Source organism: Quercus lobata, chromosome 11 (assembly GCF_001633185.2).
Source record: "Quercus lobata isolate SW786 chromosome 11, ValleyOak3.0 Primary Assembly, whole genome shotgun sequence".
NCBI classification, from domain to species: Eukaryota; Viridiplantae; Streptophyta; class Magnoliopsida; order Fagales; family Fagaceae; genus Quercus; species Quercus lobata.
This window is the reverse complement of record NC_044914.1, coordinates 46,939,578-47,083,756: the sequence shown is the minus strand read 5'-3', so window position 1 is coordinate 47,083,756 and position 144,179 is coordinate 46,939,578. Positions and strand designations below refer to the sequence as shown.

The window sequence follows — 144,179 nt, the reverse complement described above, 5'->3', positions numbered from 1 at the left end:
AGCTACTACCTGTGCTTTTCTTGGTTATGCGATTAATAGTGCAGCCTATAGATTTTTTGATCTTGAAAACAAAATAATTTTTGAATCTGGTGATGCAATTTTTCATGAAGAAAAATTTCCTTTTAAATTGAAAAATAGTGGGGGTGAAGAAAATATTTTGTCACAACCTAGTTCTTCTACATCACATTTACAAAATCAAGAAAATTTTGAAATGGAACCTAGAAGAAGTAAAAGAGCTAGAGTTGAAAAGGATTTTGGTCCTGATTATTATGTTTTTAACATTGAGGAAAATCCCCAAAATTTAAAAGAGGCTTTAACATCATCTGATGCTATATTTTGGAAAGAGGCTGTAAATGATGAGATGGAATCTCTAATTTCTAATAGAACTTGGAAATTAGTAGATCTTCCACCGGGTTGTAAGACCATAGGTTGTAAATGGGTCCTTAGAAAAAAGTTGAAACCGGATGGATCAATAGATAAGTTTAAAGCTAGACTTGTTGCAAAAGGCTTTAAACAAAAAGCTGATCTTGATTTCTTTGATACATTTTCTCTGGTAACAAGAATTACATCTATTAGATTGTTAATTGCTATTGCTGCAATTTTTTATTTGAAAATTCATCAAATGGATGTAAAAACTGCTTTTCTAAATGGGGACCTAGAGGAAGAGATTTATATGGACCAACCTGAAGGCTTTGTAGAGCCTGAACAAGAAAGCAAGGTATGTAAGCTAACTAAATCCCTCTATGGCTTAAAACAAGCACCTAAGCAGTGGCATGAAAAGTTTGATTCCTGCATGATTGAGAATGGTTATAAATCAAATGAATGTGATAAATGTATTTATTCTAAATCATGGAATAATCTACATGTTATTATTAGCCTCTATGTGGATGATATGTTGATTTTTGGCTCAAATATGCATGTTATAAATGAGACAAAAATTATGCTTAAAAGCCATTTTGATATGAAAGATCTTGGTGAGGCTAATTTTATTTTGGGTATGAAAATTACAAAAACATGTGATGGAATATATCTTGATCAATCACATTATGTTGAGAAAATATTGAGAAAATATAATTTTCATAATCACAAAAGTGTAGCTACTCCTTTTGATTCTAGTGTTCATTTATTTCCTGTGAATAATGATGATGAGATTTTTAATCAAAAGGATTATGCTAGTATCATTGGTAGTTTGCGTTATGCTACTGATTGTACTAGACCTGACATTGCATATGCAGTAGGAGTGCTTAGTAGATTTACTAGCAAGCCTAGTAAAGATCATTGGCTAGCTATTAAGCGAGTCATGAGATATTTAATTGGTACCAAAAACTATGGCATATTTTATAAAAAGTACCCTGCTGTGATTGAAGCTTTTAGTGATGCCGATTGGAATACTTTGTCAAGAGATTCTCTCTCTAGTACTGGTTATATTTTTACCTTAGGTAGTGGTGCTATTTGTTGGAAATCTAAAAAGCAAACAATAATTGCTAATTCAACAATGGAAGCTGAATTAATAGCATTAGCTTCAGCTAGTGAAGAGGCAAATTGGCTTAGAGATTTGTTATATGAAATTCCACTTTGGGAAAAGCCAATTCCACCTATATTAATTCATTGTGATCGCACTGCCGCAATTGGTAGAGTTAAAAACCGTTACTACAACGGTAAATCCAGACCTATAAGAAGAAAGCACAGCACCGTGCGATCTTATTTAAGTAGTGGCATCATAACTGTGGATTATATTAAATCTAATGATAATCTTGTAGATCCATTTACCAAGGCCTTGGCAAAAGATAGAGTCTGGAATACATCGAGGGGGATGGGACTAAAGTCCATAGAATCATGAGCCATGTATGAGGATACCCAACCCAAGGACCAGAGATCCTGAGAATTGGGTTCAATGGGAAAAACGAATCATACGATGGTCGTAAGAAATGCACTATTCATTTTTTTTAATTATTTATTTTATAAATAATTTTTAATTGTTCATCCCTATGATGTAAGTGCATTTATCCTGTAATGTGGAGAGGTTGAGTAAAAAACTCTTAATGAAATTTGTAGCTCGTATGAGTGGGGTGTCAAAATTACAGGAGCACCCTTGACAAAATTTCACCTATATGAGTGTGGGGGTGGGGCCGCTCTCTATGAGATTTGGACTTAATCTCAAATACACTCATGAAACTGGGATCAACACACGGCCGTAAAGTGCTAGCTATAAAAGCTCATGTCAACACCTGGATCATTATGTGTGAGCATCAATACTTTATTTCCCTTAAGTAGTCATAGTTCAAGTCGGAGACCACTACTGACTCTGGAGTAGAGATTGTTGTTTCACTAAGTGAAGGTTCAATGCAGAGCACACCTTCATGATGCATAATAATCCCTCTTTGCCCGGTAATCTCTCATTTTCCAAATTTAATATTAAAATGAGTGGGGGAATGTTAGTACATTTTAAATTAAATATGTTAAAACTCAAAATAACTGAAGATGAATAAAGAGATGAGTTATAATAAAAGTTGTTAAAGAAAGAGTTGTTAAAGAAAGAGTTACTTGTATGTAAGTTAGATTAAATAAATTAAGAGAAGTTTTCTAAATTAATAAATAACATGTAGGTTATGTGAAGGGTTGGAAGACTATATATACGGCTATGCTATGGACTAATTTCATATCAAGAGTGAATGAAGAAAATAGTTAAAAGCAAAGTGTATTGTGTGAGAGAGTGAATTCTATAATATTCCTAAATACTTGAGAAATTTCGGGCCAAAGAAAGGTGTTCTTCTGGTGGAGCTTTGGGCTTGAACACTTTGTGCAGAAGTTGTTCTAGCCATACAACATTTGTTGGGCTGTTGTATCCTGGGGGAGACAAGTCAGAGAAGGTCTGCACCGGTTACAAAGTTTAGCCAACCAAGGGCTTGAATCTCCTTAAAGAGAGCGAGTGCCGCGCCTCAGTCCAAATAGTATTGTGTAATTTTTCTCATTGAATTAATAATATTCAGAAGTACTATTCAGTTTCTCATTGTGTTATTTCCATTATTATTGTGTTTGCACCAACATAAATTTACATTCTCAAATTGTTGACATTGCAGGACGGGTCATGTTTATTATCGTTGTCCTCTGAATTTATTGGGGTCTGCCATATTCATTTGAATCTATTTTATTGAATGACCAAAACGCCATTAGGATTTCTTGCTTATATACTTCTCATGGTACCCTTTAGGGCCTTTATGTATTACCGTCTTTGACAGTCAGCGCATATTTAGCTGCTGAATCTGTCTCTCTTTCATTTTGCGTTAACTTGGTTTTGCTTAAAGTATTATAAGGTTTGTTCATTTACACTAAATGGTGGGGCTCCATAGAGAAGGAATTATATATGACAGTGACTAAGAGTTAGCTACAAATATTTATCACCTCCAGGCCCAAATGTCCAAGTCATTCTTTATCTTGTGAAGATTTTACTTTTTTCTGCTTGTATCTTCATCTTAATGCCAAATAGGCAAATAGCCAAGTATTTGTATAAAAGGCTTTGCCTCACCTTAATTGTTGGAAGCCAATTGTGTCCAGTAATGTCTCACCCACACATTTGGAAGCGTGTCCAATGCAATCTGCAGAAGAATTCTGATATTGTGTGCATGGTCGACATAAAGTTGATTTATGCATTCCTGACAAATCTATACACTTTATACTAAAATGAAAGCTATTTTAAATGCAGTTTAGCTTTAATGACCATCCAGCCATTTAAATAAATTGCACAATGCATAACCAGTGGCAGGAAGAAGGTGCAGTTTAGAAGCAACAATTAAATATGAAAGCCAAGAGGACTTCGTGAACTACACTGGCCAAAAATTCTTTTAAATTTTTTAGTCTCTTGTTTTATCATGATTAAAAGCTTCATACAAAGTGTTCATTTAAAAAGAGTTTATTTAACTTTTTGTTGAAAACTTATTGTTGAAAGTGTGTTAAAGTATCTACTTTGGAAAAAATTTTAAAGAGAAAAAAAAAAATGCTAAAGTATAGATAAAAGATCAATATCATATTACAAATGCTAATTCTTTTCAAAATATATATATATAATTACAAATGCTGAGAACAAAAACACCGAGAACTTTAAAGAGAATTAAGAGAAAATCAGATTCTATTGACACTAATGAATTCCTAAACTGAAAAACTAACTAACTAACCCTACAACTAATCAAAGCTGTACACGATTTTACAGAAAACCACGTGCTAAACACGCGGGTAATTAAGCACGCTGGGATCCTGAACATTGTCCCCAATACGACACCGTTCATTTTAAATGAAACGGTACACTTTGCCGCTTTAGTGATACAACCTCGTTTCAGCTAGTTGGACATCTCTTCTCTCAAAACGATGTCGTTGTTATCATCTCCGAAAACTTACAAAGATAGAGCTTGAGGCTTTGATGGTTAGAGAGAGTCGTATTTTCTGAGCCTAACAGTACGTACCATGCACATTCATTGTAAAAAGTGATCGGTGAAGAAATTTATAAGGGATTAAATGTGGACAAAGGACCGAGACGGTTCACGGTAGGTGGAGAAATAATGAAAAGTAAAAACAAAGAGTTATAGAGAAAGTAATGGCGGGGAAGGAAGATCTTGCTTTTATGATGCAGAAGATATCATTGCAAAATATGCTCTCAAATTTGGATCGAGATAAGGAGGAGGCGTACAAAAGGCCCACAAGAGGGTGTGCTTGCATCTAGGAGTGAGCAATGGACCCGGCCCACCCGAAAATCCGACCCGACCCGAAAGTTTTTGGGTCTTATTTTGGGTTATTTTCGGGTTCGGGTCGGTATCGGGTCGGGCGTCGGGTCATATAAATATATAAGTCTGAACCGATTTTTCTTTTGAAAAAACCCTACTCTGTCCACCTCCCTCAGCTCTCTCTTTATTCCTCAAACCTCATCCCCATTCGCTCAGTTTAAAGCTTTGTCTCTGTGTAAGTTGAATAAATAGCTAAACCTGTTTCTTGTTATCCCTGTTTCTTGTTAATTTAGTTGGGTTTTTAATACTTTCAGATTTTGGGGTTTTTTTCTATTTGAATATCCTCTTTGGGTTTGATTTTTTTGCGTTTTGTGATGTGGGTTTGGCTTGAATCGTTTTTTTTAGGACCCATTTCGATTTTTTTTTCAAGTTTTTAACATAATCGTTTTTTTTTTTTTTCAGGTTTTGTGATGTGGGAACTGATAAGAGCTATTCTCTTCTACCTCTCTCAATGAGTTCTCTCTATGTATGTAACAGTGTAAGTCATCCACTCATCCTTCTCTTTGTTGGGTTTTTTTTCTTCTTCTTAATTTCCTTGTCTTAGTCTCTGATTTTGGGAGTTTTTACATCTTTTAGGAACAACCCTTTTCATATTGATGAAAAAGAACTACTTTGGATCTGATGGGTTGGTGGGGTTTTGTGTTTCCTGTGATGTTATGTTGTTTTATTGTGTTATTTTTCTTAGCATGCAAACAGGGACTAATGGGTTTGTGTTGTTAGTGTCTGTTTTTTATTTTAGTTTTTATATTTTAAAGTTTACTAGTTAAGGCAGCACGTGCAAGGCACGTGCTAGCCATGGAAAAAAAAAAAAAGAGTGGTTATGATCTATTTTAAATTTTATTTGTATCACAAAATAAAAAGAGACATTAATTTTAAAATTTTTGATAATTATGTTATAAAAAGTTAATCTCATTCGTATAAGACCGTTGCAGATCCCAGTTTAATATTTTATTATTTTATTTTGACCTATAACTTATACCTCAATAGTTGTAAATATATTGTAATAACAACAATATGTCACAACATTTTTAGTTGTGCTAGATCTCGGTATGATATTTTATTATTTTATCTTATTTTATTTTGACCCATAAGGAATTGACACATGCGTCACAACATTTTCACAATATCTCTATGTATACATTGTACTTAATTACAATGTAAATTTATATTGTAGATACAAAAAAATTGGCAAATTAAATTTGTACAATATTTACCATTTTTTGTGCAAATGTGTATATTATTAACCACTTTTGTGTATTTACAATGTAAACTTGCATTGCAAGTACAAAGTAAACATATAAAGATCTTAAAAAAAAAAAAAAAAAAAAAAAAAAAAAAAAACAAAAAACAAAAACAAAACTTAAACCAACTGGCATACTTGAAGGAAAAAAGAAAAAAGAAAAAAAAGGAAAAAAAGAAAACAAAACAAAAAGTGCACCTCACTAATTAATAAACCAAAAAAACACTATTCATGAACCTTTGGCTCTATTTATATAGTTAATAGAAATAGATATGTCAGCTTACATAAATATTTAAAAAAAAAAAAAAAAAAAACAAAACCAATAAAAAAAAAAAAAAAAAACTTTAGGTATTGTAAAAATTAATGTTAAAATGTTGTGTACTTAGCATTTTGTTATTTGATCTATAAAAAACTGAGATCTCAACAATTGTGAAAATATTGTAATAACAATAAGTGTTGTAATATTTTCTCAAAACATTTATTTTTAGTTGTGGTTAATCACAGTCTCATATTTTATTATTTTATTTCGACTTGTAAAAATTGACACGTCAATAATTGTAAACAGGGGCGGAACTACAGTGGGGCAGGGGGGGGCCATTGCCCCCCACCCCCACCCCCAAAAAAAAAAAAAAAAAAAAAGCTAGTATATATATATATATATATATGTATGTATATGTTGAAATTTTAAATTTTGGTCCTAATAGACCCCCCAGTTAAAAAAAAAAAAATAAAATAAAAAAAAATAAAAAAAAACTGGTATACATATGTAATTTGAAAAATTAAGATTTGCCCTTAAATATATATTTTTGGATCTCCTTTGAAATAGTGCCGAGTTCCATTTTGATAAACGTGTTGAAATGTTTAAGAAACACTTATTTTATATGTAGTATTTTGTTGAATATGAAATAGATATTAGTTTTTATTTTTATAAAAAAAAAAAAAAATTGTTTTAAGCTTTGCCCCCCTCGATTCGAATCCTGGTTCCGTCCCTGATTGTAAAATTTGTTATGTCAATATAACAATATATATACTAGCTTACAATATAATATATTTAAAAAAAAAAAAAAAAAAAAAAAACACAAACCAATTACTGGAAAAAAAAAATTAAGCACTGTAACTATCGTGCCAGTTGAATAAACCAAAAGCACTGCACAATAAGGTTGTAACATTTTCTCAAAACATTTATTTTTAGTTGTGGTTGGTCACAATATCATATTTTATTATTTTATTTCGACTTGTAAGAAATTGACACGTTAATAATTGTGAAAATATTGTGAAATTTGTTATGTCAATATAGCAATATATATACCAGCTTACATAAATATCTAAAAGGGGAAAAAAAAAAAACATAAACCGATTACCGGGAAAAAAAAAACTTTAGGCACTGTAGCTATAATGCCAGTTGAATAAAGTAAAAGCACTGCACAATAAGTTTTGTAACATGTGGGGCCCAAATAATTTATGGGTCAGGCCCATTTACCCGTAGGGAGTCCAAAGGCCCAAGCTGAGGAGGGCTATGGCCCAAGTTTGATAATATAAAGCACAAAATGGCCTCGGGTTACAGTCGAGGACAGTTCAGTCCTCGGCAGACCCAAAGTCCCACCGAAGAGAGGGGCAAAAACGGTATAGAACTAAACTTGAAAGAAAATCTAAAATATCCAGGGAAAGCTGCCCTTACTGCCATTCAATACTCTGCACCTGACAGAGCCGTATTCTTCAGCTTTTACAACCACCCCCAACGACTTTGGGTATGGGCTGATGGGACAAGTATCAATCTTGGAAAGTTTGACCCTATACGTGGACGAAGGACAGTGAACGTAGGCGAGTATAAAAGGAAAAAGGAGTAATCTAGAGCGGTGGCTGGGAAAAATGGCCAAAAACCAGAGCCTCCCAGCCCACCTCCAGGAGAAAGACTCTAGGGGTGAAGGAAACTTTACCATGTATGAACACTACGAAAGACCCACCGTCTGGTGACCAAGGCCTAGCCTTTCAAACCCACGCTATACAAATGATATTGTTTGGGCCTTTTTACGCGCGAACCCAACACTGTTACGGTCCGCCACGAATCGTGTCCTTACAATTGGCGCCGTTTGTGGGGAAGGCTTGTGTGTTGGCATAGGCGGTAGGTCGAGAGAGTTCCTTTGTCGTTTTTAACCACTGGTTATAAAGTTTTAGTGTAAAGTTCCGCTAGGGGCTACGCTTCTTGACTAGGGGTTACACTAGGTGGCGTTAATCGCGTGGATAACTCTAGGGGCTTGGCCGAGGAGCTAACTCCCCTAAGGCGAAGGTCCCATGCAAAGAGAAAACTAAGTTTTGGACAGAACCAAGGCATTGCATGGTCCTCGGACTCAAGCCTATGGGGAAACCAACTACTTGGATGAGAAAACTGGGTTTTGGACAGAACCAAGGAAAAGCCTATGGGGTACTTGGATGAGAAAACTGGGTTTTAGAACCAAGGCATTGCATGGTCCTCGGACAAAGCCTATGGGGAATCAACTACTGGATGAGAAAACTGGGTTTTGGACAGAACCAAGGCATTGCATGGTCCTCGGACTCAAGCCTATGGGGAAACCAACTACTTGGATGAGAAAACTGGTTTTGGACAGAACCAAGGCATTGCATGGTCCTCGGACTCAAGCCTATGGGAAACCAACTACTTGGATGAGAAAACTGGGTTTTGGACAGAACTAAGGCATTGCATGGTCCTCGGACTCAAGCCTATGGGGAAATCAACTACTTGGATGAGAAAACTGGGTTTTGGACAGAACCAAGGCATTGCATGGTCCTCGGACTCAAGCCTATGGAGAAACCAACTACTTGGATGAGAAAACTGGGTTTTGGACAGAACCAAGGCATTGCATGGTCCTCGGACTCAAGCCTATGGGGAAACCAACTACTTGGATGAGAAAACTGGGTTTTGGACAGAACCAAGGCATTGCATGGTTCTCGGACTCAAGCCTATGGGGAAACCAACTACTTTGATGAGAAAAAGATTGAGCTTTGTAAAGTTGGCTACTTAATAATAATTCTAAGTTACTCAATCCTTGGCTCAAATACTGTAAAAGGTTAATGTCGATAGGAGTGTTAAGAAGATGGAGAAACACCCCACTATCCAGTAGCATAGGGGGGCAGTTCATTTTGCGGGTGATATGTCCTCGGATGGTTACTTCCTACACTGCACCGGGCATTGAGCTATCATCTCGGCTAGTTTTGGGGTAAGTATCGTTTTTCATAGGTCGGCATTGTTGTGTCAAACAACTCTATTAAGGCTATGATGATATCTTTTTTAGCAAGCATTTTGGCCCTAAGTGTCATTGATTCAAATGCTATATTATTGTGCTGAACAACACTTGCAAATTCATAATAGTGCCCTTCTCTTTGATAAAGGATTAGGGCCCCCAAGTATTGTACTCTAAGGTTGGTGGTATTGTGCTAGGCCGACCCAATAAGCTCATCATAATGTCCTTTCTTTTCCTGTCTAATGGGAGTTTCAGCCCTAGGTATCATTTGTTCGATTCAGTATTATTATTAAGCCGGATTGTTTTTATAAACACAGAGCAAGATCTTTTTATTAACTGGGACTTTGGTCCTAAACGTCGGCCACGGTTTAAGAATAAAAAGAATTCACAAGATTGTATGTCTATGCATTGCGCTATCATCTCGAAAATATAGAGAAAGAACATGTGAAGTAAAGTGATAACAATTTTTATTAATATAAAGATGTATTACAACGTACAAAGAGGGGCTTAAACAAGCCTATACAAAAAGTAGATTGCCAAAACAATAAAAAAAAAAAAAAAAAAAAAAAAAGAGCAATACATTAAGTGAACAGTCAGATCTCTTTTTTGAACTCGTCTCTGAAGTCCTTCCAAACTCTGCCTCGGTAGCGCCCATATCGAGAGAATGACCTTCTTCTCGGTAGCGCCCATATTGAGAGAAGGACCTTCTTCGGAAGAAGATGGAGGAGATGAATGAAAAGAAGGAGGAGAAGAAGAGAGAAGAGATGAAAAGAAAAAAAAAAGGAGCAAAAGAGGGAGAAGGAAAAGCACTAGAATGGACCTGGTGGTGAAAAGAAGAAGAAAGAGATGCAAAAGAAGGCACCAGTGAACGAAGAGAGGAAGAAGTAGGGGCATTTGGCCCCTGCCTCAGTCCTGACTTCTAACACACTGGTTGTAACGACCCCACCCCAACTGTGTAGATATTGTCCGCTTTGGAGCCCATACCCCTCACGGTTTTGTTCTTCCCCAGGTTGCGCTGGGGAAAAGGCCTCTACACATTAAAGGGAGATCATTCCTTATAAACACATTCACATGTGCTTCCCTAAGCGATGTGGGATTCCATAGAATGCAAGACCCCCCTTTTTGGGTCACTACAATCCACCCCCCTTACGGGCACACGCGTCCTCGCGTGTGGGGCCCACACTTCCGACTAGGGCATGGCTCTGATACCATCTGTAATGACCCCACTTCAACTGTGTAGATATTGTCCACTTTGGGGCTCATACCCCTCATGGTTTTGTTCTTCCTCAGGTTGCGCTGGGGAAAAGGCCTCTACACATTAAAGGGAGATCATTCCTTATAAACACATTCACATCGCCTAGGGAAGCACATGTGAATGTGTTTATAAGGAATGATCTCCCTTTAATGTGTAGAGGCCTTTTCCCCAGCGCAACCTGGGGAAGAACAAAACCGTGAGGGGTATGGGCTCCAAAGCGGACAATATCTACACAGTTGGGGTGGGGTCGTTACAGATGGTATCAGAGCCATGCCCTAGTCGGAAGTGTGGGCCCCACACGCGAGGACGCGTGTGCCCGTAAGGGGGGTGGATTGTAGTGACCCAAAAAGGGGGGTCTTGCATTCTATGGAATCCCACATCGCCTAGGGAAGCACATGTGAATATGTTTATAAGGAATGATCTCCCTTTAATGTGTAGAGGCCTTTTCCCCAGCGCAACCTGGGGAAGAACAAAACCGTGAGGGGTATGGGCTCCAAAGCGGACAATATCTACACAGTTGGGGTGGGGTCGTTACACTGGTGCAATGTTAGGTATGCTCGGGAGAGAGCGGTTGGTACTGATGATGAGTGTTCTCGATTCAGTCACGCCGAAAGTTGGACGTGACGAGTCCCTGCTTCGGATTTTGGCTGAAAGGATGGTGAGATAGATTTTGAGTCTTCGCCATCCCTGCCCTGACCGAGCCATTACGAGCTTTATTGGAATGTGGTGTTTACGGGGGGGGGGGGGGTATGGTTCTTTCATTACTCGTTGTTATGGTGAACGTATTATGGTTTAGTGTATAACTCGTGGGTAAAGTAAACGCTAAGGGAGGCTAAGGATTTCAGATCTCAGAAAGGTAAAAAGGGTCTCTGTACGAGAGCGATAGCCTCCTACTTGCCTTCTTATAGGAAGGGCAAAACGGAAGGTATTAAATTCGTCCAGGTTTTCAGAAGAACCTGTAAACAAAGATGTATCCGTTCCACTTCTCCACCTCATCAAACAAACCGTCGAATTTAAATAGTCTCGTAAATAGAAGTCATTAAAAGCACGTCTTGGATAACCAAACGACGAAAACGCGTCAGGAGTAAGATCAAAAGAATGTCTCGTAGACCGGTACATCTCCTGGGTAGATGGAGAACCGCCAGCATTAGTGAAAGGTCGAATTAGATGGGCCATAATAAGGGCTCGGTATTGCCAAAACCCCCCTTTCCAACCAAGAGGTTGGACAGCAGGGTTTTGAGGGGTTATTGTGGGGCCCAAATAATTTATGGGCCAGGCCCATTTACCCGTAGGGAGTCCAAAGGCCCAAGCCGAGGAGGGCTATGGCCCAAATTTGATAATATAAAGCACAAAATGGTCTCGGGTTACAGCCGAGGATAGTTCAGTCCTCGGCGGACCCAAAGTCCCACCGGAGAGAGGGGCAAAAACGGTATAGAACTAAACTTGAAAGAAAATCTAAAATATTCAGGGAAAGCTGCCCTTACTGCCATTCAATACTCTACACCTGACAGAGCCGTATTCTTCAGCTTTTACAACCACCTCCAACGACTTTGGGTATCGGCTGATGGGACAAGTATCAATCTTGGAAAGTTTGACCCTATACGTGGACGAAGGACAGTGAACGCAGGCGAGTATAAAAGGAAAAAGGAGTAATCTAGAGCGGTGGCTGGGAAAAATGGCCAAAAACCAGATCCTCCCAGCCCACCTCCAGGAGAAAGACTCTAGGGGTGAAGGAAACTTTACCATGTATGAACACCACGAAAGACCCACCGTCTGGTGACCAAAGCCTAGCCTTTCAAACCCACGCTCTACAAATGATATTGTTTGGGTCTTTTTACGCGCGAACTCAACACTGTTACGGTCCGCCACGAATCATGTCCTTACATAACATTTTCTCAAAACATTTATTTTTAGTTGTAGTTTGTTACAATCTCATATTTTATTATTTTATTTCGACTCGTAAGAAATTGACACGTCAATAATTATAAAAATATTGTGAAATTTATTGTGTTAGTATAACAATATATATACCTGTTAACATAAATATTAAAAAAAAAAAAAAAAAAAAAAAAAAAAGAAAAAGGGATTACTCTGAAAAAAAAAAAAATAAATAAGGCTTTAAGTACTGTAGCTACAGTACCATTGGCACAGTAGCTACAATAACGCATGGTGCTCACGAAACCAAAAATTACTGTAGCCGCTACAGTGCTTGCACAGTACAAACACACTAAGTGTACAGTGCCAAAGCACTGTAGCGGGCATAGCGGCTTTTATATATAAGAGATGTAAAAAAATGTCCGTGTCATTAACTATTTGATTGAAAATAGTGACTTGACAAATAGAATGCAAGTTTAAACTGGACAATGACAAATATTTTATTTGCGCGGAAAATCTGGAGGACAAGTTTAAACTTTTCTAGGAAAATGTTTCCTGATTTTATTGATACAAGTTGTTTCTTGGAAGCATACTTATGTATTTTGAATGCATTAATTTTTCGTAAATTATGTAAACCTGGTGTTGAATCTAAAAAGTTTCGAGGATCGAATATCAATGTGTGTATGTAGGACCTCTGGGAGATGTCTAACATATATATATATATATATATATATATGTGTGTGATATAAGTAAGTGCAATTATAAGACTATGAGTCAGGCTTGCTATCAAAATTTTCTGGTTGGTTTATTTTTTCATCCATTCTTTCAAATTTGGATTGAGCAACAAAATTTATGTAATTTTACATCTCAGAACACACCCTTTATGCCAATAGTTTAGCAAGTTCATCTACTCTTAAGCTTCCATGTGGTACTACATCTTGATAAAGTTCATCAAAATCATTGTGTCTTTTGACATTAGAACTCTTGTTCTCGCTTTTTTTTCCTGAGGGATCTCGTATGTTATTCATCACTTTCAAATCTCTAGTTTCTTGTCCCACTACCTCCTTAAGCTTTTGAACTGCTACCTTTCTTGGTCGATGCCTAAAAACAGGACCAGGTGGGGCAGACTGGGCAAAGGTAACTGCTGTTTGATAAATAACATCTGCATCCAAGGAAGAACCATCCAAAATAACTGCACTCCCATTTTCAACAGCTTGCTTTTGCAGTAGGAGAACTCCCGCTATGCAGGGTGCACTCAACCTTGCAGGCTTATTGAGATCAGCCTCTTCTGAAACATCTAGCAGCCTGTCATGAGTAGTAGCATCCACTAGAAGGGCTTCCACCCTACTTCCAGTGATCCCTAAGTTTCCTGCATTGATGCCATATCCCATTGTTATTGTCTGAAGTCCTTTGTAAGTGCAGCCTGCTTTATCCAATATGGCATCACTTTCAGATTTATTGCTCATAGGCTCTGAATTATCATTGACATCTCATAGGCTTTATCCAATTACTCTGTTCAAGTTAAGTTCTTCTTGCTGACAATAACAAAATTAGCTTAACTTGTCCAAGGTGGCTTTGAATGAGTATATGGACTAAGAAGACCAAGTCTAATTATAAATAACTACATGTGTCCATGCAACTATATAAATATAGAGTGCTCTTGTTTTCACCTTGGATCACTGAAGTTCTTAGTAGTTTAGTTTTTTCTATTCTATTTTGTTTTAACCAAAATTCCCTGTTCTTATAAAACATTTCAGGCAGATTTTGACAACAGTGGTACCATAGACTATGGAGAGTTTGTAGCAGCTATGCTCCATCTAAACAAGATCCAGAGGGAGGATCATTTTTTTGCAGCCTTCTCTTACTTTGACAAAGATGGGAGTGGATACATCACTGCAGATGAACTACAACAGGCCTGTGAGCAGTTTGGCTTAGAAGATGTTTAGCTAGAAGATATAATGCGTGAAATTGACCAGGATAATGTACACCAACTCAGACTGATCCATGGATTGATCTTTCCCATTTTGTCATTTTGGCCTCGTTTTTGTTATCTAAAAATTTCTTTGTTTGTGTTTGTGGGTTGGCCCTTTTTGTGTTATTTGGTTTAAGGCTCTCTCTTTTTTGTTGAAGTATCTGAATTTTAGCTGGTTGAATTGTTATTTGGATTATAATTTGTTTTGTTGATTGGTATTATTTTGGTTGGTTCTATTTAGAGTTTGTGTTTTCTGGGTGATTAGATTGAAATTTGATGCAAGTAAATTGCATTGACATGCATGGCATGCTCCTTTGTAGAGAATCAATGTATCAGTTCTTGCTCTCCCTCTATTGGAACTTATTACAGAAATTTGGTGTCAATGTAATTGTGTAATATATATCAATACAGCACAAACACACAGTATAACTCTTCATGTTCTGCTCAATGTGAATAGCTCTGATATGGAAGATATGAGCAGCTAGCAATATATATTAAAAAAAAAAAAAAAAGTAGATGTGTCCAACCCGAGACCCAAAAAACCGACCCAATTGCAAACCCGATTTTTCGGGTCAGGTTTAAGACACCCAGACCAGTTTATATCAGGTCGAGTTTCGAGTCACAGTAAACCTGACCCGACCCAATATCAGTCCTGCATCTTGGGTGAAGGAATTACAGCGCTCCAAGTTGGGTCACTGATTGAAGATATCAAGGCAAAAATTGCTTATTCGAAGCAGATTTTTCAAGACTATGGCATAAAAGAATCAACAATGCAAGCTAGCGGGCCAAGTTCTTTGAATGAGACGCAACGAGAGCAAAGACAAAACATTTTCTGATCTTAAACATGACCTTATTGGGTTTGACGAAGATCTAAATAATTTGGTGGAGTTTTTGCTGAGAGAAGAGGAAGCCAATAGAGTTCGTTCCGTATGTGGTATGGGTGATCTGGTAAAGAGCACTCTTGCCAAAGTAGGCGGCGCTTTAACTACTACACTTGGATATATATCACACAATAATGGCAGTGATGATTATAAAATTTGTTGTAATTCAAAAAATTACTTTATTTATTTTAATATTTCATTTTATCATATATTCAATATTAATAGTTTTATTTTATTTTTTGCTATTTCATTTAAATATTGTATTTTTTACAAAGCATAAAACATACTAATCATGATTAACGTTTACAATGCGTGAAATAGTCTTAGATGATATGTTAACATGTTTAGATTTAATTTCTCAAATTTCAATTTCAACAAAGCTGAATTATTCTACATATTTGGTAACAGATGCCTTTAAAGGTGCATTTTTAAGAATATAAAATATTTAATTATCAACTGGAGTGCACAATTTAAATAAAAATAAGATACGTTTATACATTGGTTGTACGGAGAGATTGCTCTGTTACTCTGTATACCTTCTGTAATATTGTATTTTATATAGCTAAATACGTTTGAGAGCATCCACAATAGTGGAGCTAAAAATTTAGCTTTTTAACTCCACCAAAAGTTACTTTATCTATTTTATCTACACATATATTGCAGCAGTGGATCTATTTTAGTTTTTAATACAATAAAATAATATAAATATCACAATAAAATAATATATCCCTTACAATAAAATAATATACCCCACTACCTAAAAAAACATCTAAAGCACCTATCACAACCACCTCTACCATCAGCCACAGCCACCACCACCACCACCACCACAACCGGTCACAACCACCACTCTATTTTGGCAACCACAACACAACATAGAAAATCAAAAAAACAAAACAAAAATATCCACAAACCCACTGTCAAAATCATCCACCACCATTACCACAGCCAAAATCAACCATCACCACCACCACAACCACAGCCAAAATCAACCACCACCACCACCACAACCACCAAACCCATATGAAAATACATAAAAAAAAAACACTATCACAGCAAAGAGAAAAGAGAGATGGACGGCAACAGCGGCTTGTGGCTTGGGGCTTGGGTCAGAGCAAGGTGGCTTTGTGGCAGCTGGGTGAGCGAAATTGGCGAATAGAGGAAGATGGACAATCGGTGATGTGGGTTTGCGGTAGCTAGGTTGGTGAGGGCAAAATGGGTCTGTGGGTCAGTGAGGATGATGTGGGTTTGTGGGTCGGTGAGGGTGATGTGGGCGGTCTGTGGTGGCGAGATGTGCCAGTGTCGATGACGTCGAGAGAGTGAGAGATTGAGAGACTTGCCGGAGTTGAGAGAGTGAGAGGTTGAGAGACTTGAGCTAATTGAGAGACCGGTGGGATAAAAGAAAGAAAAAAAGAAGGAAAAAAAAAAAAAAAGAAGCAAGTTGTACTCGGGGAATAAAAAATTACTTTTTATTTTTAGATGTGAGCTACAGTACACATCTATCTATAGATGTGCACTGTAGCAATTCAACTAAAAATTTTAGCTATTGCTCCAACGTTGCAAAGGAGTTTTTTGTGTTTTGGCACATCTAAAATAGTAATATAGCTATTTAACTCCACTACTGCAAGTGCTCGTAATGAGTTAAGCTAATTATGCCACGTCAACAAAAGGCTTGAAACAAAGGAAATTTAAAAATAGGCCCAGCTCATTCAAAGAATCAAAGCTAAGAGGCGAGCTGAAAAAGGTTTTAGGGCCTAGACAGATTGGGCTTTTGCCCAATAATATTCATATTCCAAACAAACTGGGCCTAAACTCAATTTTAATTGGAATGGCCTTGAAGACCCATTTTTTCTTGCTACACAGGTTGGGCTTGAAAGCCCAAACTTCCTCACAAGACAAATGGACCTTAAGGCTTGTGAGAATTTGTTTTTGTGAAGCATAAACTGCATGGAATGCAGTAACAAGCCCACAATCATTTCAAGTTTAGATATCATAATCATGGCCTCCATCTAATAAAGCCCATGATCTTTCGACGACAAGAAATGGGCTACAATAAGTAAAAGCTTCACTCAAGAAAGCCTTTTCCGCCATTAAGTTGGTCGAGCACAAGTTCTAGCACCAGCCTAAAAAAAGTCCATATCTCAGTCAACAAACAAAGTTGATTGAATTCATGGCTGGTTAGCAAAGGAACCAACCAAGGACGATTCTCCCAACTTTGGCAATACTAATGATGATGATTCCCCCTTTTTCTCTTTGTTCAAAGCTTAATTAGAAAATCAAATACTCATATGGTGACTAAAGCACACACGATCTAATTATGTGAGTACCTTGCACTATTTAGGAAATGTAACCTAACGACTTGAGAAAGTTTGACTTACTGTTCTTATCAAATAACGAGGAACAATGTTCTAAACCTTTACTCATAGAATCAAACCTCTCATGATTTCATTGCAAATGAAAGGATATAAAGTTGATTCTAATTCGGAGTTGCCTATATTGTTTGGTTGATTAACTTTAGCGGTGCTTCTGGCTTAATATATGATCCTCCTATACAGCGGTCAAGCTAGGAATATGTCTTAGATATGAAAATTCATTCATTTAAATACCATGTTATACTTTAATGGAAGAAAACACACACACAAAAAGTGGATTAAATATTTTATCTATTACTGGTTTTGTCACACGAATATATAATTTTTTAATATTGAAATTCTACTTGCAAAATGGAAGTTTTTTCTAGTAGTGATAAATACTAAGTTCACTTTATGTAAATTTATGTTGTTTTGTTTAATATAAATAATAAACATTCAAATTGTATAGATTTGAAACTAGATTATAAGTTTTTAGTAGCTAGGGACATTCCAATTGCAACTTATGCGAGTTTTTGTTTTATTATTTCTAAGAAATAAAAGTTATATTGAGTTAAACTAACCTGTTAAAAATCATATAATTGTTATGTTTTATAATCCGTTTTAATTTGACATATTTCTAACTCGTACCTAGTTTGATCCATACCTAACTTGATTGAACACCTAAACTTGAGTGATTTAATTTATTTAGCTTGTGTTCAATGTTCAAGTATTGAACACCCTGACACTTATCCGAAAATAATCACCTATCATTTCTCTGTTCACCCTGTATGTTATTTTTGATAATTTGTTCACCCTGTATGTTAGATTAGATGGATACCTTTTTCTTTCGACACAATAATGAAGTTAGCTGTATTTCACCATGAAAAAGGCTTAATAGATGAATAATTGAGGTTAGCATATCATTCAAGTTTTCCACTTTGTTGGAACCTTTGCTAAAAAGTCACAAAAGTCACTTTTTCTTTTTCTTTTTCTTTGGTACTAGAATTGATTGAAAACAAAATTGTCTAGATTGCAAGATGAAGAAAAAACAAAAGCCAAAAGGTGGAGAAAATCTACAATTTTTTATTATTATTATTATTTATTTATTTATTTTTTTGTTGGGTTAAGTAAAGTGGAAGATTTTCATTAGGCTAAAGAAAAGGAGGGGCCCGAAGTAAAGTAAAGCAGAATTACAATATTCTCATGAACTTTCAATCAGTGTCGGTGTGGAAAAATAGGACACCGTTGATGAGCCCGGACCGAATTAAAGTAGAGCATGCGCGGAAAGGGAAGGTTTGAGTGAAATTATACAAAGCGAATGCAAGTTCTTCAAAATGTGAGAAAATTAACATTCAAAGCTCCCATTCCGTTCATCTTGTTTTCGGTGAAGAGAAATGAGTGAGGCTGTTGTATCCGGTGTGGTGGAAACTTGCTCGTACAAGAAACAAAATTCTTGTCCGGGTTGAGTAACCAAGTTGAGTAGCTACCTCTCATTTAGGAAGTTAGACCGCTTGCCACTTGTGACACATTAATCACATAGATTAATTGGTGAAAACACGTGCTTAATAACTAAGCCAACATTTTTATGTTTATCACACAGGGCTGTAAATGAACGAAATTGTTTATGAATAGCTCGAGCTCAGCTCGGGAAAAAGCTTTTTATGTTTCTTTGTTTATAAAACAAATCAAGTTCAACCTTAAGTTAAGGCTAATAAGCTCGTGATCATGAGGGTTCGATTTAATTATATATAATATTATATTTTTATATGTATACTTATCTAAAAATATATTTATATAGACTTGAAATTAGATTATATGAGTTTGTCAATAGGATCATATGATATTAAGAGTCTGTTTGGATTGAGCTTATTTTTGCTGAAACTGAAAACTGAAACTGAAAACACTGTAGCAAAATATTTTTTAAATGTGTGAATAATACCGTGGGACCCATTTCTAATGAAAAAGTTGCTGAAAAGTGGAATTTGTGAGTCCGTGAACAGTGCACGGATGTACTGTTCATCGTGGAAAAGTCAACATTTGCGGCTGAACAGTGATGCACAGTAGCCGATTACTCCTGAAACGCGAGAAAAAAAAAAGGGACGCGTTTACTATAGCGTGCGTCCCATGCCCAAAATGCAAACACTGAAACGCAGTCAAACGTCCAAACCAAACGCTAACTAAAGTATTATTTGTAGCTTATTGATGATATATAGAGTTTATTTGTAGTAAAAAATCGTAAAATTGTGAAGAGGTAAATCATTTTAGTCATGGTTTCATAATAAATAGGAAAAAAAATGTTAATCAAGTAGCTCGTGAACAAATTCAAACTTATTCAACAAGAAAATGAACTTAGCATGAACATAAAATCTTGTTTAGTGATAAACTTGAGCTCGGCTCGTGTTAAAAAAGAAAAAAGAAAAAAGAATGAATAAACTTGAATTTTTAAAATTAATACTATGCTCAATTCGGTTTGTTTACGGCCGTATTCACACACAATAAAGATAACAACAACCTCCAGTAGTTTTTTGTTTTTGTTTGTTTGTTTGGTTTTTTTTTTTTTTTTTTTTTTTTTTTTTTTTTTTGATTTCCTTCTCAGTCCGCACCGGATCCGTCAATATTGCCAGTTAATGGGATAAAAATGATCCAATGTCAATGTATGATTAGCCAGCCTGTGTAGGGGAAAAAAAGTGGCTCGCAGTCACAGCATTTTAAAAAAGAAAAGAATAAGAATCATCTCTATCTTATCGAGATAAAGGTCATCGAGGTAGAAAAATGTGAAGGATAGATATATAACAATATATATATTTAAAAAAAAAAAAATAGTGCTTGCATAGAGCAAGCCGTATATAAACTATATTCATGTTATGTAACTGTTGTCACTGATCCAATGGAAACAGAAGTGCCTAAAGGGCAGGGTTGAGCGAATTCATACAACGAGTGAAAATATTTTGGTATAATAGGATTCACCTCTTTGTTATGATATCTATATTCCCTGAATCCTGATATTTATCTAACTATCTATAACAAAATTGCTCTCTTTGATCTGGTTTTTTGAAAGTCAAAAATACCTTATCCAGTAACCTATAGCTTCTCCTACAAATATTTTAGGAATATGGTCAATAATGTCAAAAAATTCCCCAAAAAATTCTCTTTCTTGAACTGAATTTTTATCTATTTCGAAAATACCCCTACACTCTAAGTTTAAGCATGACAAAACTTGAGGAGAACATAATAAAAATACATCTCTAACTCCACCTAAAACTTCGCCTACAAAATATGACCACTTTATCAACAAGATTTACCAGTTTCTTTTTTCTTTTCTTTTTTTGTTTTGAATTTTCAGTTTCCTTAATCCCTCATCTCAAATTTTGGGGTTTTTTTTTTTTTTTTTCCTACTCAAATGCCCTTTTCTTTATTTTGAATTTGAAAAAAAAAAAAAAATACCCCTGCTATAAAACAATTGCTACAACTTCTTTTATCCCTTAAATTTCTGCACTGCCACATTATTCTTTTTTTTTTTTTTTTTCTAAACGGCAAGTCAGTTTCCAAGTATCCCAATCACAACTTCTTAGAGATGACTATTCAAATTAGTAGCATTTGTTCAAACATTCACAAAAAAAAAAAAAAAAAAAAAAAACTACAAAGTACCAACCCACATAATCATGAATCCATGATTCCATCAAGGAAAAAAAAATTCATGAATCAATGACCAATTACCAGTTACCACACTTTAGTTTTTTCTCAATTTTTCCACTTCATTGCACCAAAAAAAAAGATCATTTCAAGCCCAAATTCCACTATAAGAACATTGATATTTTTATAATTGGTGACACCATTTTGCTATTGGTGGAGGGGCTTAAAACTTTACAGTTCATGGCTTTTCCTATCAATCTATTCTCCTACAAGTGTTTTAAGAATAGGTATGTTTATAAGTTGTGTAAGGACACGATTCCTTTGCGGCCCAATACTGTTGTTGGGCTCGCACACAAAAGATCCCTCACAATATGATTTGTAGAGAGTGGGCTTGAAAAGCTTGGGTTTGGTCACGGGGCGATGTCCCGAACGTGATTTTAGAGGAATTCCTGCGGAAGAAAGAGTTGGGTCTGAATGTTTAAACCCTATGGTGTCGCATCCTACGGGATTGGGCTCCTCGGAACTGATCCGAGGACCATTGAGGTCCTCCCTGGTTTCCCGACGGTGGGTCTTTTTTATGATCTGCATGTGTTATTAGGGTGTTTCCACCCATGGAGTCTCTCTCTCTGGAGATAGGATCCCCTCCCAGATTCAATTACTTCTTCTTTTATACTAGCCTGCGTTCGCTGTCCTCCGTCCACGTGTAGGGTCAATCTTTACAAAACTGACATTTGTCCCATCAGTCCAATCCCGGAATTGTTGGGGATGGTTGATAAAGCTGAAGAGTACGGCTCTGTCAGGGGCAGAGCATTGAATGGCAATGAAAGCAGCTTTCCCGGATATTCTTAGATTCTCTTTTAAGTTTGGCCCTATACCAGTTTTACCCTTCTTCTTCTGGTGGGGTTTTGGATCTGCCGAGGACTGAGTTGTCCTCGGCTGCATCACAAAACTGTTTGGTGCTCTGTATTGTAGAGCTTAGGCCGTAGTTCTCCTCGGCTCGGGCCTTCGGACTCTCTAAGGGCAAATGGGCCTGGCCCATAAATTATTGGGCCCCACAAGTTGTATTTTGTTATTCATTAAATTCCTTTTTTTCATTAATGAAGAATTATGACACAAAATCGAAAATTAAAAAGGAGCCTCATTGCACGCGCGAAGTGGGTATGATGAGGCTAGTATGCGTGTGTGTATATATAAAAAATTAATTTAATCATTTTCACTATTCCAAAAAAGAGAAAAAATGAATTAAAAAATGTGATAGAATTATATAATTTTTACTATTTTTTTTTTTTACAACTTGTTTGAACTGTTTTTTCGCATTTGTTTTTGTTTGTCTAAATTGTAAATTACACACTTAAAGTTAGGAGTGATTTTAATCTACTCTTATAACATTACATAGTGTCTGGTAAAAAGCTCTCCCATTTAAATTCGTTAATGTAATAATCGTTATCTCATGCTTAAAACATTGTTACACGTCGGAAAATAAAATATTCAATATTTTATATTATTTTAAATTTTATTTTCCATTTTTTAATTTGTTTTTCATCTCATTCTGTGTTTTACTCCTACACTTTCAAATTTTTGTAAAAAACTTGGGGGGGGAAAAAAAAAACCATCTCAAATGCTTTGAATTAGTCTAATTCATTAAGTTTTGCATTATTTTCTCATACACCATGAGTCATGTTAACGGGTGTCTTTAAAGAAATTGTTAATAAACAATTTTAGGAAAGTATTGATACCAATTTCATGGAAAATATAAAAAGGGAAATGTTAATCGGACGGACCCAATATAAAAGCCATAAAAAAAAAATTTAACTTTTTTTTTTCTTTTCCTATAAAAATTTTCTAAAAATGTTTTCTAAACTAATGCTCTTAAGACACCCGTTAACCCTTCCTATATCCCTAACCAATCCAAAATTTCAAAATTTTACATGAAAGATCTCGTGGCCAACCATAATGTAACCTAATAAAATCAAGGCGAAATTACACCATTGGTCCCCAAATTTTGCCTATTAAGCGGTCTTAATCCCTCAAGTTTCAAGTGAGTGTTATTGGTCTCTAAAGTTTAAAACATGAACACAATTAGTTCTTTTATTAATGGTGTTAGGCTCAGTGCCTATGTGGCAAGCTGAGCAATGATATGGTAAATTTTAAGTGACATGGCATCACTTTTTTATTATTAAAAATTTAAAACCCATGATCTGTTAGAAACAACCAACCCATTTTGTGACCCGTTTTCCAAATCAAATGTGAAATTGTTAGCTCTAATCTGGATTAATTTAGATATGAAATAATTTGTGAAAAAAAAAAAAAAAAAGAGAGAATCATAGTAGATATTTTTATTTCCTATAATCTCAAAACAGATACTACATAATATCTGTAGGAAAACATGTCACATAATATCAGGAATTATATTAAGGAAATAGAATATGAAAAAGTTAGCCACGTTTTTGGGACAAAATTGGTCTCTACCCTTTTCGAGCAAAATAAATAGCATTCTACCCCCTTTCCCAAACTAATTAGAGAAATGCCCCTCTTTTGAAAATCGACATTTTCAAAATCGAGTTAAAAAAATAAAAAATAAAAATTTATGGAGCCCTACAGTGGCGTTTTAAGGAGCCTATAATGACGTTTTAATGACCTATAGTGGCGTTTTGTAACTCGATTTCCATGAAGTCGAGTTACATGCAATCTTTTTACCTATAACTCGATTTCATGGAACTTGAGTTAAAAAACACCATTATAGGTTCTTAAAAACGTCACTATAGGTCCTTAAAAATGTCACTATAGGACTTAACTCGATTTTGAGAAAGTCGATTTTCAAAAAAGGGACATTTCCCTAATTAGTTTGGGAAAGGGGGTAAAATGCTATTTATTTTGCCCGAAAAGGGTAGAAGCCAATTTTGTCCCACGTCTTTGCAATCATAGATTCATAATGGCTTTAGAAGAGCCCTATATCCCTGTATCACTATCGCCTATATGATGCTTGGCGATCATAGAAAGTAAGATTGTGTATATGGATTTGTTGTCATAGAAGAAGGGATTGCTTTGTTGTTATTTTGGAATGACAACATTTAGGGTTGGGGAAGAGTTTTGTGTTGATGTGTGTTGAGAACTAAACGATGTTTTTTTTTTTTTTTTTCTTTTTAATATCCCAATACACTGATGAATTTTGTGTATGAGAATACTTCTCCGAGCTCCAGAGATGATGCGAACGGCTACTAGTGATGCTATTGTTTAGGGATTTCTCTCCCTTTAGATTAGGGCTAGCTATTTCACATTTGATTTGGGGATATCTTCTTCCTAACGGGTCACAAAATGGCTTGGTTGTTTCTAACAGGTCATGGGTTTTCAATAAGTAGTTGTTTTTAATTTTTAACTTTTTTTTTAGAAGATTTAACTAAAACAATTGATGTCATGTCACTCAAAATTTACCATATTATTGCTCCATTAGCTACATAATACTGAAACTAACGGTAGTTAAAAGAAGGAAAAATTGTGCTCATGTTTTAAACTTGAGGGACCAATGGCACTTACTTGAAACTTGATGGACTAATAGTGCTTAACAGGCAAACTTTAGAGACTAATGATGTAGTTTCGCCTAAAATGAACCATCATCACACACACACATTGACTTACAACAACAACAAACGCAAGTGTAGAAAACCAAATAGTTACGTTGAGATTCAAATTTAAAAAAAAAAAAAAACCAAAAAAAAAGGAAAAAAGAAAAATATTGAATTTTCTGATGGGTATGCCGCCCATTGTTCAAGGGATTGTTATTGATACTTTGGGAGTATACTCCCTCCCTCTTACATAGGGGTAGCTTCCACACACCATAGGGTCCAAGAGTGGCTCCATCTAGGGACAGAATTAGGATTCAAACCTAGGGGGTCCAAAGCTTAAAACCAAAAAAAAATTATGAAAGTAAAAACTAACATCTATTTCATATTCAATAAAATACTCCATACAAAATAAGTATTTCTTAAACATTTCATATTATAAAAACATCAACAAAGTTTAACATACAAAATAAGTGTTTCTTAAATAGTTATTTAATGATATCTGATTATTAACTATTGGCCACACAAAGACTTTAATCACAGCCACATAAAGAATTAAATTAAATCACAAGCAGACAAACACAAGTTCATATATATAATATATTGGCCACACCACACAAAGTGACAAAGACAAAGTTTTATTGACTCAATACCAAAGACTTCAGTCTCACAAGCTTAGACACGGTACTCACATAAAGTAATAAAGTTATGCCTTTATAGATAAAGTAATAAAACTATAAAACTAAAACAAAAAAAAGTCACAAACAGTCAAACACAACACAAACTACGGTCACAACTCACACCAGTCCCTAAAAAACGCAGAGGACAGAGGTAGAGCAATAGAGTAGAGAAAAAAAACACAAATATGAACTTGAGAGATGAGAGAAATTTTTCAAATTCACCATACCTTAGCCGATTCAACTCGTGTGTGAGTGTGAACAACAGCAGATGTAGATCGAGGATCTAAGGAATAGCAGCAGCAAGCCAACAACTATAAATTGAATCTAATTTGAGGAACAACATAGTAGCAACAGCAGATGGCAATGATGGAGGCGTTGAGGTTTTTTTTTTTTTTTTTGAGAATTGGAGGCATTGAGGTTGAGTGGAGGAAGAATGAGGTAGAAATTTGGGACTTGTAATTTAGGTTTCCAAGATTTTATTGTTTTGTGCATGATTTTTGTTTAGTCCATATTTATTTTTTTATTTTGAAGTTAAAGGGGCATGAATTTTATTTATTTATTTATTTTTCTTGTAGGTCAACATCTAAATATTTTAGAGGAGGAGAGCCATATATATATGTTTGTTTTTAGACCCCTTAAAACACAACTAGATTAACCTAGTTAATTAGCCAAGTGATTACTTAGTCAAATTATCAAATCTAGGTTAACACAAATATATCATATCATTGACAAGTGTAGAAAATAAAGAACACAATGATATGATAACCTAGGAAAACCAAACTGGTAAAAAACTTGGGGAGGATTTAACCTAGCTATCCTCAAGGTAAACCGAATCTAGTATGAAAAAATTGAAGTTTACACAATAGTGACTTAGACCACTAACATCCTATTGCTACTGATAGTTTTTAGACCCCTTAAACAATTGATTTAACCTAGGTAATTAGCCAAGTTGTTACTTAGTCCAATTAAACAAGTCTAGGTTATCACAATATCAAAGATCAAATCATGCAAAGTAGCGGAAAATAAATAACACAAGATATGATCACCCAGGAAACCAAACTGGTAAAAACCTGGGGAGGATTTGACCTAACTATCCTCAAGGTAAACTTGAATCCACTATCTTGAAAAAATCGAAGTTCATACAATAAGACTTACAAGCCCCCACGCTCAACTTCTTATTGCTACCAACCAGTAGAACTTACTGACACGACCACGTGCAAGCTCTGAATCCACGGACTCCTTCTTTCTTGGATTCACCACCAGATACAAGCACACCGGCTTGTGTTTTCTTTAAGCTTCAATGGTAGCAACTGAATTGATCATCAAGGTGTAGATAAATCTTCTCCTTGAAAACCCTAAGTTTGTGTAAAGGAAAGCTCCTCTAGATCTCACAAGAGATTTACACAAACCGCAATTATGAGCAACACTAAAACGTGGCTAGGGTTTGACTTTTATACTTGGGACAAATAAGAAACCCTAAAAACGTTTTAAAACAACTAGGGTTGAGTTGGACGAATCTGCAGAAAATCATTCTGCCCGAGCTTCGATCGATCGAGCCTGTCTTTCGATCGATCGAGCCAGGCCGAAAGGCACAATGCTTTCCTGCTTTAAATCGATTCCAACTTTACATAAAATCACAACTTTGAGCTAGACTAAAACACTTCTAAAACATTGTTTTGATCATGGTTTGCCAATAATACAAATTAGAGTTCTAAATACATAAAATCCTAAGATTTTAGAACCTAACAGCTACCTTGAGTAGGAAACTTACTACCACGACCACCACTACAAAAAAGATTGTTATTTGTGACAAAACTTTTTTGATGACTACAAAAAGCCGTCGGAAAAAATAGCTTTTTCGACGGCAAGTCTTTTTCGTCGATAATTACTCGTCAAATATTAAAATATTTGTGACGGCAAAATGAGTTTGTCGAGAATGCCTGTTATTTTTGTCAAAAATATGACTTGTTTTGGAGGGAAGTTTTCCCGCCTTACTTTTTACGATGGCATAAAAATGTTCATCGCTAATAAAGTATTATTTACGATGACTGAATAAAAACCGTCGAAACTAGTAACACCTGTGACGGCTTTTATGTGTCGAAAATACAAAATATATATTTTTTATGGTGTTATTATTTGCGAAAAACATTCTTCCATCATAAATATAAAAAGAGGGTATTATTTGTGATGACCGAAGAAAAATCGTCGGAACTATTAACACTTGTGACGACTTTTGTACGTCGAAAATACAAAATATATATTTTTTATGGTGTTATTATTTGCAACAAACATTCTTCCATCGTAAATATAAAAGAGGGTATTAATGATAGCCATGAAGCCATCGAAAATGGTGAAATATTTTAGAGGGAAAATTCCCCCTTACTTTTCACAATATTTGTGGCAACATTTATCCATTGCAATTAATTTTTTTTATTTTTCTAACTGAATTTGTATTTGCGCCAAACATATCGACTATCGTAAATAGTTAATTTGCTTTAAAAGAAAGAATGTATTAGTGATAGGATTGGATCCCTCCCAATAAATAATATTTGCGATGGACCTAAGCTATTGACAATGGTTAATTTTTTTAAAGGGGAGGGGGAATTCATGTCCTTATTTTTATGTGTTTGACGATTGTTTTCCATCACTATATATTGCATTGTTATTTGTGATGGACATTTTGGTCATCGTAATAGTTAAAGTTTTCTTAAGAAAAGAAGGTATTAGTGTCGGTAAGGTAAATCTGTCACAATAAAGGTGATTTCCAACATATATATGGCCATAAAAATTTATTATTTTCTTTGAATGGTAAATTTTCCTAAATTTTGTCTTAAAAATGTATAATTTTTTCTTAATTTTAAAAATTGCAAAAAAAAAAAAAAAAATCTTTCAAGACCCTCCAAGTAAAAGGTATTTTTATTATTTTGAAGATTTTAGGGGAACTTTCGTCACTTTAGAAGTTTATGGGTATTTTGGTTATTTCCTAGCTTTGATGGTGTATTTTAGCCATTTTGGATGGTCAGATTATGTCAACAGGGTTAATCAAAGTTTCCTAGTGGGTGGGTACAACAACACGTCCATCATGCAACCAGATGGAGATCCAAAATTTGACTGTTGGATTGGTAGAATGTGGTGAAATATTTGTGTTTGTAAATTACAATGACAATTAGATGATCAAATTGTGAGAACAAGGAAGTCAAATCCTGCGAAACTTCGTCAAAGTCTATTAAACTTGGTCAATCTTTGGTCAAACTTCAAAGTTGGTTCCAGTACCTCTAGATTTGATCAAATTAGGTAGATCATGAGGTTTTAAGTAGGTTTTGGGTATTGGTTAGTGTTTTAAGGTTTTTTGGGTTTTTATGCCTTTATCAGTTTCAAGTTTAAAAATCGCAAAGTCAAAGGTCATATGCAAATCCATTGGGTGTCTTGGTACAACAACACATGTCCATAATGCTCTACACTTAAATCCAAAATCCGACTATTGGATTGGAAGAATGTGGTGAGATATTGGTGTTGGCGAAGTATGACAACAATTAGATAGTTAGATTGTGAGAAATGAGTAGTCAAAATTTGTAAAACTTGGTCAAACATGATCAACCATCAAAATTGGGTCTATGACCGCTCGATAGGATCAAATTAGGTTGAATAGGGAGGTTTTGAGTGGATTTTGGGTATTGGTTTGTATTTTTGGGTTTTCTCAATGTTCATGCTTTTCTATAAAATTTTCTTTACCAAAGTTTAACAATGAATAGTACATACAATATTGAAAATTTTAGAATAATAATACAAATTTTATCAAGTACCAAATACTTGCAATGACAATTCTCTCCACAACCCTTTGAAAAATTTAAAAAAAAAATGTCATACTAAATATTTTAAAATAATCTTTAATTAAAATTTGAAATCAATATATTTTAATTATGAAATAAGATGATTTTGGAAATTTGCGTGCAGGTTTGTACACAACATTCTGAATATTAATTTAACAAAATTTAGTTAATGAGATGTCAAGTGGAAAATGGTTTTTCCTTCAAATGGAGTGGTTTTACCAAATAAAATTCACAAAGTTTATTTTTATTTATTTTTTAAATATTGAGGTTATATTTCCGTAAAATAAATCCACCTAAACAATATTGTCGTTATATTTCCCTGACATTTTTTAAAAGAACACTTGCTAAAAAATAATTGCGAGAAGTAAGATTTCATAATGTTTCTATCTTTTATTAATAATAATAATAATAATTAAAAAAATGATATTTCAAAGTGACCAAAAAAAGAAAGTGACGTGGTTGTCATTAAAAAAAATACATAATTTTAATAAATAAAACAAAAAGAGAAGTCACATTACAGTAAAATAAACCCAGCCCCACGTTATTAAAAAAACACACACGCAATATCATTTTAACTTAAATAAAAAATAAATAAAAAAAGGAAAAAAAGAAAGAAAGAAGAAGACAAAACCCTACCTCTCCCTGTCACTAAAAAACAAGCGCCCCACCTTTTTTCTTTTTTCAATCCCACGCCTTCCTTTTTACTCACTAAATACTAACACTATTTCACTCACTAAGAAAAGAAAGAAGAAGAAAAAGCTCTCACCTCTATAGCCCAGGTTAGTTTTCTTAAATCCTTATATCTTGATTTATATATTTTGTTAATGTAGTGGATTACTAAATGGATTTGTTGGTTGATTTATTTTATCTAAATTTTGGATTTGGTTTAGATATATCTCTTTCATAATATACAATCTTGTATTGTAGGTAAAGTTCTTGATAGTTTGGTACTAGACCATAGTGTAATGTTTGTGTGTATTGGTGGTCTCAACCAATTTGTTGATTAGTTTTAATTATATGCAAGCACCTATTACACATATAATTTTTTTCAGTATAACCAACATAAATTTTTTTTCCTATTTTATTGAGGTTGTTGAAATTAGTGATAAATTTGCTCATTATAGGTTTCAATTAATTGCTATTCTTAGTTCATATATAATTTTATGTGACTTGTTGTGATGGGGATGTACTATTAATGTGGTTATTGGTGGTGGATGTATTCTTGGAAGTTTTCATTCACAGGAGAACTACAAGGTTCTTGACAGTAGTAAGGATTTATGATAGATGCAATGTTTGTGTCGGTAGTAAGGATTTATTTTTGATGTTTTGTCATTTTATCGTGGTGATTGTGTTAATGTTTTTAAATGAATATATTTTAGTTAATTCTTTATTATTTACTGTAAATATAAAAATTTGTGTAGTTATAATTTGTGTATATTTATTCAGTTTAATCTAAAATGTTGCAGACCAATGTTAGGGAGGAGATCGTAGTGTGAATAATTACACAAGATGACTTTGAGGAGGAAGGTGACTCTTAGCTAGAGGAAATTGGCTCGGATAATGACTAATCTTCCAATACATATGCTTTCAAGTTTAGTGAAGGATATAATATAGCTTTCATGTATTACTGAACATCATGATTTTTAGTAGACCTTTTAATATTTTCATTTTTATTGCATTATTCACTTATTAGTTTTGAACAATTATGGATTTGTACTTGTTATTTGAATGGAAAATTTTTTATGAGATGTATATTTGTAATTTATATATTATTTTATTTACTTTCATGTAATTCATGTATTTCTTTTTCGATAGAATTGTTTTGTTGCAATTAAACTACTAGAAATGGCCCCTTTTTTTTCGACAAAGCTATTTTGTTGCAAATATTGTATTAGTGACGTGGTAACTAATTTTTAATAACGGTCAAAGTTCATTGAAAAGACATAAATGGTCACTAGGATTCTGTATTTTTGACGAAAAGCTAAGTATTTACTATGGCTTTTGGTTGTTGAAGAAAATATATTAACGATGGCTATAGTTCGTCGCAAAATGTATTTGGTCGTTTGACTTCATCGTTTGAAATTGTATTTTTGACGGCAAATCAAGTATTTATGACGACTTTTAGTCATCGAAAAAATACATTAACGATGGCCTTAGTTCGTCGCAAAATATATTTGGTCGTCCAACTTCCTCGTACAAAGTTGTATTTTCGACGACAAAACAAGTATTTATGATGACTTTTAGTCGTCAAAAAAATACATTAATGACGGCCTTAGTTCATCACAAAATGTATTTGGTTGTCTAACTTCCTTTTATGAAGAAGTATTTTCGACGGAAAAAATAAATTGCTTACGACGGCTTTTTACGGTCGAAAATGAGTGTTAGCGATGGCCTTGTCGGTAATATAGTATTATCAACGAGGCTTTTACCGACGGACGTTGACGGCCTTTTGCCGTCGACACTACTAATCTGCGATGGCTTTTTGTGTTGTTGCGACGAACTTTGGCCGTCGCTAATAGCAATTTAGGCTTCCAGGATTTTATTGTTTTGTGCATGATTTTTATTTAGTCCATATTTATTTTTTTATTTTGAAGTTAAAGGGGCATGAATTTTATTTATTTATTTATTTTTCTTGTAGGTCAATATCTAAATATTTTAGAAGATGAGAGCCATATATATATGTTTGTTTTTAGACCCCTTAAAACACAACTAGATTAACCTAGTTAATTAGCCAAGTGATTACTTAGTCAAATTATCAAATCTAGGTTAATACAAATATATCATATCATTGACAAGTGCAGAAAATAAAGAACACAATGATATGATAACCTAGGAAAACCAAACTGGTAAAAAGCCTGGGGAGGATTTAACCTAGCTATCCTCAAAGTAAACCGAATCCAGTATGAAAAAATTGAAGTTTACACAATAGCGACTTAGACCACTAACATCCTATTGCTACCTCGAGTAGGAAACTTACTACCACGACCACGTGACAGCTTCGAGTCCATGGACTACTTCATTCTTGGATTCCCAATAAGTACAAGCACTCCCGCTTGTATATCTTTAAGCTCTTGAAAGCAGCAACTGAATTGATCACCAAACTCTCAACATTAATCTTGAGATTGGGAACCCTAAATGTATGTGAAGGCAAACACCTCTAGATTTCACAGAAAATTCACATACACAGCATAAAGAGCAATCACAAAACGTGTCTAAGGTTTTCCCTTTTATACTTAAGGCAAAACATAAAACCCTACACGTCAAACAAGCTTAGGCTGAGTTGGAAATTCTGCAGAAAAAACAATTTGCACGACTTTCGATCGATTGAGTCTAATTCTCAATCGATCGAGCCAGGTAGATTTAAACAATAAATCCTGCAGTAACTTGATTCCAACTTTACATAATAACACATACTTTTGAGCAAGTCTAAACAAGACTAAAACATTTTGATCATGATTTGCCAACATTACAAAATGAAGTTATAATACATTAGTTCCTAATTCCTTAGAACCTAACAATATATATATATATTTAAGGGCAAATCATAATTTTTCAGATTATGAATGTATACCAATTTTTTTTTTGGGGGCGGGGGTTATTAGGGCCAAAATTTAAATTTTCAACTTATATGTGGCCCCCTTGTTCTACTGTAGGTCCGTCTCTGGTTCCATCTATACACACAAGGGAGAGGAAAAGAAATTCTAACATAAAGACAGTATAAATTTTACTCAAAAGTCATAATAATCATGTATTAAGTTGATTGTAGATGCAAACAGTTTTTTCTTGTTAAAAATATTCATTTGAGGGGTTAAAAACATTAAGTACATCTGAACAAGAAATCTTGAAATTTGGATGAAATGATAAAGTATTTTACATTTTTTTTTTTTGTTTTGGGGAAGTCAAAAGAGAACTTTCATTCAAATTGTAATGGCTAATGGGATAGTGGTACAGCAATCCAAATATCCATTAGGTACCAGAAGTAGTGGGCCTATCATCATGATTAACTTACTTGAATAGCCTCAGCTACTAGTGCCTTCTTTAGCCAACAGATGTGCCACTTATTTCCCTTCCCGCCATATGAATTGGACCTAAGAAAGTCCATCAAAAGCACGTTCTCCTTTGATTCTCTGTATTACTGTAACGAATAACGATAATTAAGCAACTGTTTGATAGAGTATTTTGAATAACAATTTTTAGTGTTTAAATAATATTATACATATTTTTATTTTTTTTTATTTACACGTATTTTAAAAAAATATAAACAACGTTTTTGAACAATATTACCAAATGGACCTTAAATGTGACCAAGATATGTGTATTGACCTTGCAGTCATTACTAAAAGAAAAAAGGTTTATATTCATCAAAATGGCATTTTCAAATGGCATTTTCAAAAAATTTAAACATTAATAAAAATCTGGAAAAAAAATTAAAAATTAAAAATTTGAATTTTTTTTCCTTTTCAAACTGAAGGAAAAAACAAAGATATGGGAATTTTCCATTTCCACAAACCGAAGTATAAAATGATTGTCATCAAAAGATGAGCACACCAAACCGAAGCTTTGCACATTATTTAGATGGAGACCTTTTTCTTTCGACACAATAATTAAGTTAGCATCCAGCCAAAAAAAAAATAATGAAGTTAGCTGTATCTCACTTTGAAAAGATGAATAATTGAGGCTAGCATCGTTCACGTTTTATACTTTGTTGAAACTTTCGCTAACACGTCACAAAAGCCCAGAGCACTTTTTCTTTGGCACTGCATTCGATTTAACACAAAATTGTCAGATAGCAAGATGAAGAAAACACAAATTCCAAAAGGCAGAGCAAAACTTTTATTATTATTTTTTTTTTGTTTTTGGGGGGGGGTGGGGGGTGGGTGTTAGGTAGAGTGGAAAATTTTCATTAGGGTAAAGAAAAGGAGGGGCCCGAAGTAAAGTACAGCAAAACTACAATCAGCGTCGGTTGACGAAAAAAAAGAAAACCGAATTTAAGTGGAGGATGTGCAAAAAGGGGAGGTTGAGTGAAATTATACAAAGAGAGTGCAAATTCTTTCAAAATGTGAGCAAACTAACATTCAAGACATTCGATCCATTCTTCTTCTTTTCGGTGAAGCGAAATGGCCGAGGCTGTTGTTTCCGGTGTCGTGACAAGGATTGGTGACTTGCTCGTACAAGAAGGAAAATTCTTGTCCGGGGTGAGTAACCAAGTTGAGCTGCTACAATCTGAGCTCAATCTGATGCAAGGCTTGTTAAAAGATGCAGATGCGAGGCAGGATGAATCAGAGACTGTAAGACGGTGGGTTGCTGAAATAAGAGATCTTGCTTATAATGCAGATGATATTATTGCGACTTATGCTCTCACAGTTGGATCCAGAGAGGGAGGAGGTGTACAAAAGGTCCTCAAGAGGTGTAGTTGCATCTTTGATGAAGGAATTACAGTGCACCAGGTTGGGTCAAAGATTGAAGATATCATGACAAAAATTTCTAGTTTGAAAACAAGTTTTCGAGACTATGGGATAAGAGAATCTATGATAAGAGGAGGCGGATCCAGTTCTTTTAATGAGAGGAAGCGAGAGGAAAGGCAAACATTTTCTCATCTTGACCATGACGTCGTTGGGTTTGACGATGATCTAAATAAATTGGTGGAGTTTTTGCTGAAAGAAGGGGAAGGCAAAAGAGTCGCTTCCATATGTGGTATGGGTGGTCTGGGGAAGACCACTCTTGCCAAGATGGTTTATAACCACCCCGAAGTCAAGAAGCACTTTGAGTTCCGCACTTGGTCATATATCTCACAACAATGTCAAAGAAGACGTGTTTGGGAAGAAATTCTGATCAAGCTTCTCTCTCCAACTAAAGAGAAAAGGGATGAAATTCAAAAGTTGACAGATGCAGAGATCGTTGAGAAACTTCGTGAAGTTCAACTCCAGAAAAAGTGTTTGGTGATTATAGATGATATTTGGGATATTGAGACTTGGAACAGTCTACGCGATGCTTTCCCATTGAAGAATATTGGCAGTAAAATTCTGCTTACCTCTCGTAATAAACAAGTGTCTTTACATGTAGACACCAAAGGTTTTCTTTATGAATTGCAAACTCTAAGTAAGGAAAGGAGTTGGGAATTGCTCGAGAAGATAGCAATCTCTCGAATAAAAGGTATCACAACTAATTTTCTCCTTTTTTTTTTTTTTTTTTTTTTGATAAGCAAACTGAAATATTATTAAAACAACATCAAGATCCAAATACATTCTGGATAAGAGCTTGCTGAATACAGCAATGAGTCTCCTCAATCCAAATTACTTCATTGACAAAGCTTTGAGCTTCTCTAGCTAGATATAAATTTTTAATTGTAAGATATTAATTTGAAGAGCATTTCCTTTTATTTTATTACTTAATTAATTTGAATGAAACATGATCTATTAATAAAAATAACTTAAAATTAAAAATAAATAATTACTTGCAAATAATAAATTTATCTAGATATAAAATTTTAATTGTAAGATATTAGAGGTTAAATAAATTTTAATATTTTATGCATGTGTATGTCTATGTGTCCGTGGGCACCTATGTATCTCATATTAATTTTTATTTGCTGCATGTGTATGTAGATAGTAGATACTTAATCCTCAAATTTAAACCAAATGTTACCTCTAGGGAAAAAAAATTCTTTTCTCAATTTTCTTTTGGTATGGTAAACTAGTATTTGATGACACAAAAATATATAAATTCAATATGAATAATAAAATATATATATATATATATATATAGAGAGAGAGAGAGAGAGAGAGAGAGAGAGAGAGAGAGAGAGAAATATTCTCTAAAACTTTGGACCAAGTGTAGGTAAATGTTGGTTATGAAATTTTATCTTATTCAAAATTATGGTCCAAAAAGTACATTTAACAATAGTTTTTTAATTATTTATTTAATAATTCAATCACTACAAGTCTACAACAAAAAAGGAACTAAGAATTGTACTTGGAGGTGCAAATTGAGCTACAATAGATAAATAAATGCAATCTGAACACTAGAGGTGCAAATTGAGTTACAACAGATATATAAATATGAATGGGGAAAATTTTCTTACCCCATCCCCACCCCTTGGGACCCTAAGAGGCTCTGCCCTGTTCCGTAAAATTCTACTTCGTATTAATTTGCTCTACAATTATTACAATTCTTTTTAATAAAACATGTTTCATTAATATAAATATATTTGATGAAATTACAACTAAATTTATCCCATCAAATCAAACTATTTTTTAACAAGAATTGAATAATATTGTCTAAGTGTTCAACAAGACAATATCACAATAAAAACAAATCTCTTAATATTCATGCATTTAAATATGAGCTAGTATTGATTTATTTGTTTAAATAGTAGGGATTTAGGGATGAAAAATTTACAATTATAGTCCTTATTAACACGGGGTGGGACATGGTGGGGCTAAAATGTCTAAACCCATCCCCGCCCACCTTGTGGCGGGGGCTAAAATCATGCCCCATCCTTGCCCCACTTAGGTGGTAAGGCAGGGAAGGGCAGGTCAAGGTGGGGCGGAATAAAATTGCCATCCCTACAAGTCTACAACAAAAAGGAACTGAGAATTGTACTTGGAGGTGCAAATTGAGCTACAATAGATAAATAAATGCAATCTGGACACTGGAGTTGCAAATTGAGTTACAACAGATATATAAATGCAATATGAATGGGGAAAACTTCCTTACCCCATCTCCAACCCTTAGGGCCCTATGAGACCTTGCCTCGCCCCGTAAAATTCTACTTAGTATTAATTTGCCCTACAACTATTACAATTCTTTTTAATAAAACATGTTTCATTAATATAAATATATTTGATGAAATTACAACTAAATTTATCCTATCAAATCAAACTAATTTTTAACAAGAATTGAATAATATTATCAAAGTGTTTAACAAGACAATATCACAACGAAAGAAAATCTCTTAATATCCATGCATTTAAATATGAGCTAATATTTATTTGTTTGTTTAAATAGTAGGGATTTAGGGTATGAAAAATTTACAGTTATAGTCCTAAATCCTAATCAACACGGGGTGGGACAGGGTGGGGCTAAAATGTCTAAACCCATCCCCGCCCACCCTATGGCGAGGGTTAAAATCATGCTCCATCCCTGCCCCACTTAGGTGGTAAGGTGAGGAAGGGCAGGTCAAGGTAGGGTGGGACAAAATTGCCATCCCTAGTTGGCTATAAACATAAACAAATATTCAAAATAATATATTAGTTAATGAACAATTAATACATATTTATTTTGAAAATACTGTATTTCATATTAAAATGTTTTGTACTTGAAGAATTAATAAACATATTACTAATTTATGTTTGTTTATACTTCATTATTTTTTATTTTACCTTACAAAAGTGGTGAAAATATATTTGAAAGTTGTTTAAATTCCTTTAGATTTTATTTTCACTCAATTTTGTTAATATTTATAATTTTAAGTCATTTGTTTTATTTCAATTAATTATTAAATTACTTATGACATCATCACAATCTAAACTCTGGTTGAGCATCGGTTCGACCTCAAAACCTTGAAATCTTCTTTTTTTCTTTTTTCTTTTTTCTCGGTTCTTTGAATTTTTCAATTTTTATTATATTGGTATTTAATGACACAAAAATAGAAAAATTCAATCTGAATGATAAAATATATAGAAATATTACTCTAAAGTTTTGGACCAAGTGAACGTAAATGTTGGTTATACAATTTTATCTTTTTCAATATCATTTGGTCCAGAAGAGTGTCTATATGTGTGTGTGTGTAATTCGATCACTACAACAATTTCTTCTCCAAAAAAAAAAAAAAAATCACTACAACAATGGGAAATGGAGAATTTGTACCCTAGACATCTCCGTTGGGAACACCAAAAGGTGTAACTTAGGTTGCAAACTTTAATTTGAATCTATTATGTATATTAAGTGATTGATAGAAGCTTATTAAAAAAAATTAAAAAAGTGATTGATAGAAGCTTATTAAGGAATTTATTTGGATTGGAAGACTATTATCTATTTTAAAATGAGAGGGAAGGGGGATTCTATATATCAATATTATTATAGATATATAAAAAGGGGAAAGTTTCGTGGGAAAAGGTAGCTTTATATTATTGTAAAAAAGAAAAGAGGTTTAATTTTAAACAAGTTTTGGCACTCCAAAGTTAAAATTGCTATATGGTCAAACTTGAATCTCACATTTAAACTAGCCCTACACCAACCAATGATAATTCTAGAAACTAACACTCATATTACTTAGTAATTCGGAAAGAAAATGGTTTGACTAATACTTTTATATTATTAATATATTAGCAAATTGGTGAATTCTTCCAAAAGAATTGAGAAAAATATTAGCACAGAATTAAAAATAAAGAGTTTGAATTAATTGTAATTGCATTTTAAATAATTTAGTAAAATTAATTTGATACCAGTTGAGAGCCTGTATATTGGGTAAAAGTCACATATTAGTATCTTCCATAAGCATGGAGCAAATTTCTCCAAATGGTTGTACATCAATGGGTTAATAAATATTATGTTATTTTTAGATTTTCAAGTCTTTAAATATAGGTGTTTGATGTTATTATTGTAGTTCATTTTGTTGTGGTTGTTGTTGTTCAAGAAGAAATGATATTATTTTGTTTGTTGTTGACTTTGCAGACAGTGTGACCAACACTAATAAGCCTGATATCGAAAAAATAGGGAAGGAAATGATTGAGTATTGTGGAGGTTTACCGTTGGCTATCACTGTACTCGGAGGCCTTTTAGCGACAAAGCAGACACTAGATGAGTGGGAGGATGTGCTTAAACATATTAAATCATACATTTTTAAAGAAGATGACTTACGAGTCAATAAGGTCTTAAGTTTAAGTTATAATGATTTACCTTGCCACTTGAAACCATGCTTTCTATATTTAGGCCATTTTCCAGAGGATTTTGAGATACTGGCAGAGGAATTGATTCAAATGTGGATGGGTGAAGGTTTTATACTGCAAATTTCACATGAAGAAGATAGTGAGGATACAATGGAGTACGAGGGAGAACAATATTTGTGGGAGCTAATGCAAAGGTGCATGGTTCAGGTGGGGGAAATTAGCAAACTTGGAAGGATCGAAACTTGCCGAATCCATGATCTTATGCGAGACTTTTGCATTTCAAAAGCCCAACAGGAAAATTTTCTCCAAATCACCAAGAAAAATATTCACTCTATGGAAGGAAGCCAAAGGCGTATTGGTAAAATTAGAAGACTTGCTATCACTTTGGAATCAAATGATAATTTCCTCACAAGAATTAAATTCAGTGAATATCCTTACCTCAGGTCTCTTCTTTACTTTGTGCCTCCTAAAGAATTTTATTTCAAGAAATCCAAGTTGCTTAGAGTCTTAAATATGAAAAATTACAAAGGAACAAACTTACCTAAAGACATTGGACGTTTCATCCATTTGAGATTTTTATCTTTGGAAAATAGCTATATATATAAGATGCCATCATGCCTTGGCAATTTGAGGTGCTTGCAAACACTTGATTTACGGAGTTGCTACGGTCCAATAATAGTTAGAGTGCCAAATGTTTTTAAGGAGATGGGACAGTTGAGGCATCTTTACCTACCCTACAGATATAGGGTTAGTGAGAAGTTAGAATTGGGTAATCTTTGTTATTTGCGAACATTGCTGAACGTTGGGCCCCAAACCATCAAAATGCCCACAAGTTTCCAATTCAACTATCTTCGGATTCTTGGCTTCAAGTATCAATTTTATCGTCCACTTCTTGGCGTGAAGACTGGAACTGGTGAAGTGCCCCATGTTGTACAAATACTAGTACCAAGCTGTCCACGTATATATCAGCTAAGTGTACAGTACGGTATTAAGAAACTTCCAAAAACTCACCAATTCACTCCAAATCTTGCCGAGTTGAACTTAGAATACAATTGTCTTGAAATAGACCCAATGCCAACCTTAGAGAAGTTGCCCAATTTAAAAATCCTCCGCCTCTTAGGCTCATGTAGGTCTTTCTTAAAGAAGGATATGGTTTGTTCTGAACGAGGATTTCCTTTGCTTCGGTATCTTTTCCTTTCTAGCTTGTCCTTAGAGGAGTGGAGGGTGGAGGAAGGAGCTATGCCCAGTCTCAGCCATTTGACAATTAATTTTTGCATTAGGTTGAAGACTATGCCAGATGGATTGAGGTTCGTCACAACCCTCCGGCAATTGAAGATCACAAACATGTACAAGTCATTCAAAGATAAGCTTGACGAAGGAGGACTGGATTTTGACAAAGTCAAACATGTGCCTTCCCTTGTATTTCAAAACTGTGACGGAGAATGGGCTTCTAATAGTGATTACCGCGATAATATTATGCATAATTTTCCGTAATGTAAGGGTATTTCTTCTTTTGATTAGAATGAAGCTATTATCTATTTTTTTTTTTTTCACTTATTTATTAGGTTTTGAACCCACAACTTATCTAATCATTATATTAGAAGCAAATTCTTTTCTGCTTCATCTTGTGGTGGACTCTTAATTTTTGCCTCTGTTATCAATAAATTAAGCAATGAGTTTTATTTGACAGTTTTCTTTTAATTTCCACAGCTTAAATATATTGGTTGACGACACAAACATAGTTCTAAATGTTGCTTTAATGAGTTTTGTATACAGCATATTCATTTTTATTCGTTTTTGATGTTTTGGGCTTTAATCATGGAGCAAAAGTTTCTACTCTGCTTCAACTAATGAAAAATCAACAAAATATTTTTCACTGCTTCGCAACTCTGTATGAGTTTGTGACAGTTTGGGGTCTTTAACTACTTTTGTTTTTTGGGTCCCACTTTTTCTTTTCATTTCAACAGCATGACTATATTGGTTTTCTAAATATAGTTCTAAATCTTACTTATTGAGTTCATGTCTATAGGCTATAGCATATTTCATTTTAATTCGTTTTTTGAGCTTAATCATTTTAAATGGTTTTCATTTTAGTTTGTGCTTTTTTTTTTTTTTTTTGGCAGGTGAAATCATCCATGGTGCAAGAGTTTCTATTCTGGTTCAATTCATGAAGAATCAACAAAAGATTTTCAGTACTTTGCAACTTGTACGGGTTGGTATTGGTTATACAATTTGAAGAATTTGATTGCACAAACTCATAAACATATTCTCTGATGCCTATGTATAGTGCAGTAAAGAATTGTTTGTTTGTTTTATTATTGATTTGCTATAATTGCACCCTTTGTTCATGTATCCTGTTGAATATAAGAAGCCAATGTCTCATTGGAGGAGAAAAATAATTCTTCATTTAATTTGGGATTCACATATTTCATTAAGCTATGTTTATCTCATGGCAGTTTAGATGCATATTGTTTATAATGAAGCTAGTTCAGTCTGTCCTTTCGTTAAACTGTAGCAGTGTATCTTATTGAGCTGGGAAATCAAATAGAATGGATGGAATCAGTGTACTAAAACACTAGTTATGTGAAATTGAGAAATAAACAATGATGCAGACAAATTATGTTAGATGAAACTTTTATTTCTTTTAGATTTTATGCCATAATTGGAGTTCTTGACATTCTACATCATAATGGAGCAATCATTAAGAAGGAATTTGATTGCTCTTAATAATAATTTAAATAGTTCTAGTTGAGTAGAGTGTTAGGTGAATATGAATTGTGAAATTCTTCTTGTAAACAAGAAGCCTAGAGTTGAGGATCATCTAGGTGATTATAGCGTGCTTAGTATTAGTTCGTATGCAAGATGTGTAATAAGGATATTATAGTGTGCAACTTGCCAAATATTTCATCAATCATGTTCCATATTTCATCACTCAAGAAACATGTACTAGCTAGCCCTGTTTCATTCTCATATGTTGCGCTTTGATTGTGGACCATGTACTGAGCAAAGATGCTCAATATGTGCAGTCTTTCTAGTGACCTTTAAATTATAAGCTTAAGACCACAAACTAGTTAAAATTAAAGAAACGATAGAAAAAGTGAAAACTGAACTCTTTATCTAGATGATAAAAACTTGCCAATTTGAGGAGTATCCTTTACTGGGAAATATTGCTAGTCTTAATCTTTATGCACTGTCTCACTGCCAAAATCATTTAGGTCGCTTCAATGTTTTATGATTTAGGACATGTAGTTGTCCAATAAGCTAATTTTACCAGCCATCATCAACCAAGGAAATCTGTATATAGGATTTCCCATGCTAGTTAGTTAGACATACTAGATCCTCAATCCACAGAATTTTGCTTTTTCATCAAATTGAGAAGACATGAGGGTTCAAAAATGGCAAACATTCAACTTATAATGAACTTATGCAGCTTAAGAATTGTTTTCTTTGTCATTTTTTTAACATTCATTTACTGTGAGAGCAAGTATCATTATAACAGCCAATGAAGATGATTATAAGTTCTTTTGGTTAATTAACGCATTCACAAAGGAAAATCAAAAAAATTCAATGACATGGTTCATCTATAGTTCCTTGATATTGAAGATTCATCTATAATTTTCATTAAAATACTTGATTGTTATCATTCATACTTCAACTAGAACATCAAACAACTTGTATTCATCTTTCCAAAATATAGGACATGCTTTTAATTACTTACTCTAATTAAAACAAGTTATTCTACATAATGTTTTCTTGAAAATACTTGATATAATTTTGCACCTAAAGTTGAGATAAAGGCAAGACATATGCTTTTGATTGCTTGTTGTTACCTGGAATATCTTCCTTTGCCACATGTCAACTGGATAGCTTACTCAGGGATGGCTTTCTACTGAGAGGAATTCTCATGTCCATGTACTGAAAGCGTTGCTTCAATTTCACTAGTTGCGATTATCCCAAAATTTTAAGCTATTAGGAAATGGTGAATTTAGTCATTCAACCATAATTTTAACAGTTGGTTAAAAAGGCGAGGTCTTTATACTATTATGATTAGTGGGGAATCATAGCCATTGCATATGTATGACAATGTTTTTGAATTTTTTCTGTTGAGAGTAGTATCAATTGATTATTTATATTTTCCATTTCTTAGATTACCTATAATTGATGTTTAAGACAAGTCTTGGATTGATAACCATACGGAAGTTCAATTTCTTTCCAAACATTTTAGAGCTAATTGATGTTTTAGACAAGCCTTGAGATTAAAGATGAAGATAAAGCTAGGTGGTCTGCTACTAGATCAGGCTGTTACCCTTCTACAGCTACCGGTAATGAACTTAGAGCTAAGGAATATGAGGTGGAATAGTAGAGAATGTTGTGGTTTAGCCTTGCTATCCCATGGTTGCCTTTACAGGTTGATTGGGAATCAAAAACAAACTGACAACTAGAGAAAGATTAGCTCAATGGGGCTATAATAGGGGTTGCTTGTGTGTGTTTTGAAGAGAATTTATAGCCATCCAAATTGCTGCCCAAACCACCACTCAAAATTGAGAGAGAGAGAGAGAGTCGGAGAGTGAGAGGGAGAGAGCTCAGAGAGAAGGGAGAAGAGAGATTTAGAGAGAGAGAGAGAGAGAGCTTTTGTTGAGAGATGAGAGACTGAAGAGACAGGGTGAGAAGAGATATTTTTCATTAAAATAATATATTTTCTTTTACCCTCAAGCTACAGTAATTCGTATATATAAGCATTTACTATTCATGATTGCTAAAAAATTTTAGCTCTACCTACCCGAATAAAGCTCATGTTGGGCTTGTTTGTTAGTAAAATAGCAATTTGTTTGTTTGGTGATGGTACTCTGTGTTGTACTAATTTGTTGGGTGGCTTGTTTGCATTGTACTGTATTTGTTTTAGTGTTGCTTTCTTGTTCCACTTTTATGGCTTTGCTATGATTGCACACTTTGTTCATGTATTTTGTTGAATTAAGGAAACTAATGTATCATAGAAGGAGAAAAATAATTCTTCATTTAATGTGGGATTCCTCATATTTCTTTAACTTATGTTTATCTCACAACATTTTAGATGTATATTGTTTATAGTGAAGCCAGTTTAGTTTGTCATTATGTTAAGCAGTAGCTCTGTATCTTATTAAGTTGGGAATATCAATTAGCATGGATGGAAATCACTGCTTTTTCTGTATCAATATAGTAACTAAAACACCAGTTATGTGCAATTGAGAAATAAAAAATTACGCAGACAAATTATGTTAGATGGAACATCTATTCCTTTTAGATTTTTTATGTCATAATTGGAACTCTATAAATTCAACATCATACATAATCAGAGTAATAACTAAGAAGGAATTTGGTTGTTCTTAACAAGAACTTAATTCGTTCTAGTTGCATAGAGTGTTGGGTGAATATGAGCTGCAAAATGCTTCTTGTAAACTAGAAGATGAGGTTCTCATACTATTGCGATTAGTGGGGAATCATAGCCTTTGCATATGTAGGATATTTTTTTTGAAAATTTTCTGTTGAGAGCAATAGCAAATGATTATTTATATTTTCCATTTCTCAGTATACCCATAATTAATGATTTAGGCAAAGCCTTGAGTTGATAATTATATGAGAGTTTTATTTCTATGCAGATATTTTGCTTATAACTTGGATAGTTCAGCATAGTTTCACTCTAACCTCAAGGATTGTAGAACTTTCTATGCCTCCATTGGCAATGAGAGGTGTGCAAGATTTTACTTAATGATAGGTATTTTTGTACCATGAAGGACCCACAAGATTTGTGCATGGGGCTGCAGAGCTGTCCTGAAACTTAGAAGTGAGGTTAAGAGGTTCATAAAGTTTGATGTTGGGAATGGTAGAAGGTTTTCTTATGACATGATAATAGGATCCTTTTCATGAAGTATAGCTTTAGGATTATGCATGTGCCACAACTAAATTTGAGGTAAAGGTGGATTCTATTTTGAAGAACAAAATAAAGGTTTCGAAACCTGCAAGGTTTGAAGAATTGATCACCATACAATGTCAGTTGTGTTTGGTTGAGCTTAAAGATGATAAAGGTAGGTGGTCTGTAACTAGATCAGGCTGCTGCTCTTGTGCAGCCATATGCAATGAACATAAAGCTAAGGTAGATGAGGTGGGATGGTGGAGACTGTGGTAATTTAACCTTGCTATCCACTGGTTGCCTTTATCGGTTGATTAGCAATCAAAAACAAACTAACAACTAGAGAAAGATTATCTCAGTGGAGCTATACTGGTGGTTGCTTTTTTTTTTGATAAGTAAGAAAGATATATATTAAAAGCTACCTCATGAAAACACAAGGCAGAACAGAGAATACAGAGAAGGAAACAAACAAAAAGAGAGGAGAAGAAGAAAAAAAAGAAAACAAACGGAGGCAACAAAAAGCAAATTAATTACAAAGAAGAGAACTAAGGAACATAGGGATAGAATCACTAGAGGTGAGTCCCCAAGCCCTAGACCAATCAAAAAGAGAGCCACTAAAGTAAGCGAGCAGCTGGTCATCAGACTTGTCCCTATCCTCAAAAGTACGCCAATTACGCTCCCTCCAAATACACCACATTAGGCACAACGGAGCTAGATTCCAAACGCCAGAAGAATGCTTTCCAAACCAACTCCACCAACCTAAAAGCATATCTGCAACCGATCTTGGCAAAACCCAAGAAATCCCAAAGGATCTAAAAACCATGCTCCACAATAGATAAGCTTTGTCACAATGGAGAAGCAAATGATTCACCGACTCCCTATTACAGCGGCACAAAATGCACCAATCTACAAAATCGAATCCTCTATACCGCAAAATATCCCCTGTAAGAATCTTCTCCCAAGCCGCAGTCCAAACGAAGAAGGAGACGTGAGTAGGAGCCTTAGCCTTCCAAATACCTTTCCAAGGAAAGGTAATAGGCAGGGAGCTTCGGAGCTTATTGTAGAACGAGCGGATGTCAAAAACCCCTTTCTTCGTCAATTTCCAAACCATGCGGTCTCCTTGCTCAGATTGAGGTAAGTTAGAACCCATGATTTGAAGGAAATCATCCACCACACCCGTCTCCCAATCATTTGGATTCCAAAGTAAAAGAACCTTCCAACTTCTCCGTGCCTCGGTCCCCAAACGTTCAAGAGACGAGGCCACCGAAGCCTCTCTATTAGAAGCAATCCCGTACACTACCGGGAAAGAAAGATGGAGTGGTGAGTCCCCACACCAATGGTCCGTCCAAAGCTTCACTCTATCCCCCACCCCTACCTCAAACCGGATGTGTTTGCTAAACACCTCCCATCCTTTTCGGATACTTCTCCATAAGCCACACCCATGAACACCCCTGCCCAGTTTGGAAGACCAACCCCCCCACTCTTCCCCAAACTTCAGAGCCACCACCCTCCTCCAAAGACGAGTCTCCTCAACCCCAAACCGCCATAGCCATTTTCCTAGTAAAGCTTTGTTAAACGTAGATAACTTCCTTATACCCAAACCACCATTAACCTTAGGAGCACACACCTTATCCCATCCCACCAAATGAAGCTTGGATTCCCCCCACAAGAAGTCCCTCTGAATCTTCTCAATCTTATTAGCCACATGCGAAGGGATGGTAAAAAGGGATAAAAAGTAAGTAGGAAGGTTGGAAAGCGTACTCTTAATCAGCGTCAATCTACCACCTTTAGACAAATACAACTTCTTCCACCCGGCCAACTTCCGATTAATTTTTTCCAAAATAGGATTCCAAATAGAAGGGGACTTATGGGCAGCCCCCAACGGCATACCAAGATAGGCCATAGGCAAAGACCCAATCCGGCAACCCAGGATCTCTGCCAAGGCATGAATATTGTTATGCTCTCCTACAGGAACCAACTCACTCTTTAAGACATTAACCTTCAAACCTGTGATAGCCTGGAAACAAAGGAGAAGCATACGCACATGAAGGATCTGCTCCACATCCGCATCACAGAAAAGGATAGTATCATCCGCAAACAAAAGATGCGAGACACACTCCCCTACACCTCGTCTGCCTATAGCCTGAAAACCCCTGATCAATCCAGCACCTTCAACTCTTTTCATCATCCTACTTAAGACCTCCATCATAACTAAAAACAACATAGGAGATGGCGGATCCCCTTGTCTTAGGCCCCTCGTGCTCCCAAAAAAGTCAGCTGGAACCCCATTAATCAAAATAGAGAACTGGACAGTTGAAATACAAGTGCGAATCCAACTACACCACTTCTCCCCAAAGCCCATTCTCTTTAAAAGATCTAGAAGAGCCTCCCAATTCACATGATCGTAAGCTTTCTCAATGTCTAGCTTACAAATAACCCCCAGGATCTTACTCTTCACACAACTATCAACACACTCATTAGCAATAAGAACTGAGTCAAGAATCTATCTGCCTCCCACAAAACTATTCTGAGACTCAGAAATTAATTGATCTAAGACCCGTTTCATACGGTTTGCCAAAACCTTAGACAAGATCTTATACAAGCTCCCCACCAGGCTCATAGGACGAAAATCTCTAATATTAGAAGCATCGATTTTTTTGGGGATAAGAGCTATAAAGGTAGCGTTCAAAGATCTCTCAAACTTACTGTGCTGATAAAATTCCTCAAAAACTGCTAGAACATCCCTTTCCACCACTCTCCAGCAATGGTGGAAAAAAGCCATAGAGAAGCCATCAGGACCTGGAGCTTTATCTCTAGCCAGCTCATTAACTGCTAAAAGAATCTCCTCCTGCTCAAACCTCCTTTCAAGCCAACCCCTCTCCAACCCATCAAGCTGATCAAACTTCAAACCTTCCACAAAAGGCCTCCACTCCTCTGACTCCTGGTACAAATTTTTATAAAAATTTACTACCTGAGCAGCCACCTCGGATTCCTCCTCATAAATCACCCGTCCACCTCCACACAACTCAGATGATTAAACCGTCTACGGGAATTAGCCACCTTATGGAAAAATTTAGTATTTTTATCTCCTTCCTTAAGCCATAGCATCCTTGATTTCTGTCTCCAAGAGATTTCTTCCATAGAGAGAAGATTTTCCACTTCCGATCTCATCACAGCTCTCTCACAAATCTCTGCCTCTGAGAGGCCAATCTCCCCTTCCTTGACATCTAACGATTTCAAAGTCTCTAATAAATGAGTCTTTTTGCGACCAACATGACCAAACTCCAATCGGTTCCACTGAACGATGTCCTCTTTCAAAGCCTTCAACTTTTTGGCAAAAACAAAACTAGGAGTGCCAGAGAAAGAATGCCGACTCCACCAAGACTGAACTCTATCGGTAAACCCATCCGTCTTAAGCCACATATTCTTAAACCTAAACGGACTTTTCCCCCTTGCCATTCCCCCTACCTCCACTAGAATTGGAAAATGGTCAGAAACAGGACGAGGGAGAATCCGTTGGGTCACATCTGGATAATGCTCCTCCCAATCATGAGACACCAAAACTCTGTCAATCCTGGACATCGAAGGCCTCTCTGACCCGCTAGACCAAGTAAAGCTCCCTCCCTCCAAAGGCAAATCTATCAAATTAAGATCCTCAATGAACTCCGAAAAAAGTTCCATAGCCGGAGTAAGACGGGAGTTACCCAACCGTTCACTAGGGAAGCGGACAATATTGAAATCCCCAATGCAACACCAAGGGACATTCGAGTAATGCTGAACACCTGCCAACTTGTCCCACATTAACCCCCTCGCATTGTTATCTATTGGGCCATAAACCCCCGAACACGCCCAACTGAAACCGTCCCCCACCCCTTGCCACCGAATAGACACAGAGAAAGAGCCCACCAAAACCTCCGTCCTCTCGAAAACCCTTCTATCCCACATCATCACAACCCCTCCGGCCGTCTGGACAGCATCCAAGGCCACCCAATCCACATAGGGATAGCTCCACAAATTACCTACCATCTGTCTATCCATACCAGAAAGTTTAGTTTCTTGAAGGCATATTACATCACACTTCCACTCACGCAAACAATTCTTCACTACCAAACGTTTCCGACAGTCATTCAGCCCCCTAACATTCCAAGAGAGAATTTTTAAATGCATAAAGACATGAAGTCCCCGGCTGAAAAGAATCTCAGCAACCAGCCACTACCTACCATCGTAGTTAACCGAAGACTGCAAGTTCCTCAGCTCTCTCTTTCCCTTGTCCTTATAGATAACCACTTTTCTAGATTTTGTAACTTTCCTGTTTAGCACTTTGGCAGCCTCCGTCTCCCTCTCAATCTTCTGTAACAAAGCAATGCATAACCTTTCATGACGGCACAAAGGCAGCCCCACCAATTTACTAAAACCAGGGAGCCTATTCTTCACCCATCTAGAAGTATCCTGAGTATCCACACACTCCACTGCCTGGTTATCACGATTCATCTCATCTGACAGAGGTAACCCATCAAGAGTGATAGCCAGCAGAGGAATAGGTGAACTAACTTCATCACCCAAACCCATATCAGAAAAATTCACCCCTTCCTCCACCAAAGAACACACCCTAGGGACAACACTCAAAGCCATTGTGGCTAACTCCGCTGATCTAGGTTGCTCAAATACAAGGGCCGCTTTCGGCGGGACAGCACTATTGTCCAAGCCACCTTCATCCCCCTCATTGTCACCCAGAACCAAAAGACCAGCCCGCGATAAGCTCAGAGGAAAATCAGGTAAAAAACCTTCAACCGGTGACCACGGAAGCAAGATATCTGACTTACCCAGTGCTGACGTGGACTCATCGGAGCTAGTTCCGACAAGGAAGGAGTCGTCGGCCTTGCCCATTAAAAATGAAGGCAGGACAAGGCTGATTCCAGCGAAGAAATGGCCATCGGCCGTCACCTGGGCCACCGCGAGCTTGTCGGAGCATGCGCCGGTGGAGAAAGGGCCATCGGCCATCACCTAAGCCACCGCGAGCTCGCCAGAGCATGCGACGGCGGAGGAAAGGCCATCGGCCACCACCTGAGCCACCGTGAGCTTGTCGGAGCATGTGCCGGCGTAGGAAGGACCGTCGTCCTTACCCTGTAACGGCGTGGGCTCGTCGGAACTGATACCAGTAAAGCCATTGGCCTCACCGGATGCTGACAAGGGCATGACGGAGGACGACTTGCACCGCCCCGACACCCCTGACTCTAAATTTGCTTCCAACGGGACCTGGGCTAAAGCTCCTTCACCAGCCCAAGAGCTCTCTCCCACTTCAACAAGACTTGGGCTTGAAAAAAGACCCTCTCTAGTGTCTGGGCTTGTTCCAAGGCCCATTACAGGCTTAAGTACAGCCTGATTGGAGCTCCGTTGAATCCATTTAAAAGCCTTAGAAGTCTCTCTACCAGATTCACGTGAATCCCCTCTGCACTTAGTATCTCCCCCTTTCTTTCTATCCCAGAAAACCCGTCTCCTCCCCATCACATCAACCTCCACGACAAGACCTCTCCCAGACCAGCAAGATCTCCTAGCATCACTCTTCTTCCCCATAACAAAATCTTTTGAATTCAAATTAATCCTAGGGAAATGTAGCCTAGTGTCTGCCAGGTTTTGCTCACCAACCTCTGCCACGTCATAAGAGCAAAGCTCCCTCCTAGCTCCTCCCACCACCTCCATCCTGTCAGATTTCACCACTGGTAAATCCCCCTCTTTAACACCAGAGATTCTCAGATTCACTCCCATCTTCTCCTCCCCTATCTGTGGTAACTTCCTTTTGGCAATGGTTCCTAGTTGCTTTGGTTGCTTCCTTTCCTCTATTCTTCCATGTAAACCTTGCACAACTTCAGCAAAAGTTCTAGAACCTACAGCCTCCAAGTTAGACCTACGCACTTGAGGAATGAATTTGGGAAATCCATTTCCTCCCACTGCATATTGAGAAGGGTTCAGTAGTTTTCTAAGTTCAAGGCCAAAAGCCCTCCAACCAAGACTCTCTTGGCCTTCCGGAATGATAATCGACCTCCTAGACCCACCAGCTTTGAGCTCAGTCAACAGCAAGAACTGACCAGCAGAGTTGTAACTCCATTGGAGAGTAAAAGCTGTGTCACCTTCTCTAAAAATAAAAAACTGTTTGGAACTCACCCCAATAACAAGGTGTTCTATGCTAGACATCAGCCATTGTGCTGCATTCCTACCCATAAAGACTGATCTCATAAAGAATTTGCCCCTCTCAAAAATCCTACATGAAATAACGACCCCCTTCCTCTAAGACTAAATGAAAAATTTTTGACTCAATGAAGAATTTACGAACTCCCCCCATGTAAACTGCTCTGTTTGTGTTTCTTTTACGTAGGTAGCTGGTGGTTGCTTGCTTATGTGTGTTTTGAGAGTAGAGATAATCTTTTCATAGAATGTTATTTTGCCAAGAGAATCTGGGACACTGTCATTAGGCACTAGTAAGTTTCAAAGGCCAAGTGCAGCTGGCATGATCAAATGAGCTAGGGTATTACCAAGGGAGAAGCCTAAGATCTTCTATTTGTAAGCTTGCCAATTGGGCCACTGTGTATTATGTTTTGTCTTGGAAAAGTGCCATTATACATAATGGGTCAGTGTGGCCAAGAGCAGAATTTGAGAAGAACTTAGAAGGATGTTAGAGGTAGATAAGATTCCTGAACCAAATTCCAAATATCATTTCTGAACAATATTCTCTGCAATGGGATATATTCTTTTGTTATTCAAAATATTTGTGTGTATTACTGATGTTTAGGAGGTGTTTTGTTTCGGTGTAAAAATTTCTGTAATTTGCTCTTACCTAAGTTTCTGTTGTGTTAATTGTAAGAATCTAGTCTTTTGAGATGAGTTTTGGTATTTAATAGCCTCTGTTCTCTTCTTTATCCTACGTTTTGCTGTCCCCAGTTTCTGCAGTTTGCCTAGCATTATCTTTTTTGTTCTCTATTAATAATATCATTTACTAATTCATCCAAAAAAAAATTTTAAACTAAGATTAACTGCATTATTTAGTCATTCTTAATATAACATTTTTTCATTAGAAATATACATTCCCAAATTCTTGAAATTGTAGGAGCAGTCATGCTTGCTATTAATGTCCTGTGAAGTGTGAACTATTGTGTTCTTCTATTTTCTTCTGCATCTATCTTATTGAGCAACAAAAAACCTGTCAACACTCCTTGCTCCTAGACTTCTATTGGTTGCCTCTATGGCCTTGATGGTTGTTTGTGTTTGTTCATTTATCTTTTTCATATTTCCGTAAACCACTAGGCATAAGACTCAAAGTATATTGAATTTCAGTTTTTTTTTTTAAAAAGATATATAGAAGAAAAAAGAACTTCACCACTATCATTCACAAGGAGTAAAAGCTAAATTGCAATTTATACACTTATTTATTAGGTTCTAAACCCACAACCTACCTATCCATTATATTACAAGCAAATTCTTTTCCACTTCATCTTGTGGTGGTCTCTTAATATTTGCCACTTTTATTAACATTTTCTTCTTTCTTTTTCTCCCTTTTTTTGGGGTCATTCTATTTTTTTTTTTTTTTTTGTTTTACTTTCTTTTCATTCCTACAGCATTAACATATTGTTATATGTTGTAAATATAGCTCTAAATTTTACTTTAATGAGTTCATGTCTACAATATATTTCATTTTAATTCGTTTTTTTTTTTTGTTTCTGGGATTAGTCATTCACCTTCGATTTTTTTGCAGTTGAAATCATCCATGGTTTGCAACTGGTGCGGGTTGGTGTCTGTTATACAATTTGAAGAATATGATTTCACATACTCATTAAACATATTCTCTAATGCCTTTGGGTAGTGATGTAAAGAATTGTTTGTTTGGTGATGGTACTCTATGTTGTGATATTTTCTTAGGTGGTTTGTTTGCATTTGTATTGTATTTGATTGTGTTGCTTTCTTGTTCTGTTTTTTTGCTCTACTATGATTGCATTCTTTGTTTATGTATTTTGTTGAATAAAAAAACCAGTGTATCATTGGAGGAGAAAGATAATTCTTCGTTTAATGTGGAATTCCTCATATTTCTTCAAATTATGTTTATCTCATTGCATTTTAGATGTATTTTGTAACTAGTGATGCTAGTTCAGTCTATCCTTGTGTTAAGCTGTAGAACTTTATCTTATTGAGTTGGGAATATCAATTAGCATGGATGGAAATTGCTGTTTTTTCCATATCAATATGGTAACTAAAACCTAGTTATGTGCAATTGTGAAATCAGCAATTAAACAAATTATGTTAGATGGAGCTTTTATTCCTTTTAGATTTTATGCCATAATTAGAACACTGAATTAAACATCATATAAAATCAAAGCAATCATTGAAAAGGAATTTGGTTATTCTTAATAATAATAATTTATATAGTTCTAGTTGAATGGAGTGTTAGGTGAATATGAGTTGTAAAATGCTTTTTGTTAACTTGAAGATGATGTTCTTATACTATTGTGATTAGTGGGGAATCATAGCCATTGCATATGTAGGATATGTTTTTTTGAAAATTTTCTAATGAGAGTAGTATCAAATGGTTATTTATGTTTTCAATTCCCAGTATACCCATTATTAATGTTTTAGGCAACCCTTGAGTTGATAACCATATGGGAGTTTTGTTTCCTTGCAAACATTTTAGAATTTATAATAGCTCAGCATAGTTTCACTTCAACCTCAAGGATTGTTGAACTTTCTATGCCTCCATTGGTACTGAGAGAAGTGCTAGATTTTACCTCATGGCAAGTATTTTTGGACTATTAAGGTCCCACAAGATTGTACGAGGTGCCTCAGAGCTATCATAAAACTTAGAAGTGAGGTTAGGAGGTTCATAAAGTTTGATGTTGGGGATGGTAGAAGGTTTTCTTATGACATGATAGTTGGGATCCTACTAGGATCCTTATCATAACTAAAAAAATAGCTTTAGGATTATCCACGGTGCAGCAACTAAATCTGAGGCAAAGATGGATTTGGTTTTGAAGAACAAAATAAGGGTTTGGAAACCTGCAAGTTCCAATGAATTAATAACCATACAATGCCAGTTGTATTTGGTTGAGCTTAGAGATGATAAATCTAGGTGGTCTGCGACAAGATCAAGCTGGCTGCTCTTGTTGAGCCATTTGCAATGAACATAAAGCTACAGCAGATGAGGTGAGATGGTTGCGACTCTGCTGGTTTAACCTTGCTATCCCCTAGTTGCCTTTATTGGTTGGTTAGAAATCAAAAACAAACTGACAACTAGAGAAATTTGAAAATTTTGGAACAAAAATGTACTTGTATTCAATATTCGACCATAAAGAATCTATAAATTAGAAGGGAAAATATTCTAACAAAAGAGAGATTTGAAAATTTTTCATCTTAGATTCACTATTGATGTTTTTAGGAAATTAATTGGTATAAATATCTCTGAAAAATCTAAATCTTGTTCCTTGTTGAAAATCAAATTTCTAATTAATCAATCTTCCCATTTTTGGATTAGAATTTCGTAACTATCATGTCAAGTATGAGAAAAAAGGGAACTCGCACCATCATAGACACCTAACATTTTTTATTCACTTATGCTCCTGCTTTATCAACCACGTTCTCTCTTTGTTGACTAAAGAATAAGAAAATGGCCCTATTGTATGCATATACAAAAAAGTAGGCAGTTTGCATGGATTGTCGTGTTTCCTTCTGTTATGTTCATTAATGAATAAAAAATGTTAAGGTCTGCATTGAGCAAAAAAGCGCCAATATGGGTAATTTCTCTAATGACCTTGACACAACTCTGAAGATCATGGAGTAGTTCAAATTAAAGAAATGAAAGAAATGAAAAAGAATAATTTTTTGTCTAGATGAGAAACTCATGCTTGGTCTCTTTGAGGGTAACCTTTACCTACAAATAATGCAAGTCTATGCAGTGACTTGGTGCCAGAATCATTTAGTTTGCTTGTGTTTAGGTATTAGGGCATGTAGCACTCCACTAAGTCAATTAAAACTACAAAATCAGCAGGCAGGCAGCTCTAACTAGTAAGATTGCCAAGCTAGTCAGAAATTCCATATCCAGAATGCGGAGACTTGACTAGTTTAAGAAGACATGGGATGGAGAAATGGTTGAAATTCAGCATTTAAAGCATTTATACAACTAAAAAAGAGATTATTGTGACTATTTTGACATTCTTTTACACTTTGGACCAAATACCTACCTCAACGCTACAGGGGACTTTATCAACAATAAGACACCTAGTGCACCCAAGTGTTCATATTCTTATCACAATAATGAATTATAATTTCTATATTTAAATAATTAAAGCATTCACAATAGAAAAATAATTCAATTATATGAGATTGTTCATCTAGGATTCCTTGATAATAAAGATTCATCTAGGATTCCTTGATAATAAAGATTCATCTATGAACCTCTTCTAAAAATATATGACTATAATTCACATCTATGTTTATGCTGTCATATTTATGCCTGGAATCATATACTTCAATTTTGTGTCTACAGTTGAGATAAATGCAGGACATGTGCTTTTAATTATTTGTTGTAGCCTAGAACATCTTCCATTTGCCATGCCTATGCCAGATAGGTCCCTTCTGAATGGTTTTCTGTCTAGACAAAATTGCATTTCTATTTATAGAAAAATATCGTAGTTCAATTGGAATTGCTTCAACTTCACTTGCTATTGATTGATTACTAGCTTCAGCTTCACATTGACCAGAAACCATTATTTGTTTATCCTGATCTTGTTGTTGCTGTGACAGATGAACTGGACAAGTTTGAAAATACATTTGGGTTGTGAAGTAAGAGAATTCCATGTGTGACAAAGAAATGAGGCCCTGATACTATTGTAATTATTAGGGGCTTGTTAGCCATTACAAATGAATGATAGAAACACAAAATTTATTTAGTGAGAGTAGTATCAAATGATTATTCATCTTTTATTAGTGGCAGTGATTAATGAGTGTTACTAGAGCTAAAGATATCACACCCTCAACCCTGCCTCTTATCTCTAAATATACCTATGGTTGACATTATTGCATGCATTGAGTTAATAACTGTGGAGGAGTTTAATTTTCTTTCCAAAAATTTAACATACAGACATTGTTTAACAGTGTTTAATACTTGGAGAGCTCTACAGTAGTTGTACTTCAACGAGCCTTGCTTCTTCATTTAAAGGATGTAGAACTTCCAATGCCCCTTATGTTAATATTAGTGCTACATTTTTACTCTCATGGCAGTAGTTGTATAGAACTTAAAATCCCTTTTCTGCTTCCATTAGTATCTCATATTTCTGCATAATCCAGGTATACATTTTCTTTAATCTCAGATGAACAATATTATTCAGTAATATTTTTGAATTATAAGTTTACATTGTCAAATTATTGACATTGCAAGACAGATCTTGTTTAATGTCATTGTCCTGTGAACTCAATTGGATCTGCCATATCATTTGTATCTATCTTATTGAGGGACCAAAATGTTGTCCAAACTCCTTGCTCCTCTACTTCTCATGGTACCCTTTAGGGCCTTTATGTATAACTCAAACAGTTTGCGCATGTTTTTGCTTCTCTCTCTTTCAAAATGCGAAAACTTGGTTTTGCCTATGTATTATAAGTCAAAATTTATTTGTAAGAATTTTTTCTGCCCAGATGTCTCCCTAATTTGGTTTACAAGAAGAGAATAAGGGAGGAAAGACTTAAAAGACTGCCTCCCACAACAATCAACAGATTAATTCTTAAGGCATTTGCGGTGAAACTCTCTTAAGACTCACAATCTGATATTGTGTGCATGGTTAACACAGAGTATTCCTTGACAAAGGTTACTAAATTGAAAGACATTCTAAATGCAATTAACTTTAGTGACCATCCAGCCATTTAAAGAATTACACAAAGGAGACTGCAGAGGCAACACTTGAGATGAAAGGCAAAGGACTTTGTGAACTACACTGTCCAAAAATACTTTATAATTTGTCTTGTAAAGTTGTACATACAGAGTAGGACTTCAATTAATCTTGTCATATTTTATCAGAAGGTAAAGCTTGATGCAAAATACAAATAAAAGATCAATATGGACCATGGACTGACCTTCAATGAAACAGATATTCTCTTTTAAGTTATTAAGTACTCTAAATTTAGTTGAACATAATCTTTTCACCATTGTCTAACAATTTAGTTTGCATAACATAACAAAGCCTTAACTCACTTTGAGTCCCGTACTAAGGCATATAAATAAACAATACATTGATGTGTAGAAATGAAAATTAAAAAGGAAAAAAAAAGTACTTTTATTATTATTATTATTATTATTTTTGAAATTGAATCCACTTTTATTTTAGTCACTAAAATTTTAAAAGTTAATTTTTAATTCTAAAGTATGTATTAACTTAGTCCTTCCATAATTTTTGCTTTGTATTTTTTACATATGCGTCAAAATTCAACAAAGTCACGTGACTTTTAAAAAACTACAAACATACTAAATTAGTTATTCCATAATGAAACCGTCTCAATTCTTGCTTATCTGGTCAAATTCCACAAAGTCATTTAGTCACATGACTTATTAGAATGAGCATTGTCTATTACACACAACATACACACATTTTAGTTTTTGAACTAAAATCATGACCACCTGAAGTCACTATTTCAATTCAAAAATTAAATTTTGTGTACATACAATATGTGAACTAATAATTACTATATTATAATATGACTATGAAATGATTAATCGGTTATGTTCAACAAAATAAAAAAGAAAAATTCAATTTTAGAAGCTCAATTTTTCGGTTTTAGCTAATGTACAACTTTTTAAAACTTTAAATTTTCTCACTTTTTTGAAGTACAAGTATATTTTAGCATACTTTAAGCAAAAAGTTTTCAACAAAATGTTAGATAAGATAAAAAAATAGCTTAATAATCATATAAGTGTTCGATTGAGAATTGCTTATCTTCAGAAGTTTATTTGCGTAAATGTGAGACAAAAAGCTAAAAAATAGCTTATTTTTAAAAGTAGTTCACCTCCCTCTCGTATTAGTTTGGATGGAAAATATACCATGAATTTGTATTCCAAGTTGATTTTAACAGTCTCCCTTAATGAATAAGAACTAAATTTCTTCTATTAAAAAAAATTTTATTTTAAAAAAGCTTAAACTTATATTATTTGAAATAAAATTGAGATGAAAAGTAGCATGAGAGCTAAAGTAATGGACTATTTAAGCATAAATCCTGCTAGTTTCGAAATAAACCCTAAAATAAAACTTAACAATTTTTGGAGCCAATGATATATTTTCATGTTAAAAAATTAAAAAAAAAAAAAAAAAACCTAGTATAAAAAGCTTAAAACGAATATATATATTAATATATATATATATATATATATATAATAAAAGAAAAAATGAACAAGCAATTGACAAAGACCGTTAGAAAGCAACCACCATGACACGTTAGCAGCAACTGGATGAGCAAAAACCATGTCTATTTCTCTCCATCGGTCTTTCACTCACTCCCACAACCTCTTCTTCTTCTTCTTCCTCTATCCTCACTTCTCTCTCTCTCTCTCTCTGAAATTCTAATGGACGTGACTCTCTCTTCGAATCCCCAAACCCTAACCCTAATCTCATGCACTCCTTTCTCCTCTTCCACTTCCTCCAAGCTCCGTTCCATCCGCAGAGAATTCCTCGGTTACACACAAACTCTCAGGCCACTTCGCTCCCGAACAAACCACCGAAGAAGAAAGCTAGGCCTTCTTCAATTCCAGTCCCCGAAATTTCTCGTACAAGCTTCTCTCGATTCTCGCTCCGTCCTCGTCGTGGTTGCCGTAGTCACTTTCTCCGCCGTCTCCGTCTTCTTCCTCAATCGCTATAGAAGAAAGAACAACGATAGCGAGGTCCGTCAACTATGAATTATATATAGCTTTGAATACTTTGTCTTAAATAATTTATCATATACTACAAAAAATTGATATATGTAATTATTGAAGAAGCTCCCAAATGTTTGTGTTTGCAACACTTTTATTGAAGGAGCTGGAACTTTGGATACTGAAGATGTAAATCAGTGATTGTTATAAGTAAAAAGATAGAATATTTAATAAAAATTACCTTAGTTGCGTTTTTTCTATTAACAGTATTATGTGACAAAACTGATTAAGTTACCACCTATATGACAAAGCTGGTGCAATTAAGAAATAGTGAATTTTCTTATTAAAAAAATAGTGAATTTTCCATTTAGAAAAAATAAAGAAATAGTGAATTTAGTGAGTGTTTGTTAGCTCAATTATAGTGAAGATTTTTTTTTTTTTTTTAAGAAAAAAAAACTTGTAAAGTTTCTTCTTATTAAATAAGGAACATTGATTCAAATCTCATCTACAATTAAAAAATTAAAAGTGGCTCAATTATAGCTATTTTTTCATTAGGTTCCTTTATCCAAAAGTGGCCTTCCTTTAGTTGATTGAGCATTGAAATATAATTGGGATTTCTATATATGGGTGTCTTCTGTGCTTGCTGTGCTTGCTTTATGCAATAACCAGCCTTCTTTTCTATGTTGATTATTGGTGCTAGAGTCTCTAAATTTAGTGTTATCTGAATTAGCTCAGTGGCTTTTTTTGAACACTTGTAGTTTTAAAAAATAAAAAAAAATTGGCTACCTTTTCGGTAGTCTCTTTTACACAACGGTGATTTAATTTGGGTTTAGAGTCATATTTTGTGTATCACAATTCTAACTAGTATGGAGATAAAACAATGATTCATATGAAAATGATTGTTCACCACTCATGATCAATCACTATAACAAAATGTGGTCATCAAAAAAAAAATTAGGATGTTATACTCGTAAAATAAAAAGTCGATGTACTAACATGAGCTCACTCTTTGTTGTTTATAGGGGTCAAGACATCCAAATTTTGTGTCATCCGAAATAGGACAAGATGTTATGAATTGGGTCTTTGAAGGTCAGATTTTGGGCTTAATTTGGAGAGCTACATGAGAGAACTGCCATGCTTTTGAGGATGAAGAGGCCCACGAGTTGATTTCCCAAACCACTACTTTGATTATAGTTGTCAATAACATTCACACTGCTCTGTTTCAAAAAAAAATCCTCTTGAAGCAACCAAGGTTCAGAAGATGGGAAACTTCAAGTCTTGAAGGATGGGCTTTCAAGTTTGTTGAAGGTGATTCAAGTGGGAGGAATTGCCAGATGAAGGTACTACTATTGATAATGCCTCTTTCTACATTTAGATCGATGATCCATTCCACAATATATTTGTCTCTTTCAATAAATGTTGTCAATACATAATCTGTTTTTATGTACCTTGGTCAAATTATTGATTAAACTAATTAGACACTTCCTAAAAAACTTAGCACCAGAAGTCGAGAAATCAATGCCTTTTCACATAAACTTGTTGAACTTGCTCTCAATCTGCTTGATTATCTTTGTTCTAGAACAAACATGTTGGTCCAATAGACATGAATACCAAACAACAATACAACACTTATTGGATGTTTGGATTTGTTGAAGTCTACCATCAAATGACAAAACATTTGCTATCCATCAATTGATTCTCACCAAAATTTATCGATTACAAGGCTGCAATCTTATTGCCTATAGCTTCAAACAATTTGAAACTGGATTTGGTTTGTTATCCACTTATGATTTCGACAATATTTGATTCATGAAAATTGTGGCTATTTAAGTTTTCTTATGAAATTGTTTTTTTTTTTTTTCAATGGCAGATTAGATTATTATTTTCTTTAACTATGTACCCTGTTTCCCCCAAACCCCCTTTTTTTAATGGCAAATTATTATTTTCTTTAGTTTATCAATACTATGAACTTTGGTTTTTTCCCCTTTGTTTCTTAATTCCTTTCAAAGTTTTAGAAGAGATGCTTGAATCAAATGTGTTTGATTGGGTTTTACAAATTTTGTAGATTAGCTTTGACTTTGGGAACATTTTTTTTTTTCTATTTCAAACCAGTGCCATTTGGGTTCTAAAGTTTTCTCCCCGTATATCACATCCTTTTCTCAAAGAAAGTCACTCTCAAAAGATTTTGATTGGTAAGTGATATATATATGTGTGCGTGTGTGTGTGTGTTTGTGAATTCTATTGACAGAATTATAAAGCCTTATATTACTACAAAGAATATCCTCCTAACATGCTGCTGAATCAGGCTAATATAGCTCTTTTCTTTTTATTCTTTCAATTATTATAAATTGTATGGAATGTAGGCTATTTAAAAAGAGAATTTTTTATTTTCCTTATATGACAAAAAGCTTTCAGTTCCACTTTTGAAGCTTTTATTTCTTTTGCATGCTTAGAGTTTTACGCATTGATTTTGTTTCAAATTTGTTCACTTTATTGAATTAACATCATTTTATGTTGATGTTGTCTGATGATATGCAATATTATAAGATATCAAAATCCAAGAAAGTCTAAGATCTTTTTTATTTTGGGTTTCTACATAGTAAGAGCACATAAAGATGAAAGACAAAACCTACACGTATTATGTATTTTAATGAGCAGGAGCTTTGTGCGTTGAATACGACCTTTTAATGAGCAAGATGCTATAGCTTAAGATGAAATTATAAGATGTTATCAGCTTAATTATAAGACCTAAGTGAGTTAGTTGCTTAGATTATGTGTAAATGTGATTTTTACTTGAAATCACTTTTGACAACTTTCTTACTTAAAGTTGTTGACGTGCAGGTTTAAAGAAAAGATATAAGATTCTAGAAGGAGAATGCTTGGATCAAGATTGTCATAGCAATGAGCAACTGTGATAGTTATTGCTATTGGCTTATGTATAAATTAAATGCCTAAAATAGAGATAGATGTGGCAACAGTGTTTATTGAAAGAGAAATGATATGTCTATAACTTTTTCACAATATTTTCACAACAAATTCTAAGTGGCAGGTTGTTACTAGTTGTTATTGTTGGGTCAAAAAAGTAATCTTCGTGTTAGGTTTAAATTTGAACTAATAACAACTAATTACCGATGATTTGTTGTGAAAATATTGTAAAAATGTTGTGAACGCAGCATCTCTATTATTGAAATTCTTGATAGTGTCTGATTTGCAAAATAAATTAGAGCAAAAAGTGGATTTGTGTAGAGAGGTTGTTGTATGTATTTTTTGGCAAAATTGAATTTGAATTTTGGCTTTGAGCCAAGTAACATACTAATGATGCCAAAATTGTATCACATACAAAGGTTGCAATCCTCTTTACAAATAGTTTCCCCATTGTCTTTAATGTTGCTTTAGTTTCAAACATTACACTTTTGTTTTTCTTTTTTTGGGTGGGCAAATCAATCTCTCACTTATTATTTTAGCTTTTTCTTTTAGCTATTAACATAACATAACAAAATTTTTTTCTATCTCAATCTCTTCTCTTCCTTTTTGTTTTTCTTGGTGGGCAAATCAGTCTCTCATTGATTTCTTTTAGTTTTTTCTTTTAACATAAGGTTGGTTAATTATCATTTTATTTAACTATCTCATGCATCATACGGATTAGCAACTAGTATAGATAAAAGATCAATATTATATTACAAATGCTAATTCATTTCAAAAAAATAAAATAATAATTACAAATTCTAGGAACAAAATCACCGAAAACTTAAAAGAGGATTAAGAGAAAATACTGACACTAATGAATTCCTAAAACAAACTAACTAATTAACTCTACAACTAATCAAAGTTGTACACGTTTTTACAGAAAACCACGTGCTAAACACACGGGTAATTAAGCACGTGCTAAACACGTTTTTACATTGTCCCTAATACGACACCATTCATTTTAAATGAAACGGTGTGCTTTGCCGCTTTAGTGATACAACCTCGTTGCTATCATCTCTGAAAGATAAAGCTTGAGGCTTTGATGGTTAGAGAGAGTTGTATTTTCTGAGCCTACCAGTACGTACCATGCACATTCATTGTAAAAAGTGATTGGTGAAGAAATTTATGAGGGATTAAATGTGGACAATGGACTGAGACGGTTCATGGTAGCAAGGGCGGAGTTAGGATTTGTTGTTTGGAGGGGCCAAATTTTGGTACTAATATATTAATTTTGAGTCAAAATAAACCACCACACACATACGTAAATGCACATACACAAATATAGACATTAATATTTTGATACTAGAGTAGATCATAATTTATAAATATATTATATATAAAATTAACTTTCACATATGTATATTTGCAAGATAATTTTTTAGGAAAATTTATTATCTTTTAAACTCCAACAAGTATACAAAAGTTGTATAGTTTGATATTAAATATATACAAAAAATGAATTAAAGAAAACAAAAACTATCTTGTCTCTATAACTAGTAGATCAATTGACAAATTCTATTAGTTTTTAAGAGCATCATTGGACTAACTCAAATATTTGGGGGGGGGGTCAACTTCTATTTTTGTAGCTAAATATTTAAAGTTTTTAATACTTACACATAATATAGAATAGTTTTTTAAAATTTTGGGGGGGCCATGTCTTGCTATAGCTCCGCCCTTGGTGATGGAGGTGTTGAGTTTTTTTTTTTTTTTTTTTTTTTTTTTTTTTTTTTTTTTTGTGAGAATTGGAGGCGTTGAGGTTGAGTGGAGGAAAAATGAGGTAGAAATTTGGGACTTGTAATTTAGGTTTCCAGGAATTTATTGTTTTGTGCATGATTTTTGTTTAGTCCATATTTATTTTTTATTTTGTAGTTAAAGGGGCATGAATTTTATTTATTTTTCTTGTAGGTCAATATCTAAATATTTTAGAGGAGGAGAGCCACACACACACACACATATATAAGGGAAAATCATAATTTTTCAAATTATGAATGTATACCAGTTTGTTTGTTTGTTTTTTTTTTTTTTTGGGGGGGGGGGTGTGGGGGGGGTGGGGGGCTATTAGGGCCAACATTTAAATTTTCAACTTATATGTGGCCCCCCTTACCCTATCGTAGATCCATCTCTGGCTCCACCTGTGCACACAAGGAAGATGAAAAAAAGTTCTAATATAAAGACACACTATAAATTTTACTCAAAAGTCATGATAATCATGTATTAAGTTGATTGTAGATGCAAACAGTTTTTTCTTATTAAAAATATTCATTTGAGGGGTTAAAAACATTAAGACTGTGTTTGAAAATATGTAAAATATTTTACTTAAAGAAAAACGTTTTCTGTTGTTTGACTGTGTTGTGGAAATTACACCAGATAATTATTTCTTGTGTTTGTTCTTGGATGTAAAAAATATCTATTCTATGGAAAATGTAAGCCCAAACCAGCCACCACCACCAACGATGAGCACAACCCATCACCACCCACACAAAATCCAAATCGGGAAAAGGAAAAAAACTGCCACCATTGCTCTATTGCCATCACCACCCATAGAAAATCCACCACCACCCACACAAAACCCACCACCACACAACACAAAAACCACCAAAACACCACCACAACGACACCAAAAAAATCAGAGATCAAAGAAAACGAAAATTAGACACAAAAATAAGTAGGAGGCTTGGTTCGAGTCAAAGAGAAAAAGTGAGATAAGAGAGAGTGTCATGAGTGAGAGTGGAAGAGAGAGTGTGGTTCTTGAATGAAGGCACTAGATCGGTGACATGTAGTGTTCGATCCGGCCTTGGTTGGTTAGAGGGAAAGAGAGAGAAAGCAGATCGGCGAGTGGCGGAGATGAGATCGAGAGGAGATGATCTGACCCAGAGGGCGGCGATGATGAGATCGAGAGGAGATGATCTGAACCACAATGCGGCGATGATGACATCGAGAGGAGGACAAGGTGAACTAGAGGGTGGCGGCAACAAACTTCAAACGGCGGCAACGATCAAACTCGGTTCAATCTCTCTCTCTCTCTCTCTCTCTCTCTCTCTCTCTCTCTCTCTCTCTCTCTCTCTCTCTCTCTCTCTCTCTCTCTCTCTCTCTCTCTCTCTCTCTCTCTCTTCGGGTGTGTTAGCTCTGTCCCCTCCTTATGCTTTAGCTTGGCGTGAGTGAGCTTAGTGAGTAAGGATAGGAATTTTCTATGGAGAATGGAAATGGTTTGAAAGTAAATTGAATGTGTAAAATGATTTACAGGTGTGGGGTGGGTATTTTACGGTCAACTAAAATCTATTTTCAGTTTGACCGTAATTTCCTATGTTGCAAACACCAGCAATGGTGTAAAACAATTTCAAAAATTCAATTACACTAGAAACAAACACAGCCTAAGTACATCTGAACAAGAAATTTTGAAATTTGGATGAAATGATAAAGTATTTTACAATTTTTTTTTTTTGGAAGTCAATAGAGAACTTTCATTCAAATTGTAATGGCTAATGGGATAGTGGTACAGCAATCCAAATATCCATTAGGTACTAGAAATATTGGGCCTATCATCGTGATTAACTTACTTGACAGATGTGCCACTTATTTCCCTTCCCGCCAAACGAATTGGACCTAAGAAAGTCCATCAAAAGCACGTTCTCCTTTGATTCTTTGTTTTACCATAACAAATAACGAATATTGAGCAGCTGTTTGGTAAAGTATTTTGAACAACAGTTTTTAGTGTTTAAACAATATTACATATATTTTTACATTTTTTCATTCACAGGTATTTCTAAAAAATATAAATAATATTTTTAGAATAACATTACCAAACGGGCCTTAAATGTGGCTAGGATATGAGTATTGACCTTGCAGTCATTACTAAAAAAAAAAAAAGGTTTATATTCATTAAAAAAAAAAAAAAAAAAAAAAACCAGGTTTACAACTGCATATTTGTGATGGCATTGTCAAAAAATTTAAACATTAATAAAAATAAAAATATTGATTTTTTTTTTTTTCCTTTTCAAACTGAGGAAAAAAACAAAGATATGAGAATTTTCCGTTTCAACCAACAGAAGTATAAAATGATTGCCATCAAAAAAATGAGCACACCAAACCGAAGCTTTGCACATTATTTAGATGGAGACCTTTTTCTTTCGACACAATAATTAAGTTAGCATCCCGCCAAAAAAAAAAAATAATAATTTTTTTTTTTTTTTGGTTTCCCAACCGGTATCCGAACCCACTGGGCCGACTAATCCGGTTTCGGAGCGGGTCCCGGGGTTAAGGTTTTAAACTCCTCCCAACGGGCTTGCGGGGGATCGAACCTTAGTTCGCCCTACCAAGTCTAGCCCCTGGCACCACTAGACCAAGACACCGTTGGTAAAAAAAAAAAAAAAAAATAAAAAAAAAATAATAATAATAATAATAATAATGAAGTTAGCTGTATCTCACTTTGAAAAGATGAATAATTGAGGCTAGCATCGTTCACGTTTTCTACTTTGTTGAAACTTTTGCTAACACGTCACAAAAGCCCAGAGCACTTTTTCTTCGGCACTGGCATTTGATTTGACAAAAAATAGTCAGATAGCAAGATGAAGAAAACACAAATTCCAAAAGGTAGAGCAAATTTTTTTTCTTTTTTTTTTTTTTGGGGGGGTGGGGGGTGTGTGGCTTAGGTAAAGTGGAAAATTTTCATTAGGGTAAAGAAAAGGAGGGGCCCGACGTAAAGTAAAGCAAAACTACAATCAGTGTCGGTTGACGAAAAAAAAGAAAACCGAATTTAAGTGGAGTATGTGCAAAAAGGGGAGGTTTGAGTGAAATCATACAAAGAGAGTGCAAATTCCTTCAAAATGTGAGCAAACTAACATTCAATGCTCCCATTCGATCCATTCTTCTCTTTTCGGTGAAGCGAAATGGCTGAGGCGGTTGTTTCGAGTGTCGTGACAAGGATTGGTGACTTGCTCGTACAAGAAGGAAAATACTTGTCTGGGGTGAGTAACCAAGTTGAGCTGCTAAAAACTGAGCTCAATCTGATGCAAGGCTTATTAAAAGATGCAGATGCGAGGCAGGATGAATCAGAGGCTGTAAGATGGTGGGTTGCTGAAATAAGAGATCTTGCTTATGATGCAGATGATATCATTGCAACATATGCCCTCACAGTTGGAACCAGAAAGGGAGGAGGCATACAAAAGTTCATCAAGAGGTGCAGTTGCATCTTGGATGAAGTAATTACATTCCACAAGGTTGGGTCACAGATTGAAGATATCAAGGCGAAAGTTCATTGTTTGAGAACGATTTTTCGAGACTATGGGATAAGAGAATCTATGATAAAAGGAGGCGGATCCAGTTCTTTTAATGAGAGGAAGCGAGAGGAAAGGCAAACATTTCCTCATCTTGACCATGACGTCGTTGGGTTTGACGATGATCTAAATAAATTGGTGGAGTTTTTGCTAAAAGAAGGGGAAGGCAATAGAGTTGCTTCCATATGTGGTATGGGTGGTCTGGGAAAAACCACTCTTGCCAAGATGGTTTATAACCACAAGAAAATCAAGCAACATTTTGTTCGCCGCACTTGGTCATATATCTCACAACAATGTCAAAGAAGACGTGTTTGGGAAGAAATTCTAATTAAGGTTCAGTCTCCAACTAAAGAGGAAAGGGATGAAATTCAAAAGTTGACAGATGCAGAGATCATTGAGAAACTTCGTGAAGTTCAACTCCAGAAAAAGTGTTTGGTGATTATAGATGATATTTGGGATGTTGAGACTTGGAACAGTCTATGCGTTGCCTTCCCATTAAAGAATACTAATAGTAAAATTCTGCTTACCTCTCGTAATAAAGAAGTGTCTTTACAAGTAGATGCCGAAAGTTTTCTTTATGAATTGCAATGCCTAAATAAGGAAAGGAGTTGGGAATTGCTTAAGAAGATAGCAATATCTCGGAGAAAAGGTATCACAACTAATTTTCTCCTGTGCTAATAATTTGAAGAATATTTTCTTTATATTTTATTTCTTAATTAATTTGAATGAAACACGATCTATTAATAAAAATAAATAATAACTTGCAAATAATAAATTTATCTAGATATAAAGTTTTAATAGTAAGATATTGAGGTTTAATTAATTTTAATATATAAATATATGGATGTGTATGTCTATGTGTACTTGGAAACCTATGTATGTAATATTTATTTTTATTTGCTGCATGTGAACGTCGATAGTAGATTCTTAATCCTCAAATTTAAATCAAATGTTATCTTAACGGAAAAAAAAAAAAAAAAGTCATTTCTTTTGGTATGTTTAACTAGTATTTGATGACACAAAAATATAAAAAAATTCAATATGAATAATAAAAAAAAAAAAAATATATATATATATATATATAGAGAGAGAGAGAGAGAGAGAGAGAGAGAGAGATTTCTCCAAAACTTTGGACCCAGTGTACTAAAATGTTGGTTATACAATTTTGAAGGGCAGATCAATGCAGGTTGGGAAAAATTGACATCCCTAGTTGGCCATATACATTAAAAAGTATACAAAATAATATATTAGATAATGAACAATAAATACATATTTATTTTGAAAATACCTTTTTTCATAGTAAAATGTTTTGATTAATAAACATATTACTAATTTATGTTTGTTTATACTTCATTATTTTTTTATTTACCTTACAAAAGTTGTGAAAATATATTTGAAAGTTGTTTAAATTCATTTAGATTTTATTTTTACTCAATTTTGTTAATATTTATAAGTTTAATCGTTTGTTTTATTTCAATTAATTATTATATTATCTATGACATCATGACAATTTAAACTGTGAAGAATTAAGTGATTGATAGAAGCTTATTAAAAAAAAAAAGTGATTGATAGAAGGAATTTATTTGGATTGGAAGACTATTATCTATTTTAAAATGAGAGGGAAGGGGGATTCTATATATCAATATTATTATAGGTATAAAAAAGAGCGGAAAGTTTCCTGGGAAAAGGTAGCTCTATATTACTGTAAAAAAGAAAAGAAGTTTGATTTTAAACAAGTTTTGACACTTCAAGGTTAAAATTGCTAGATGGTCAAACTTGAATCTCACATTTAAGCTAGCCCTACACCAACCAATGATAATTCTAGAAACTAACACTCGTATTAGTTAGTAATTCCGAAAGAAAATGGTTTGACTAATACTTTTATATTATTAATATATTAGCAAATTGGTGAATTCTTCCAAAATAATTGAGAAAAATATTAGCACAAAATTAAAAGTAAAGAGTTTGAATTAATTGTAATTGCATTTTAAATCATTTAGTAAAATTAATTTGATACCAGTTGAGAGCCTGTATATTGGGTAAAAGTCACGGATTAGTATCTTCCATAAGCATGGAACAAATTTCTCCAAATGGATGTACATCAATGGGTTAATAAATATTATGTTATTTGTAGATTTTCAAGTCTTTAAATATAGGTGCTTGATGTTATTATTGTAGTTGATTTTGTTGTGGTTGTCATTGTTCAAGAAGAAATGATATTATTTTGTTTATTGTTGGCTTTGCAGACTGTGTGACCAACACTAACAAGCATAATATCAAAAAATTAGGGAAGGAAATGATTGAGTATTGTGGAGGTTTACTGTTGGCTATCACTGTACTTGGAGGCCTTTTAGTGGCAAAGCAAACACCAAATGAGTGGGAGGATGTGCTTAAACATATTAAATCATATATTTTTAAAGAGGATGACTTACGAGTCAATAAGGTCTTAAGTTTAAATTATAATGATTTACCTTGCCACTTGAAACCATGCTTTCTATATTTAGGCCATTTTCCAGAGGATTTTGAGATACCAATAGAGGAATTGATTCAAATGTGGATGGGCGAAGGTTTTATACCACAAATTTTGCATGAAGAAGATAGTGAGGATACAACGGAGTATGAGGGAGAACAATATTTGCGAGAGCTAATCCAGAGGTGCATGGTTCAGGTGGGGGAAATTAGCAAACATGGAAGGATCAAAACTTGCCGAATCCATGATCTTATGCGAGATTTTTGCATTTCAAAAGCCCAACAAGAAAATTTTCTCCAAATCACCAAGAAAAATATTCACTCCATGGAAGGAAGCCAATGGCATATTGATAAAATTAGAAGACTTGCTATCACTTTGGAATCAAATGATAACTACCTCAAAGGAATTAAATTTAGTGAATATCCTTACCTCAGGTCTCTTCTCTACTTTGTGCATCCTAAAGAATTTTATTTCAAGAAATCCAAGTTGCTTAGAGTCTTAAATATGAAAAATTACAATGGAAAAAACTTACCTAAAGATATTGGACGTTTCATCCATTTGAGATTTTTATCTTTGGAAAATAGCAATATAAATAAGGTGCCTTTATCCCTTGGCAATTTGAGATGCTTGATTTACGACTTCAAGATTGCAGATGGAGAGTGCCAAATGTTTTTAAGAAGATGGAACAGTTGAGGCATCTTTACCTACCCTTCGATTATTGGGTAAGTGACAAGTTTCCGATTCAACTATCTTCGGATTCTTAGCATCAGATATCAAGTCTATTGTTACTCAAAAAAAAAAAAAAATTCTTGGCGTGAAGACTGGTGAAGTGCCCCATGTAATACAAATACTATCAAGCTGTCCACATGTATATAAGCTAGTTATAAAAAGCCGTATTAAGACACTTACAGAAACTCGCCTGTTCTCTCCAAATCTTGCCAAGTTGGAATTAAGATTTGCTGAACTTGAAGAAGACCCAATGCCAACCTTAGAGAAGTTGCCCAATTTAAAAATCCTCCGCCTCTTAGAGAACTCTTTCGAAGGGAAGGATATGGATTGTTCTGAAGGAGGATTTCCTTTGCTTCAGTATCTTTTCCTTGATCATTTGTACTCCCTAGAGGAGTGGAGGGTGGAGAAAGGAGCCATGCCCAATCTTTGCCAATTGGAAATTAATTGTTGCACTAGGTTGAAGACTATTCCAGATGGATTGAGGTTCGTCACAACCCTCCGGGAATTAGAGATCACAAACATGTCGGAGTCATTCAAAGATATGCTTGACGAAGGAGGACTGGATTTTGACAAAGTCAAACATGTGCCTTCCCTTGTATTTTATAACTGTGTCTGGAAACGGTAATCAGGTACAGTAATGAATTCCTGCATATTTGATAAATTTTAGGGGGGCTTCTTTTCTTCTAAATCTCTCTCCAATTAATTCAAAATTTCCCCAATAATATTAAGCAAAATATTTCCGTAATGTAAGGGTATTTCTTCTTTTGATAAGAATGAAGCTCTTATCTATTTTTTTTTCACTTATTTATTAGGTTTTGAACCCACAACCTATCTAATCATTATATTAGAAGCAAATTCTTTTCTGCTTCATCTTGTGGTGGACTCTTAATTTTTGCCTCTGTTATCAATAAATTAAGCAATGAGTTTTATTTGACAGTTTTTCTTTTAATTTCTACAGCTTAAATATATTGGTTGACGGCACAAACATAGTTCTAAAATGTTGCCTTAATGAGTTTTGTATACAGCATATTTTAATTCATTTTTGATGTTTTGGGCTTTAATCATGGAGCAAAAGTTTCTACTCTGCTTCAACTAATGAAAAATCAACAAAATATTTTCACTGCTTTGCAACTCTGTATGAGTTTTTGACAGTTTGGGGTCTTAACTACTTTCGTTTTATGGGTCCTACTTTTTCTTTTCATTTCAACGGCATGACTATATTGGTTTCTAAATCATACTTATTGAGTTCATGTCTATAGGCTATAGCATATTTCATTTTAATTCATTTTCTGAGCTTAATCATTTTAGTTGATTTTCATTTTAGTTTGTGTTTTTTTTTTTTGACAGGTGAAATCATCCATGGTGCAAAAGTTTCTACTCTGGTTCAATTCATGAAAAATCAACAAAAGATTCTCACTACTTTGCAACTTGTACGGGTTGGTGTTAGTTATACAATTTGAAGGATTTGATTGCATAGACTCATTAAACATATTTTCTGATACCTATGTATAGTGCTGCAAAGAATTGTTTGTTTGTTTTATTATTGCTTTGCTATTATTTGCACTCTTTGTTCATGTATCCTGTTGATTAAAAGAACCAAATGCCTCATTGAAGGAGAAAAATAATTCTTCAATTAATTTGGGATTCTCATATTTCATTAAGCTATGTTTATCTTGCGGCAGTTTAGATGCATATTGTTTATGGTGAAGCTAGTTCAGTCTGTCCTTTAGTTAAATAGTAGCGGTGTATCTTATTGAGCTGGGAAAAACAAATAGCATGGATGGAATCACTGCTTTTTCCAAATCTTTACAGGTACTAAGACATTAGTTATGTGCAATTGAGATATAAAAAATTATGCAGAAAAATTATGTTAGATGGAACTTCTATTCCTTTTAGATTTTATGCCATAATTGGAACTCTATAAATTCAACATCATACATAATCAGAGTAATAATTATTAAGCAATTTGGTTGTTCTTAAGTCTTAACAGTAATTTAAATAGTTCTAGTTGAATAGAGTGTTGGGTTAATATGAGCTGTAAAAGGCTTATTGTAAACTAGAAGATGAGGTTATTATATAGTTATACACTTATACTATTGTGATTAGTGGGGAATCATAGCCATTGTATATGTAGGATTTTTTTTTTGAAAAGTTTCTGTTGAGAGTAATATCAAATGATTATTTATGTTTTCCAATTCTCAGTACACATATAATTAATGTTTTAGACAAGCCTTGAGTTGATAACCATATTGGAGTTTTATTTCTATGCAAAAATTTTAGTGTTTTTAACTTGGAAAGCTTGGCTTAGTTTCACTTTAACCTGGTTTGTAGAACTTTCTATGCCTCCATTGGCATGAGAGGAATGCTAGATTTAATCTCGTGGCACATATTTTGGACTATAAAGGTCCCACAAGATTGTACATGGGGCTGTAGAGTTGTCCTAAAACTTAGAAGTGAGGTTAGGAGGTTCATAAAGTTTGATGTAGGGGATGGTTCATGAAGTATAACTTTAGGATTATCCATGATGCAGCAACTAAATCTGAGGCAAAGGTGGATTCTGTTTTGAAGAACAAAATAAGGGTTTGGAAACCTGCAAGGTCCAAAGAATTAATCACCATACAATGCTAGTTGTGTTTGGTTGAGATTAATAATGATAAAGCTAGGTGGTCTGCAACTAGATCAGGCTGGCTGCTCTTGTGCAGCCATCTGCAATGAACAAAAAGCTAAGGCAAATGAGGTGGGATGGTGGAGACTGTTGGGCTTTGTGGAGCCTAGTTGTGTTTGATCTGGATTATGACCCGACCCGAAATAATATTGTTACATTTTTTTAATGAGAGATTTTCTGAGGCTTAGTCCAGGGATCATTTGTTTTTAGAATGTTCTTTTGCCAAGAGAATCTAGTTCACTATCATTCGGTACTGCTTAGTTTCAGAGGCTAAGTGCAATTGGCATGATCTAATGTGCTAGGGTATTACCAAGGGAGAAGCTTGAGATCATCTATTTGTAAGCTTGCCCATTGGGCCAATGTGTATTAGGTTTGGTCTTGGAGAAATGCCATTATACATGATGGGTCAGTGTGGCTTGAAGAGAAGATTTTGAGAAGAACTTAGAAGGATGTTAGAGGTAGATTAGAGTCCTGAACCAAATTCCAAATATCATTTCTGAACAATATTCTCTGCTATAATTGGGTGATAAATTCTTCTGTTATTCCAAATATCAGTGTGTATTACTGATGTTTAGGAGCTGTTCTGTTTTGGTGTGAAAATTTCTATATCTGTTCTTACCTGAGTTTTTGTTGTGTGAATTTGTAAGAATCTGGTCTCTAGATATGAGTTTTGGGATTTAATAGCCTTTGTAGTATTCTTTAGCCTAGGTTTTACTGTCCCTAGTTTCTGTCGTTTGCCTAGCTTTGTTCTGTTCTCTATTAATAATATCCTTTACTAATTCATCCAAAAAAAATATTGAACTAAGATTAACTGCATTATGTAGTCATCCTTAATATAACATTTATTATTTATAAATATACATTCTCAAAATCTTGAAATTGTAGAAGCAGTCATGTTTGCTATTAATGTCTTGTGAGCTATTGCCTCTTCTCCATCAATCTTATTGAGCAACAAAAAGACCCATCAGCACTCCGTGCTTCCAGACTTCTTTTGGTTGCCTCTATGGCCCTAGTGTGTGTTTGTGTTTTGTTCATTTTTCTTTTTCATATTTTCGTAATCCACTAGGCATAAGACTCAAAGTGGATTGAATTTCAGTTTTTTATTTTTTTTAAGAAAATAGACAAGAAGAAAAAACTTCATTGCTATCATTCACAAGGAGTAAAAATTGAATTTCAATTTATACACTTATTTATTAGGTTCTGAACCCACAACTTACCTCTCCACTATATTACAAGCAAATTCTTTTCTGTTTCATCTTGTGGTGGTGTCTCAATTTTTGCCACTTTTATTAACAGTTTCTTCTCTCTTTTTCTCCACTATTTTGGGGTCTTTCTATTTTTTTTTTTTTTTTTGGGTCCTACTTTCTTTTCATTCCTACAACAGAAATTTATATTGGTTGATGGTGTAAATATAGTTCTAAATCTTAATTTAATGAGTTCATGTCTATGGTATATTTCATTTTATTCATGTTTGATGTTTTGGGCTTAATCATTCTCCTTTGGTTTTTTCCCAGGTGAAATCATCCATGGTCTGCAATTAGTACAAGTTGGTGTCAGTTATACAATTTGAAGGATATGATTGCACAGACTCATTAAACATATTCTCTGATGTCTAAGTGTAGTGATGTAAAGAATTGTTTGTTTGGTGATGGTATTTTGCGTTGTGATATTTTGTTGGGTGGTTTGTTTGCATTAGTGTGTTTGTTTTAGTGTTGCTTTCTTGTTCAGCTGTGCTGCTTTGCTATGATTGCACTCTTTGTTAATGTATTCTGATGAACAAAAGAACCCAATGTATCATTGGATGAGAAAAATGATTCTTCATTTGATGTGGGATTCCTCATATTTCTTCAAGTTATGTTTATCTCGCTGCATTTTAGATGTATATTGTTTATAGTGAAGCTAGTCCAGTTTGTCCTTGTGTTAAGTTGTAGAACTATATCTTTTTGAGTTGGGAATATCAATTACATGGATGGAGACTGCTAATTTTTCCATGTCAATTTGGTAACTAAAACATGGTGCAGCAACTAAATCTGAGGCAAAGATGGATTCTGTTTTGAAGAACAATATAAGGGTTTGGAAACCTACAATTCTACAGGGTCCAACAAATTAATCACCATTCAATGCCAGCTAGGTGGTCTGCTAGATCAGGCTGGCTGCTCTTGTGCAGCCATCTGCAAATGAACATAAAGCTAAGGTAGATAAGGTGGAATGGTGGAGACTCTGGTGGTTTATCCTTGTTATCCCTTGTTTGCCTTTATTGGTTGAAACTCATGATCTTGACACTACTAAATCTGAAAATCATGGACTAGTTCAAATTAAAGAAATGAAACCAAAAAAAAAAAAAAAGTCTAGATGAAAACTCTTGCCTGGTCTCTTTGAGGGTAACCTTTACCTGCAAATAATGCAAGTCTATGCTATGTCTTGGTGCCAGAATCATTTGGTTTGCTTCAGTGTTGTATGTATTAGGGAATGTGCTCTCCACCAAATTAAAACTACCAAATAATGAAATCAGCAGGTAGGCGGCTCTGACTAGTAGGATTGCCAAGCTAGTTAGAAATTCCAAATCCCGAATCCAAAGACTTGACTATTTTAAAAAGACATGAGATGGAGAAATGGTTGAAATTCAACATTTAAAGAATTTATTCAACTAAAAAAGAGATTACTGTGACTATTTTAACATTTTTTTACACTTTGGACCAAATACCTACATCAATGCTTATAATGTACTGAACAGGGGGCTTTTATCAACAAGAAGACACCTAGTGCACCCAAGTGTTCATATTCTTATCATAATACTGAATTATAAGTTATATATTTAAAAAATTAAAGCATTCACAAAAGAAAACTAATTCAACTAGATGAGATTGTTCATCTAGGATTCCTTGATAATAAAGATTAATCTATGAACATATTCTAAAATATACGACTACAATTCACATCTATGTTTAAGCTGTCATATTTATGCCTGGAATCCTATACTTCAATTTTGTGTCTACAGTTGAGATAAATGCAGGACATGCGCTTTTAATTATTTTCTGTAGCATGGAACATCTTCCCTTTGCCATGCGTCTGCCAGATAGGTTCCCTATGAATGGTTTTCTGTTGAGACAATTGCATTTCCATTTACTGAAAAATATCTTGTTCAATTGGAATTGTTTAAAATTCACATGCTATTGATTGATTACTAGCTTCAGCTTCACATTGACTGGAAACCATTATTTGTTTATACTGCTCTTGTGGTTGCTGTGACAAAGATGAACTGGACCAGTTTGAAAATACAATTGGGTTGTGAAGTAAGATAATTCCATGTGACAAAGATGAGGCCCTGATACTATTGTAATCATTAGGGGCTTGTTAGCCATTACATATGAATGACATAAACATAAAATTATTTAGTGAGTGGTATCAAATGATAATTCATCTTCTTTTTTTTTTTTTATTAGTGGCAGTGATTAATGAGTGTTACTAGAGCTAAAGATATCACACTGCCTCTTATCTCTGAAATTTAACATGCATCGAGTTAATAACCGTGGGGGAGTTTAATTTTCTTTCCAAAAATTTAACATACAGACACTGTTTAACATTGTTTGATACTTGGAGAGCTCTGCAGTTGTTGTACTTCAACGAACATTGCTTCTTCATTTAAAGGATGTAGAACTTCGGATGCCCCTTATGTTAATAGGAGTGCTACATTTTTATTCTCATGACAGTTGTTGTATAGAATTTAAATCTCTTTTCTGCTTCCATTAGTATCTCATATTTTTGCGTAATCCAGGTATACATTTTCTTTAATCTCAGATTAACAATATTATCCAGTAATATATCTGAATTATAAGTTTACGTTGTCAAATTATTGACATTGCAAGACAGGTCTTGTTTACTGTCATTGTCCTGTGAACTTAATGGCGTCTGCCATATTCATTTGTATCTATCTTATTGAGGGACCAAAATGCTGTAAGGACTCCTTGCTGCTATACTTCTCATGGTACCCTTTAGGGCCTTTATGTATAACTCAGACAGTTTGCGCATGTTTTTGCTTTTGTCTCTCTTTCAAAATGCGAAACTTAGTTTTGCCTCTGTATTATAAGTCAAAATTTATTTGTTAGAATTTTTTCTGCCCAGATGTCTCCCTAATTTGGTGTACAAGGAGAGATCAAGGGAGGAAAGACTTAAGACTGCCTCCCACAGCAGTCAACAGATTAATTCTTAAGGTTTATTCATTTATGGTGAAACTCTCTAAGACTCACAATCTGATATTGTGTGCATGGTTAACAGAGTATTCCTTGACAAAGGTTACTAAATTGAAAGACATTCTAAATGCAGTTAACTTTAGTGACCATCCAGCCATTTAAAGAATTGCACAGTGCAGTTTGCAGTGGCAATACTTGAGATGAAGGGCAAAAGGACTTTGTGAACTACACCGGCCAAAAATGCTTTAAAATTTGCCTTGTAAAGTGGTACATACAGAGTAGAAGGACTTCAATTAATCATGTCATATTTTATCATAAGGTAAATCTTGATGCAAAATATAAATAAAAGATCAATATGGACCATGGACTGACCTTCAATGAAACAAATATTTCTTTTAAGTTATTATGTACTCTAAATTTAGCTTTTCACCATTGTCTAATAATTTAGTTTGCATAACATAACAAAGCCTTAACTCACTTTGTGTCCCGTACTAAGCATATAAATAAACAGCAAAAATACTTTACCAAACAATACATTGATGTGTAGGAATGAAAATTAAAAAGGAAAAAAAAAAAAAAACTTTTGTTTTTTTGGAAATTGAATCCACTTTTATTTTAGTCACTAAAATTTTAAAAGTTGATTTTTAATTCTAAAGTATGTATTAACTTAGTCCTTCCATAATTTTAAAAGTTCATTTGTAATTTTTGTAAATGTGTCAAAATTCAACAAAGTCACACCGCTTTAAAAAAACTACAAACATACTAAATCAGTTATTCCATATTGAAACCATCATAATTCCACAAAGTCACTTAGTTACATGACTTATTAGGATGGACTTTGTCTATTAGACACAACATACACACATTTCAGTATTTGAACTAAAATCATGACCACCTAAAGTCACTATTTCAATTCAAAAATTAAAACAAGTTTAAAGAGGTTAAAAGCCTGTGCAATGTATCAAAGAGTGTGAGTTAAAGAGGTTTAAAGCCTATGCTGTATATCCCAGAGTTAGGCCTTTTTGGATAAACATCATTGAAAAATTTCTTTAAAATCTTTTCTCCTCTTTCCGTGTATGTTAAAAATATTTAGTATTCTAAAAAAAAACAAAAAAAAACTGAATTTCTTCTATTAAAAAAAAAACTTATTTTTAAAAAATCTTAAACTTATATTATTTGAAATAAAATGGTGAGAAAAAGTAGCGTGGGAGCTAAACTAATAGATTTTGGAGTGAATGATATACATTCACGTGAAAAAAAAACTAGTAAAATTTCTTTTTTTAAACGTACACAATATTTTTACAATATTTTTATAACAAATCATAGATGGTTAGTTGTTACTAGTTTAAATTTGAACTTGACACTAAGATTACTTTTTTACCCTAATAATAACAACCAGTAACAACAATAACAACCTACTACTTAAAATTTGTTACAAAAATGTTGTGAAAATATTATGAATATATCATTTCTCATGTATATACATATATATATATATATATATATATATAAATAAAAAAAGAAAAACAATTGACAAAGACCGTTAGAAAGCAACCGCCATGACACGTCAGCAGCAACTGGATGAGCAAAAACCATGTCTATTTCTCTGCCTCAGTCTTTCACTCACTCCCACAACCTCTTCTTCTTCTTCTTCCTCTATCCTCACTTCTCTCTCTCTCTCTGAAATTCCAATGGACGTGACTCTCTCTTCGAATCCCCAAACCCTAACCCTAATCTCATGTACTCCTTTCTCCTCTTCTTCTTCCTCCAAGCTCCGTTCTATCCGCAGAGAATTCCTCGGTTCCACACAAACTCTCAGGCCACTTCGCTCCCGAACTAACTACCGAAGAACAAAGCTAGGCCTTCTTCAATTCCAGTCCCCGAAATTTCTCATCCGAGCTTCTCTCGATTCTCGCTCCGTCCTCGTCGTCGTCGCCGTGGTCACTTTCTCCGCCGTCTCCTTCTTCTTCCTCAATCGCTATAGAAGAAAGAACGACAACAGAGAGGTCCGTCAACTATGAATTATATATAGCTTTGAATTCTTTGCCTTAAATAGTTTATCATATACAAAATTGATGTATGTAACTATTGAAGAATCCCCCAAATGTTTGTGTTTGCAACACTCTTTGGATAATAAATATGTAAGTCAGTGGTTGTTAAAAGTAAAAAGATTGGATTTTTTTTTTTAAAAAATTACCTTAATTGCGTTATTTCTATTAACTGTATTATGTGCTAGTTGATAAGTTACCATCTATGACAAAGTTTATCCAATTCAAAAATGGTGAATTCAGTGGGTTTCAGTTAGCTTGATTGGTAAAGTTTCTTCTTATTGAATAAGGAACATGGATTCAAATCCTGCCTACAATAAAAAGCTTAAAATTGTTATCTTGGGTTGTCAATAAATAACAATCATCATAAAGTGAACACCATATGTTTAATCTTATCATATTTATTCTTTTTTTTTTTTATTTTAAAAATGCTGAATTTGGTCAATTTACCTTTATTCTAACACTACCCCTTAGGTGGGTCCAAATTTCCCCGTAATAAGTGGGACTTAACAAAGGAATTTTTGCTTTCTGAAAAGGACTAAGTAGAGTAAGAAAAAATTAGGATCCACTCCATTTGCAATGGATCCATTTCATGGTCTAGATTAAATATTGTGAATCTAAATGTGTATCTATTGCCACAACATTTAAATAATATGGCACTTTGTACATTGTCAAATTCAGAAAATAAAATCTCCCCATTTCAAGTAAAATGGGTTTGAATTTAGATCACTTGACAAAATTTTAAATTACTATTTGTCCCAAAAGATTAAGCTATTTATGATCACACTTGTAGTGTTTAAAAATTTGGCTGCTTTTTTATTAGGTTCCTTTATCCACTTGGTTTCTTTGTGTTTTGGGTTAAATATAAAATAAGCACCTCTTTACTTGATTGAGCATGGGAATATAGTTGTGATTTCCATTTATGGGTGTCTTCTGTGCTTGCTTTATGCAATAACCATCTTTCTTTTCTATGTTGATTATTGGTGCTAGAGCCTCTAAATTTAGTGTTATCTGAGCTCAATGGCATTGCTTGGTCTCCTTGATTAGAATAATTATGATTCAAATCCGTTCGCACCCCCCCCCCCCCCCCAAAAAAAAAAAAACCCCATGCTTAGAGGTTGCCCTTTGGCAAATTGGTGTTGTATGTGCCGGTGCAGTGGAGAGTCTGTGGATCATCTCCTTATTCGCTGTCATGTGGCGAATTCTTTATGGGTTTTTATGCTTCAGGCTTTAGGTATTCAGTGGGTCTTGCCTAGCTCTGTGGCAGAATTATTATTTTGTTAGAATCATTGGCTTGGGAAACATGATTCAGATATTTGGAATTTAATTCCAGGATGTTTGATGTGGATTGTATGGATGGAGCGTAATCATCAGATCTTTGAAGATTCTGCGAAGTCTTTGGTTGAGTTAATAGGCCTGTGCCAGAGAAGTCTTTTTGATTGGTCTCGGTGCTGGGGTTTTATAGAATGTTCTTCTATTGTTCAGTTTTTTTCTTCTCTTAGTTTAGTCTCTTGATTGTAATTTGTTTTGTGCTTTGTTGCGTTCATTCTCATGAACGCATTGTATGCTTCTTTTTCAATTTTCATCAATAATAATTCTAATATTACCTTAAAAAAAAAAAAAAAAAAGTGAATTATCAAAAAAGGAAAAAAAAAAAGAGGTTTTTTTTTTTTTTTTTTTTGGTGTTTTAGTTAAATATAAATTAAGTACTTCTCTTTAGTTGATTGGGCATTTGAATATATTTGTATCTTCAAAAAATAAAAAGTTTACTGTACTTATTGCTCACTATGTGCTGATTATAGGTGTCAGGACCTCCAGATTTTGTGTTATCTGAACTAGGACAAGATGTTATGAACTGGGTCTTTGAAGGTCTGAATGTGGGCTTTCGAGAGCAACACGAGGAGGAAGAAAGCAAAGGGCTAAAGGATAAAATCAGAGAGAATGGCCATGCTTCAGGGGATGAAGAGGCCCCATTGATTGTTCAGACCTCTGCTTTGATTCATGAAGAGGCTCTTGTCAATAAACCGATACAGCCACCTGGTTCTGATGTTCTCACATCTAGTGCTAATATGTCTTTGCATTCAGATGAACCTGAAGTTAGTGGTCAAACTTTTTCACCCAGTGAGTTTGAATCGGGTGTGCTACATCCTCTTACTTTGGGTAAAGAAACGACTGTGTTGCAAGTGGAAGGATCTAAAGAGGAAATTGCTTCTGATTCAGAGTTGCCTACACTATTGTCTAAAATTAAGCATAGTGCTGCTTCTGTTAACATATATGATCCACCTGCAGAAGTGAATGAATATAATAAGCCAAATGATGAGCTTGGTGAAGAGCACAAATCCATTAGCTATAATGCCTTTCTTGGAGTATCGGGTAGAGAAAAGCTTTACATGTTTTATGAGGCAAACAATTCTGTGGCAAAGTCTACAGCAAATCCCAGTATTTTGAAATCATTTTCTCCTCGTGCCTCTCTTAACAATAAATATTCTTCATTGATGAGGAACACTGCACTAAAAGGAGCAGAATCATCAACACAGGTTTCTCTTCATTCTGCAGGTAATGCCATCAGATAATATATATGAAAGTTTGATCTCATTTCTATTCATGTTGTGCTTTGAGCATTAAGTTTTTCTTCTGTCTCACTCCTCACTTCCTTCCATATTACTTCCCTTATTATACTGACTTTATGTAAAGAATGTGTGTTGATTCAGAATATGTTGAAGGAAAAGTACCGTTTGCAAGTGATAAAGAAGGCCTTCCCCACAGTAGAGGGGACTCTGGAAAAGGCAAAGGGTTTCCAAGAGATAGGGAGATGAAACATTTGCCTAAAAAAAATTATAAAATTGCGCCCGTGTTCCCCCAGCCAAATGGGATGCATGTTACTGACAATAGTCATCCTTCTGAACAACTTAGTGCTTACAATCGATTGCTAAAAGTTGGGAGGTAGCTTTCAATCTTTACACATCTGCTATTAAACTTTCAATCTCCACTAGCATTTCTTTGTTAAAGTAGTTTACTTTAAGAGCTTATCCTTTGTGATATGGGGTATTAGGTTAACTGAGTGTGTAAAATTGCTTGAAGATATGGAAAGAAGGGGTTTGTTGGATATGAATAAGGTAAGCTGTATCCTTTAAGTACTTTAATTGTTACTTAATGTAAGGTTTAAGATCCATCCAATTCTCTGGTTTCAGGTTTATCATGTAAGATTTTTTGAAGCGTGCAAAAGGAAAAAGGCTATTAAGGAAGCTTTTCGTTACACCAAGCTGATTCCAAATCCAACATTGAGTACTTTCAATATGCTTATGTCAGTGTGTGCAAGTTCTCAAGATTCTGAGGGTAAGTTCTTGTATCATCGTCCATTTATTTATTCTCATTTTCTTTTCTTGTTTTTATCAATATGCTTCAAGTTCATGATGTATGTTTGTTTCATTTAGGAGCTTTCCAAGTTCTGCAACTTGTCCAGGATGCTGGACTGAAAGTTGATTGCAAACTTTATACAACCCTGGTATCAACTTGTGCTAAAAGTGGAAAAGTTGACACAATGTTTGAAGTATGGTATCTTCCTCCTTGGTTTCTTTTTCTTTAGATTTCCATCAACACTTAGGGTCTTTAACTGGGATTTCCTACCTCACCTGCTGTCATTTTTAGGAAGTGTCTGTTGATACAATAAACTGCCTTCTTGATCTCTATCACATGATATCCTGCAAATCACCTGTTAGGCTCACTATCCTACCTGTCTTGTTTGCTTTATATCTTCTCCTCTTTAACCTCTTCATCCGTTTTTTGAAAAGTATACTTGTCAACCTTCAATTCATCATGTTTTTATTTTTTATTTTTAAAAACTTGATCTTCTTCAACACTTCAAAATATTCTTCAAAACTTGGCACTATATTGTTGATCCCAAATTTATCTTTTCTTGATGGTTGAACATCAAATGCATCAAAATAATTCCTTGTGTATGAACATGTAAGCCAATAATCTATCTTTGTGTATGATAATATTATATCATTATCAAACGAAAAAAAATTAATCGTGAGCATCTTTTTTATCCTTAACCATGAATGAATCTGCCTTTATCCAATCAAATTATATGAAATTGTATTTGTTCCCACCAATCTAATGCATACCAATTAAGCTTGCACAAAGAAAATTTAACCTTTTTCTCTTCAGAAATATCAATATATTCAAAGAAATTCTCTATATCAAGTAACCAGTCAAGAAAGTCTTCTTCGTAAAACAACAATTGAATTTTGCAATTCTCTCATAAAATCTAGGGAAAATTTTAATTCACTAGCCTTTGGTTTGGATCCTATCACAATTTAGTTCACAAACTTTCAGGTATTACATTTGATTCCCTAAGGTTTAAACTAAAATGAAGTTGTTAGTTTTCTGTTCAAATAACAGGTTGTTCAGTTTTTGGTTCATCTGTATCACAATTTAGCCATGCAAACTTTTCAATAATTATGCCTTCACTACTAAAGTTTGGATTAAAATGAACCCTAAGCTCTATTTTGGTAGGAGGCCAAATGATCATTTTTTAGTCTAAAGTCTAAACCTTAAGAAGTCAGATTTAGCATTTGAAAGTTTGTGTATTAAATTTTCATATTGCCAAACCACAGGGGAGTAAATTATTATTTACCAAAAAATACATCATCTTTAAGAATATTATGAGACGAAATGTGCTTATCAATAGGTTTTGTGTGAGCTGTATCTCTGTGACAGTTATACCTATTGTTAACACAATTCCAATTGTTGTTCAAATCAAAATCAATGAGCATATATTTAATCTCATCATTAGCGTCACTATGAGAGCCTGCACCCTACGATCATTGTCAAGAGGGTGTCTGCTCCTTGAATTCACACGGAAGAAATGTGGAATCCACCAGATGGGAGAAAATCAATTGACTAAAACTTTATTGATAATAGATTTCAAGTTGTATTTTATAGATTGCAACCAATTTTAAAGGGTCCATAAACCTCTAATTTGACTAGGAATGCCTTAAAAACGCTTGAAATCAAGGAAATAAAACCTGAAATCCTAAAAAATAAAACAATTATATATATAAACAAGCGACAAAAATAAATTACCATATGATGTCCAGCATTAATATTATCATAAAGTCTTAATTTTTGCTTGCCACATTCACTAAATTCAATGAAGTTCTCTATGTAGGTGTTTCATAAGATGGTTAATGCTGGAGTGGAACCAAATGTTCATACATATGGAGCCCTTATTGATGGTTGTGCCAGAGCTGGGCAAGTGGCTAAGGCATTTGGTGCTTATGGGATAATGAGGTCTAAGGTAAGATTGTAGAAAGTATTTCTTTATTACTAATGTTAGTCTCTTAAAATGTTTACTTCTTAATAATTTTTTAAGCAAGGATGTGGTGGCATGTTCTTGTTTAGCTCTGCCTTGCAAGATCAATTAATTCCTCATTCTAAAAGGATGTTATATGCAGTAGAAAGTGAAGCCAGATCGAGTTGTATTCAATGCACTTATTACTGCTTGCGGTCAATCAGGAGCAGTGGATCGTGCTTTTGATGTATTAGCAGAAATGGGAGCTGAGACACAGCCTATAGACCCTGATCATATCACTGTTGGTGCTCTGATGAAGGCATGTGCAAATGCTGGTCAGGTATGTTTGTCTTTTTATTACAGAAATTGTTAGGTCATTTTCATTGCAGTAATTAAGTGTATGTGTCTTCTAACTTGTTTCTTTCACCATTCATTCCGTTTCTAGTTATAATTTAATAATTCTTTTGAAAATAGGTTGATCGGGCACGAGAAGTATATAAGATGATTCATCAATATAACATTAAGGGCACTCCAGAGGTTTACACAATTGCTGTTAGTTGTTGCAGCCAGACTGGTGATTGGGAATTTGCCATCAGTGTGTATGGTGACATGACTAGCAAGGGTGTGGTCCCTGATGAGGTACTTTTATTAGCATTACTTTTTTCATCTAACATGGTAAATTATGCAATTCGGTTTTGTGTTGAGACTGTAGTCATTTAAGTTTGGAGTGTACATTACTTTGTTGTTCTGAGAACTGCTTTGCACACAGAATGTGGAGATTGGTAATTCAATTATGTCCTTTCTTGCAGATGTTTCTCAGTGCATTAATAGATGCTGCGGGCCATGCTGGAAAGCTGGAGGCTGCATTTGAAATCTTACAAAAGGCCAGGGTCGAAGGAATACATGTTGGAATTGTATCATATAGCTCTCTAATGGGAGCCTGTAGCAATGTATGTCTCATATGGTAAGTTCTGCAATAGAATTTATGAAGTGATAATGACAAATTTTCCCGATCCTTGTTTCAGTCCAAAAACTGGCAAAAAGCATTGGATCTATATGAGGATCTCAAATCTATGAAAATAAAGCAAACTGTTTCAACATTGAATGCTCTGATCACTGCCTTGTGTAAGCCCTTATCTATGGTTTTGTTTTTCAAGATATTCAAATTGCGAGTATGGTGAGGATTTTATAGAAATCACAACGTTAAACTTCATTGCAGGTGATGGAGATCAATTGCAAAAGGCTGTGGAAGTTCTATCTGATATGAAGGGACTAGGATTGTCTCCCAACAGCATCACGTATTCCATACTTCTGGTGGCAAGTGACAAGTAAATGTTCTAGAGTTCTTTTAAATGTCTATGGTAATCATGAATCCTATGTTTTCCTTTTTCATTATAAACCTAAGACACACTGAAATTGTTTTCTCTTAGAAAGGATGATCTAGAAGCAGGCCTCATGCTCCTTTCTCAAGCCAAAAAGGATGGGATTTGCCCTAACATAGTTATGTGTAGATGCATAATTGGTAAGCTCACAGGGTTTTCTAATTTCTTGGTCCTATATTATTTCCTCTCAATTAAACCCATTTTGTTTTACATCTCATTTGATATAGTAGATTCTTTTTTTATATATATAAATATTTTTTTAAAATGAAATTTAAAGGGACACCTGCTGTGATGTATTTTAGGAACAAGACAAAAGCTTTGCTGTCAATTTCAATTGTTTATCTTGACTCCTTTTAAAATCTTAGTGATTCGTTTCTTAAAATGGTTACATATTTTATGTTCAATGCAAAAATAAAAATGATAGTTATCCCTATCAAATGTGAAAAACTCCCCAAATAATTAAAATGGTGTTCAACATAACTTGAAAAGATAATTTTTTGTGGTGAAGTTTGAATATCCTGTTCTGTTGTGACATTTTGTGTTGTGGTGATAAAATCACATCCACTCAATAGCTCACTCCTGGTAACTGTTGATGCCCTTTAGAAGAGCAATTTAATCTTTTCTTGGGGTAACATATAATAATGTAAAATGTCATTTGGCTTCACCAAGTAATATGTATTACACAGGATATTTGTTTAGATCTAAAGGGAGCATAAATTACAACTTAAAATAATTTTCCTGATTGATCACCAAGATAATGAGAAGAATGATGCCTTGATGATGATAGAAATATATGTGTGCTGAAAATAAAGGCGTAAGTTTCCTTGTGCTCTGTTTAAATACCCTATTTCTGTGAGAATGTGGGAGATCAAACATGTCAAAGTTCTATTAATATTTATGACCTACAAGTCATAGCAATCTCTAACATCTTTTCCATGGCTTTGATTCTGTCTTTGATCTCTAAGGAAAGTGGTCATAGATGGCTCAATCCCATTGATGTCTTCAAGACTTAAAAGATTATATTTTTGAATTGTAATCTGTCTTGTTGATAATGAATTTGACAGTCCTTTAAATTTGAGCTCTTTGAAGGTATGTGCTTACGAAGATTTGAGGAGGCTTGTGCACATGGTGAACCTGTTTTGTCATTTGACTTGAGACAGCCACCGCTTGACAATAAATGGTACTTACTTTGACAACTACAAAATTATGTTAGAAAGTGCTTGAATCAAGGCAGGGCAATCACAAAGCGACATATTTGTGGTTGCACCTGTGGTGAATATCTCAGGATGAACAAATAAAAAATCCTCTTTAATATCTTTCAGTTTATTCCATTCTATTCTATCTAACATATAATTGCAGTAGTTACTCACTAGTCATTATCAAAAAAAGAAAAAAGAAGAAAGAAGTAATTGCAGTAGTCATCTATAACCCTTGCATTTTTCATGAAACTTTTGCTTTTCTAACACTTATGGAGTTTCTAAATAGTTTCTATTATCCTTCACCTAATCCTTCTTCAGGACCTCAGAGGCCTTAATGGCTTACCGTGACATAATTGTAGCTGGTGTAATGCCTACCATTGAAGTTTTGTCACAAGTTTTGGGATGCTTGCAACTCCCCTACGATGTATCTTTGAAAAATAGACTCATAGAGAATCTAGGAGTGAGTGTTAACATATCGGGATGCTCAAACCTGTGTTCATTAATATATGGGTTTGGAGAATATGACCCTCGAGCTTTTTCATTAATTGAGGTCAGTTGGGGCTGAAATTAACCAGCCTTTTATTTACTATGGAAACTTCATAGGGGACCATCTGATATTTTGTTATCAAATTATAGGAAGCTGCTTCACTTGGAATTGTTCCCTGTGTATCATTCAAAGAAAGTCCAATTGTTGTTGATGCAAGAAACTTTCAGACTCATACTGCTCAGGTGAGCTTCTCTCTCTAGCATTGTAGAAAATATACATATAGTGATAATTTCTTCTACACAATTTCTGGATTCTTCCTAGAGAATTATGTATCCATTAAAGCTTCCCAAAACAGGGAAAAAAGAACACCCCCCCCCCCCCCCCCCCCCCCCCTTTTTTTCTGTGGGTGACGGGGGAGGGAATATGATGTTAAAACAATATGCTTTCCTAGAGTACTTTGGAAACTTTTTTTGTACTTCAATGCTGAATCATTGAAGCTCTTAAATTTGTCATATTTAGGCAGTGGTACCTTACACTTTGAACAATCAGACCTTTTTAGATGATTTCTGGTTTTTCTTTTTATTCATGATTACCATCAATATGCATGTGCGTCTGTTTTCTTCTTTGTTTTATTTATATATGGCATCCTTTTGCATTACATGACATGTGATAATCAGCTTGAATCGGTGACTACTATGTCTTAACAATTTATGCTGCTGCATCATTCTCTCTCTCTCTCTCTCATGTATAAATTTTAAGCAAGAAACATGTACTTTGACAGTTATGAATTGAAATTACTGAAATCGTATTAAAAACTTGCCAGGTCTATCTCTTAACTGTTTTGAAAGGTCTCAAGCATCGGCTTGCTGCTGGTAAAATTATCTTCATTTATTTATTTTCCTTTTTCATATGACCTATGAGTTAGTTCAAGTCCAGAAGGTAATTTAATAGAATAAATTTGTGAAGATCTTCAGAAATAATAATAATAATTGTTTGAGAGCTTAATTAATAATAGCTTTTTGTGAGCTTTGTTTGAATATTATACTTCCAATGGGGGGTGTATCTAGTTCCATTGTTTATTTTTTGGACCTAATGAGTGTTCGTATATAATTCTTTAAGGGCACTCACATTTGAGTGAACCTTCTTTCTAATAAGCTATTCTCTCTCTTATCAGGAAAAAAAGCCAGCTTTGCGTGAATTACCCTAAAAGTAGTTTGCCTTATTCATTTTCTCAAATACTATTGGAACACATTTGTTTCTACATATAAATATTTTGAACTTTGAGGTAGTAAAGAACAATTAAACTTGCATGATATACATTAGAGGTAACTAAAAGAATTTAAGTACTTCCATTTATCTGGATTACACCCTTCTCTTTCTTAATTTTTTTCCCCTTAGCCGTTCCTTTTTCTTTTTCTTTTTCCTTTTTCCCATTTCCTTAAGGCAAACCCTCTGGAACATAACTAAGATTGACGAAAAATAAATAAAAATTTATTAATTTTATATCAAATTCTGAAATATTGGTGTTAAACTTGGTGTCTCCATTTTGTTTCTCTATCATTAAATCACACCAATATTACTGTCAAATATGCTTGAAACTTGAGTTGGATCTTTGTGTGTTAAGTTGACAAATCAGCTAAAATGAGCTAACCATTGAGTTTTACTATTACACCACAGTGACCCTTTAGTCTGATGATATCTTGGCGGTTTCTCTTTAGCTAATTTGGTATTTCTCTGATTGAGGAATATGGTAAAATATTTAATATTTTTTATCCTATAAACAAGTATAATTTTGGACAGAGAAATAATATCTTATCATGCTAAGCCATAAAATTTTTTGCCACCTCGTAATCTTTGCAGGTTCTAAGTTACCTAACATAAATATTTTACTGCCTGTGGAGAAGACACAATTTCTGACTCCCAAAGGGGAGAAGACAATCAGTCTAGCAGGAAGGTGAGAAGAACTTGTTAGTAATTACAATGTGCAATTACAAGAATTTTCTTTTAACTCAAGTAAATTGTGTGTATGTTAAGAAATTTAGACATGTGATTGGTTAAATTTGGTACATGCAGAAAAGTATGAGCTTATAAGCAATATAAACAAACTTGCTCTATGGATGACTTAACCAAAAAGTTGCATACGGTGATATAACCGTTGTTTTTTAAAGACCAAACAAATGTCCATCATAGCATTCTACACCAATTAACTATTATTTTTTGAATATTTAAATAATTAGGTTTAATTATTAACATGTGGACAAATATATGCAGATCCGATGTGTTTCAGTTCCACATTTAATTTTTTGTTCACTCATGAAAGATTGTCCACATTTTGTTGAAATTTCATAGAGAAAGTGTACATATTACATATGTTTGAAAAGACAGAAGCTCAGAGCACTAGAAATATGCATGATAATTATTCTAATTTTTTGGAGCAAATTATTATTGGTGGGATATTGCATAAACAACATTTATATAATTTTTAGTTAAAAATGAAACAGAGCATGTTACCCAACAAAAAGTTTATGATAAATGTCAAACTTGTTTGTATTAAATATCACAGAGTTTTAAGCTAGCTTAAAATTTCCATCCCCATTGGGGATATAATCACATAATATTGTGCATGACACATGGTGTGACGATGATGGTCCCAACTGTCATGCACATCTGCTTCTTATTCTCACTTTTGCAGAAGGGTTTTTCACTTGCTGTTGTGGACTGTGAGTTGTCAACAACATTTATATTAGGAAAGTTTCATTTCAGAGAATCTAAATCATAAAGTAGACAATAGACACTTACCATCACCTTGGAACACAAATCGTAGCTGTCCTTTTTTCTGCAAAGAAGCTAGTAGCTCTTTTGGGAGCCTGTCCATGTCATACTTCCTTTATTACAGACTAAATATGAATGAATTATTTATCATTTCTTTTTGATAAACCCCTCAGGGTAAAAAATATTATTTCAATCATTGTAATATTTGAGCCTTACATAAATCATCATAATACAGTTGCTCCACTATGGGAGGGACTGTGTCTATCCAAACATTTTCCTGTGCAGACCTACGGCTCTCTTTTGCTAACCTGTATGCTATCCTAGTTCCATCCCTATAAACAAGCCTAGCTTCCCAATACTCAAATTCTTGAAGCTGGGCTTATAGTTCTTCTATCATATGGCCTATGTGTGACAGGTTCTCCTCCTTACTTTTTAGAGCTTGGATTACCTCTAAAGCATCACCTTGCAGTATAATTCGTTCAATCCCTCCATCTCTGCGGCTAATTCAAGAACTCTCTTTGCAGCTCATATCTTGTTCATTTCTGCACCATCGCCTCTTGTTTCTTTCTTGGTTATTGCCACCGTGATACAACCATTGTGGTTGTGCATAAAAACCCCTATACCCCTTGCTTTGAGGGAGCTAAAAACGGTACCATCAAAATTAATCTTATACATACCGGCAGATGGAGGTGACCAATGGCGTGATATCAGGACTGCTTAATGATCTGGCTGGCTTATGATAAGGCTCCACGCAACAATGAAGAACTTATTCCTATTCTCAATGTCCAACTTTTCATCCCAGTAAGCTAGTGAGTCTCTAAATCCTGGTTGAATGGCTGGTTCCTTTCATAATCTTGGACAACTAAGAGACCATACATTCTGGGCTACAGGCCAATTCCCCAAGACATGAATGGTTGATTTGGTTTCTGCATTGCACATTTCACACCTGGCCTCTTCCAATCTCAATATTCATTTGAATTCTGTCTGGTAGGCTTGGAATCTGGGCAAGTGCTTGACTTTTCTCGGTATATTCGCACCCGACATTGCCACCCAAACTTCTTTCCTGTTTCTTCCCCTTAAGCTCTTTTTTTTTTTTTTTTTTTTTGATAAGTAATAAGACTTTTATTGAAAAAAATTGAACGTCATATTCACGATGGTGAACACTTTGAACAATGAAACAAATACAAGAAGATCAAGAGCTAAAGGAAATAGAAACTAAAAAATCAGCTATAGCAGTACAGTTCGTACACCCCCAAATACGAGCCCAAAGAAACAGAGTATGAAAAAGTAAGCATTTTAAATGTTCCAAAGTTCTCGCCTTGTCTTCAAAAATGCGGGCATTACGTTCCTGCCAGACTAACCACATTAAACATGCTGGAACCATGTTCCAAATGATAGAAAGATGCTTTCCAAACTAGTTTCTCCAAATAAAGAAAAAGGATTTCACTGACCTTGGCATTACCCATTGAATCCCAAACACTGCAAAAACTTCACACCATAATGCATGAGAGAACTTACAATGAAGAAGAAGGTGATCCACTGATTCCCCATCGCAACAACACAAACAACAACTATTAACCAAAAACTGACCTTCTTAATAAGGTTATCAATGGTGAGTATCCCATCATTAGCTGCTGTCCATAAGAAAAAAGACACCCGTCTAGGCATCTTAGTACACCATATACCCTCCCAAGGAAAGGCATCAGTGGTAGGATTAGCTAATAGCTTATAAAAAGAGCGCACATCAAAAACACTAGATGTAGTCAATCTCCAGACCAACTGATCATCCCCCTCAACCCTTGGCATAGACGAATAAATAAAGCTAAAGGATAAGCACTATGCATCGTGAAGCGGCCATTGTTTCCAAAAGCCCTCATTCTTTTATCTATTCCATGTGAACAAGGTAATGGTATGGATAGGATTAACTACGCCACCTCTAGAAAGAATCTATTAAATACTCCTGCATCTTCATTCAAAACTCTAATGTATGAATATAAGCAAAAGTGTGAATATATACATATTTCTTCTCCTGAACCTACCTGCCATATGGAGCCACTCTCAAGCACAGTTCTGGAAGCAAGTAAGCTCTGCCAAATGTATGAGCGTTCACCCCTTTGCACCACTTCCATAAAGGTTGTTAATGGATAGTATTTTGCCTTCCAAAATTCTTGCAACAAGTAAATCGGTATTGGAAGATAACCTCCATCCCTTTTTAGACGACATTGCTAGGTTAGCATATGTCCCTAAGCCCCAACTCTCCATTCTTCTTTGATTGAAACCTTAATTTGCTTGGACATGTGGTGAGAATAATAGTTTCTTCTCTCTATAGGCCTATGTGCTTGCTAATGCTTTTAATGCTGTCTTTTTGTATACTTTCTGCATACTTGAAAGGGTTTCATTCAAATTGATACTATTTGAATATACTGTATTACTTTAAACAACAGCCCCCCCCCCCCCCCCCCTCCCCCAACCTAGTGGCAAGCGAAATGGGAGCAGCCTCCTCCTCTCCCCCCACCCCAAAAAAAAAAATAGTCTTTATGGTACCTGCTATTAGATCCATTATGTGCCTAGATTGAATTATCTTTGTATTATTACTATGACAGGGTTAGCCAGGCAATCACAGCATTACTGAGAAGACTTGGGATACAGTACCAAGGGAATGAATCGTATGGAAAAATTAGAATCAATGGGCTAACCTTGAGAAGATGGTTTCAGCCAAAGCTGGATTCTCCTCTCAGTGGGAAACCAGGAGATTGGAGTTCATCCCAATCACGACTGGGGAAAGAAATTATCCATCAGCAGCGCGATATTCGAACTGGAAATTTATCTTTGGATTAATGTGTCAATGTTTATTGATTCCTGCCAGGAGAGCTTCACAGTATCTTAGGCAATTTTCCTAGCAGAAGCTGATGTTATCAACAGTTTTTCCACTTACTGTCCTAAGCATAACTTGCCACTCCATTCTTTGAAGCTTGACACTTGTTAATAGATGTTGTAAGCACCTTCTACATATTTTGAGGAGGAATGATAAGAGCTGAGGAAAATAAAGTGAATATAGGCTTTGACTTCAAGGTCAATTCATGCAAAGCGAAGGGCGATGGAGCATTGTACGAGCTTGTTTGTCCATTTTTGAAATGTATTAAGAGTTATAATAAGGTCACGGTCTTGAATTTCAAGACCAATTCATGTAAAGAGGGGTAGGTATGCAGCACTGTCAGCATGTTTTTCCATTTTGAGATGTATAATTACAAGGTTACATACTACCTTATTACACTTGACTGCAGCTTCATGGCTGGCCTCTTTAATAGGCATTATGAGGGTCAATAAATATTAAGAGCTGTTACATTATAATGTTAATAGTTTTATAAAATAAATGTAATATGTCTAAAACTATTTTTGGCTGTTTGGCACTGCTCTCTCTCTCTCTCTCTCTCTCTCTCTCAACTTTTTTTTGGGATACAAATTGGAATATGCAAATTTTCATTAGGTACTGTTGACATTTCCGAGGAACTTGGCTGCAAAAATTCTCAAGTAGCTAATATCCACCTAATCAGGGAGCTAAAAGGGAAAAAACACATCACGAATAATACCAAAAGGGACAAAAAATGGTGATAATTGTAACTGTTTATCCCTAAATTTTAATGATATGCATGGTTAGTTTAAGAACCGCTGCTCTGGGCTTCTCATTCCCTTGAAGTTGGACTGCAATTCAATGCAAGTCCATCTCAATAAAGCTTGAGAAACTGACGGTGAGAGGAGGTATACAAGTTTGAAATGAGAGAATTTTTATTTCTAAATGATTTTGTGGAAGAGCAATTTTCTCTTGCCCACTCATTTACATGTTGAAAAGTATCATATATTGGGTTTACCACTACTATAGTCTACTACAAAAGATTATCAAAATTTTGGAGGATTGCTCTATGTTCTTCTTTTCATGAGGCATGCAATTGAGAAGTGAGATTGATGAAGGCGTCCTCTTTGCATGGAATTGTTAGACAACCCATTGGATGATTGAATCCAAACTCTTCCTCAGCTCGTTTAAGCAGGTATTGGAATGAAGGATGGTTCAAGTATGATATGGGAACCACAAACCGCTTTCTTTGGATTTCTCCCACATACACTGCAATGTGGCCTTTTGGAACATCAGATTGATTTCTTGTGTGGATGGAGTGAAGTTTGAGAAGTTGCTTGGCATTGGCAATCATGGATAGCATACGGACCCCCATGACTAATACACAATTGGTGTGAGAGAAATAGTGAGTGTATATATCTGGATGAGATTTTATTGATATAGAGAGAACTAGCTAGTATTAGAAGTTGTAGCACTTGTGTAAGTTTGTGACTGAGAACTTTGGAGTTTGAGGGCTTTCTTGGTGTGGGTATTTATAGAGTTATCAAGAGCAAAAGTGATATCACTTTCCAGCGTGGTCATGATCAAGTGGGAGTGATGCCAGGAGATTGGCTGTTGGGTATGCCCAGAGGGCCTACCTTTGATAAGGCTCACATGGCTCTGCTCAGTTAGCGCCAACTCTCTCTCTCTCTCTCTCTCTCATATCATATTATTTATCAGTTTATCCATCAAATTATGGTGTAGCAGACCCACTTGGAAGCTGGAGTTCATGGGCCAATCATAAACCCAGTCTGGTGTCACCATTTTTCCTAGCTTTTAAATGCTTCAAAACCGATGGCCGTACATTGGAAAGCAAAGAGCAACACACCCATGTGATTACTTTTTTTGTCCAGCATCACATCGTGATCACATGCTATTCATGCGGCATATTGGAAGAAAGAAGGTATAGTACGGCCAAATGTGCAACAATAAGTCTTAAGTACTTAGTAATACTTTTTTATGGCTCTTCATAATAAAATAGTGAACTCAAATAAAAAATAATATTACATTATGTCAACTATTGTAAAAATATATAAATGAAAAAAAATTGCATCATTATTAAGAGTGTGTTTGTTTGGAGGTAAAATAGGGTAGATAGAAAATTTTGGAAAGAAAATAGAAAAGATAATAAGTGCTTGTTGTTTGGTTGGAGAGAAAATGAATAACTAATGTAATCATTGTTCATTACAACTTAAGATAGATCAGTAAATGAATCTCACACATATCTTGTTTTAGCTCCAAATTAGTCCACTACCACACACTGTTTTCTAAAAAAAAAAAAAAAGGGGGTACCGCCTGGAACAACTTCTGTACGTTTGTTTGGTGTAGTATGGATTTGAACCATTTAGTTATAAACCAAACCATTCACAGGATAAGTGTTAGCAATACTCGTTGGTAGGACTAGGACTTAGGAGACGAGTACCGCCAATTATGTGTGGCCTAATCGTTGTGTAATGTGTGGACTACCAAAATGGATGAGCATATGCTTTGTGCACATATATTGGACTTTCAACCTTCAGCAACTAACAAGGATATGGTCTAATTACAGATAATCTTACTGCCTTCCGATTTTTAGGACCTATATCACCAGTGCTGACAAAGATAGATTTGAATAATGAATATACCTGCAGAATGTGTGAGCTTCAGTCATACGATCAACAATGACGGCCTTGTCTTCTTTTATAAAATCGATGCTATCTTCTTATCCCATTAATGAATAAATAATTTTTATTATTATTTATAAATAATTGTTGGTATATTTTTGTTATGGGAACACATATTCCAAGTTTTTCCAACTTGATAGTACCATAGCAATCAACTCGAGATTTTGGGGATAGTTTTGAGTTCAGAATTCATATTAGTAGATCCAGAAATGTTGAGGACAAATTTTCTTTTCTATATAACAAATTTTATTATTATTGAAGTGATTGATTATTAGTGGTTGATATAATTCACATTCATAAACTTACTAGTTTTTATCCGCCCTTTATTATTGTAGTACAATTATGAAATTTGTTGAGAAAAAAAGTGTGTACTGTAATAGATAAGGGAGTCAATCTCATATTTGAGGCTATACTGGTTTGGCCAATGAAACAATATATTTCAGTACTGGTCAATTTTGGTGTACCGTTTTGAGTTTACTGCTATTATATATATATATATATATATATATGTATGTATATATAATAAAAATAAAAATTTACCATAAAACATTACTTCAGTTCAGAACAAATTATTCATGATTTTAGTCTTTAGCATCAACTAAAAGAAAAAAAATATATATAAAAAATAAAAAGCTTAATAATATAAATAAGTTACCATTCTATCCATACAAAAATTTGAAAATTACAAAACTAAAAAAAAAAAAAAAAAGCTTTCTTTTGTACCGGCCGATATGCCCAAAATCGACTGGTATGGCCAGTACACGGCCAGTACAATCGGTATTTAAACTAATACAAAATAACTATGTTTTGGTACAAGTGCACGTACCAAAACGGTAAATATTGGCTGTACCGGCTGGTATGGTACCGACCATCTTGGTAGGTCATGCATTTGGCTACACGTTGTGTTCTTATTTAGACAAGAAAGAGAAATATGATCTTCTTTGGAGAGTATTTGCCACTTTGTCAGTGGAGGATGCGAGCCAATCCTGTAGCGCCAGACTAATGTATATTATATTATTATCTATGACATCTTGGATATTATTATCCCCCGCGGCAGACTCTTGTAGTAGTTGGTCCAATAAGCAATAAATAGTGTTTATCAAAAAAAAAAAAAAAAAAAAGCAATAAATAGTAAATACATTTTTAGGTGAAAATATAAGGTTGAGATATAAGATGATGAATATATAGAAAATAAATTTAGTGATGTAGGGTGAGAAAAAAAAAATATTTTTATGAAAATAATTACATTTTAAAAAATTTAGAAGCATATCAAAGTTTGGTACATATATCCAACACATAGATTCAACGATAAATAAATTAATAAAAAGTCGATAAATATATTTAGAGAAATGGATTTTTGGACATTCGGGGGTTGATGAACATAGAATGTTGTGTGGGGGAAGTTAATTCCATGGAAAGTTGATGCCATATGTGCCCCCTTTGGAACAAAAGCCCTTGCTTGTCCAATAGGCAATTTGTGTTTCAATCGTGTACTTAGCTTTAACAATTTACAATCAATTCAAAACACTTTAGGATTTTTTTTTTTTTTTTTTTTTTTTTTTCTTACAGCAAATGAGGATGGAAGGATTCGAAACCAAGTTCTCACCAAAATGAGAAATTGAGAATCAAGTGATAACACTTGAGAGAATTGTATTCATTGCAGTTTTTGTAAAACACTTAGCTTTATTGATGTAAAGTTCAAACCTAATGTATAATATTATATTAATTGAAATAATATGGTGTTAGATAAGCTTTACTTGATGATGCGGTTTTAATCAATCAATGGTCCAATTTTGCCAATAAAAAATGCCAATGGGGATAAAAACATTAGAGATCCATCAAAGATTGGCCAATAAGGGACCCTGTGATACTTAAGTCAATACATAAGCTTTTAGGGTTAATTGCTCATACCTCTTTAATGATAGCCCACCTCTTTAATGATAGCCCCCCTCTATTTCCCTCTATTTATCATGGTTGTCAAAATCCCGATCTGGATCCTACGATCCTACGATTTTACAATTCCACCTATCCAAAACGATCTAAATCTTTCAAGGATCTTTGTGATCGTTCAGGATCGGTAGGATCGTACGATTCTGATGATCTCAAACGACCTTGATTTCTTGTAATCTTTTTTAACTGGACAAAAGGCTCAGTTGGACCCAAATCAAAAATAAAATCCCAATAGACCAAGGTTTTTCAACTCTAATGTAGAAAGAGTGCCAGTTAGACTCAAATAAAAAATATTCTAATAGAGTATCACATTTTAAGATTTTTGGCATCTTTAAATAATGCTTACAAATGAATGTAGTGATGTATGATAATTATGTCAATGAATGTATAATTTATACGATTATTTAACATACCAATGTATATTTTTTGTTTTTTTTCTCAAATAATGTTGGATCTCACGATCCACAATCCGATCCTACGATTCACGATCCTACCTACCTCCCACGATCCTACGTAGGATCCCGATTTTGACAACCTTGCTATTTATACTATTTACGGAAGCAAATTTTTCCTAGATGTTAGAAAAGGTTATCCCACTTGATTTCCCTCTATTGGGATTGGTATCATATATCTTGGCAAAAATAAGTGGATGTGAATGCACTTCCATATAGAGAGAGGGTTGATTTAATTGATTGAAATCACCTCAATTGAATTGCCACATCACCATGCCGACATATGTTGTCACGACCTCATATTTGTACGAAAGTGAGGTGACACATCATCATTTTTCTCATTATTATTGAATTTAAGCACAATATCCCTTTTTAAGAAAGATGGAGTTTTGTAACTTAGTTATAAAGACGGTTAGTGTATGATTTTGGAGTCAGACGGTGACTATTGTACTAGTGTGATCTAAGATTTCCATGCAGGCAGAGAAGCATGACTTTTGGCCCGAGCAGACATAGCAGGACCATTTGCAATGGCTCACTAAACGGTTGCTTTCGAAGAAATTAAATGTGGTACAAGCCCAAAACAACGACTGCGCGCCAAGACTTCAACAAAAGGTGTCTAATCACTTTGAAAACAAAAGATAAGAAAAACAAAATCATGTTGTGCTGAGCAGTAGTACAGAGGGTATGCATATGGGAAATGGGAAAAATCATATTTTAGGTGATAAGGGTGTGATGATTATTATATGCATGTAATGTTCTCATGCTTGTATCCACCAATAATTGTGAAGACAGATAATTACATACCTATATATCTAACAAATCTTTAAAAGAAAATGAAAAAATTAGTACAATTGAAGAAATTAAATCACATTAGCTCCTCGAGCTATTTAAACGAGAAGTGAGATTAATAAAATCCTCTTCAGCACATGGAATTGTAAGACCTCCCATTTGATGATCGAAACCAAACTCTTCTGCTGCCTTACTCAACATCTCTTGGAACAAAGGATGCTTCAAATAAGAGATTGGAACCACAAAACGTTTCTTATTCTTCTCTTCCTCTCCTACATATATCGCGAAATGGCCTTTCGGAACATTAAAAGACCTCCTATGAATAATTTGCTTGGCATTAAGAACTATCTGTGGTAGATGAATACCCATTTTCTCTCACACTATAACAAAGACAAATTCAAGATTGCAAAACTTTTTTCTTTTCCTTGAATATGATACTCAACTTAGATTTTTGTTGAAAGACTAATTGTTATTGTGGCATTTATAGGAGAGAGATATGGTAGATACAGATACTTGATTGCATGCATGTGAGGGTTTTATCAACATGTACGTTGTCCTTGCATGATAGAATTTAGGATTGGGATGCTATCAAAATCACAGACCCAACTTGGTACTTAGGGTCCCCCCCCATGATATGATACAAAATATAGCTAATTTGCCCACCGTTTTCCACATAGAAAACGGCCTCTCTTCTCTAATGGAACATGTACTTGACGTCAGTGGCTCATGATAGTTGCTCTAGATCCAAGAATTCTTCCATGTTACTCTTCTCTCTAATTCAATATGCACATTTTTTTTCCTTGATAATTCACTTGTTTGGAAACGTGAATTGAATAACAAACGTTCCCGATAAAAACATAAAAAAATATCGGTTAAGTTATAAATTTTTTGGATTGTGAACATTTTTTTTTAATATGTAATCAGTAATTAGTAATCACTAAATATATAAATAAACTATACTGGTGTTTCTATATCGACGCTATAGGTATATAGACCCTATAAAACTATGAAGGTAGTTTTTTTTTTTTTTTTTTAAATAAAATTTTGTTGAAGTTTGATTTTTTTTTCCCCACACGTTTAAAAGGTTACAATTTCCTTCTTTGGAAAGTTCAAAATGAATCAATTTTGTCCCTTTGTTTATTTATAGTTGAAGAATACTTATAAGATAGCTTAAGGAATAATCTAATGACAGATAGAATTGGAGAAATATATCTATCAAACTTTTTTAGAAACAAAAAGTGTGATATTTTTTAATATGTAAGCAATTAAACTCAAACATGAATTGAATTTTATGAATGGAAAGTGTATTTCAATCTTTTTTTTTCCTACCCAACATATATTATGTTTCAATCTATGTTTTGTAACTAACTAACGTGCACATTTTTATTTTCTTATTCCCTACTATGAGAAAATTGGGTTGCTTTGCTCAACTGTCAAGGCATGTGAGTGTCAGTGTGTGTGAAATTAGATTTAGTACTCCTATAAATCAAAAAGGGCAGAGATTGAGTTAGTCTATCCAACTGTTACTAAATGTGCCTATGACATTATTGCCCAGATATACGGCAAATTATGTAACTACAAAATTCTTCTGAAAATTGTAGTGTGACGCAAACCAGTCTCTAAAAATCAATAGTTACTTAACAACACACTATCCTTTGCTTTAAAGAATTATCTAGTCCTGGCCAAACAAAATTTATAGGTTTCTTTTTTCTTTTTCTTTCTTTATTTATTTATTTATTTTATGATGCCAAGAGTCTGGTAAGTTGTAACTAACCTTTATTAAGAAGAAAACTATGATTTAAATTCCATTCACCCCTTTCCCTCTCCCTTGTGTTTGTGTTTGTTTCTCAAAAAAAAAGGAGGGGGGGGGGGGGTAATTGTCCCACATTGCTTAAGAGAGTGTGTTGTGTGTAGTATAACTTGCCCCACTCTCCCTTAAATGTTACCATGACTTTTGAGTGGAGTTGTGGTGTGCATTTGTGTTAGAACCACTTTTCCTTCCCCTTGTGTAAAATAAAATCCATTCATTCACTACAAAAGTCTTGTAACATAATTAAGATTGAGATGTCCACGGTCTAAATTCATCTCCTCTAACTTCAAATTATAAAAAACTAGTCGCTAACCCGTGCGATGCACGGAATAATTGAACGAAGGTTATATACATTCACTTTTATTGGTACAATCATTTAAAACCAATCAAATTAGATAATTCTAATTCTAAATAATCATTGAAAATATGTATAAATAGATTAGTCAAATAAACAACATTCATCTAAACACCACTATGATATGGTTCAAGCATGTTCCAATAAAAAACCATTTCAAATAATTACAACATATCAATTTCTAGAAAGAAACCTGATAAAAAATTGTATTACTTTCTCTTTTTTAAATTATCCACATAAAAAAATAAAATTAAAAAATAAGAGACTCCATACAACCTAGAGATCATTACCAATTATCACAATAAAAAATGATATGACTGAAAATAAAGGTGGATAAATACTAAAAAAATTATATAAATCACAACAGTGAGCTATTATACATTTATAGGATTTGAATCCCACATTATTTAAAAAGAGGTTGAGTTTAAGAGTAAAATAGTGATCCTAGACCAATTAAATATTTTATTAAGCCACTCTACCACTCTCAGTGTCCTCAAATTACTAACAAAGTCCATTAAACACACTAAATTCAAATTCACTAATTCCAAAGAATTTCCAAATATTATTTTCTATACTACAAGCAACATGCAATGCCTTATCTACTTTTGACTTCCATCAAGTGTAACAATTTATATTTTGATAATTATTAAACAAATGCAAGAGAATCAAATTTTGCAAAAATATTTCTTCTTGATAAATTTATTTATATTTATTCCTTTTAAAAAAATCTTTACTATGCAAAAAACTAATCAATTTATACAATGCAAACTATTGGGCTCTCTTAATTGTTAGACAATATGTCTTGCATTTAACTTGTGTAAAGATTCTAATCCCAAACAACATATGTTTGTTTAACGAATAAATTATAGGCAACTTTTAGCCTATGAACACGACATCACTTATTCTCATCCCAAACAATATGTATGTTCATAGTCTTGGCATAAATTACGGAAAACTTTTAGCCTTTGAACACAACATCATCTAATGTTAGTTGGTATGAGAGAAGTCTTTTGCTTCAAGAATACAATCAACAAAAAAATATTTCCCACAAAACCATAAGTCTAGAAATAATCAATTATATGTTGAAAAAAATGCATTCGCTCATTTTTCCTATTCTATCGCAATTCTCGCACCAAGAATTAGACGTTGGACCAAATGATCTAGATGAATGTCGTATTCCCATTTTCCTTGTCTCTTTGTTTTTCTCTTGTCAACTATCATTTGGCCAATCCTTGCAATTTGAGTCACTTCTCTAGTCACCTCTTTCTATTTTATTGTATTTAAATTAAAGATTATATAATATTTACAAAGGGAAAAAAATTAAAGATAATATAATATTTACAAAGGGGAAAAATCATATAATGAGCCAATGAGCTTTAGGCTTTAGCTCAAATGACACTTCCTCTTCCTATAAAAGCAAGGTGATGTATAATTTACCAATTAAAAAAAATGTGAATGGAAATTAAATAAAGAACTTGAAAAACATTGATTCTTTTTTTGAAGAGAAAAATTTTGATTTATGTTAAATAGAGTTCAATATAGCAGTGGCAATTGGGGTTGTAAGAATTGTGGACTGTGACCAATCCAAAAATTCCTATCAACCAAATGAACTAAAAATATAGGTAAAGAATGTGATGCTGTGCTTGTAGCTCCATGAACAAAAACTTTAACTGCCTAAACTTCTCAGCTCTCTCTTTAAATGTGCCATTGAAGCTTGTCATCCCCTCAAGTATCACTTGAAATCATCACATATCTCTAGCCAACCTTATAGCTTCCATGGCTGCCATTAATTACCTCCGCCGTGGTTGAATCCTTATCATAACACTTATGCTTACTCAGTGTTGCTACTGTTACTCTCCTTGCATCCAGATGATTACTCTAGGGCTTCCTTAAAGAACACTGCACATTAAAGTTTACCTTTACATATATACTACATTGAATTTATAAGGTTTCCAACTCAAATTGAATTCAATTTTTAGATGTATAATACTATTGATATATTAGAAATTAGACATTACATGATTTCATTCTTGTGAAGTGTGAAACTGCCTGGAAAATATTTATACCATTTAATCATCTATTTCAATAAATTTTAGAGAGTTAGAAAAATAAAAAATAAAAGGAAACATTTTTAGAAGTTTTTTTTTTTTTTTTTTTTTCATTTCATTTTCTCTGAATCAATAACCTATTGCCTTATATCACAAAACAAAAAAGACAAAATCATAATAAATAAAGTAAGAATAGCTACAAACATTGAGAGAAAATATGAGTTTCAATTTTAATATATATTTTTCAAGATTGTAGTTTTAATGTTTTAAACAACGCTAATGAGCTAAATCATATAATAACGGGCATAATGCATATCCTTGTCATTGTCAACATTATATTAAAATAATAAAATATTTAATTAGAATGGATAAGAGGAAGCTTGACTATGTTTCACCTAAAAGCTCTCTAGCTTTAGATTGTACATGCCAGTTCAGAGAAATGATGAAATGAATGAATTGATAGAAAAACAAAGAATCAAGTCAACCCGTCAATTGACTTCAAGGGGGGGGGGGGGGGGGGGGGGGGGGGGAATAAAAGGCTGAAGAATTGGAGTTCAATAACATATAATGAGAAAGGATGCTCACAAAACTATTAAAGAATGATCATTTGAAACACAACTCCTACAAAATGATATTAACTCAACAAAGCAATTAAAATATTACTTTTAGTAATATCAGAATTGATGCATTGTTCAAAAGAGTAGCATATATATTTTTTTAATAAGCATGGAGGTGAAAGCTTACAACTATATACTATATTCAACCTTTCTTTTTATTTATTGAAAATGATAGATTTTTATTATGTAAATAACAATGTACAATGGTTCAAACAAATGTGCTAAGAAAGGAGGGCAACCCATCCAAACACCCGCCCCTTTGTCAGCCAGATTTGCACTTGACCTGATGATATATACAAAAGAAAAAGTTCTAAACTAAGAATTGAATGAGTGAATTCAACAACAAAACCAAGGTAGCGACACACCAGAAAGACATATCTGATGGTTTCAATATTCTTGTAGGTCCTTAGAGTCTATAGGGGTCATTTCATTACTGGTTGAAGGTTAACGCCCTTCCCTTTCATGTGCAGGTATGCAAAGTTTTTATTTTTTTTATTTTTTGAAATCAATCTAGAGGTAGATGTTCATATCTATACAAATATAACAACCATCATTAATTAACCAAATCAACTAACATGTGTAACCCAATTCATGAAGGCCCCTGGCTCATGAAAAAGGTGGGGGTTAAAAACCTAATCTTCTTGCACTTTCCATGCTTAATTTATTTCAATATGAGAACATCATATTTTGGTAAAATGAAAAAGATAGAAACAAAAAAATAGAGGAAATCTTACTACGCAAGTGGTGGTAAGCCTTTCACATCATGCAAATCTCTTAGAGGCCTTTGATCGAACACCTAGCAGATATGGGCATTTGATTTTCCACACATAATCTTTCTGCACAAACGGGGTAAGTTTTTAACACCTGCAATCCATGAACCATAGCATTACAATTAAATTCAAAAGGTTAAATGATAAGATTTAAAAAAAAAAAATAAATAAATAAAAAAAAAACACACACACACACACACACGCACACAATGATGTTTGGAGCTTTAGACAACAAAATCCTAACTGTTGTCTTTAAGCTTTTCTTGTCCTACGTTATGTGTTCTTCTTCCTGAGCAATTCCACCAATTTCTCCACATGAACTTGAGTTCAACCCACTTCTAAATATAATATACTGGTTGAAAGTGGAACAATACCACATTTGTGCTGCAATTATGGGAGATGAACACAAAACGACTCTCTAAATTTCTTCAGAGGTAACTGTCGGTTGAAACTCCCTGTCATAATATTGAATTTTCTATGGTTCTACACTTTCAATCCTATTTATTTAGTAACAGAAATTTAAGGGCAAACATCAAGATAGGGAAGGACACTGAAAAGGCACAATCAATACTAAATAGAGAGAGAGAAACAGTTACGTTGTGGACTTTAAAATGAAGAAAGAAGACAGAAAGTCCAAGTTGAATTTGAGGTAAAGAAAAAGAGAAAAAAAACACATCAAGCAAGAAAAAAAAAAAAAAAAAGAAGAAGAAGAGAAACTTTCCCCATTTTCTGTTGTAATAAAAGGTTCGCTATATATCAACTATTTATTTTTGTTCTCCATAGCATTACAACTTGTTTTCGCACACCTCATTACCACTTCATACACTAAGCTTTGTCTCACTCATAGAGTTTGTGTGGTATTTTAGAGTAAGACAGCATCTTTAGTTAGTGAACATGATCTTCGACTTTATTTGGATATAACTCCTAGTTTTACTGCTACTTTTATATATGTTTCTTTTGAGTTATAAAAATAAATATATGGATAGGTATTTAATCCCTGAAACCAAGAAAAAAAAAAAAAACTGTCAAATTGAGCAGAATTCACGTATGTAAAAGTGAAGTAAATGTGAAACTGTAGAACAAAAAGGTGGGGAGAAACAAAATGTGTGGAAGGGGAAGGAGAAGGGGAAGGAATTTGAAACCATGCAACAAAAAGAAACGGAAAACAGAAAGTTTAAAACCATGAAAAAGGGTTTGACATAGGGGTTTGTGTGAGAAACAAAAGGTGGGGAAGGGTTTAGGTTGAAAAGGCTTTGAGTTTGGGCTTTATGGTGGAATTAAATTAATAAGAAGTAGTCTTTATGGTGGAGATATGGGTGGGATTTATTTTATATTTTTTAGTATTTTAAAAACTATTTTTAAATTTTTGAATAAATACAAAAAATATGATAGAAATGACATGGCTGCTGATGTGGCTCAATGTGAGCGTAGTAACATTAAATGCTACGCTTCAGTTTTTAGTAATATATAGATTAAAAATCTCGTTCATTCACTTATTATTAAAATTTTATTATATATTGTTTCCACCATTTGTGTGAAAAAAAAAAAAAGCTCAAAACCAGTATCTAGTATCAACACCTTGAATCCTTGGCATGAGAAACAAACCAGCAAATCAAAATAAAGACATTATTTTCCTAATCTATGGACAATTTTAACTATCTATATTAGAATTAATTGTACTTTTAAGGTTAATGGTCACCAAGTGAAATCCTTGGTATTGTTGCATTAGAATTTAGAAGGAGATACACTACTTATTTCTGATATATTTAGAGAATTCTTATTAATTTGTTCAAAATTTTCTATATATTTTAGTATAAGAATTTACTTTTTTATTTTATGCAACTAATTTTCAAAACAATTGGACTACATCAAATTATCTATTTTACACTACTTTTTCTAGTTTATACAACTACTTTTTAAAACAGCCCACATCAAATGATCTAATTTATACTACTTTTTCTATTTTACATAATCACTTTTTTAAAACATCATATATCAATTTATCTATTTTATGCTACATTTCATTAAAATATTATTTATGTGTTTGGAGAGATGAGGTAGAGAAAGAAGAGAGAATTAGGGGAAGAGAGAGCATATCTAAGGTGAGAGAAAAAATAATAAAATATAAAATACAAATGAATAATAACTATGTAAATATACATGATTACTGTAGCAACAATGACTATTTATATAATTTTAAATTAATTGATGTAGGTAACTTTTGAGCTTAATAAATCTGTAAATTTGACACATTTTTTATTATTATTCAGGTACTGGTGTGAATGCCCTAAAGTTCTCAAACTGGATTGTTTGGTTCCTTTGTTAGCAGCATTTATGTTTGGACTTTGGAGGACGTGAGTATTGCTTTGTAGCTGTTTTAATAACTGGGTTGTGAGTCAATGTGGTAAACATTCTGAATTAGCCCACTAACTTTGCTCAACGAGCTGGTTGTTATCATTTTTTTGGGCCTAGTCCAATCTCCCCTTTTGCCGTTGTGGACTGGCGAGACAAGTGGGCTTGCCCCAACATTCCAAAATATTATTTGCTTTAGAATGACGAGGATTCTGGCCTTTTGCCCTTTCTGGGAAACATATTTGGCATAATGCCCATGTTTTGAAACTATATAGGAGCGTGCCCCTGTTTTAAAACTCGATCTCCGTAAAGGCGAGTTACTTAAGTAACTCGATTATGAAGAAACTGAGTTGTAGCCAGGTTCTTGCCACGCTGGTGTTCCAGCTTGGCTTTTGGGCAATAAAATATTCCCGCGTTACTGTTTTGAACTCGTCAATGGGGAAAACGAGTTATATGCGGAATATGAACCAGTTTTTGAATGTAACGTCTCTAAAACTGTTTCTCTCCCTTCCTCAGTCCGATCAGTAGCGACCGCCAGTCTGTTCAGTAGCCACCGTCAGTAGCCACCGTCAGATTCTCCTATTTCTACCCGCACCCAAACCAAACCGTTCAGTAGACCTTTTCCAAAGTTAAATCGAAACCCATACCCATACCCACACTTTTTCAATCTCAGCACGGCCGAAGCTCAACCCAATCTGTCTTCGGAGTTAAAGGATTACAAACGTATTAAGGTAATTTGTAAATGCTGAGTTCAAATTTTAATTTTTTCCCTTTGCATGTAATCTGATTTGAGTGTGGCTTCCTAAGTTTTTCGCTGTTAGATTGTTGTCTATCTGTATTCATAATTATTGTTGCTGTTTTAGCTTTGTTGGGTTTGGTTTTGAAGTGGGTTTGGTTTTGAAGTGGGTTTGGTTTTGAAGTGTTTTATGACGCACATCTAGGGCAGAAATTCATGTAATAGTTTGTTACAATGACAACGGTGTTCATTGTTAGGGGAAATTGGTTTGTAATTCATATAGTTTGAAAGTGTATCAAATCAATCTCTATTTTTTCCAGAAATTATGTCACAAGTTATGTCATGATTTTGAATTAGGGAAAATTTCTTTTTAATTCAATGCTGAATGATGTTGAATTGGGAAGCTATTGGTTTTACAAGCTTCAAAGTTACTGGCTTTTACAAGCTTCCACTCTGTTTAGTTATTATTATAATAGATATAATGTGTGTATAATGGATATGCACGCATATATGTACACACAGACCATGGACATCCTAAAACCTTTGCTGCCATTTACTCTGCTTAGGGCTCTAACTGTGCCATATTGTTTTTATTCAACATCTAAGTTTTGGTTTGTAATTTGTTTTTTTTTCATGTCATTATCCTTGTAATATCATACGGGAACATATAAACTTACTTACCACATCAGTTGAAAGTAACTTACATTTTGTGTACAGATGCATAATTGATTGTCTTAAGAGACTAGAATTGTCTTAGAAGTTCTTAAAGTACTATTTTATTTTATTTTATTTTTTTTTTTGGTTATTAGTATTCCTAGCCTTTGTAAGAAAGGATTTAGAAGTAGCCTATATAATGAACATTCCAACTTTTGTCAATCGCAATTGCTATCTCGTACCTAAATGTGAGTGCTTAGGAAAGCCTACGTGTGATTGCCCAATGTTTTATCTTTGTTTATTTGATGTTCTTTTTATTGTTTAAATACCAAACAGCCATCAACACAATGAATATGTTATCAAGAATCTAGTTTAGTGTTGAAATTCCTAAAAAGGCAACATCAAATTTGGTATTAAAGCCCGTTCTTGCTCCTGTCTTGTGTCAGATTAGCAGCTTCTGTGGGTTATGTTTGTTGACTAAGTACATCGAATTATTATTATTATCATCTATTACATTTGGGGTTGAAAAGGGAACTTAGTGGCCTTTTAGGGTCACCCAATCCTTTCATAATAGGTTGGGTTAGGTTAGGGAGCATTGAGATTTGTGGTGGCTTTTGGGAATGGAAATAGTACATCCTCTAGGGTGCTTTTGACAGACCTAGGGCTTTGTTTATTTATTTATTTTTTTGGTGGTTTGGCCTACTATACTTATTTCCCTAGGGTATTGATTTCTGTGTGTCGGAATTAATTTTTGACTCTATAAAGTGTAGGCTTTTGAATGGGGTTTGATATGTAATTTAATTAATGGAAAAGAAAAGTACATCTCCAATAAGGTCTTAAAACACTAAAAGCATGGAACTGCACAAAAAACTACTGGATACGTGTGGAATAATTCAAGGGATCTTAAAGCTTCCGAGCAGAAGGATCAAAACTATAGGATGGGTTATCCAATAGTCCAAACAACTTAAAGAAGGCACCAGTAGAACTCCTCTTAAGAAAATTATCAAACTAGTCAAGGAGCATCTAAGTCCTAACATGAAAATCATCTTTGAACAAAATTATCTCAAAGAAACAATGAAACTATGAAATCTTACGAAAGAACTTTCTAAGGACACAGTACACAATCTGAAACTGATGTCACTTTTTGTTTTCCCTATTTTTTCATTGATAATTATACATGCAGTCAATGTACCTTGAACCCATGACCTCACCCTCCACCTTGCTCTTACAAGGAAAGGAGGTGCCATTTGAGCTAGAGCTCATTGGCTCTTTTTCAAGCACTGATTATCTTAGTTATAACATTATATAGGATAGAGTATGTAAAACATATAACACAGAAAACAAATTCAGCATTGCTCACAATATCTGTTTTGTTTTAGGTAAGATGGGATTGATTTTTAACCAAAAAAAACTTGGATAAAACAGTAAGATGATGTCACCAAGAAGTTGAGTAAGTCATTAAAAAATACCCGTGAAAATAAGAGTGACTGCATCAAAAGTTCAAGCTGGAACTCTGCAAGTTGAAACAGAAGAAGAATTTTTTTCAGTAAAAATAAAAGGTATTGAGAGAGAGAGAGAGAGAGAGATCAAAGTAATAGTTCAAATATTTAGGTTATTGAAGTGCATAGAATAACAAATTAAAAGCTACAGCCGTTTTTTGGAAAGGGAGGGGTGGGAGGGACTAACCAGCATCTTTAATGCAGAGAAATATGTGGTCCACAACAATAGAGACTAGAGAACGTCCTGCTGCTTCAGTAGATCGCTGCCAGGATTCCATGAGAGAGAGATTGTTATATAACAGGTTAGCAAGATAAGACTTATCGGAAGAATAGCAACTGAGTCAAGATAGAACCTGCTGGGCCTTTGAATCAACATCTCCTCTATTTAAACAGACATATAATCCAGTCAAGAATCGTAGAAGAGCACGTAGTCCTGCTTGCATGATGCTACATTAGCCCCCTGTTATATATTACAATAGTGAACAAGAGAATCTAAACAACATTACCTGGCTCACTTAATGCAGGACAAACAGCTTCTGTAATATGTAACTGGACCTCAAGCCCAAGTGGACAGTTTAGTTCAGTCCTTTGCACTGTGATCTGATCATCACAAAGTCAGGATACAGTAAGTAATGTGGACCCCACAAGAATCTAGATGTTCTAGTATTACATGGCTGAGTTCAATATAAAAATCAACTTGAAATATCAGATTCATTACATAAGCTTGTCCCGATATTCCTTCAAGAAAGCGCTCTCCGCCAAAAAAAACTCGCTTTGCACCATCATCATCTCTTTGGCTTCCTCTCTCTTGAGAAAAATTTGCATCCATAAACATATCGGGATGAGGCAGGAGATCAATAGACAAAGATTCCCATTCAAGTTTCTGTGAAGAAAGAATTTAGTATTGTTAGATACTCATGTAAACATGAGCAACCTGCAAGATCAGGACAGAACAACCTTATCATAGAAAATAAGTTTACAACACAGAAGAGCAATTCAAACAAAGGCAGTGGGACCCCTCACCAACTCCAAACACCCCCCCCCCCTCAACCCCACCCCCACATATAAAAATGCCGAACACACAAAGTGACATATACATCAATATAGATATTAAAGAAAATCATTATATTACTTTGAACACATAGATGTACTTTTCATTATTGGAGAAGTCCCGCGCCTCTTTAAGATTTACAACCTGTTAGGAAAGGTTGTTAGTAGTTGCACAAAAGAAAGTAGTCAATAAACCATCGCATAAGCTTAATCAGTAAATTACCTGCCAATTTTCATTTGTAGTATACAGCAAAAGGTTGCGTATAGTGATAGATGCCAAAGGTGATGCCCTGGGGATGGTTTAACATATATACATATATGAGAAAAAAGGTGTGTATATAGGCATTGAGCAATACAGCTTCATAGCATAACTCAACCTAAGCCTCAACACAAATTTATAGGGGTCATTGTTAGAGAAATCAATTAAGTTATTGATCAGAATTAACATATTATAAGTATATGAATTCATTACGAGTTATGTCACTAATAGCAATATCTACCATATGCATTAAACATTCCACACAAATCAAGATTGGAAGATGAATCCGGTGGGAGAAAAGAAAACCAAACCTATCTTTGGGTCTAAACATTGACAATTTGACACATAATTTGAATTGCAAATAGCATCATGACACATTAAGTGTACAGACAGATGGTACTATTTGAATGTGACCAAATTATCCTTGTAGCTATAATGAGCATGTGCAGAAACAATGAAAAACCCACTCTTTTATTGCTAAAAACCATTGAAAAATTATACCTCTGTAAATTTCTAGTATCATCACAAATAAGTAGTCACAGATATCACAAAGTGTAGGCTTTTGAATGGGGTTTGATATGTAATTTAATTAATGGAAAAGAATGGAATATAAATTGCCACTAGGCTTTTGATGCAGATGGAAAATTGCAATAAAGAAACAAAAGTAGGAATTAAATTGAGATTCTGAGAGAGAGAGAGGTCATGTAGGTTGGCAGTGATAGTGGGGCAGGGTGGGTTGGTTGCTATGGGGGGATGGGGGTGGTCAATGGATTGGGAATGAAAAACAGCAAAAATAATTACAAAAAAAATGTTCACTGTGGGTTATCTTGGCTAAAACTGGTGGATTGCTGGCCTAATCTTTTGTGTTGGAAGAGCTTTATTGGTGGGCTCGTGCAATGGTTTCTCTTGTGGTTTGGAGTGGTTAGCTTGGGGGAGGGAGTTGGCTACTTACTCGGGGGTTGGAGGTGTTCTGTTGTGCTCTCTGAAAATGTTTTATGTGTTTTAAGGCCAGGCCTAAAACCTTTTAGGCCTCTCTTAATTGTGTTTTCCCACCCAACCTAAAGTATTTTCAGGAAAACTAGGATTCACCTGCACGAAACACATAAAAACAATGAAAACATTTTTGGAAAGTGACAATCTTTTGCGTTACTGTCAACATATTAGGCTTCACGAACTATTCCTTGTTTATATTTTAGTGTTTTACTTTAACTCTTCCTTGATATGATTAAATCGATTGAAAATCAGTGTATATAGATGCATGATGTATAATTCAGTTTAGCAATTATATGCTTTCAATTTTATGTCAAATCTTTCTTTCACGCTGTCTCTCTGTATTTGTTTCTGTGAGTTTGTTGTAGAACATTCAATTACTTGCCTATGTTTACTTGCAAAAGCCAAGCTTTTCTTCACTATTACTTGCCTTTGTTTACGTGTCTAACATGATTGCATGCGTGTCAGATATGCAGCAAGTGGGAAATGTGGATCCTGGACCGACGGTTGGTACACAGTTGACGCGGCAGCCGGTTCATCGATCCACGCTGCTTTGGGAGACGCCAGCCGGTCAGGTGTGTAGTTGTACTGAACTTTGGACATGTCGAAATCATTTAATTTTATTTATGTACGGTTCTTTGATTCTTTGCAAATAGACGTTGGACATGGTAGAATGTTTTGGTTTACGCAGAATTGTATTTAATCCAAAGAGAAAATGGCATGAAGCATAAATAATCAAGAACATTGTATGGAGCAGAAATGTTCAAAGTCAGTACATGTCATTTAGAAGCTATAGTAATCAATAAAAAATTGAATCCGCTACTATTCTTTTTTCCAAACATGCGCACACAATTACGCGTGGCTACACATAAGACAACTAACGACCTTGATTCCTAATTCCCTACTCCATTTGACATAGTGAGGCACTTTGTTCATTCATTTCAAAACATGATGCCCATCACCTTAGTGCTAATTTTAAACAATGTCATTCATGTTGAATTTGATCCTATCTGCTATTGAGGTAGAGCGAATAAGCAATTAACATTGTAACTAACGTTTTGCAAAATGTTCGGGACTAACTAGTTAGCCTACTGTTTCTTGCATATTATTATTATGTAGCATTGTTATAGTTATTTCGTGTGCACTATCCTAAGACAATGCTCTTTCGTGTGCAGGTAGTGCCAAGCGTGTTAAACTGCAGACGCCGAAGTTGCAAGTTACCCGAGCATGGGCTTGACCCACGGATTGCTCGGTACATAAATGAGGCGGGTTTTGAAGGGTTATTCAAGGTTCCAAACTTGGAAGTGGATCATGCGTTGATCACAGCACTAGTTGAGCGTTGGCGTCCGGAGACGCACACATTCCACCTACCGCATGGAGAGATGAGCATCACCTTACAAGATATTGAGGTGATGCTAGGGGTTCCTGTTGATGGGTTGCCAATTACTGGGGCTGTGAAGATGGAGTGGCCTACGTTGTGTCTTGAGTTATTGGGTCATCGTCCACCAGACCCGATACCGCATCCCCATGAGAACACCTTTATCCTTGCTGGGGCGAGGCTCAGATTCACGTGGCTGGATGCACTATTTAGTGGTCCCCTAGCTGCGGATGCTACTGATGAGGTAGTGCAGCAACATGCGCGCTATCACATACTCGATCGGTTGGGGACGATTTTGTTTATGGATAAGTCGGCAGACCGGGTGTCGGTGCTGCCTCTACAGTTCCTAAACCCAATCAGCAACGCGAAGAGGTACAGTTGGGGTAGTGGGGCATTAGCCTGGTTGTACAGGCACTTATGCAAGGCATCGGAGTCGAAGGCGAAGCAGATTGGAGGAGCAGTGATGTTGGTGCAGCTGTGGGCGTATTCGAGGTTCCCACTGATATGCCCTGTTATGAGGTTGCCACTACCGCCAGTGGAGGCAGGTCCCCTTGCCAATCGGTATGTTATTTGAGTAGTTTGATACAATTGTCAAGTACTATTATTTTTTTTCAATAAATGTTTGGTATGATTTGTGGTGCCTACGTATATTTGTAAGACTGTGTTGCTTTTATGATTAAAGCATGCTATTTTGCGAAAGACAAATTTCTTCACCTTATGTCAATCATTATATTTGCATAATTATTATTTTGGTTAGTTTGATTCCAATTTAAATTCCAATATCTTACTGCATTTAGTTAATATTAGAAATGCTAAAATGTATTGGCAATGCTAAAGCATTGCTGTTTTGGCCAATGTCCTTTTCTGCCTGGTAGTAGTTCTGAATTTGCAAGATAATTAGGGCCATAACCTAGCCAAGAGCCTTGTAGTTTAATTGGGACCTCCTAGTGTTTCCGACGTAGACATGCAGGGTTCAAATCCCCCACTCCAACTATCAAATTATGAAAAAATAAAAAATAGAATCAGGGCCATAACTTAACTTTACCCTATGCTTAACTATTTTTATATGGTAAGACAAATAAGTATATATTACATGTATATCACACCTCTAATACAGAAGAAGAAAGAAGAGATTAAATCATATACTTTCAACAAATCCCCAAGTCAAGAATCTCTCTATCTCTAGATCTTTCTAATTTTTAGTAAAATAAGTGGTGGAAACCCATAATGACTTGTGTTCGATATCATAGATAACCTTGGGTTTTCACTTCTCAGATGGTTTGGGTTTAATATTCCTCCTTCAAATTTCAATCTAATGTATTTTTGATAATTGTGTTTAGAAATGAAGTATTGGTTTTTTGGTTTTCAAAAATCATTCATCATAGAATATACATAAATTGATATATGAGATGTACATGAGTCAAGAGCTCCTTGGCACTAATTGTAGGACTTGGCTAACCAATATGCATCACGGTGGGTTAGTAAGAGCTTAGAAATTAATTTAAATCCTCTTAGCTTTTCCATCGATGATTCTTATTCTTGGAATTCCTTTATCTCAGTCTCTAGATTGGGTGGTAGAATATTTTTCTGCCGTATGTCATTGTTGTTTAGTCTAAGGTTAAAGACCTCATGAATTATTTGGTATCACTTTTGATGTGTAGCATAAACATTTTATGTGGATTGGTAGTTGCATACATTGCCTGGTAAATGGTTATGAAGGTAATGGAAGTTCTGGTAAGTTTGATTTTTTTTTTTTTTGGGTTGATGGTAACTTTGATATGTTAATGAAGCTATAGGCCTGTTTCAAATCAAAATTGCCTCTATTAGCTTAGGGACTGGCCTCTTGTCCTAAAAGGGTCCATGGTCATGAGATGCTTACTAATGCCATAGGTTCAATCTGCCTTTTGTAGCTTCTAATGCAGCATTTGAGGAGACAACTGCAAATAGATTTTAAACTTTGGTAGAATGAATTCAGTCCAAATAAATTTTTTTGACTACATTCTTTTGAGAAATAAATTTTGGTATCATGCTAAAACACTTACTAGAAAGTAATTATACTAAATGAAATTATGTACGGTTATGTCATTGGAGAATTTATATTTTGTCAATAAATAATATAAAATATTATTCAATATGACAATTTCTCCAATTTCTCTATAATGATCCACAATTTCTATAATTGCTCTACTACCCGGTGAAGGACAAATACCAGACCAACCCCAACCAAATTATCCAAATCCCAACTTTATCCACCACCGTGAACGACCCATATTCCCTAATCACAAGTTGGTTTTGTGATTGTGGGGTTCCATTGTCGAATCAAAATGTTACAAACGAAAAGGGTAAAGAAAATTCAAGAAATTGAAAATACATTCACATGGAGTTAGTCACCATTTCTATCTAGTTTCCAATATGCTGTCTTCTGTCCAAAGCTGAACCCATTGAGAATACAGTAAATCAAACAGGGCAGGGAGACAATAATTCCCAATCCTGCAATTGCCTAACATAGATAGGGTACTAATGCACTACTTTACCCCTAACATCCAAATAATCACTAACCCTAGCATGTTTGTTAGCTGCAATTTGGAAAGGATCATAAACTAACGTAAACTAACCAATTAAAAGACTTGTTCCCACACCATGCATCAAGCCATATACCCTCACCCTCATGCCATCCCCAATTTTAAATCTAATAAATTTATAGGACTCCCAAAACCTGCTCCTATTCCTTTCCACAGTCCCACTCCGTGTGGAAATTCTACTCCGTCTGTAGTCCACTGGGAATCTTGCTCATATTTAATTCTCAGAAGGCATCTCCACAATTGGTCATTTCCCTGAGTAAAACACCATATTCACTTATCCAACAATGCAAAGTTGAAGGAGCTTAAATTTTTAAAGCAGACCAGAGTGGCCAATGTGACGAGTTGATTAGTTTTGGTTTTGAGCAGTTTGATTAGTTTTGGCCCCTTTTGTAATTACTAAATTTTTTTATTCTCTTACAAAAGAAAACCTTGTATATTATTTTTTTGATAAGTAACAATCTAATGAAAACAAATATATATATATATATATATATATAAATAAATAACCCTTATATGTTAGGTTTACACATAAGCTAGCCCAACATTAAAAACTAAAGAATGTCAGGCCCTTGCAAAAACTAAACAATGTATTCATGTTTGAAATTCTTGATGGAGAGGTATTTATTGAGGAGGAAGTATAGTATCTCCTTTCATTTCAATCTGGGACTTTCAATAAGTCTTTCTTACAAAACTGTTTTGTCCCTCATTGATTTTGACTTGTTTTTATTTTTTTATTTTTTTAAACTGGTAAGTTATAGGTGCACCCAATGGGAATCGAAGATTGAAAAAAAAAAAAAAGATATTAAGAATGCTTGTAGTAATAAAGGAGCCACTCTTTTCCTGTCTTTCATTCTAGAGAAGAAAAGTTCCAAAGTTAGCATGATATTTTTTATTTTTTTGATATATAACGTTAGAACTTTTTATTAAAGAATAGCCAACCCAAGTACACTGAAAATGTACTATAGTGGCATGAATATTTGCATGATAATTATTTGGAATATATTATTTGCTTAGAAGTTGATATTAAAGTTTGTACTTATGTAGTCATGCACTTTGTTAGTGCCTTTAATGTTATGTACTGATGGGGGTTTTACTAAGCCAGTCAAGCAAACAATTCAGTTAAAAACGAAGTTATTGCAATGGGGTTTCACTAAGCTGTTTTAGTATGATTTCCAACTTCTCCAACTTTGTTGCATTCATATTTATATAGCAGGGGCAATCTCAAAAGCAACAATATAAGAGCGTGTTGCATGCCATGCACTTGTTGCTTCATGGACATTGTAATAAACAGAACATACCTGCTGGTGTAAAAAACTGACTGAGCTGCAACAGGAAAAAACATGCAGGCCGAGTTGTAATATGTAGTGGAAGGCTGTTCTATAAAACTCGATTTTATTAAAACCGAGTAACATTAATAACTCGGTAATCCAAGATTCGAGTACCATGTAGTCGTCTCTCAACAAGACGTTACTCGATCTTCTATTAAGCGAGTTCCATCTGTAACTCGATTTCATAAAAACCGAGTATTACTGGAGAATTACTGATCAGTCGAACTGGCTGCGACCCATCGAAATGCATAGGAGTGTGTTGCAATGTGTGACTGTAAGAATCGATTGTCATTCGATTGCTACGCGACCAATCGAGGAAGTCATGAGTCCAGCCATGATTGTCTGAAAAAACAGACTGTTGTCCGATTGGTGCACGATCGGTCCAAAATACAAAACTCGATGACACTATTTTCGAGTAGTAACTGGTGTCTGAAAAATATAACCAGAAGTACTCGCTCTCCGAGAAAGCGAGTTAATTTAAGTAACTCGATAATTTAATTATCGAGTACATTTAGTACCATCACAACTCCAGCCAAAGTTGTCTGGAAGAATCGATTCTTACTTGATTGGTGCACGATCGGTCCAAAACACAAAACTCGATGATACTATTTTCGAGTACTAACTGGTGTCTGAAAAATATAACCAAAAGTACTCGCTCTCCGAGAAAGTGAGTTACTTAAGTAACTCGATAATTTAATTATCGAGTACATTTAGTACTCGCTGTCCTAGAAAGCGAGTACATCTGCGATCCATCACAACTCCAGCCAAAGTTGTCTGGAAGAATCGATTCTTACTTGATTGGTGCACGATCGGTCCAAATTATATAACTCGGTTTTTCGTTAAGCGAGTACTATGGAACTCGATTCTTATATTATCGAGTTATGTGGTTCCTCATATACACAGTTCAGTGTTATCTGTTGTTTCATAAAAAGAACTAAAGCATAGCTAGCTGTGTGGATGCACTGGACTCCCACGGTAGCAGCAGTCGATTGCTCTCGATTCCTCAAGCTCCTAAGCGACTTCCCGGGTTCCAAACATCGATCCTCAACTGTAGTATGACTCTTTTACCCTTGCTTCCCATTGAAATTAATTTCAAATCCTGCATTAATCTCCCTGTGAAAGCTGAAATTTCGAACTATGCAAGTGTGGGGATTTTCATGATTTTGGGTGTTGTGGTCTGAAATGGGTCATGGGTTTTTACATATGCATGTTGTTCATACGATTTGTAGCCTTTAATTACATAAACATAGCTGATTTCTACAAGCCCATTCAATTTAGGGTTCATGTGTTAATATGGAATTTGGGGATTTTCATGGGTGTTGGTGTTTTGACATGAAATAGGTAATGGGTTTTTTTGTATGGATGTTGTACACACGTTTTCTACCCTTTAATTGCAAAGAACGCATGATTTGTGAGAAATGAAAAATTAGAGTTCATGTCTTCATATTGGGAATTTCGGGATTTTGATGTATTGCTTCATTTCATCTGAACTGGTTCATGGGTTGCTGTGTATGCATGTTGGCGAGATGTTCTCTATCGTTTATATTCAAAATTTTCACATCTTGGTATACATGTTGGTTCATTCGCCAATCTTGTTCTTCGTGGAATTTGGGGTTTTGTTGAATTGGGTATAATTGCCTGAAATTGACCACATGGTAAGACATTGATGGATGGTAGTGACTGGTTTTACACCCACTGCACCATGTACACTGTGGGTTTGCATGGTTCTCAAATAACTTGACTGTATGGATCAATGTTCATGTACATACAGAAAATTTTTCATTTCAATGCATTCATTCATTGACGCTTATTGTGCATCAATATCATGCAGTCTTTTTGTCATGCATATGTACATTGTGTTTATGTGTCTCTAACGCAGTTCTAAATATTGGTTTTCTGTTGTGCTTTCATTCCCACCTGTAAATCCTAGATATGGCTCCTAAGAAGTCTAAAACCATTAAAACCAAAGCTAAAAGAGTGTTTGCCTCCTCATCTAAGCCTGCCAAAAGAGTGTCTGCCTCCTCATCTAAACCTGCAATTGTGTTTGATGAAACAACGTTTCAAACGGTTACGAAGGCGCAAAGGTTTGAAAATGTAATTCAGTATTGGACAATTTGGCCGAAACGAGAAATCAATCTAGATGAATTACCACTTGCTGTCCATAGGAATCTACAGTGTAGGAACTGGTTGTCTCTATGTAAAGGTTTACAACCCCCTCCAGTTGCACTGATTAGAGAGTTCTATGCCAATCTCGAAATTCGTTCTGATAATGATTTCGCTACTTGGATTCGAGGTCGATACTTTGTCATAACTAAGAATGATATATCCAATGCTCTTGATGTACCTCGTGTTAGAACACCTACTTATCCATACTCATACTCGAACCGTCCTGAAATCTCTGATGTTATGACTCTTCTTTGCGGAAGATCAATGACATTGGGCTTCACAACATCAAGAATTAACTCGAGTGACTTAACTGAGCTTAATTATATCTTATTTAGGATAGTTTGTCACAACATCTTCCCCATCTCCCATGTCCATACTATTCCTAGAGAGAGGTGTTACTTTTTGTATGCCCTCGTCACTGATGCGTCCATTTGTTTTGCTTCCCTTTTCTATGAAACGCTTGTTCGGGCGCATAGGAGTAAGAGTAAGAAGCATGGTCTATTCTTCCCAGTTTTCATCTATAGGATTCTACGCTATGTAGGGGTAGAGAATTTTCCTTCCCTAGAGTTGATCCACATCACAGCCCCTATAGGAGCCACCTTTCTCAAATAGCGGACTGCAGAAAAGAGGAGTGTTGGACCGAGTGTTGGGTCATCATAAAGGCCACGAGTACAGTCCACCACTGGAGATGATCATGCTGAGCAGAGTCCTGTTGATCCTACAGGTACCGTTGCTGACATTGGTGACGATGGGGTACATGCTCACAGCACAGCTGCAGACCCCACTGTTCCTCCTCCCCTATCTCTTCGTGCTATGATGGAGACCATTATGACGACTCAAGCAGCTCATGGACAGCTTTTAGATGGCCTTATTGCTAAGGTTGCTGCGTTGAGAGCAGATTTTTCAGAGTACAGCAGTGCTTTTCCACCTCCGCCACCGTCTGGCTCTTGATGATTGCCTTTGGCAATACATAACAGACAGGGGAAGTAGGGATTGTAGCGTAGGAGCTTTAGGGTTAATTTGTAGCTTCCATAGATTGTATTCAAGTTTTTTTATGTGATTCTCAAGTATTTGTATATTATTATATGTACTCTTCAAGGTCCACAAACATGGTTTTAATTTTATGATAATATGACCATATTCACAATGTGTGATGACTTTTATATCGAATGATCATTTGCTTTCTTTCTTTTTTTCCTTCAACTGGAATGTTGATATGCATATTTGAAGAAAAACTACAATCATTGAAATGATAACAGAAAGGAACCTACCTCGTTATATGCATTATCGATTAGTTATGCAATGGCTACACCAAAAAAATAAAAAGAGATCATAAAAGTAGATTAAACACATACTAGCCTCTGAGCACGCACGTGCACAGAGGTTGTTCTAATTTTATGGATAAGGATTAATTTAAAGCATTGTTCATAATTTGGGATTACTACATTTTCCAAACAAAAAAAAAGTACGGCATTGTGATTCACCGCACATAATACTCATCACACCCATACGTTTTTTTTTATTTGTTTCATTCTTTTTTATTTATTTATTTTTTTTTATGATTGGAAAATATAATAATCCAAAATTACAATAACTGCTGTAAATTAACCCTTACCCAAAAAATTGAAGAGACTCTGAGCACGCGCGTGCTGAAAGTGTTAGGGTTTATAGTTGTATTTGATTAAATTTCCTATGCCGTACTCATACACGTTTATACTTTTTCGATGAACGTTATATAGATTTTTTTTCATAATTAATACCTACGTTTCCTGTTTCCGGTCACTGATTTGTTTTGTGTTTCCACTTCTCCATCCATATCCTTATATTTAGGGAAAATTTTAAGATTACAGTGGGGAATTCGTGTGACCCTATCCTTATTTAAAAGTTTATGAAAATAAGGAAAACTACACGTTTCACCCAAATCCCACTTACTACACATCCATAAAAAAAGTGAAAAAGAGTTGAAATTCGAAATATACTTATTTCACCGGTGAAGGAATCAATAATGGTTAGCCACTTACTACACCCCCATAACAAAACTTAAAAAGAGATTAGATTTCAAAGATATCAATTACCCTTAAAACTGAGAAAATGCACATAACATTGTTAATGGAGCAGTAAAGTAATAGTCTATAAAAGAGGAAATGTAAATTGAATTTCACATAGAATTATACAAATGATAAATATAATTTATGTTACAAAAGAAATATGTTTACAACAATTTCTTAGATAATAACCACTTTAGGTGAGGGTTAAATTGGGTAAAATAATATTGAATCTCAAATATATAATATAATAATACCCTCTAAAATAAAGTGGCATGAATTACATTTTAAGAAAAAATACCGTAAATTACATGGAAAACTTGTTTACATACTCCCCATGGAATAAGAGTAGTGTAAATTACTTCAGGGAAAAAGTAGCGTAAATTACCACTTCAAGCAGCCTAATTCCCTTAAAACCAAACACCAAATTGGCCAATGATGAACACAATGCCTCCATCAAATAGGTTGCCAGGGTCCACTTCACTTCTACAACACATCTCTACTTGAGTTCGGATACCTCTTTTTCTTTTTTTCTTTTTTTTTTCTTTTTTTTAAATCAAACACCTTTTTGACCTTCTGGCTCGTGCTTCGTCCATAACTATCTCAAATAATATACTTGTTCCATAATTATCGAACCAGTAACACAACATTACCGCTAACCACTCACCATATTTGTTAGTTACTTGAAAATTAAATAACTGGGAAAATACAAAGTTCTGTTAGTTTGTCAATACCATAAAAAACGAATATGTTAAAAGCTCTAACGAAAATCATATTAACAAGTAATTTACCAATAATAATAACAATAGTATCAATAAAAAAGTAGCTAACCTTTTTCAAGAGAATAAGAAATTTGTTATACATTATTAGGGTTAAATACTAACCACACTGCAATCACAACATAAACAGGGGAAAAAATTGACCTTTGTTAACAAAATAAGCAGGTACTATGGAAAATCACAACTAACTACTTGTCACATAAGGCATAGGAATAATTGACCAATAACAAAGAGGTAGCCTTTGGTAAGGAAATAAGTAGTTAAAAAGCCTCAGTTAATTGGCAACAGAGTTTTTCATAAAGTGTAAAAACATTGATGACGACCTTTGTTGAGACAATAAGCTGTGTAAAGACCCTTTATCATATAAGTTACCGGGCATGTACACACATAAAACTGTAAATATACTATTATGCAATCAGGGGAAGAAGAAGATGTAGAACCAAATCTGTTTTGAAATTCCTTTTCTAAACAAGTTTTTTGAAATACATCATGGAAATATTAATGCATTATCAGAACTCTCAATTTCAATTCAAACACTACTACAGTTTCCTCGCAACTTGTTATGAAACAGAAAATATACATGCAACATAAATCATAGGAAAGAAAATAATTATATAATTACAGAATAAACATTCTTCACCAAGAGGAAGGAAAGCATAGGCAGATGAACGAAAAGAGTAATCAAACCTTAGAAATGGTTGGAATTCGTTCTGCATAGCATAAACCAGGAGCAGTTAAATTCTAAGTTTCCTTGCAACATCAATGCTAGGAAAACAAATAAATTATACAATTAAACAATGTAATTTTTTCACAACAGCGAACGAAAGCATAGGCAGATGAAAGGAAGAAGTAATCAAACCTTAGGAAGCATAAACCAGGACCATTAAAATTATCAGTTTCCTTACAACTTGTTATGAAACGGAAAATAAACATACAACATCAATCATAGAAAAACAATCAAATTATATAATTAGACAACAAAATTTTTTGACAAAAAGGAACAAAAGTTTAGGCATATTAAAGAAATGAGTAATCAAACCTTAGGAATGGTTGGAATTGGTTTTGCAGAGCATAAACCAAGACCATTAAAGTTGTAAAGAAAAGTAAAATCGGAATAGATGGAGAACCTCTTCCTATATAAGATACATAAATAGCATTCATTGAAAAATAGGGGAGCTGTATGTTAAGGTGGCTTAATCAGTGTGGTAACTGCGACCATGCACCGTTAGTTGAGTAGGAGAGGAACAATCTTGGGTTTTGATTATTGTAGAAGGAGAGGTGAACCTGAAAATACACGGGTGTGGGGGAAAAAAAATTAATAAAAAAGGAGCACTGTGGAAATTCACCTAACTTCTATCAGCAATAGTAGCGTAATTACAATTGATCCCAGTTAAATTTAGATAGATGGAGGAAAATTAGACACCAATTTCATATTTAAATTGGTGTTGTCCCCACAAGAATCTAGACACATGACATTGGTAACAGTTATGACCCTCTTCATACAGTGTTTTTCTAGCCTGTATTGACATGACAAGCTCTACTAAATTTTGATTGTAATGCTTGAACCATGAAATAAGGTTATAAATGCACCACAATAATGACTTTCTTTCTACTCCCACTAAATTCCTAGATTGAGTAAACTATGAGTCGCAGCGTCTCAATGTCAAATCGTAAAATGCGAAACAAGTTTGGATCTACTTCAACATATGGATCATCAGAAGCTCCAGCAGATCAACAACTACAAACATACACAGACCACTATGGAGGGAAATGGGTCGGAAAGAAGAGGGATTTCATTAATATGCCAATATAGACGTACGAGAGTCTTGGAAGCATCGGACACATCATGGTCGGCAAACCCACAAAACTAAGTACAGATACAACCGCAATAGAGTTCACCGTAGCAGAACCACCATGGTCAACCCTATACGAGAAGAGGTGTGAGTTGGAGGTGTATTGTCGATGGCACGGGTTACGAGTTCCTAAGGCACGCTCAGCCGAGTTACCTAGAGATGAACCTGCCAACATACTTGCGCATCTTAAACAAGAGAACAATCAAATGCAAAGGCGACTAGACCGTTTTCACGCAATCCAAAAAGCTAGGAAGCATCTAAAGGGGAAGGCGCAAGAGCGAGCCATGAAGTCTATTAATGAAATTACTGCATTAGATGATGAAAGAGATATTTCAGACTTCTCAGATTCAAGCAATGATGACTTCCAGAAATTTCTACCTACGAACATTAGACGTTATTGTTAATGTCTACACATTTTGTGCAATACAAAATGTTGTTCTTAACGTCTGACAAATGATGATTATGTACGTTCAACTTTTGCATTACTAAAGAGAAACTGTTCATTAGTCTTCACTAAGTTTAAATGAAATCAGTTTTTCATTTTTTACCTGCTGTTCTTTGTTGCTACATATGAAAATTTAAACTGAAAATTTCATACATTCTACAATACAGACTCTTCCAAACCACACACACCAACCACTCTTTCATAGAAAAACCATATGGTTCCTAAAGCAAGGACTCGCCGAAGTAGAGTGGGGCCCAACTGAGACCATCACCGGCGAGGTGTAAAAACACACATTTGTTCAAGATAATACTCCCTTCCAACATGCATTCCGTGAAACTGGTACTGTATTACATTGTTCTATTTGTATGTTGCAATGTTTTCAATGGATTAGCTAAGTGTATATGAAATCGTAATTCATTCTTTCCCTGTTGTTCTTTGTTGCTACATATGATTCTTGTGCTTTGGTTGGAAAATGTCCTCTGCTTAGATATGTTGATGTTTCCAATATTCTCTCTGTGTAAATTGGAATGTTACCCACATAACACTCATCACCCAACTTAGATTTATTGCACGTTACTTGTAGGAAAATTTAATAGATCCAATACATACAGACTCATCCAAACCACACATACTAACCACACATATGATTCAATAATACAAATAATTCATATATATGACACCATCAGTTGCTGTATCATATACCCGAATCCGTGTATCTTAGTTCTGCTACTGTCCTACTTTATATAAATACATTACATACAGACTCATCCAAACCAGGCCAACCACTCATTCTGTCTTCCTCTTTATGTAGAAGAAAGTTTTTTGTTACTTTCGTAACAAACTTTTGTCTGGCTTCATGTTTTATGGGCAAATCAGTTAAGGGATATGTTTCTGTCATCTTCATATAAGTCTATTATTTCTAGCTGATGATCTTCCAATTTACAGTTGTTATTGAGTGGATATTGAATCTCAGTGGTAGTCTTATCAAATATAAGAACATGGAAGCTTGATTTTCCTTCACATCTGAAAATTAGAAAATAAACATAACAGATAGAATGGTATTCAACGAAATCCTGCCAACCATTACAAAACCAAATGTTGTTATCAACTTTCTTCAATCCCACTTGCCAAATACCACCATAGGGAACAGTGAGTGTAGCTACCATGGATAGCTCAGCACTGTTGAACCCTGACCACAAGTACCCATCCACACTCACGTGAAAATACAGAGCATCCCTTCAAAGTTTATGCATTAATTTTGGGGGTGAGCTGTCCACCATTTCTACTTATACACTTTGCAGTGCTGCATGTGCTGCTCAACAGTGCGTCACACTGTTGAACCCTGTCCAGTCATATCACTTACACGCATATGCGCACACAGATATGCATCCTTTCGCAATGCACCGTTTTCAAGGATGCAGAGCATTCCTGAAAAGTTTATGATACATTTAACACAGCTTGGCACTGTCTCGTTAAGTCATGTCAGACAAGGCACAGGAATGCTGAATAGTCTTCACGTGAACCCTATCCAGTCATATCACCTACACACTCGTCAATACACAAATATGCAGATTTTTGCAATGCATCGTTTTCAATGATGCAGAGCATCCTTGAAAAGTTTATGAAACATTTAATGCAACTCGGCACTGTCTCGTCAAGTCATGTCAGATGAAGCATAGGAATGCTGAATAGTCTTCACGTGAATAAACACACAACCTCCTTTGCAGTACACATCACCTGCCTTCTACTGTAGCATAAGCTATAGCCATATCAAACAGTTGCCTCAGCGAACCACGTGCACCAACAGGTGCCACTGTATAGCCAAGTCATGTTCGCAGTTAGTATGTGCTCCTCAACACCTCACTAAACAATACAATGTCGAGACATATCATCTTTATTCACGTGAATACTTACCCTTACATATAATCACATCCACGTGGATATTTACCCTTGCAAAACTCATATATAAAGTCCTAGTCCCATTTACATCTACCCTTGCAAAACTCCTATATAAAGTCCCACTCCCATTTACATCTACCCTTGCAAAACATCTACAGATACCGATCATAAGTCACATTTTCCAATGTCAATGCGCAATTGGATGCTACCTCGTTTTCCAGATAACTATAGGAGGGAGAGAGATTCCGACGAGAGGGAATACTATGCCGGACTGCGGCGGGAGTGGGACTTTCGTGTGAACGAGTCCAACGCTCTACACGATGATCTCGTGCGAATCGGAGCGCCTCTTGTTGATCGTGTCTCACTCACACTATCACGACAAAATATGCATCAATATGAGCGTGCAGTGACAAAAATAAAAAAAGAGAATAATCTCATGATACTTCGTAGGTCTAGGTATCACATGCTACAGCTAGCGGAAGAGCTGGCCGCCGCCACGAACTGGCAACTCACTCCGACGGAACGTAACAATGTCCTTAACTACGAGGACTACCTGTCAGAGTGAATGCCTATGTGGTATGTGTGTTATGTCTAGGTTAAGTCAATAATGTTAGTAGCATTAGTGTTCAATATGCAATGCATGCATATTGGTGACATCGTGTAAGTTACTTTAAGTTTTCTGTATTATGTTGTAGGTGCTTATTGTTATGTTCTAGGTGCTTATTGAAAAACATCATGTGTGGGAATATTTGACTTTTATGCGTTCTATGGGAATAAACTAGATTACGAATAATGTGCATGGTCCTCACAATCAATAATAAGGTTTACATAGTACAAATGCAACAACAGTGACCCACATACATTTAAAACATAGTTAACAAAAATAGTTAAATAACAAAGTCTAATTACACCACGACACGATTAGTCTTCATCTGACATCTCCACATCTGACTGATAAATGGGATCAGCAAGAAGTGATTGCATGAATTGTGCGTGCTCGTACCACCCTCCCTCCACTGACTCTCGAATCTAGACTTGGGTCCGATATCGATTAAGACGTATCTTCATTCGATTATTTTCTTCTCTTATGCGGTTCAATGCTTTACGAAGTTCGTCAATCGTGTCTCTAGGCATCTGCGATGCGAGTCGCCGAGGCACTGGCAACTTAAAACCAGTCAACTCATCATAAAACATTTGTTGTTCACGAAATAACCAATCCCACTCCTGTCTCATGGTATTGTGAACATAAGCACTATTTCGCAGATTTGGATTGATTGGATAGCTAAACTCATCTTCCAATACCCAGCAACGACCCATAGCAGTGAACACATCGTGAGGCCTATAGAGTTGTGGGTTACCAGAACCAGACATTGACACTGAATACAATAACATCAACTGATCAAGTTAACACTGTGCATCAATTGTTGGTAAATAATGTAATGCTGCATAAGATGCTACATGACAGTGGCGGAGGTAGGATTTCAATTCAGGGGGGGCAAGCTTAGAAGTCAATATTAACAAAAAAAAATATATATATATATATATTAAAAAACATTATAAAAACAACTATAAGTGTCATACAAAAACTATGTAAACTATATTTAGACATTTAAGTTAATACTATAAAATAAATTGTGGAAATAAATAAATTTTAAAATTATTTAAAATATAGCAATTTACTTGCAAAGTTGTATACACATCTCACTATCTTTTCTTGATTGTTTTTGAAACTATAGGAAAAGTTTGACTTTCTTTTTATTTTACAAACTAATTAAAATTCTAGTTCATAGCATAAACCCACAATTTAAAACTGAAATGTCAACAAATTGAGGACCAAAAAACAAAAAAAAATTGTGTACAATATAGGACTATCGATTGACATAAGAAAGACACTACAATGCATTATTATTATGCTAGGTGTGTGTTATTGTGCCTAACGGAAATTCTTCTAATTAAAAGCTAACAGCTAACAAGTTAAAAGCTCTTGGTGTGTGTTATTCTGCCTAACAGAAATTCTTCTAATTATTTTTGCTTCTGTCACGAAACTTTTGGGTTGTTTCCTATTTTTTTTCCTTACACGGTGTCATTGACTTAGGTAAGCTTGTCATTTTCCCTCTATTTCAGCAGGGCCAGGAAGCTTTTTTCCTGATTTCTGTTTATTTTCTGCATCAAGCAGGGTAAAGCATTCTAAATATTCCCTAATAGTAGTACATATGGAATATTTTTGGACAACTCAAGGGGGGCACTTGCCCCCTCTCCTCCCCCTCCCCCCTAGCTCCGTCTCCGGTACATGACAAAGACATTCATCAATTTGTGTACTATTACATGCTAAAAATTAAATACTAACACTCAAATTTTACCATAAGCATTACACACATAACACGCAATATAACTCAATGTACACACATAACATTTATCACCATTTCTATAGCTTATTGTACGTTTCTTGAAACATCAAACAACTAATATACCTCTAAAATACCATTCAAGAAAATACACATAACACTCATTCAAGAAAATACCAAAGCATAAGTAATACAAATTATTAAATGAAAATTATACTCTAACAAAAAACATACATTATGATTGATAAATTTTTATAATATCTACAACTATACCAAGACAATAATAAAATCCTCAATGTATTTCAAAGAAGATAATGAGTTAGGTAAACCTGAGATGATGGAGAGATAACACCAACTTCTGACCGAAAATTCTTAGAATGAGGAGAATATCTGAAAATGATGAGGAGAATTGCTTGAGAAGTAGATATAGCAGAATAACTCGATTATAAGAAAACCGAGTAATATTAATAACTCGATTTCCTATTAATCGGGTTCAGCTTCACGTGTGAAAAACTGATGTGAAATGGCGTCAAAATAGCATAAAACTCGGTTATATGAGAACCGAGTAACACCAATAACTTGATTATCAGTTATTCGGGTTTTAAGTACTCGTTTTCCCCATTGACGAGTTATAAACAGTTACGCTGGAATATTTTATTGCCTAAAAGCCAAGCTGGAACACCAGCGTGGCAAGAACCTGGCTACAACTTGGTTTCTTCATAATCGAGTTACTTAAGTAACTCGCCTTTACGGAGATCGAGTTTCAAAACAGGGGCACGCCCCTATATAGTTTCGAAACAGGGGCATTATGCCAAATATGTTTCGCAGAAAGGGCAAAAGGCCAGAATCCTCTTAGAATGACATCATAAAAACCGAAACCAACAACAACAAATGAATAGTACAGGCCCTACAAATGTATGTTTCATCAAAGAATAAAAGCTCTTTTTACTCCTTGTAAATATCATGCCATACATAGGCCTCAAATATTTCATATATTTGAATATTTTTTTATTTATTAAGATTTTTTATAATTTGAATGATTAAATCTAACTGAAACAATAAATACTTTTTTGGGCTAAGTAAATGAATAAAGGAATATATTAAACATAATCTCTATTTTACTTGAAAGCAGAGCACAACTAAAAATTGAAGAAAAAATATATACTAATTTTTTTTTTTGGAGGGAATATACTAAATATATTAAATGCTTATTTACTTGATTTTTATATCATCTTATAAGATTATATTAAGATAATATATGTTATTAAATTAAATGAGTTAGGTTCAAGTTACACCTAGTATAACTCTAAGCAATGTTATACCACCCAATGATTTATATTATTAAATTCATATTTTAAGAATCTTACTGTTAAATTACATGTTTTATATGTGCTTAACATGCATGCCAAATAACTCTCCTCGTGTAGGAGTTCTCTCTCTCGACTAGGTGCGAGTCTTCTCCTTCCCTGGGACTTTCTCAGGGTTTGACTTTTCTTTTGTTTTAGTCCGATCACCTAAACCATGGCTGATGATGTCATTAACGAGTTAGAGAAGATGAAGTTGACGACGGAGGAAGAGGAAGTGATAACAATATTGGATGAAGACCGGAGGGACGAGATTGAAAGTTGCGCACTGAGTCTGCGAGGCAAGTTTCTCACATGTAAACCGTTTAACAAACGGGCTGCTCAGACTACGTTGAGGCGAGCATGGGGTTTAGAGGAGTCGGTGCAGATTGTGGAAGTAGGCTCCAACCTCTTCCAGTTTAAGTTTGATAAGGAATTTGATATGGACCGAGTCTTCAAAGAAGGACCTTGGTCCTTTGATAACCAAGCACTCATGTTACGACGGTGGACGCCCGGTATGACTGCGGCAAATGTCAAATTTGATTCAGTTGCTCTCTGGGTTCAGATTTGGGGGGCGCCGTTCGACATGTTCTCTCCTAAGGTTGCAGCTGAAATTGGGAGTCGTTTGGGGGAGGTGGTGGAGGTTGAGAAGTGACAGAAACTAGAAGCACAGAATTTTTTCATGAGAGTTAAGGTTTCAATCCCAACGTCCAAACCTATTCGACGGGGCGGATTTATTGGTGGTTCGGATGGGAAAAGGTATTGGGTTACATTTAAATATGAACGTCTTCCATTGTTCTGTCATTTTTGCGGATTCTTGGGCCATGATCTAAAGCACTGTGCTGAGTATTTTGCACAAAGTAAGAATGGCGGAGGGGTAGGTTGTCAATATGGGGAATGGTTGAAATCTGTAGGTGGCCGGCCACGTTCACCCTCTAGGACAGGATCGGCCAAGAACCAGAATCCCAGCAGTGAAGGGAAGGCTGAGGCGCAGAATGTGAATGGTAGCAGTCCAGTGAGGCCGGTGGCGGAACTAGTGCACCATGAAGCAAACCCTACAGAGGGTGACCGGCATGCAAAAGGAAAGGACGTGAAAACAGGGGCATCTCCGGATTGCACGGATCATGTTTCCGTAACGGATGTGTCAACTAAGGAATGGCTGATGCCACATTTATTGGCTAAAAAATTGGAGATTCCATCTTCAAATAATGAGAGCATATCTCATATTTCTAGTGAGTCTCACGTGGAAGTTAAGCAGCCAGATTCACTTAAGGGTCACGTGGATAGCAAGGGGCAGGATGGGCCTCAGGTTACTAAACAAAAGCCCACTTGGACCAGGCTTAATAGGATGGAGTGTGGGCCGAAGTTAAAAGAAAGAGAAGGAAGTTCAAAATCATTGGGAAAAAGGAGAATCCAGGATGCAGAAATTGAAGAAGAGACAGACATAGGCAGCAAGGTGGGGAAACGTGGTAGACTATCTGAAGATGTTCAAATGGATGAAGCGGCGGGGGTGCATGAACACCCTTGCCGAGCACAATGAGGTTATTAAGCTGGAACTGCCAAGGGCTTGGGAACTCTTGGACAATTCGTAGCCTTCACAAGTTGGTGAGGGATCAAGCTCCCACAGCATGTTTCTTAATGTAGACACGCTTAGACAAAGAGGGTTTTAATAAACATTGTAACGAACTTCCTTTCCCAAATAAGTTTATTGTCAAAAAACCTTATGGGGGAGGAGGGTTAGCTCTTATTTGGAAATCTGAGGTCAAGATGGAGGTTATAAATTTTACGGACAACCATATATTAGCAAGGGTGGAGGAAGAAGATGGCTTTGCTTGGATGCTAACGTGTTTTTATGGATGGCCTGAAGCTTGTCAAAAACCAAAATCATGGGCTCTTCTAAATCACTTACGTTCTTTTGTTGATGGCCCATGGTGTTGTGTGGGTGATTTCAATGCAATTTTGCAATCTTCAGAAAAACAAAGTAAGTATCCTCCTCCGTTCAAATAGATGGATGATTTTCGTAATTTGCTGGATGATTGTAGACTGGCTGATTTGGGCTTTACTGGATATCCCTACACATGGAACAATAAGAGGCCAGGACTGGAAAACACACAGGAAAGGTTGGATAGGGTTGTGGCCAACACGGGTTGGAAGGAAAAATTTCATGCAAGCTCGGTGACCCATCTTTTTTCTCATGCATCTGACCATCGGCCTTTGCTACTACATGCCAAATCTGATCTAAGGCACCGTGGTAAAAGTACCAGGAGCTTTAGGTTTGAAGAGGCATGGCTTCTGAGGGCTGATTGTGAAGAGGTCATAACTGAAGCGTGGAGTTCTGTGAGTAGTTTGGATTCAAGATTGAGGTGTATGAAGGAGAAGATAAGCAGATGTGGGTTAGCCCTTCAGGCTTGGGGGGCTTCTGATACTAATCCGAATGCAGAAGAAATAAAAAGAGTACAAAAGAAGGTGGAGGAGTTAAGTGAGGCTGAACCGACAGTGGCAAACAAGTCTGAGTTTTTGTCTGCTAGTAAGTTATTGGATGATCTACTCCTCAAACAGGAAATCTATTGGGCCCAACGGTCTAGGGTTGCTTGGTTGAAGCATGGTGACAAGAATACTAAATTTTTTCACTCCAAAGCCTCTCAAAGGCGGAGGAGGAATTTTATACAAGGGGTGAGGGATAATCATAATATGTGGGTGGAAGAGCCAGAGGAGGTGGCGGGTGTGGCAATTGAGTACTTTGAGAGTATTTTTCATTCAGAATCATGTCAAAGAATGGAGGAATGTCTTGATGCAGTGCAACAGAAGGTGAGCCCAGCAATGCGGGATATTTTGTCCAGTGACTTTAGTGCGGAGGAAATTAAAGCAGCGTTGTTCCAAATGGGACCAACAAAGGCTCCTGGACCAGATGGTATGAATGCTCTTTTTTATCAAAAATATTGGCATATTGTTGGGGATGATGTGATTGCTGCTGTTCTTGATTTTCTAAATTCGGGTTATATGACTTCTGAAATTAATTATACTCACATTGTTCTTATTCCTAAAGTTAAGTCTCCTGAAAAAATTTCTGATTATAGACCCATTAGCCTTTGTAATGTCATTTATAAAATTATTTCAAAGGTGTTGGCTAACAGATTGAAACAGATTCTTCCCCAGCTAATAGCCCCTACTCAGAGTGCTTTTGTTCTAGGCAGACTTATAACTGACAATGTGTTAGTGGCATATGAAACACTGCATGCTATGCACTGCAGGAAATCAGGGAAGAAGGGGTCACTAGCTCTAAAACTGAATGTTAGTAAGGCCTATGATCAGGTTGAATGGGATTTTTTGAAAGGTATAATGGTCAGGTTGGGTTTTCCTATGACATGGATTGAGAGGGTGATGAGCTGTGTTTCTACTGCCTCATTTTCAGTCTGCATTAATGGAAAAGCATATGGGAACATTATTCCTTCGAGAGGACTCAGACAAGGAGACCCACTGTCCCCTTATTTATTCTTGCTATGTGCTGAGGGGTTTACAGCCTTGCTGGCAAAGTCAGAAAATGAAGGGAGGCTTAATGGGGTGGCGGTTTGTAGGAGTGCACCTCGTATTTCACACTTACTTTTTGTAGATGATTCATTGCTTTTTTGCCAGGCATCCCAGGAGGAAGTGAAGTGTATTACATATATCCTTCAGTTATATGCAGACTCATCGGGCCAGTGTATCAACTTTGAAAAATCATCCATGTTCTTCAGTAGCAATACATCTGGGGGGCAAAGAGAACTTATAAAAAATATGTTGGGAGTATGGAGGTGGAAAAATTTGAATCCTACTTAGGATTGCCTACGCTCTTAGGGCGATCAAAATACCAAGCTTTTTCCTTCTTGAAAGATAGAGTCTGGAAAAAGTTGCAAGGGTGGAAAGGGAAATTGCTTTCAAGAGCAGGCAAAGAAGTTTTGATTAAAGCTGTAGCCCAATCAATCCCCACATATACAATGGGTGTATTCCTAATTCCTGCAAAGCTTTGCCATGATCTTAATGCCATGTGTGCTAATTTTTGGTGGGGTCAAACGGGAGATAAAAGGAAGATTCACTGGAAAAATTGGGGGGCATTATGTTTACCTAAATGTGAAGGTGGAATGGGTTTCCGGGACTTGCAGGATTTCAATTTAGCTATGCTTGCTAAGCAGGGGTGGAGATTGATTCAAGAAAAAGGCTCACTGCTCTACAGGTGCTTTAAGGCACGGTATTTCCCACGGTTTAATTTTTTGGATGCTTCGGATGTCCCTAACAGCTCCTATGTGTGGAAGAGTTTAATGGCAGCACAAACTATTTTGAAAAAGGGGAGTTGTTGGAGGGTGGGTGATGGGTCTGAGATTAGGGTCTCTTCTGATAAGTGGATACCAAATCAAGTCACAAATCGTGTACTATTTCCACCAGTGGAGGAAGAATGGGAGTGGCATGTTTCAGACCTCATTGACTGCAGGACCAACTCTTGGGACCGTGAGGAGGTAATGTCTAAATTCCAGAGGTCAGATGCAGAGGCAATCCTTCAGATTCCCTTAAGCCGTAGACAGGTTCCTGATGCTCTTTTCTGGCTTCATACAAAGAGTGGTGAATATACGGTGAAATCCGGATATCACACCGCAAGGTTAATCTCCAAGCAGAAAGCTGATAAGGGAGAGAGTTCAGGGGGGGTGATTAGAGGTTCGGTTTGGGTGAAATTATGGAAACTAAAGATCCCAACTAAAATAAAAGTGTTTGGATGGAGAGCCTGCCTTGATATTCTCCCTACACGTGAGAATCTGGCTCGGAGAAGGATTATTGAGGATGCTGGGTGTGGGGTCTGTTTTTTGGCCACGGAAACAGGGTACCATGCACTGTGGGGTTGCGGATTGGCCCAGGACGTTTGGGCTGGTTGCACGAGTTGCTTGCAGAAGGGCACGGTTGGTCATGCTGATATGTTACAGCTGGTTGAAGACTTGCATGGCAGATTAACCAATGAGGAGCTTGAACTGTTTTGGATTCAATGTTGGTTAATTTGGAACCAACGGAACTCCATCTTGCATGGGGGTGCTATCCAAGATCCGGGCAGACTGAACCAAAGGGCTAAAGACTATCTGGAGGAGGTCAGGGCGGCGCAAGCACAGCTGGGGATTACGATGAATACAGCTCCTGTGCAGTCGTGGAGACCTCCAGTGGGGATGCTCTACAAACTGAACTTCGACGCTGCACTCTTTACCAATACGAACTCAACAGGCTTTGGGGCGATTATCCGTAACAACATGGGGGAGGTTATGGCGGCGCTATCTGCGAAAGGACCGACGGTTGTGGACAGTGAAGAGGCGGAGGTGCTCGCGTGTCGGAGGGCGCTGGAGTTTGCAGTTGACGCTGGCTTTACAGAGTTAGAGGTTGAGGGCGACAATGCTACGGTTTTAAAGGCTCTGGCTTCATGGCGCTCCATCAAGTCCAGACTGGGTAATGTATATGCGGATATTTGGGTATTAGCAGCAAGTTGCAGGTGTATTTCGTTTAGTTGCGTTAAACGCAGTGCTAATAGTGTCGCCCACTCTTTAGCCCGGTATGCTAGCTTGATTTCTGATGATATTTGTTGGATGGAGGAGTCTCCCCCTCCAGCTGTTGAGGCATTGTACTTGGACTCTGTTTCTCTAAACGTTTAATAATATGACGGCCCAATTTCAAAAAAAAAAAAAAAACATGCATGCCAATTTTCATGCTAATGGGATGTTATTTACCTTATGATCCATAAACTCATCTTTTATGAATTATTTTAAACTACAAAAACTTGAATTTAAACAATTGATTGATAACATGACTATTAATCTTTGATCGCTATGAAATTTTGCAAGCATTGAGAGTATATGAATATAATGTAATCCAATGGTAAATTTGTTAAAATTCGCATATAATAATAAGTTATTAAATGGTGTAATATCGCTTAGAGTTACACTAGGTGTAACTTGAACCCAATTCAAATTAAATTATAATAAAGAATATAACTGAACATATATAACCGTTCTTTTAGTTCCCATTTTCCCGTTCAAATTGTTAATATATATATATATATATAGATATTTATTTATATTGAGAAACAAATTGTTAATATACTTGTAAGTACATCTATTTACCCTTTTTCTGTTTTTTTTTTTTTTTTTTTTGCGATTTAAAAAAAAAAAAAAATCTTGTATCGTATGAAACACTTATGGCTTCCGTCTTACATATATTCCATCCCGTATAGACCTATGGTTTTAGATAAATTCATCAACAAAAGGAAAAAAAGAAAAAAAAAAAAGAAAAAAAGAAAAAAAAAAAGATTTTAGATAATGATTGTGATAGTACTTTAATTTTGAAGCTAATGATTTTGACTAAAGAAAGGTGGTTATTATATATTATTTTTCAATGTATCTTGTAAGGATCTAATGATTGAGTTATTAACTATAACCTACATTTTTAACTTTTTTTTTTCTTTTTTTGTTTGAGAATCTTTTAAACATTTTTTATTTTTTATTTTTTTGAGAATGTGAATCTTTTAAACTTGTTATTAATAAATACTAATTTGACATTGGGATTGAAATTATTTTAATGCATTGCTTATGTATTTTAATGAATCATTTCAATGATTCATCGAATATATATAGCTATTTGAATAAACATCGGAGTTCTAGTTTAAAACACAAACATACTCTCAAAGTTACCTTGGAAGTTCTGTTCAACAGACAGAAATTTAATAATGAACAATATATTTACAATTACAAGAAACCATAGGAATGGCATTGACAATAGCCCACAATACAAAACGAAAGAGACTGCCAGGCTTGTCTCAATTTTTGTTGTTTTGACAAAATAGACCAATGGGGTCACAGAGAATTTTTGTCAGGCTATATAGCCATTGTTTATTTATGAACAATTTAGAGCTGAAGTTAAAGTAATGAAGTATTCTTCACTGCATGGAATTGTGAGACCGCCCATGGGATGATCAAATCCAAATTCTTCCTCAGCTCTGTTTAGCAAGTCTTGGAATAAAGGGTGGTTCAAGTAAGATATTGGAATCACAAACCTCTTCTTGTGTGTTTCTCCAACATAAACTGCAAAGTGGCCTTTTGGTACATCAATACTAGTAGCAGAAACCATTCCCATTCTTGCGGAAAGTGTTCTCTGGAGCTTTTGTTTAGCATGAGCTATTCCCATCAATCTGATACCCATCTTTAGAATTGAAAAAATGGGTAAAAGGTGCAACTTGCTAGGTTGGTTTGGATGATAGAAGAGCTTTGGTTAAGGACTATGAGTTGAAATGGCATCTTTAGGTCCTGAAGTTATATAGGCATAGGTCAAACCTTAAACAGTATAAAGAGTGAGCTTTAGAATGGAGAATGTTGAGAGACATGTAAGGTGAAGTTATTGTTGAATGTGCACATGGTTTGCCTTGTCTCTTGCAAGACATCATACCCTACCATTTTGAGAGGAAAAGTAAGGAAAAAGGTGCAACTAGTGAAATTTTATATGGGTTTATCCACTTAGTTTTGAATTGATAAAGCACTGGCTTATTGATGCTAGACATTTTTTTGGCATCAAGGATCCTTCTTGATCAGAGAGGATCTTAAGATACATTTTGGTTATTCAAATAAGCATTGAACTTAGTCTTGTGTTTTTCAGTGACTTTTTTTGTTGCCATGGTGCCATCTAGCCAACCAACCTTGGTGGGTCAGTCTGATGACTTGAGATCCCCAACAATTATCCAAAACAAGATCTCAAGTTGTAAGATGTCTGATTTATAATAATCATGACTAACTTGATAGAGTTGGACTAACCAATTTGTTTCATAAGCTTCAAGAAGCTTATATTTCCTTCTGAAAAAGAGCAAATTCAAAAACAGAAAAACGAAAAAGGAACTTGTGGGGCCCAATAATTCATGGATCAGGCCCATTCACCCTTAGAGAGTCCAAAGGCCCGAGCCGAGAAGAACTACGGCCTAAGCTCTACAATGCAGAGCACCAAACATTTTTGTGGTGCAGCCGAGGACAACTCAGTCCTCGGCAGATCCAAAACCTCACCAAAAGAAGAAGGATAAAACCGGTATAAGGCCAAGCTTAAAAGAGAATCTAAGAATATCCGGGAAAGCTGCTCTCATTGCCATTCAATGCGCTGCCCCTGACAGAGCCGTACTCTTTAGCTTTATCAAACCATCCCCAACAATTCCGGGATTGGACTGATGGGACAAATGTCAGTTTTTGTAAAGATTGACTCTACACGTGGACGAAGGACAGCGAATGCAGGCTAGTATAAAAGAAGAAAGTAAGTAAATCTGAAGGGGAGTCCCATCCCACCTCCGAAAAAGAAAGACTACATGGGGGAGAACCTCTCAACAACACCGGACTTCACTGAAGAAAGTCCGTCGTTGGATAACCGGGATAAGGCCTCAATGGTCCTCGGATCAACTCCGAGGAGTCCCATCCCATAGGGTGCGACGCCTTAGGGCTTAAATGTTCAAGCCCAACTCCTTTTTTCTACATGAATTCCTCTAAAACCATGACCGGGCATCTCCCCTTGACCAGCGGCTAGCTTTTCAAGCCCACTCTCTACAAATCATATTGTGAGGGATCTTTCATATGCGAGCCCAACATCATTATTGGGCTGCAATGGAATTGTGTCCTTACAGAACTATTAAGATTTTTTTTTTTTTTAAAGACGTGACAATGGCAGTAAAAATTTTTGATCATGATTCTTATAGTTGCTATAAGATAACTATTGAAGTATAAAGAAATAAATTGAATAGCTTTAAATTTGTGGGAAAATAAACAGTTTTCAGATATCCAAGCTCATTAATTCATACTAGCCTCTGAGCACGCGCTCGCGTGCTTAGAGACTCTCCTATTTTTTTGAGAAAAAATTAATAATTTGCATCTATTATAATTTGATATTACTACATTTTCCAATCACAAAATACTTAGAGGATTATAATTTGAAATTACTTCATTTTTTAGTTACAAAAAATTCCTAGGAGTGTGATGAATATTATGCATTTGTATTTGTGAGAAGTTCAACTGCTGAGAATTATTATTATATATTTTTTTTAATGAACGTGGGTAGTGTTTTGGTGTACTGGGAGTTTTTTTTTTTTTTTTTTATAGAACTTTTTTTTTTTCAATAGGAACGTGGGTAGATATTTGATTGAGTGTGTGTTTTTTTTTAACTACTGGGATGAGTTTGTATTTGTGAGAAGTTACGTGGGTAGATAATTTTATTTTATTTTTTGATAGATTACGTGGGTAGATAATTGATAGAGCGTTATTTGAACGTGGGGAGTTTTTTTTTTTTTGGTTGATGAACGTGGGGAGTGTTTTGGTGTACTGGGAGTGTTTTTTTTTTTTTTGGGTGGCCTTGGTATTTTTCTTTTATTTTTATTAAAAAGAACATGGGATAGTATTTCTACGTGGGTAGGAATTTATTGAGGATAAAATTTACTATTTTAACCCCATTTTGATTGATTTAGATTTTAGATTAATTAAATTAGGGGTATTTTTGACAGTAAAAAAATCAATAACTAACTTTCGAATCCTCTTAATATATAGAGATTATATATATTCACTTTAGTCAAGGTATTTTGCATGTGGTGCAATTGTCCAATGGCTTGCTTGAGGTTTAGTATATAACTAGATCTCTCTAATTAACTATAGTAACATTGGCAGGTTTCATGAAAGCATTAGTGAATTCCTTCACAATGGGGATGCGTTTCAATCTAAAATAGTCCTTTCTTGTATCCAACACATTTATAAGACATACTTGGCATCCTATATGTAACAACTGATTAGCTCGAATAGTCGATATCACTCGGGATGGAGAATGCACTCTCAAGCATATATATAAATCGAAATTCAGGTTCTCTTGGAAGTCCAAAAACCACCTCTTTTGCAAAACAATCCACATTTGCATGGTATGCCAATCGGTCCATTCCTAAGAAAATATGGAACGCATGTCTGACAAGATCAAATCTCGGAGCATATGCCTACCCTTGATTTGAATAATGCAAGACTTAAAGCACAATGTTAGTGTTAGGTTCTAAGGAATTAGGAACTAATGTATTAGAACTCTATTTTGTAATGTTGGCTAACCATGATCAAAACGTTTTAGTCTTGTTTAGACTTACTCAAAGTATATGCTCTTTATGTAAAGTTGGAATCGAGTTGCTGCAGGATTTACTGTGTAAATCTGCCTGGCTCGATCGATCGAGAATTAGACTCGATCAATCGAAAGTCATGTAGATTGTTTTTTTAGCATAATTTCCAACTCAGCCCAAGCTCGTTTGACGTGTAGGGTTTTATGTTTTACTTTAAGTATAAAAAGGAAAACCCTAGCCACATTTTAGGTTACTCCTTATGCTGTGTGTGTGAATCTTTTGTGAGATCAAGAGGTGGTTGCCTTCACACATACTTAGGGTTTTCAAGATTCAAGATTATATCAAAAACTTGGTGATCAATTCAGTTACTAATTCAAGAGCTTAAAGATACACAAGCGGGAGTGCTTGTACTTGTTGGGAATCCAAGAAATAAGTAGTCCGTGGACTCGGAGCTGTTACATGGTCGTGGTAGTAAGTTTCCTACTCGAGGTAGCAATAGGATGTTAATGGTCCAAGTCGCTATTGTGTAAACTTCAATTCTTTCATAGTGGATTCAGTTTTACCTTGAGGATAGATAGGTTAAATCCTCCCTAGGTTTTTACAGGTTTGGTTTTCCTAAGTTATCATACTGTTATGTTCTTTATTTTGCGCACTTTACAATAATATGATATATGTGTATTAATCTAGATTTGATAATTTGACTAAGTAATCACTTAACTAATTAACTAGGTTAATCTGGTTGTGTTTTAAGGGATCTAAAAACAAACAGTTAGTCTTCAAGGAGTCACCTACAAGTGTATAACAAAGCTTAGACATACCAATTTTAGATGAAGGACTGCATAAACCCTGAATCAAAGAGAATTTTAGCCAAATTAGAGAACAAGGGAAGAATACTTTGTATTACTAAATTTGAAACTTGAGCATCCTTGGGGGAAAAACACTCCATTGTGCTTTCTTCCTTTCGTCATTTCCATTAAGTTGTGCTACTAAATTTCTTTGAGAAGAGGTGCAGCTCAGGACAAGATGACCAATCTTCCCACAATTAAAGCATGCCCTCATCTCCAATAAGCACAATTTATTCCCTTGGAACTTCCCACACTCAAAGAAGGCTTCTTAAGTCCTGCCTCAAGCATTATGGAGTAAAGCAAGTTTCTTAGCCTTTCCTTACTGAGATCCTGACAATTTGGTATTTCTTTTTGGATTCCCATTTATGGAATTGTTCTTAAAATCCTCTTCAAGTCTCATAGCCTTTTTGATTAACTCTGTATAATTTTCAATTTTCAACCCATGATGCAATGATGTTATGTCAAATCTTTTCATTAGGTACGTAGATGTCATAAAGTCTACAAACTCCCCTTCTTGATTGTCAAAATGTGTGTTGTTTAGACATGTGTTGAATCCTACGTTGGGCAAATTTAATTGAACTAGTCTATATAAATTATTATGAGGAACTCTAATTGTAACTTGAATAATCTTTTTGGGATATAGCACAAATGGATCTTGCACTTTCCTTATGTCATGAATCTTAATCGTTTTTCCTTCAAAAGGATGAGGGTTATTCTAGTCCTCCAAGTAGCAAAATGGGCTACCTTATCGATGACTCTTAAAAAACCATTACACATATAACCATATTAATCTTAAACATACTTAAAAACAAATGAATCTCAAACATATTTATAAACATATTAGCAATAATAATAATTTTATTAAGACTTTTCTTCAACTTTTGCTCATTCTAATCTTTACTATGTCAATAAGAGAAGGTTAATCAGTGAGATAATACTAAGATTTTGCCCAAAAAACCCTAAATATATAAATCTTAAAGATATTTATCACTTAAAAATTAAACATATAAAAAAAAAAGATAATTATTTTGGGTAAATGTTATTTTAAATTTTTATTTCTCTTTTTGGGATATAGCACAAATGGATCTTGCAATTTCCTTATGTCATGAATCTTAATCATTTTCCCCTCAAAAGAATTAGGGTTATTCTAGTTCCCCATGTAGCAAAATGGGCTACCTTATCGATAACTCTTAAAAAAGCATTGCACATATAGCCATATTAATCTTAAATATACTTATAAACAAACAAATCTTAAACGTATTAGCAATAATAATAATTTTATTAAGACTTTTCTTCAAATTTGTCCATTCTAATCTTTACTATGTCAGTAAGAGAAGGTTAATCAGTGAGATAATACTAATATCTTGCCCAACAAACCCTAAATATATAAATCTTAGAGATATTTATCACATAACAATTAAACATATAAAATAAAAGATAATTATTTTGGGTAAATGTTGTTTCAAATTTTTGTTTCTTCAACTTCAGTCCTTTTAACATGGTGGGTTCCACTTTAAAGGATGAAGTAAAGTTGAACAAATGAATTCTAGGTTTGAAATAGAACTCTCCTTTTCTTTTTCCTTTTCAATCTCTATCTAAAACAAAATTATAGACACATATGTAACTATAATGAATGCAAGCTTTGAAAATTTTAAACTTTTTTTTTTAATAAAATCATTAATCTTATACTCTAAGATTAACATCAATATAATGATGCTAAATCTACCCATGGACAAATATATTGTTGTTTTTCCCTCAATCAAACTCATAATTGGTCGCACAACATCAAAGCTAGTCCTTGCAAAAATATAGAATAAAAAGAAATTTTTATACCGTTGTTTAAGATCAACGACACTGTAATAGAAGAAATTGGTTAAAGAATTGAAAGTACCAAAGGTAAAAATGATCCTGACCAGCCTAACTTATGATAAGTCAATATACATATTTTAATTACACAATCTACAACGGGAGTCATTGTCAAAGAATACATATTACTGATCACTTAGAGAACTAGATTTAATAAATAAAAGAATTGCAAAACTATAGTCGAAAAAAAGGGTGTGGAAAGAGAAATAGACCCTACAACTAATGAAATTTTTTTAATAAAACAGTTAAGCCAAACCCATTAGAAATAAAAACAAACTAAATCTTAGATAATTAAAAAAAAAAAAAAAATCTACTTGAACACTCCATTTGGAAAAACAAACTTCTAAAATACCTCTACCTTCCCAAGAAAAGTTGGCTAAACATAATTAAAGGAAAATGATCATTTGAACAGGATTTCCCCAAATATTTATATAAGAAATAGTTGAACATATTTATAAACATAGAAACAATAATAATTATATATTTTGGATAAATGTTATTTAATTTTCATTTCTTTAACTTCACTCCTTCTAACATAGTGGGTTCTATCTTAGAGGATGAAGTAAAATTGAAGAAACAAATTCTAGGTTTCAAATAATGCTCTTTCCTATACCCAACTCCACCCTTTCAAATACTATCTAAAACTAAATTTCAAAAATGTTTAAAGTCTTGTAACTCAAATGATACCTCCTAGTATTTCTAACAATGACATCTAATGTTCAAATCTCTCCATTATAACTAACCAAAAAAAAAAAAAAAACATATCAATAACTTTATCGAGTGCAAATTTTGTTTTTAATCTCTAATAAATTATCAACACTGTAAAAAGTCTTCTCAAATTTTGTTTCTAAAAATAAACTCAAAAAAATTGCGTAAACCATGTTTTTGTCA

The 144,179-nt window shown here is 34.9% G+C and overlaps 9 protein-coding genes and 2 long non-coding RNA genes across 21 annotated transcripts; 6 read left to right on the top strand and 5 right to left on the bottom strand.

The window, feature by feature from the left end:
* Nucleotides 1-4,860: 4,860 nt before the first annotated feature.
* LOC115967854 lies at nt 4,861-14,596 on the top strand. Its single transcript, XR_004086569.1, has 3 exons — nt 4,861-4,950; nt 5,178-5,253; nt 14,142-14,596. It is a non-coding gene; the product is annotated as an uncharacterized LOC115967854 (long non-coding RNA).
* A 19,593-nt stretch (nt 14,597-34,189) lies between these two features.
* On the top strand, nt 34,190-56,160 carry LOC115968104 (putative disease resistance protein At1g50180). 5 transcript variants are annotated; one of them, XR_004086660.1, is made up of 5 exons: nt 34,190-35,444; nt 38,967-39,624; nt 40,462-40,676; nt 41,305-41,387; nt 55,851-56,160. XR_004086660.1 is itself a non-coding variant. In XM_031087352.1 (4 exons), exons 1-3 carry the CDS (start codon nt 34,409-34,411, stop codon nt 40,673-40,675), a joined length of 1,908 nt encoding a protein of 635 aa, XP_030943212.1. In that variant the 5' UTR covers nt 34,190-34,408; the 3' UTR covers nt 40,676; nt 41,305-41,529. The 5 variants fall into 5 exon arrangements, 1 of the variants encoding a protein (XP_030943212.1); XR_004086659.1 differs by having other exon boundaries at nt 41,305-41,393; XR_004086658.1 differs by lacking the exon at nt 55,851-56,160 and adding an exon at nt 52,816-53,020.
* A 2,402-nt stretch (nt 56,161-58,562) lies between these two features.
* LOC115968245 (pentatricopeptide repeat-containing protein MRL1, chloroplastic) lies at nt 58,563-93,790 on the top strand. 4 transcript variants are annotated; one of them, XM_031087579.1, is made up of 19 exons: nt 58,564-58,968; nt 81,083-81,836; nt 81,992-82,223; nt 82,333-82,396; nt 82,472-82,616; nt 82,715-82,830; nt 84,454-84,582; nt 84,743-84,916; nt 85,051-85,215; nt 85,386-85,526; nt 85,602-85,701; nt 85,796-85,904; nt 86,007-86,098; nt 87,048-87,138; nt 87,476-87,707; nt 87,794-87,886; nt 88,468-88,516; nt 89,505-89,598; nt 93,020-93,790. In XM_031087579.1, exons 1-19 carry the CDS (start codon nt 58,654-58,656, stop codon nt 93,252-93,254), a joined length of 3,330 nt encoding a protein of 1,109 aa, XP_030943439.1. In that variant the 5' UTR covers nt 58,564-58,653; the 3' UTR covers nt 93,255-93,790. The 4 variants fall into 4 exon arrangements, 3 of the variants coding, with proteins under 3 accessions (XP_030943439.1, XP_030943440.1, XP_030943441.1); XM_031087580.1 differs by lacking the exon at nt 58,564-58,968 and adding an exon at nt 78,862-79,238; XR_004086717.1 differs by lacking the exon at nt 88,468-88,516 and having other exon boundaries at nt 58,563-58,968.
* LOC115968247 (putative disease resistance protein At1g50180) lies at nt 66,624-75,336 on the top strand. Of its 3 annotated transcripts, none has more exons than XM_031087584.1 (3): nt 66,624-67,827; nt 71,725-71,807; nt 74,557-75,336. In XM_031087584.1, the coding sequence occupies exons 1-3, from the start codon at nt 66,792-66,794 to the stop codon at nt 74,581-74,583; spliced, it is 1,146 nt and encodes a 381-aa protein (XP_030943444.1). In that variant the 5' UTR covers nt 66,624-66,791; the 3' UTR covers nt 74,584-75,336. The 3 variants fall into 3 exon arrangements, with proteins under 3 accessions (XP_030943444.1, XP_030943443.1, XP_030943442.1); XM_031087583.1 differs by having other exon boundaries at nt 71,725-71,813; XM_031087582.1 differs by lacking the exons at nt 71,725-71,807; nt 74,557-75,336 and adding an exon at nt 69,425-70,477.
* Nucleotides 93,791-94,257: 467 nt separating the features above from the next.
* Nucleotides 94,258-95,079, bottom strand: LOC115968874 (auxin-responsive protein SAUR23-like). The gene has a single exon (XM_031088404.1). It carries the CDS (start codon nt 94,640-94,642, stop codon nt 94,349-94,351), a length of 294 nt encoding a protein of 97 aa, XP_030944264.1. The 5' UTR covers nt 94,643-95,079; the 3' UTR covers nt 94,258-94,348.
* Nucleotides 95,080-99,109: 4,030 nt separating this feature from the next.
* On the bottom strand, nt 99,110-99,596 carry LOC115968688 (auxin-responsive protein SAUR15-like). Its single transcript, XM_031088163.1, has one exon. It carries the CDS (start codon nt 99,527-99,529, stop codon nt 99,242-99,244), a length of 288 nt encoding a protein of 95 aa, XP_030944023.1. The 5' UTR covers nt 99,530-99,596; the 3' UTR covers nt 99,110-99,241.
* Nucleotides 99,597-102,821: 3,225 nt separating this feature from the next.
* Nucleotides 102,822-105,198, bottom strand: LOC115968689. Of its 2 annotated transcripts, none has more exons than XR_004086785.1 (3): nt 104,967-105,198; nt 104,725-104,854; nt 102,822-103,224 (listed from the first exon to the last, which is right to left on the bottom strand). It is a non-coding gene; the product is annotated as an uncharacterized LOC115968689 (long non-coding RNA). The 2 variants fall into 2 exon arrangements; XR_004086786.1 differs by having other exon boundaries at nt 105,005-105,198.
* A 4,701-nt stretch (nt 105,199-109,899) lies between these two features.
* LOC115966995 lies at nt 109,900-111,438 on the bottom strand. The gene is made up of 7 exons (XM_031086116.1): nt 111,275-111,438; nt 111,134-111,196; nt 110,720-110,884; nt 110,508-110,601; nt 110,355-110,434; nt 110,189-110,264; nt 109,900-110,015 (listed from the first exon to the last, which is right to left on the bottom strand). The coding sequence occupies exons 3-7, from the start codon at nt 110,834-110,836 to the stop codon at nt 109,900-109,902; spliced, it is 483 nt and encodes a 160-aa protein (XP_030941976.1). The 5' UTR covers nt 110,837-110,884; nt 111,134-111,196; nt 111,275-111,438.
* Nucleotides 111,439-112,776: 1,338 nt separating this feature from the next.
* Nucleotides 112,777-114,252, top strand: LOC115966994 (serine/threonine-protein phosphatase 7 long form homolog). Its single transcript, XM_031086115.1, has 2 exons — nt 112,777-112,875; nt 113,480-114,252. The coding sequence occupies exon 2, from the start codon at nt 113,683-113,685 to the stop codon at nt 114,250-114,252; it is 570 nt and encodes a 189-aa protein (XP_030941975.1). The 5' UTR covers nt 112,777-112,875; nt 113,480-113,682.
* Nucleotides 114,253-130,641: 16,389 nt separating this feature from the next.
* On the top strand, nt 130,642-131,118 carry LOC115966993. The gene has a single exon (XM_031086114.1). It carries the CDS (start codon nt 130,642-130,644, stop codon nt 131,116-131,118), a length of 477 nt encoding a protein of 158 aa, XP_030941974.1.
* Nucleotides 131,119-137,360: 6,242 nt separating this feature from the next.
* Nucleotides 137,361-137,666, bottom strand: LOC115968687 (auxin-induced protein 15A-like). The gene has a single exon (XM_031088162.1). The coding sequence runs from the start codon at nt 137,664-137,666 to the stop codon at nt 137,361-137,363; it is 306 nt and encodes a 101-aa protein (XP_030944022.1).
* Nucleotides 137,667-144,179: the final 6,513 nt, after the last annotated feature.

Coding starts and splice junctions, on each gene's coding strand:
- LOC115968104 (XM_031087352.1), top strand. CDS start 34,409: ATGGCCGAGGCTGTTGTTTCCGGTGTCGTGACAAGGATTGGTGACTTG. Junction 35,445..38,966: donor AGCAATCTCTCGAATAAAAG/GTATCACAACTA, acceptor TTGACTTTGCAG/ACAGTGTGACCAACACTAAT. Junction 39,625..40,461: donor AGTGAATATCCTTACCTCAG/GTCTCTTCTTTA, acceptor TTTTTGCATTAG/GTTGAAGACTATGCCAGATG.
- LOC115968245 (XM_031087579.1), top strand. CDS start 58,654: ATGGACGTGACTCTCTCTTCGAATCCCCAAACCCTAACCCTAATCTCA. Junction 85,216..85,385: donor AGGGTGTGGTCCCTGATGAG/GTACTTTTATTA, acceptor CCTTTCTTGCAG/ATGTTTCTCAGTGCATTAAT. Junction 85,905..86,006: donor CTTCTGGTGGCAAGTGACAA/GTAAATGTTCTA, acceptor GTTTTCTCTTAG/AAAGGATGATCTAGAAGCAG.
- LOC115968247 (XM_031087582.1), top strand. CDS start 66,792: ATGGCTGAGGCGGTTGTTTCGAGTGTCGTGACAAGGATTGGTGACTTG. Junction 67,828..69,424: donor AGCAATATCTCGGAGAAAAG/GTATCACAACTA, acceptor TTGGCTTTGCAG/ACTGTGTGACCAACACTAAC.
- LOC115968874 (XM_031088404.1), bottom strand. CDS start 94,642: ATGGGGGTCCGTATGCTATCCATGATTGCCAATGCCAAGCAACTTCTC.
- LOC115968688 (XM_031088163.1), bottom strand. CDS start 99,529: ATGGGTATTCATCTACCACAGATAGTTCTTAATGCCAAGCAAATTATT.
- LOC115966995 (XM_031086116.1), bottom strand. CDS start 110,836: ATGTTTATGGATGCAAATTTTTCTCAAGAGAGAGGAAGCCAAAGAGAT. Junction 110,602..110,719: donor GAATATCGGGACAAGCTTAT/GTAATGAATCTG, acceptor TGTGATGATCAG/ATCACAGTGCAAAGGACTGA. Junction 110,435..110,507: donor TCCTGCATTAAGTGAGCCAG/GTAATGTTGTTT, acceptor TCATGCAAGCAG/GACTACGTGCTCTTCTACGA.
- LOC115966994 (XM_031086115.1), top strand. CDS start 113,683: ATGAGCATCACCTTACAAGATATTGAGGTGATGCTAGGGGTTCCTGTT.
- LOC115966993 (XM_031086114.1), top strand. CDS start 130,642: ATGGCTGATGATGTCATTAACGAGTTAGAGAAGATGAAGTTGACGACG.
- LOC115968687 (XM_031088162.1), bottom strand. CDS start 137,666: ATGGGTATCAGATTGATGGGAATAGCTCATGCTAAACAAAAGCTCCAG.